At 31.3% G+C, this 116,786-nt stretch overlaps 5 protein-coding genes across 7 annotated transcripts; 3 read left to right on the plus strand and 2 right to left on the minus strand.

Annotated features, from left to right (window-relative positions):
- The first annotated feature begins 9,301 nt into the window (after positions 1–9,301).
- On the plus strand, positions 9,302–10,330 carry LOC129972144 (uncharacterized). Its single transcript, XM_056086163.1, has one exon. It carries the CDS (start codon positions 9,302–9,304, stop codon positions 10,328–10,330), a length of 1,029 nt encoding a protein of 342 aa, XP_055942138.1.
- An 8,880-nt stretch (positions 10,331–19,210) lies between these two features.
- On the minus strand, positions 19,211–23,262 carry LOC129978942 (deoxynucleotidyltransferase terminal-interacting protein 1-like). Its single transcript, XM_056090673.1, has one exon. The coding sequence runs from the start codon at positions 23,144–23,146 to the stop codon at positions 21,677–21,679; it is 1,470 nt and encodes a 489-aa protein (XP_055946648.1). The 5' UTR covers positions 23,147–23,262; the 3' UTR covers positions 19,211–21,676.
- A 364-nt stretch (positions 23,263–23,626) lies between these two features.
- Positions 23,627–39,622, plus strand: LOC129977119 (U3 small nucleolar ribonucleoprotein protein MPP10-like). Its single transcript, XM_056090535.1, has 11 exons — positions 23,627–23,746; positions 24,031–24,646; positions 26,859–26,962; positions 27,544–27,664; positions 30,386–30,527; positions 30,753–30,820; positions 31,795–31,932; positions 33,071–33,172; positions 37,019–37,126; positions 38,459–38,671; positions 39,462–39,622. Exons 1-11 carry the CDS (start codon positions 23,640–23,642, stop codon positions 39,576–39,578), a joined length of 1,836 nt encoding a protein of 611 aa, XP_055946510.1. The 5' UTR covers positions 23,627–23,639; the 3' UTR covers positions 39,579–39,622.
- A 10,026-nt stretch (positions 39,623–49,648) lies between these two features.
- Positions 49,649–54,544, plus strand: LOC129963352 (keratin-associated protein 5-1-like). The gene is made up of 2 exons (XM_056077716.1): positions 49,649–49,836; positions 53,651–54,544. Exons 1-2 carry the CDS (start codon positions 49,815–49,817, stop codon positions 54,271–54,273), a joined length of 645 nt encoding a protein of 214 aa, XP_055933691.1. The 5' UTR covers positions 49,649–49,814; the 3' UTR covers positions 54,274–54,544.
- Positions 54,545–74,245: 19,701 nt separating this feature from the next.
- On the minus strand, positions 74,246–114,488 carry LOC129976153 (plasma kallikrein-like). 3 transcript variants are annotated; one of them, XM_056089592.1, is made up of 7 exons: positions 114,372–114,488; positions 100,621–100,948; positions 81,964–82,158; positions 80,824–80,950; positions 80,602–80,735; positions 78,756–79,086; positions 74,246–76,160 (listed from the first exon to the last, which is right to left on the minus strand). In XM_056089592.1, the coding sequence occupies exons 2-7, from the start codon at positions 100,714–100,716 to the stop codon at positions 75,835–75,837; spliced, it is 1,209 nt and encodes a 402-aa protein (XP_055945567.1). In that variant the 5' UTR covers positions 100,717–100,948; positions 114,372–114,488; the 3' UTR covers positions 74,246–75,834. The 3 variants fall into 3 exon arrangements, with proteins under 3 accessions (XP_055945567.1, XP_055945573.1, XP_055945560.1); XM_056089598.1 differs by lacking the exon at positions 114,372–114,488 and adding an exon at positions 114,333–114,364; XM_056089585.1 differs by lacking the exon at positions 114,372–114,488 and adding an exon at positions 105,080–105,153.
- Positions 114,489–116,786: the final 2,298 nt, after the last annotated feature.

Genomic DNA, 116,786 nt, shown 5'->3' on the forward strand with positions numbered 1-116,786 from the left:
ACTTTCATACACCGACAAACAATTTTCATGCACAGGATCTAGCAATATGTTCTTCCTTCCTCTGCCCTTTTTTTTACTTTGCAAATGGATACGGATTTACATAATAGTAATTATGTAAATCACTATTATGTAAATCACTATTATGTAAATCCCTTTCCTATTTCCTTTTCCTATATGATAATAGAAGACATCAGACGACTTTTATTCCCAGTTCTCCCAGATATAAATTTGAAGAGCCAACTGGGCAATATTCATTTTATTAGCCAATATTACTGAATAAATTGTGAATATTAACATATATAGCAGTCGCCCAGATTACATAGGTTCTGATAATTGCAATGAATGTTTAAATTCCTAAAACTTCTACAAAATATAAGGGGCAGAGCAAGGTATGGTGGAATAACGATTGTCAAAAAGCATATAAGATGCAAAGAAAAGTCTGGGATACGTTCCGTAGGTACCTCACAAGTGAAAATTTAATTCGCTTCAAAAAGGCTAAAGCAAATTCTAGACAGCGTGGCAGAAATATGCGAGCTCCATAAACTCTTCGCTTTCCAGCAAGCAACTTTGGAATAGGGTTAAAAAAAATATTTGGAACATGCGCAAGTCATGGGATTCCAATCTTGCTTAAAAATAATGCTCCTGTAAGTTCGTTATGAAACATAGCTAATCCGATATCTTCGGCTTTCGCTGACACAAGTAGTAATAAGTATTATACAAATACATTTCCAAAACTATAAAATTTTAATGGAAAAAGAAAAACTAGAATTCCAAACTGCAATAGACGATTCGTATAACAGATAATTAACAATCTATGAACTTAAAACCTGCCTCAATAGTATACATTAGTCTTCACCTGGACCTGATAATATAATTTATGATATGCTTAAATCTTTCTGAAGCTTCTCTTAAAACTTGCTCTTCTTATATAATATAATTTGGCAAGAATAATATATAACCACTGCCTAACAAAACGCAATCCATTCTGAAACCTAGTAAAAATCCTTCGGACCCTTCTAACTATAGGCCAATTGCCCTGACCAACTGTTTATGCAAACTGTTAGAAAAAAATAGTTAATCGTAGATTAGTATAGTATTTGGAACATAGCAAAATGTTAAGCATTTTTCAAAATGGTTTCAGACGAGGGCGATCAACCATGCACAACCTGTTGACTCTGGAAACTGATGTGCGAAATGCTTTTCTCCGTAGAAAACATTTAGTGGCTATTTTCTTTGATATCGCAAAAGCCCGTGACACAGCTTGGCGCTTTGGCATCTTGAAGGATCTACAATTGTAATTTAAGAGGAAACTTGCAATATTTATCCAAAACTTCCTGAAGTTAAGGTTTTTTTAGAGTTAAGATGGATTCAGAATTTTTTGATGTGTTTGTACAAAAGGAAGGAGTTCCTCAGGAAAGTGTCCTGAGTGTGACTCATTTTGCTTTAAAAATTGACTCTGTTTTAGACCATTAGACCTTTATATGTGGAAGGCCATTTATACGTAGACGACCTTTACATTTCTTGTACTGAGGATAGTATGGCTTTTATAGAAAGGCAGCTTCAAACTGCAATCAATCAACTCACAAGTTGGATTGATAAGAATGGATTTTCATTCTCTTGTGAAAAGACAAATGCTGTACATTTCTGTAGGAAACGCACCTCCAACCTGAACCGGAGATTCCCCTAAAAGGTCATCTTGTTAAAGTACTTGACGAGGTTAAATTTTTAGATCTGATTTTCGATAAAAAGCTTACGTTTGCCTCTCATATAACTTACCTAAGAAAAAATATGAAAGATCTCTGAATATCTTAAAGGTTCTTTCTACCACTTCATGGGGTACCAACAGTTTATCTTTAATTCACATCTACAGAGCAGTAATTTTATCGAAACTTGACAATGTCTATGGTCCTGCAAGACACAATATTCTCCAAAAATTGGATACTGCCCATCATGCTGCTCTTCGATTGTGTTCTGGGGCATTTAGAACATCACTTGTACAAAGTTTGTATATAGAATATAATGAGTCTTCTCTACATATTAGACGGCAGATATTGTCTCTCCATTATTATTTTAATATTTTATAAAACCCTGATCATCCCTATTATAATTTTAATTAGAACCAATTTTTACAACACCTTCTAGCTTCTCGACCATCCTTAATACCCTCATTCTTTGAGAGAATCACTTGTTTAGTTTCAGAACTGCATCTAGAGAAAGAACAAATAGTTTCTGAACAATCATTTCTCTTACCACCCTGGAAATCTCACGGTATCAAATACTTGAATCCTTTTCAAAATTTTGATAAACAAAACACTGCATATATCATTTATCAGCAAATTTTTGCTGATAATCGTCAAAAATAACGTCAATTCAAACCTATTTTTACGGATGTTTCTAAAGGTTTGGATCATGCTTCTTTAGCTTGTATTATTTCAAATTCCACAATAGCTTCTAGAATTCATTCATTTTTTTCCATTTTTACAGCACAAGTAACTGCGATTTTAAAAGCTTTATCATTTATTTCAGATTGTTCTGCAGACAGTTATATTATATAGTCTGATTCACTGAGCGCTCTGGAATCCCTCTCATTTTCACATGCGCGCAACCATCCTTTCCTTTTCAATATTTTAAACTTGTATGATAAACTTACCTGGAAGGGATTTCAATTTATTTTATGCTGGGTCCCCGCACATGTGGGAATTTCGGGAAATGAAAAGACTGATAAAGCAACTAAATTGGCTACTACTTTCTTGCCAACAGTGATTCCTCTTTCTGATTATAAGAAATATATGTCACACTTTGCATTCCAAATGGCAAACTGAATGGGACGCGCAGATTCATAATAAGCTTCATACAGTTAAGCCTACAATAGATTTCTGAGCCACTTTACACAGCAGAAAATTGGACACAATTTTTAAATAGGTTGAGGATTGGGTACACTCAATTCCCCCACCGACATCTGTTGATGGGGAACCCAACACCATTTTACTAAATTTGTAATAGTCCTATGTCTGTTTTGCCCTTTCTTGTAGAATGTCCACAGTTTTCTTTATAGCGTCTTGCATATTTTCAGAAATCTCATCCTGATTTGGGAGAGTTGCTTTCCAAAACACCGTATGTTAACGTTTTTAGTTTTTTAAGACATATTGCTTTTTATAATCAAGTATAAACATTAACTGAGCTCTTCAGTACAGTCCCATTCCTTACATCATTGTTGCGCTTTTGCATGACTCAGTTTTATGCATTTGGACATTTGGATTTTGTAGAGATTCCATGCATTGGTTTTATTATAAATTGATAAATATTTTAATCTCGTGAATGTGGCGAAGCATAGCCAAAGATGGCCTTTGTGCCATAGAAAAATCAACTCAACTCTAATACTTTTTTCTTTCAGGACGGAGCGATTCTAAGCCCTCTGCTTTTCTTATTCCAGCGGGCAAACTGGGTTGCATTCAGGCAGTTGGTAGATATCACTCAGGATATGGCCAATGCATCAGACATCACGGAAGTAGTACAACATGTCACTGATGCTAATTATACCATACCACAATCATTCCTATATCTACGAAAATTTCGCACACCATAGTGTAATGAAGCGATTAGTCATAAAAACCAAAAGAAGCTGCGAGATATTTTTTGAAGGTACCCGACAAAAAATCTTCTTGCCTTTAAAAGATCCAAAGCGCTGGCTCTTAGTAGACAGAGAGAATCATGGATATCATTTGTTTCTTCTTTAACATCCTACTTCCAGTAAAACTAGTTTATACGGCTTAGTTCTGTGGTGATGGGATGACTGGTTGTAATTAAAAAAACTTCCAGTAAAACTTTGTGACGGAAGGCTGCAAATGGGATTTATAGTAAATCTTTCATTTCTGTTATGGATAAAGGAAATGAGATGCATTCCGCCCCCATTAGACTTAGCCAAGATTCGCATAAGTGTCCGCAATCGATTCTTACAGTCCTGAATTTCTGGCAGTTAAGAATTCCGTCGAACGGTTGCCTTTGCATTTTAATGACAGAAGTACCTTTAGTATGATACCTTTTAATATTGTTTTAATATTACCTTTTCACACGGCTTTAAATGTAAGATGTTAAAATTGAAAACGGCCTTGTCTCAAGCTCATGATACAAGTCCTGGGCCAGATGGAATCGCATATAACATGCTTGGCATTTGAATGAAATCTGTTTCCAATCCGTTGTTTCTGTTTAACAGAATCTGGACAGAGCAGAAGTACCCGACACAATGTCGCGAATCTATTGCGATTCCAATCTTAAAACCTGGCAAAGAATCATCAAATCGTCTGAACTACAGTCCAATTGCTCCATTGGGTTGCCCTTGAGTGAATGAACAATGCTCTCCTAATCTATGAATTGGAGAAACAAGGATGCATCTCTCTGTTGCAGAGTAGTTTCCATAGAGGTAGCTGTACTTTTGACAAACTCGTTTTACTAGAAACCCAAATCCGCAATGCATTTGTTAAGAGCAACCACCTTATTTCCAGAGATACTGAGAAAGCCTATGACGGTGCTTGGAGCTTTGGCATACTTTCAATACTTTTGAATTTTGGTTTTAAGGGAAATCTGTCCATATTTTTACAGACTTTTTTTATCACATCGGACTTTTAGAGTTCGTGTAGGCAACTTTTATTCAACTCATTTTATTCAAGTTGAGGGCATTCCACAAGGAAGTGTTCTCAGTGTCACACTTTTTATTGTTCATCTTAATCAAATTTTACTCATTTACCTTCACACATGTACATGTCTGTCTTTATGTTGATGATCTGCAGATCTCATGCCAAAGAAGCAATAAAATTTTTATTGAACAACAGTTGCAAACCGCCGTAGATAAATTGGTAGCTTGGTGTTTTAACAATGGGCACATTATTTTTCCAGAGAAGAGACTATGCGTCTATTTCTGACGATAAAGAAAGTCTTATCTCGATTCAAGTATTCATATTCGAAACATTCCAGTTGTGGATGAAGTACGATTTTGGGGAGTGATTCTCGATCAGAAGCTAACCTTCCTTCCGCACATCTTACACCTACAGAAGTGTAAGAAATCCTTAAACATTTTAAAGGTGCTCTCCAGACCTGGGAGCCGATCGAACCTCCTTACTCCCTACTTATCAAGCAGTAATACTTTCTCGAATCGATTATGGGTGTTTGGTTCCGCCTGCCCATCAGTTTTGCGGCGAGCAGATACTATTCATCACTCTGCTTTGCGCAATTGTTCTAGTGCATTCCATACTTCTCTAATTGAAAGCCTCTAGGTTATTTACCATCAGCTACCCCTTTATTTAAGGCGTAAGAAAGATTCTGCCCTATTTTATTTCCGAACAAAATCTGTTCTGACCCATCCCTTGAACCAAATATGACTGTCAGTTGGTCTTCGTCGACTTTATAATGCCAGTCCTTCGCACATTCTACCATTTTGTGAGAATCAAAATGCTTCTTCATGACTCGGCCTTAACGACATTCGTGTTAAAGCTGTGGAATTCTTTAGCTTACCACCTTGGGCTGCTCCACTTTTTATTTGAATCCTTTGACTGGATTCGATAAATCCTCAACAGCTTCTGTTGTATTCTAATAGCTCTTTTTATTTCATCGGTATTCTTTATCAATTTTTACGGATGACTTACTTACGGATTAAGGAATCAGATGGATGCTGATTGTGGTATCTTACTTCCATCTGATACACTGAGCTACCATCTTCATAATTGTTGCTCCCTATTTACTGCTGAATTGACAGCTATATTCTGTACTCTCCAGAAATTTTGAATATCCAATCGGCGTCAATTTGTCCTCTATACCGACAGCATGAGTGCTTTGGAAACACTTTCACGCTACGACATTCGATGCATGCGATCGCTATTAGAATTTTATTCACCTTGCGGATTTTATTAAATGATGGCTTTCAAATTATTTTCTGTTGGGTTCCGAGTCATATCGGTATCTTGGGGAATGAGACGGTGGATTTTGCTGCAAAATCCGAAACGACTTTTTTGAGAATAGTCTTCCATTTTATAATGCTAAAAGGTCCGTCTCTCAGCTCATTCTTTTTCTAACTTCAAAAGTCATGGGATCTGCAGATCCAAATCAATTACATTCTGTTAAAACGCACGTTGTTTCATCGGATATCCCATACGTCAGATAGATGTTAAATTAACTCGTCTCTATATAGCGCACATAAGCTTCACCCACAAACATCTCATATTTGGTCAAAATGCGCCTATGTGCAACAGCTGCCAAGTTCATTTCATTGTTCATCATACTTTAATTGAATGTCCTAATTCTTATCGTGCTCGTTTGTTTTACCTCGTCTCCTTCAACATTACAAGATCTGGTGGGTGAAAAATACCTCCTAAATATTTTTTTCTAAAAAGCTATAGGCTTTTTTACTTGCATGTATCGCCTTTTCTTCTATTTGTGTTTAATATTTCTTTTTAATCTTATTCATTACTTCATTGTATCGAATTTAACATCTTTGTTTCGTCATTTTTTATGTACTATTATCTTTACACCTCTGCTCTTATATTTTAATAAATGAATGTTTTTTTAAATCTTTTATAATTTTACCATTGAATTAGCGCAGTATAGCCATATATGACTCTTGCGCCAATAAACCACGCAACATCTAGATGGAGAAAGATTTTCGCTGCCAAGATTATTCACGGCGATTAAGTTTTTCGATAGCGATTCCACCAATTTTTCAAACATTCCAAGGATCATATTAATTTGCTGTTCAACCGTTTTAAAGACCAAAGTCTCCATGTTTTCGTTAATAAGTTCTTCAATATTTTTCATAAGAGTATTTACTTTGACAACTGTTGCATAGTTCAGTTTCACTGACTGATTATAGATGCGTCTTGCTTCAGCAGTTGTGAGATGATTTCTACATTTTAGTTCTAAAATTTTCTTTTCTTTGATATAAAAAGGACACCCTCTTGGTGTAGCGAATGTTCGCCTTGACATTTTTTTTTGCATTTTTGCGGAGATATATATCTGCTTGTCGTAGGTTATAAATATTATTATATTGCAAAATCTGTATTTATTTTTTCTCAATGTTAATCTCTTAGCAAATTCATTTACGGCATCATTATATAAAGTTTTGCTAGGTTTTTAAATGCATGTTTTTGTATCAATGATTAATTTAAAATTAGAAATAACATTTGATGAATTTAAAAAAATTTTCGTTTATTTATTCACAAACATTTTAGATGTTTTTAAAAAATTCACATTTAAATTCTCCCATTGGATTTAGTAGAATTTTATCTTCTGCTAGTATGGAACATAATTTTTTCCATCTTCGGATCCTTTTCTTCAGAGAAATCTTTTTAAATATTTAAGTTTTGGGGGGGGGGGGTTTGTATCATATAACAATACGAGAAATTTTGATCTTAAACTTTGCATTTAATTTAGTACATATAACTAAATTTAAAACCAAAGTCAAGAACAATTTTTTTACTTGCTAGTCTTTCTATCAATTTTTGATAATATTACAAATAATGTTGGAAAAAAAGATTTTTTTTTTTATCATGCATCCAGTAAGGTTTTTAACTTCGGACCATTTTTGCATTGTTGGATTTGCATTACAAGAGAAACAGGAGTCCTTTTTTCACTTTAATATCAATTCATTAGCAGATAAGGTCTGACATTATTTTGCACTATTTGCGGAGTTGTCTATTCTTGATATTCCTCATTAGCATATCATGATACAATAGGCAAAAAGAATATTATTCAAAAAGAATATCCAAAGAGTGATAAAAGATATTTCAGATTGGCATCATAAAGGAAGTGAGATATTCTTAACTTTCTGGTACAGTATTTAAACCAGTCTTTAAGTAGAAATAAACACTGAATTGGTAAAGTATCTGCAAAATAAATAAATAAAAAGGTTAATTAATATGCTTCTTACACATGAAAAAATTTCACAATTGAAAGAAATATTTCAAATTTGTCATTAGTGTTTTTGTTTCGTCGGGAGCCTAAAAATTTTGTCTTCTAGCCTAAAAATTTTCAGATGATTTTTTTCATACTCAAATTGCTTCATGATAATTATAAAAATTTACACTTTTTTATGAATAATATGCCTGATAGATATCCTGTAGTTAAATTTCCAAGTGCTAAGATACAATATTCTTCCACGCTAATCTTTTGTAACAATCTTTCCTCTTTTGGACAATTATACAATGCAGTGTTATTAGCATATACGTATATAATATTATACAAGCACAGCCGGTCTTCTCTATAAAGGGACCCGGGTGCAAGAAGCCATTTGGAGTCCTAATTTTTTGTGAAGTAAAAATAAAAAAAAACACGAACTATATTATTAACGCCTATTTACACTCATGTCCATAAATTAAAGATAATGCAAGTCTAGGAAAAGAAAGAGTCAGAAGCGAAACAAATGGGACTTATTTTTAAAGCCTATTTATTAAACAAAAGGGAAAGAGCAAAAAAGATGCTATATGTTTGCTATCATTAATACAAATTGCGATTTTTTGCTCCCTGGGGCAAATTACAAAAACAAAAAAAAGCCTATTTACAAAAATCAATTAATCAATGATGGTTAATACATAGTATGTCTCCCAGCCGATCCCCTCAGGGGCTCACCTACTATAGGTGAGTACGGGTGTCCCAATCCCGAGGTACCCAGGGATCTTTACTCCCTTTAGGTTTACTCTCCTCTGCGCCTTCTGCTGTCGCCTTTTTTTCTTTCCCTCGACGGCAAGCGAGGGAGCTCTCCATGAGAAGCTGTCGCCGCTCTGTTTGCTTCTTGCTTCTCATGGACAGCCAAAACCCCACGTGTTGGCCGTGCGTGGCGACCCATTAGAAAGACGGGTGGTGCACTGTGGTCCCCGGTGTATCAATCGGCTGGTACCTAGTCACCTGAGTGGCTAGTATGCTAGGGATCAAGCGAAGGGGTTACTCCTTGGGCTTGGCGTTAAGGGTGGTCACTGTCCCCGGGGGTAACTCCCAGCGTATAGGTACCGATTAGCACTAGGGTGGATGCCGAGGCTGGGAATAACCAGAGCCGGTAATTGCTTTCCCTTGTTGGGCTCCGTGGTGGGCGGTGCCGTCGGACCCGAATCACTTACTATATCGTATGGGCTCCTCCAAACGTGGTCCCTTCAGTGGGCATAGAAACATTCCAATATCTTCCAACATATCTTATCATTTCGATCCATTTTACATTGTAAAGCGAGTTTCTGCAAATAACGAAACTTTTCAAACTGTCTCTCCTTTCCTTGTGCAAAAGGCTATAACGGCAACAGTTGGCGATGTTAAATCCATTCGTAAAATGCGCTCTGGTGACTTGCTTGTTGAGGTGAATTCTCGTAAGCAAGCCCAGCAGATTCAAAAATTAAAAGCACTGGGAAATATACCAATAACTGTAAGTCCTCACCAGTCGTTGAATACCTCTAAAGGTGTCATTACCTGCGGGGAACTCTTAAATGTCCCCATAGATATAATAAAATCAGAAATGAAACCGCAAGGAGTTATAGATGTCCGCCGCATCACTATACGGCGTAATGGACAACTCCTTGAAACAAAACATCACATCTTAACGTTTCAGACACCCAAACTACCAGAATTTGTTTACGCAGGTTATATACGACGCCCAGTAAGGCCGTACATTCCGAACCCACTTAGATGCTTTCAGTGCCAGCGATTTGGCCATTCTAAAGTTAATTGCCACGGGTCTTTAACATGTGCCCGCTGTGCAGAAAAAGGGCATGATAGCCAGGAATGTTCCACACAGGAAAAGTGTATGAACTGTAAAGGCGATCACCCTTCATTTTCTCGATCATGTCCTAGCTGGCAGCTTGAAAAACAAGTAATAACAATAAAAATCAAAGATCTTTCATATCCCGAAGCCAGGCGTAGAGTTCAAGCACAAACTCCTACTCCTGGTAAAAGTTACGCTTCTGTTGTTCAGAACACCTTTTGCGCAAACTGTTCCTGTAATAATTGTGTAAAATTTCACACTGATTCAAAACCACCTGAAAATATTAGGAATTCTGATTCTGAACATTCTAGCAATAGTACACTTGACAGACCCAAGAAACCACAAAAGAAATCGAAGAAAAAATTGCAAAACTCGCTGACGTTAAAGTTAGCAAAACGCGGTATTTCGAAACAGGAACTGCCTTTAAAATTGAAAAAGTCGGCATCTAAAAATTCCGTCGCTTTAGGACTTGCGACGCAGGGTATAGTCCACAAGGACTTGTCGTCCATATTTGGTGGCATGCCCAAAAGTCCAGATCGCCTTTCTCTCCATCCATCAGATGAGGATGAGGATGAGGATGAGGATTTGCACATGAGTTGAGGTTTCCGCAACTCTACCACATGCGCCTATTAACTTGCCTGCAATCTCGAATTCTTAATGGGTACCTTCATTTCCTGGAATTGTCGCGGCCTTCGGTCCAAACTTTTTGACATTAAGACCATTATGAACACGTTTCATCCTGTTTGTTTTGGTCTTCAAGAGACCTTCTTGAAGTCCAATATTCCAATTAAATTACGCGGTTATAATTGTGCTCGGAACGACGCAGACACTGAATCTCATAGTTCGGGAGGGGTGTGTATCTTCACCTCTAATCTATATCCGAGCACACCTCTCACTTTACAAACTTCTCTACAGGCTGTGGCTGTTCAAGTTCAGACACGAATTTTGGTCACAGTCTGTTGTATTTATCTACCGCCTCACGATGTCATACGTCAGCAAGATCTTGACCAGTTAGTAGACCAGCTTCCTAAGCCTTTTATTTTATGTGGCGATTTTAATGGACATAGCACTTTGTGGGGTTCAGATAGTACAAACTCTCGAGGGCGGCAGATCGAACAGTTTATAACAAATAACTGTATCTGTCTGCTCAATAATGATGAGAAGACGTACTTTCATGAACCCACACGTAGATTTCATAGCCTTGATCTAGCCATGTGCTCTCCTGAACTCTTGCCATCGTTGACCTTTACAGTCAGCAAAGATCTACATAATAGTGATCATTTTCCTATTATTGTCTCCCATGCCCACAGAGGCGGTGCGACTCCCTGTCCTCCGCGGTTTCTATTCCAGCGGGCAGACTGGGATAATTTCAAGCAATTGGCAGATATCACCGAGAACATGGTCAGTACTTACGACATCACGGAAGCAGTACAAAATGTCATTAACTGCATAATAAGATCCGCGAATACTACTATTCCGAAGACTTCCCCACGTCTAAGGAAATTTCGTAGACCGTGGTGGAATGAAGCTTGTCGCGACAGTCATAAAAACCAAAAGAAACGTTGGAGTATTTTTCGAAGGTATCCGACAACAGAAAATCTGATTGCATTTAAGCATGCCAAAGCTCTTGCTCGTCGCATTCGTCGTCAAAGTCAGAGAGATTCTTGGATAAAATTCGTATCCTCCATTACATCCTACACTTCCAGTAAACATATGTGGAAAAAAGTAAAGGCCGCTAATGGAATATATAGTGAAACCTCCATTCCTGTTTTAAATACAGGAAATATGGTGCACTCAACTCAATTAGATGTTGCCAATATTCTTGGTCAAGCATTCTCACAAGTGTCTGCTATTGATTCTTACAATCCTACGTTTATGGCTATTAAGAATCGCGCGGAACGGTTGCGTCTGCGCTTTAATGACCGACGCCCTTTTCCATATAACTGCGAATTTAGGATGTTTGAACTGGAAACGGCTTTATCTAAAGCCAATGATACAAGTCCTGGCCCAGATGGGATCACATATAATATGCTCCGCCATTTGAATGCAACTTCCCTTACGAACCTGTTAATATTATTTAACAGAATATGGATTGAACAGAAGTACCCTTCACAATGGTGCGAGGCTATTGTGATCCCAATCTTAAAACCTGGTAAGGAACCATCAAATCCTTTGAACTACCGACCAATTGCTCTGACGAGTTGCCTTTGTAAGACCTTTGAGCGCATGGTCAATGCCCGTCTGATATTCGAATTGGAGAAAAACGGATGCATATCCTCGTTGCAGAGTGGTTTCCGTAGAGGTCGGTCTACTTTTGACAACCTAATTCTACTGGAAACCCAGATACGCAACGCATTTGTTAGGAGGAACCACCTTATCTCCATATTCCTTGATATTGAGAAGGCGTACGACCGTGCTTGGCGCTTTGGCATACTTTCTACAATTTTTAACTTGGGTTTTAGGGGAAACCTCCCCATATTTTTACAAAACATTTTATCTCATCGGACTTTCAGAGTTCGCGTTGGCAACACTCATTCATCTAATTTTATCCAAGCTGAGGGAGTTCCTCAGGGAAGTGTCCTCAGTGTCACTCTTTTTATTGTTCATCTTAATCAAATTTTAACTCTTTTACCTTCATCTGTTCATGGATCACTTTATGTTGATGACTTGCAGATCTCATGCCAAGGCAGCAATATGAATTTAATAGAACGGCAATTGCAAAATGCCTTTAATAAAGTGGTAGATTGGTGCGACAAGAACGGGCACACTATCTCTCCGGAGAAGAGCCAATGCGTCCATTTTTGCAGGAAAAGAAATGTACACCTTGATCCGAATATTCATATTCGCAATATTTCAATTCCAGTGGTGAATGAAATTCGGTTTTTGGGAGTGATTTTTGACCGAAAGCTCACTTTCCTTCCTCACATCTTAAGCCTACGACAGAAGTGTGAGAAATCGCTAAATATTCTAAAAGTTCTGTCTAAAACATCTTGGGGTGCCGATAGAACCTCCCTACTACGAATTTATCAAGCAGTTGTACTTTTTCGCATTGATTATGCCTGCATGGTGTATGGGTCTGCACGCTCTACGGCTTTGCGGCAATTGGATACCGTACACCACACTGCTCTAAGAATCTGTTCAGGAGCATTTCGCACTTCTCCAGTAGAGAGCCTGTATGTTATTTGCCATCAACCCTCTCTCTCTTTAAGGCGTTTAAAATTATCTATTTTATACTATTACCGCACAAGATCTGTCCCTAATCACCCTATTTGTCATATGAATCTTCCCATTGGTCTTCGCAGACTATATGATGCCCGCCCCTCACATGTTCTTCCATTCAATGAGAGAGCAAAATTGCTCATGCATGATTCGGACCTTTCAAATGTCACTATCACGACTGTTGATTCTTTTTGCTTTCCGCCTTGGGATGTCCCATGCTTTTCATTTCTGAATCCATTTGCAGGTTTTGATAAGTCCTCCACTTCTTCTGTTGTTTATCAGCAGCTTTTTCTTTATCATCGCTGTCAGTATTCTTCTTTCACACCAATCTTTACAGATGGTTCCCGATCAGATGGGTATGTCGGTTGCGGCATCATAATTCCATCTGATACTCTAAGCTATCGCCTACATAACTCTTGTTCCGTTTTCACGGCTGAGTTGGTGGCAATTTTCTGTGCTCTTCGGGAAATCTTGCCACTTTCTGAGCGTAATTTTATAATTTATACTGACAGTCTGAGTGCTTTGGAGACACTCTCCCATTATCAATATCAGACGCATCCAGTTGCCTTACAAATTTTGTGCACACTAAGACTCCTAGAAAACAAGGGTTTCAAAATACTTTTTTGTTGGATCCCAGGGCATGCAGGTATTTCAGGTAATGAAAGGGCAGATTTTGCAGCTAAATCTGCAACACTATTTTTAACACAATCTCTTCCATATTGTGATGCTAAGCGGTCCCTTGTACGACATATCTTTTCTAAATGGCAGATGGCATGGGATCTGCAGATCCACAATAAGTTGCATTTCATCAAGCCCACAGTTGGTTTATGGCCTACTTTACGACAACGTGAGGATGATGTCAAAATGACTCGCCTCCGTATAGGGCATACTCGATATACTCACCGCCATCTCCTTTTTGGTGAAAGAGCACCAACGTGTTCCAAATGTCATATTGAAATAAGCATTCAACATGTTTTGACTGTCTGTCCTAATTTTGAAGTTCATCGTCGTTACTTCTTCCACTCGTCAAATCTTAACATGCAAGACCTGGTGGGTGAAACATACCATCAAAATATTTTTAAATTTTTAAAATCTATCAATTTTTTTACTTGTATCTGACATTTATTGCTATATTCCTCTGTATACTACTGAGCTTTTAAAATATTTCATTTTTTTTCTCAACTATAAAAAATTAATTTTATTGTAAATTAGTAATCATTGTTACATTTAAATTTCATGCATTCATTGCGACTTTAAAAAAAAAAAATTCCATTTTTTAAACTTTAATCACATACTATATGGGATGAAATTGAACCATATGCTTGGCGCAGTATGGCCAAAATTGGCTTTTGCGCCATTAAACCCAACAACAACAACAACAAGTCTCCCAGCCGATGCAATACAGTCCGTACAACGCCTAGGCATGCTGAGTATCAAATTATCGAACTGATCTTGGGGAATATTACACCACTCATCAAGCAATGCTCTCCGAAATTTCGGTAGACATGTAGGAGGTGGTTGACGGGCTGCAACTCATCGGCCAAGCATGTCCCACACATGCTATACTGGATTCAAATACGGTGAGAATGCTAGCCAGTTCATACGGGTGATATCCTCCGACCGAAGGCATTCATTTACGATGTTTGCACAGTGAGGACGGGCGTTTCATCCATAACACGAATTCTGCGCTCATGGCGCCCCGAAACAAACGCACATGTTGTTCTAGAATGACGTCCTGATATATTTGGCCTGCCATGGTTCCAATTTGAACATGCAGGTCAGTTCTGGAACCCAGAATAATTCCTCCCCAAACGAGCAATCCTGCATCACCGCAACGGTGTCGTTCAATGTTCTCTTGGCGGCAACGGGTACCTGGCGCTCTTTATATGAAAGTCCTGTGAGAATCAGACTGCAAACTAAACCTGGACTCGTCGGAAAACATCACACAAGCCCACTGTTGCGGTGTCCCCAATGCATGCTCTCTATTACTGACTGCAACTCGCTGTCGCCTGCGGTTAGAAAGTGGAACACATCTGACAGGCCTACGAGCATATAGACCTTAGCGTCTGTACACGGTCTGCTTTGAAACTGTCGTATCAGTGGCTGAAAAGAACTGACGAGACAGGTCTGATGCTGTGCTCTGTCTGTTTCTTTTGATAGTAACTGCCAAATACCAGTAACTCGGGGGCGACCTGTGATGTAACGTCTACTCACATTACCATCATCTTGGAATCGTTGCCAAAGCCTGGAGATGACACTCTGGGCGATTCCAAGTTCCTCGGATACTTCCAGCTGGGTACGCCCCCATTCCAGACGGCCGATAATTCCACCACGTAAAAAATCATCCAAATGCGTCCTTTGTGTCATAACTAAGCGGTTATTGCACTGAAAGGCTTATAAAGCGCTTGCGAACAATTTTACTTCTTTGCTGTATTCCTTATACATCACTCTCTTACGCTCTCGTCATTGTGATCTAATATCGGTGTCATCTGGTGGCTTCCTGCAATTTGCATATAATTTTTGAAGATGTGTGTAGTTATTTTACTGGTGATATATGTGTTTTAAGAGTTCGATTTCCGCGTGACTCTGAATTATCCTTTATTTATGGACACGAGTATATTTAGTGTGTGACTTTTTTTGTTAATGCATCAAATACTTCAAAAAAATTACAATTTTTTTGCAATTCCTTTTTCTATTTTTAATACAACAAGTGCATTTAAGCATTCTGAACACATGCTTGACCGAAGATAATTCTTTATTAATTTTAAATTTGCTGAAAGAGCACTCAGCACTTGCGATAATAACTGACAACGTAAAGAAAAGTTTTAACTCAGTTAATACATTTAGAAATAACTCATTAGAATTATTATTTAGTATGTATTGCAATATGTCTTTTGTGTCATTTACATCTCTTTCCTATAAAATCAAATCCCGTAGCAAACGAATTTCCTAGATTAGGTAGATTAGGTTTTCATCTATATCTTTGTTCAAAACTTTACAAAGTTTTTGGAACATTTCTCTAATTTATGTTTTTCTAAAGTTTTTATATCGGTGATTAATTTGAAATCAGAAATAATATCTTATATACTTTTAAATCGGTCTTCTATTTATACAATAACAGTATCAATTACAGTGTTAAAAAAATAACACCTAAATTCCTCTACCGGCTTTTACATAACTTTGTCTTCTGCTAATTCGGAATATAATCTTTTCCTTTTTCCAATTCGTTTTGCAGGAAAATGTTCTGAAATGTTCAAATTACGTGCTAGTACTTTTGCTTCGTCTAAAAATGTGTTAAATTTTGGATTTCAGTTTTAATTTTATTGACTAAATTGAAATCCGAGTCAAGAACAATTGTTTTTACTTGAAATAGTTTATTGATAGTGTTAATTTTGGACAATATTGCAAACCATACTATTAAACATAAAATAAATGTATTGCATATTTCTTGTATTGTACCCAATAAACTTTTTGCTTCCGATACCGCTATATTATCGTTACTTACATCAATAAATTCTTCTAGGGCATTAAAGGGTGTTAAAACTGTGTATACACTGCTTTAACCAAATCTATTTTGGCTTCCCAACGAGTGTCGCATAATGGTTTAAGAGTTATGTTTAAATGCTTTTATAAATTTCCCATCTTTTTGTAGACGCAAAAAATAAGTAATATAAGCTTTGCAAAATCCCCACAACATTTTTACAATATATACTGCTGGAAACAGCATCACAAATTAATAAATTGAAGGAGTATGATAGGGAAGGCACATAAATTGCATGTAGGTTTAGAGAAAGTATTCTAGACTGTACACTTTTATATTTCCCTCTCATGTTGCTACCATTGTCGTATGCTTGCCCTCTACAATTCATAATATTTAAATGAAGCTCACTTAATCTTGCTAGTCCTTCTCCAGTCACATCAGTTATTTCAATGAACCCTATAAATGACTCATTTATAGCTAACCTTTTCTTTTCAAAATTTACATACCTAACAATGATTGAAGTTTGTTCCTTATGGGAAATATAAAGAGTACAATCCATTTGGATACTACAGTACATAGCTGCTTTTATATCGTGTTTAATTTTGTTGAGGAATTCATTTCCCAACGCAGAAATAATTTGTTCGTGTGACCTACGTGCTAAATGATGCATAATTCTATTTTTAGAATTTATTATTTTGTTTAAATGATCCATTCGCACAGGGTCCTATTTACTTAATAATTCCATTAAACATAAAAAATACCCATTATAATCCTATTATTTCGTGAGTTCCTCGAAGTGGAAGATTATTAGACGCTAAAAATAGAATCACACCTGCAATTATTTGAAATAGTAAAGCGAGTCGTGCCGTTTCCTTACTTACAATCACTCAAAAAAGTATTGGGACACTTGGCATGAATAACTATATAGCTATTTATAAAACTACTTATCACATTAAAATAAAACAAGACGAATCAAAAAATATTTTAACATTTGGTATACAGTTTGTAAGGAAAATTTTATTGTTATTTTAGAATTAAAATTTGATCTAGCTTTTCAAAGGCAAAAGGAAAAAAAAAAGTATTGGGACACTTTTGAAATGAAAAATTCAACAAATATATCAATAGAATTGAATTTACTACCACTTTTTTAGACTATAATTTTTAGAACATAAAAATTTCAAAAAGTAAGATTATTTATAGAAAAATGATGAGAAATTAAGATATAGAGAATGATGTGCGAAGACTTGTAATAAATCATTGGAAAAATGAAAAATCAGTTCACGGTTCAGGACACACCTCAAAATTTAGTAAGTTTACCGTTTTTAACATTATTCACAGGTTCAAGAAAACAAATAGTGTTGAAAACAAGAGAAGATCAGGGTGTCCATGGGCATTTAATGAATGTGAAAAGAGGTGGATTGTGAAACATGTTTACTTTAATCCAAAAACTAATGCAGTAAAATTGACTCTGCAATGTAAAAGTAAGATCCGAAAATCTGTAAATCCTAAAACTGTTGGAAATGTTTTAAGAAAACATAGGTATCATGACAAAGTACCTGAAAGAAAACCCTACATCAGCAAAGGAAATCGACAAGCTAGGCTGGCATTTGCTAAAATGTATGCAAAGCAGCGAAAAGAATTTTGGAAAAATGTAATTTTTGTTGATGGAAGCTAACATAACATTTTCGGATCGGATGTTTGAATGTAAAAAGTTTGGGGAAACCAAATATAACAATGCCTGTCAAAAATTTACGGTCTACTGTCGAATATGGAGGTGACAATCAAATAGTGTGAGGTTGTATGGCAAGCATTGGTTTGGGAATTTAAATTTATTGATGGTGTAATGAATAAATATGTCTATCTTGACATTTTTAAGCGAGATTTAAAGGAAAGTGCGAGCAAGTTGGAAATCTGAAGAATTTTAAATGGCACAACAATAATGCCCCAAAACATACAGCTAATATTTGCAAATTATGGGACTTCTACTACTGTCCTAGTTTTATTAAGACTCCCGTACAAAGTCCAGACCTTAATCCCATTGAACATGTGTGGGATTATTTGCAGCAAAAACTATATGAACATCAAATTTCTAACAAGCATAATTTAAGAAAAAATATTTGGTCGAAGACTGAGCCACACTCGATTCAAAACATTTAATAATTTTGCAAAAAATTGGTCCAATCCATGCTAAATAGAATATGAGAGGTCAAAGAAAGCAAGGATGGCCCAACAAGAAATTTTTTGTTTTCATTATTTTTCTTAATTTATTGGGAAGTGTCCCAATACTTTTGTGGGCAAGTGTTTTTGCTTTATTTCTTAAATTTTTAATTATAACTATAATTACATTAATTTGAGAGTTTTGTTTGAATTATTGATTTGTATATATCAAAATGATCAAACTTCAGCATTTTTAGCAAAAACTCCTTTGTGTTGTACAGGTCCGATTTTAACACAAAACATTCTAAACTTATCAGTTATAATACTTGGCTATAAAACAGGATTGTTCTTGATTGTTATGTATCTGGCAACAGCCATACATATGAGAGGCCAGATACATAACATTGATCTTATTTGTTGTCATTATTTTCTGATTCGGTCATATTTGTATAAACACACGCCCTCCCACAGATGGCCAGGCCTGTATACAAGAATAAAAAAGCAGGTCTTAAACAAACATTAATCGTTTTTGCAGAACTGAAATAATAAGATTCATCAAAAACATTTATAAAAAGTTTAATACTACTAAAATGAAAGCATTACATAATTTTCAACATTGGGATGAAATTGATGGCATTCATTCTAATAATCTAAAGTGCTTCACATGACAGCAAGGAAAAATATACATACAAAATAAATAATCCTATAACTAACAAACTTTTACAATGAAACAATATATACAATAAACATCAAATATCAATGATATATTAAAATGCAATAACAGGAGGGAATTCTCAATGTCATGGAGGAAATAATCATGCACTTAATATATAATATTTTGATAAAACTCACTAATAGGTGGTTAAAAGTGTTGGTGTTAAAAGCTAATAAATACGTTGGAACGTTAGTAAAATTCACCTCTCCTCTTTATCAATACTAAAGATAATGAAGAATATATATATATAAATTACATGCCCAGGTCCAATGTTGTCGAGTAAATAAATATTTAAAATGTAGAAATCTCAATAACAAATACTTTGATCAATTTTTTTATTGCAAGAAAATGAAAATAATTCAAATACCATCTTAAGAGTAAAACATCTGAAGAAATTTATTATAAATAAATAAAAGATTCATTTTATGTTAATCATTAATTAATAATTCATTTTGGTTCCAATTTGAATATTCAGTCTAGATCAAAAATTAATTTTTCATTCACAGATGAAGTGGCAAAATATTTTTGCAGCTAAAATAGGATCACAAAACATAAAAGTTTAAAGTGCTCAGCTCCACGTTTTTTTGAAAATTCACTTTTTGATTTTAATAAAACAACTTCTAACAACTTCTTCAAAATAATTTTCATGATCATTATATAAAAAACAGCAATTTTTAAAATTATCTCAATCTTAAATTTACAGGAATCTTTATTTAATAAAGAAATAATTTATTATATGTACATAAAACAATGCTTCAACAGAATCAATAATTCATAGATTTTTTTTTTTTAGTTAGATGTTAAAATATATGTGAAAAATGTAAAATAGGATAACTTTTTATGTTGTAAGTATAGTCTAAAGGATGCTAAAATAAATAAATCATAATTAAAATACATGTTATGTAATTAAGACATAATAATGGAAAATAACAAGAAAGAAAAAAGATTCATCTACGTCTAACTGGAACACATAATTTTAGCAAAAACTTAAATATCTGGAATAAATACAATTGAAATTTAGATAATCAGTCGGTCATTATTCTTAGTAAATAAATTGTTTCATAGAAACAATTTCCCCTCCTAATTATAAAACAAGATGTCAATTTAATACATCAAAATGATTTATTTTGCTTATTAAGTATTTTTAACTCACAGATCCTTGGGAGCATAAATCACAAGTAATTTTACAAAGATTCATATAATGAACAAGATTGTATAAATATATTATAAAACAGAAATATAAATCGAATATTTCATAAACTACATAACAATTCCACAAAATAATGAATAAAATTCATTAAAAATCCATGCATTCAATAAACTGTGGTTAAAATAATTAGCTGATGATAAATAATTTAACATAATAATAATGAAAATATCAATGGGAAAACAAATTGCTTATTATCTTCCACTTTAAGTTCACTTAAGAAAAATTCAAATCTTTCACTTTTGTCACAATATACTTCAAGAACTGAAAATTTGCTACTTATTTATTTCTACACCCCAGGGCTTTAATGCCAAGCAACTGAAATATGTTGCCAAAATGATTACACTATCTACAAGGGAGCTTGGCAATCTTAGCATAATCTGAAAATTATCAAATAAACAAGCACTGAAAATTTAAGTAAGCTTAATATAATACAGCACATTATAATACAAGAAACTTTATTTCAGCTTAATGTAATAATGGGACTTAATTAACATTACCTAAGAAATTAATTGGTAGTTAATAATTAAACAAAATATAGATCAGGGTGGTTCATATTCCTCGTTAACTATCAAGGTCTATAAGACAAAGATTCATGAGAAAAAGGAAAATGTGATATCTGCTATTAATAAGAAACTTCAAAGCACCTTAGGTAGCATTCTTATATGGCAGAACTTTCATATGTAATTGGCCCACTTTTGTGTGATATGAGGAAAATTTTCTGTAATTAACCTTAATGTAGCAAGTAATTCATTGCTAAAATTCTTATCAATCTACCAGTTATTGAATAATGTTACATAAGAGCACACATAGAGAATAGAATCAATGATCTTTTTTCTCTGATTGATGCATCTCATATTTTAATTCATTTGGCTACTGGTAGACATATAAGTCTTTACTCTATAAATTAACTAGTAAGATAGCAGAATACAAACATATTTTAAACTTTAATTGGTTTCATCCATTAATTTAAAACATTGTTTAAAAAAAATATTTTTTCTTTGAAGCAATAGATTTTGTATTTTGATGGTAACATATATTTAACTGGCTGAACAAAGAGAGAAAAAGATGGTTTTTGCTAAATTAGATGATATAGAAATTAATAAATCAAAAGACCCAACAGTAAATTTTTGTAACATTTCCTTCTTATCTGCTTTTTATTGAAAATCATGGTGTAGGACCTATATCAAATGGGGCTGACAATGGAGGATCAAAAGTCGTGCTTAGATCAGATGCTGCAGGGGAAATTTCAGGCTGGGCTGGACTTACATCTTCAAATCCAGTTCCTAAACTGAATGGAGAGGGATCAGTAGATCGTAAATCTGAACCGAGCAGATCAAGATCATCTGTTGGTGATACAGTTCTTGATTCCTGCTTAAAATCTTCAAGCTTAATATCATGATTAGCATCGGAATTCGATGCTGGTGGTCTACCCCGCTTCTTAGTAGGAATATCAGTTCTCATATCCTGCATAACCTGTTTCATCTTGGATATCATATGCTCGGGTACTGTAAAACCAATGATTTCATTCATCATGAGAGAAGGATTATTTCGGTATTCTTCTGAGTCAGCAAGTTCTTTAATATCTTCAACCAGCAACATGTAAGCTTTTCCTCCAGTTGCTGGCATAAGATTGTGATCATAGAGCCATTGCTTATCTTCTTGATCCCCAGAATATTTAAATACTTCTGGATGTTTTATATACAGTCTTCCTCTTGTAGCCCCGAGACCTAAAGCTTTGTTTGCTTTGGCACCCATAACAAATTGGGTCTCAGTAGTCAAGCGATTGGGATCCCATTTGGGACCTTCCCGTTTAACTTGCTCAATTTTGAATTTTAAAGGTGTAGATCGACCAGATGCAACATTGGGTGGTCGACCTTTACGTTTTTTAGGTTTAACAGGAATGAAACTGGCCTCAGAATCAGTATCCGATTCCTTCCTTTTTTTCAATAAAGTTTTTAAATAGTTGTTGTTGTTAGCAGGTTTTTGTTCACTTGAAGAGCTACTTTCAATTTCAGCAAAATCAGCAGGGCTAGTACCCCTATTTGAAGTGCTTTGATACATCTTTTTTGCTTCTTCAAGAATCTGTCGGCAGACAGAATGGAGATGTTGGTCAGACACTGAGTTTTCACCATTATTTATCTTTATATTTTCTATACCAGGTTTGAAAAACTTTTCAATATATTTTTGGATAATATCATCAATCTCTTTATTAATGAATGACTGCATATTCTGTCTCAAAAGTTCAAGGGATTTCGCAGTTCCAGAAATGAATCCCAACCGAGCCCTTTGCATAGCAACAGCTTGGGATCTATAAGCTGTCCGGTAACTAGTAGTACTTGTGGGGAAATTATTCAAATTGTAGGATCGCATATTGAAAGTATTCTCCCATTTCACAAGACCCATCGTTTGTAAGGAATCGGAAATATCTGAAGTGACTTTTTCGCTTTTGAAATATATGTTAACTCCTCTATTATTAGTATTAAAGAAACGTAAATGCTGATTTTCATTTTTTGCAGGATAAGATGATGTCACTTCGAATTTTGGAGTGTGCCAACTAAATACATTTGACTTATCACTGCTATTTTCCCGATCTGAAGGAGAATATACTCTTATTTCTGGAAGATGTGAAGACATCTTGAAATTTATAATTCTGAAATGTAACAGAAGTTAAATATATTGGAATCGAATACACAATTCTCAAATTTGTTTTGATTCGTTCATTGTTATGTTTATGCCTCTTCACTTTCCTTCATTTTCTGCTTTTATACTTTTTCTTAATTTAAAAATAATTGATTACGTTTATTACGACAGAGGCATAAAAATTAAAATTGTAGCCAAATTATTCTACAAACATGGAGTGGATATTTGAATCTATACAATATATATATATTTGCTTTATATTCTAAATATTCCAAAATTAATTTGGCAAGATTTAGATAAGTAAAAACTCAACCGATAACATAGCAAAAATTATAAAAAACAATTGATAATAAAATACGGTCCAGAAAGTTTTTATATTATTGAGTAAAATATCATAATTTGCTAATTTTTCAAAATTCCAACCTTTGAATAAATTTTGTTGTATTGTGAAAAGCGAGCATCCCATCCTATTTCGAATTGATCTGAAATGCAAATCTTCATTCAAAACAACATGGCGACTACCATGGTAAGCAGCGTGTTTTCTAATATACCAAATTTCAGTGATTTGATTGATGATCCTGAAATATTTCTTAAGTAAGTACCTTTTAATCTTCTTTTATCTTATAGAAATATTTGTAAACTATTTTTATGTTTGCGTTCAGAGTTATTGGTATCATATGATCCGGGAGTCGAATTAAGTTTTCGTGCAAACATTTTAATTTCTTATTACTGTATAGTAAATAAATACTGTTTTAATTCACATTCAATGTATCGAGATTGAGAAAAATCTCATACTTCTCTAGAAATTTAAGTTTTACTTTATTCTTTTCATAAAATTAAAATGAATTCTAATGATTTTTTTCTGCTCTTTTCTCTAGACAGAATTCAGGTAATCATGAAAGTTTCAAAAGGATTTCAAAAAAAATTTATGATTGCATCGTGTCATGCGATATAACAGCTCCAAAATACAAATCATTAAAGAGTTTATTGATTGATGGATTTGATGATGAACAGGTGTGGCAACAACTAGAAATACAAAACAAAAATGTTGTTCAACATTTGGATAAATGGTTACCTAAAATTGCTTCTGATGATGTATTTAATGATATGCATAACACCCCTTCAGAAGAAGAGATGGAGCAAGATGCGGAGTTTTCTGAGAATGATTTTACTGAGGAAGCAGAAAAAAATGGAAACACTTCAGCTAGTAAAGAAATTATTGAAGATGAATCTGATTTCGATGAAATTAAAGATGAAGTAAAAGAAAAGAATAAAAATAGAAATTCGAAATTTAAATCAAAAGTTGATGATCAGTTTTTCAAATTGTCAAAACTTGAAGAATTTCTTCGGCTGGAAGATTTAAAAGAAGAGAAAACTAGAGATGATGATGAGAATCAGGAATCGGATGATGATGAAGAAGAAGAAGACATTGATTTATTTCATGATATTTCTGATGATGATTTAGACGATTCAGAAGATGAATCTAATAAAAAAGTAAGTTGTTCTTTGTAAAGCTTAATCTTAATAATTCAACCTCATTTTATGTTTGAAAAAGATGTTATTATTTTTTTTGCCAAACAGAAATATCAGATACATGGCAGACATTCGCACCAGGGTATAAAATTTTGCTGTTCAGTCTAATATTAAATTTTTTATATTATCGGAATCGGCAAATTTTTGTACTTGCTTAAGGTTTCAATCGAGATCCTAGAATAGAATACATAAACTTTTATAAAGTTCCTTGAAATTCAACATAGACACTTTCTCTTATTCAAATAGTATCTTTATTTTAACTTGAAGCATTCTCTTATAAAAGTTATTTCTTCATGAACTAATGTTATTATACAGTATTCTGAATTCACCATATGTTATTGGCCAATAATCCCTGAATTTGCAGTTGTAAACTAGGAGAACCAACTTTCATTAATTTAATCACTGCTTTCTCGCTATTAATCCTATGAGAACACTTCCAACAGTGGGAAGTTTCTTTCTTGATCAGACAACAACCTGCCATAATCTTTTTCCTTTTTTAATTGCACATGACTGTAGTTAGTAGAATTCAACGAGAAAATTGAAAATCCTTTGTCATATAAGACATGAGTAATAACAATCTAATATTCCATTTTTCTCTGTTCTGTCCACTAGGAAAGAATATTTCAGTATGCTAGAAAATATGGAGTTAATAAAATTTTTCAGTTTAAATAAGTTTTATGTATTTATTGTAAATCAAATTATTAGAAATATGATTTTTTATGAGTAAATTTGACAAACAGTTCTGAGATATGGCTGTTTGGCTAAAAGTTGCTCCAGATGGGCATGTATCTTCTAGTACTGGTTAAAATATTTGGGGAAAAAAAAAAGGAAGGATTTTATATAATTGAATTCCAGTAATTGAATTATTTATAGAATTGAATTAACTAAAATTCAATATGTGAAAATTTTTTTTTTCTGGGAATTAAATTTTATTTTACATTGATTTTAGTTAAAAGAGTAGAGGAGTTTTACAAATAAAGTTAACATATTGTGTAATAATTAAAGAGAATAAAATAAAGTGACATCATGCTGAAGATATTAGAAACATTCGAAAAATGTTGGAGAAATTTCTTAAAAGAATCTGGAAATGTCAGAAAAATTCAAATAGCAGAAATGCTGACCACTCCGAGTAATAATAAATACAATTCTAATGGTTATAAATTATTTAAATCCTGTTATAAGTTTAAAAAATTTACATTTTAATAATAGCAAAGAATTTCTTCTTAAACTGTATATATATTTTGAAAATTAAATATTTATGAAAATTTTCCGAATTTTAATAATCAAAAAGAAATAGTAGAAAACAACTTTTAAATTATAGATATTAGCTGCAGACAGATGCTGCATAATTTTGATGATCTTTTATTAAATGAAGACTGGGGAAATAAAATTTATTTTTATAATAACAAGCATTTTTTCAAAGAATGATTCTAAACTCTTTGGATGTAATTAACTATTTTCTTTTGATAAATAGTTTTGATATATTTTTTAGTGTAAATGTTTTCTTGTAGATCTCTTAAAGAAACATTGCTCTTATGAACAATAATTATTTTCAATTGTTCAACATGTCTAAATGTATTTTGTTTTCAATGTCATTGTGATAATTCTCTTTCCGATTCTTGAATACATTTGATAATTTATGAATATGGAATAAATTTCTAGAAATATAGTTGGTGACTATTTTTCTTGTTGTGTTCTCAGGAAGGTTACCTAAAAATAATGACCCCTCATAACATGGGAGTAATTATAATTTCTTTTTATCCTCATTTAAGTGATATTTATAATTTTTCTGTTTAAAAATATGATTATAAATCAAGTATTTATTATATAAACATTTATTTTTGCATAGAATATGAGATGAACCGTTTAATAACTATTTGTAAATCATTAATTTATTTTGAAACAAATTTTTAAAAAGAAGATCATTAAAACATTACTCTAATTCATGTTTTCAGAGAATAAACTTTTATTTTTATACAAAGATGAGTAACATATTAATTAAAACTATTTGTTAAGTTAATTTAAATAATTTAGAAAATTAAAAGGAAACAACAGACACTTCCAGGATTGAACCAAGACCTGAACTGTTTCCCGAGTCTACAATTTTTACTCTGTTTAATGCAATTAATGATGTTAAAGATTCCTTATACATACTTGCTTGATTGTCTTTCAGTCCAGTAAAGATTATATGTATGAAGATTTTTTTGACAGTCCGGAATCAGGAGATGAAAATGTGAAACAGCCTGATGAAGTATCCGATTTCGAAAATGAGGAGTTGTAAGTAAATCCTTTATATTTAACACATTAAGATTTTTTATTTTTTTTAATTATAAAGAGGTTGTTTCTTTCTAAGATTCTTGAATTCCAATTTCCATGTATAAACTTTCTCTAATTCTGTTGTGCAAATGCAATAACTTATGTATGTATGTTATATGTAACCATCATCTTATGCATCTTAAATGTGTTATCCATAATATTTTTTTTAAAAAAACCATTTCTAATTGAATTTTTAATTAAAAGTAGCATGCATTTGTGAATCTAATAAAGTCAATTTATGTATATATAATACACATTGAATTTGTCGTCCAAATTAATTTTGGAAGCCTTTGCACTTCTAGCAGTTAAAGTGGGGGGGGGGCATTTAAATGTTGCTTAACATAAGCAATTAAATTCCTTATATATTTGCAGTGCCAAATGTATTGACTTCATTGGACTAGTGAAGTGATTTCTGCCATGATATAAAACAAAATATGAGCATACTTATTGAATTTATTTATGTAAATTTTATTGATAGTAATAATTATGTCTTAAGATGTTCCTAAAAAAAATCTTTTTTTTCTCTCTCTCTCTCTCTGTAGAGATTCTGATGATGCAAATGTTCTCTCGCAAGAGGAAGACAGTGAAAGTTTGGACGATGATGAAGAAGAAAAAGCTTCAAATAATAAATCAAAAACCCCATTTGAAATGGAACAAGAAAGGGTAATTATAAATATTAGATTAATTGAATAAGAACATTAATGCTGCAAATTTCTTCTTAAAAATTCACATTATTTAATATTGAAGATCCAATTTTATTTTTGGATTGCAAAACCAAAAAAAAAAAAAAAAAAAAAAAAACCTTCAGTGGTATAAACCTTATTCTCTTTTAAATCCATAAGATTTATATATTATCATTTCACAAATATGGAAACTTTCTAGGGTTTTCTGAATATGCCAGGAAGCGTTGATTTTGCCAAAATGAAAGATAGGGGAAGAAATGTTTACTTTTAACTGTTAGGTCAATCTAGGAATTGTTATAACTATGGGTAGCTTTCATTATTTATTACCAGTAAAAAAAATCACAAAAATACTTTTGGACAATTTTCATTTATACTAAATTTGCTGAACCTAAAATTATGACTTGTGAATAGTAGATTTCTGTATTTAAAATTAGCTAATCATTTTTTTATTAAAAAAACTTTTTTAATATTAAAATACCCTTCTTTTAAAACAGGAGCAAATATAATCAAAAAAGATTTTTCTGTCCTTTAGCATAAAAGTTATTCACAATTTTTCTGATAATACCTCAATCAAATTCAATAAACATTTTTTTCCAATAATATCCTAATTTATATTTTTTTATTATTTCATTTGTTAATTTATTTGAAGCAAAATTACAATTAAGAAGTTCAAATATGTTCAAGTATTATGTGGTTAATTCATATGGCAATTTAATCAAATGTTCTGTAGGATGAATGGCCTAAATAGATAACTCCCCATTCTCTGCTCTTTTTTTTTTTTTTTTTTTTTTTGTCACAATATTTAATAATATAATCTGACATATTTTTAGTACAATTCTTTAAAGCTTTATTTTCACATAAATTACCCAATTGAGCAAAAATACAAAAGCTCTGGATAAAATAGTATAACCAAGAAGACAATAGGAGAAAATTATATGAAAATGCATCTAATTGAACTGAAATCAAGGTCATTTGTGATAATTTCGGAAATGCGCTCATCTCTACTACACATAAGCCCTTTGTAGAATATAATTGCCCAGACATGTTAATATCGAAAATCTAATGTGAAATTGTAGTTGTATCAGAATTATTATTAATGTATTTTTCATTTAAAATTTTCATTTATGTATAAATATCTACTATCAGAGTTATTAGAAATTCAAGATTGATTTTTGTTATCTTTGATGTCAGTATGCTAATGGTGAAATTACATTTAAAAATTTAGCATAATATGATTCTATTTAACAACTACATGTATCTAAAAAAAAATCTCAAGAATGCCTTTGCCATAATATCAGCTAAATTGTCTTTTAATTTTTTTTTTTTTTTTTTTTTGTAGTTACTGTTTTCATTTATCTAAACATTTTTTTTGTGGAAAGAAAAATGAAAATCTTTTATTTACAATTTATTCTATTGCTCCAATGCAAGAGTATTACATACCAATTTTTTTTTTAACTTATTGTTACAAATTTATTAAGAAAGATGAAAAATAAATAGTTTTGTTAATAGTTTAATCTTGAAATTAAAGTAGTTTGAATATCTGAATTCATTTCTCTTATATAATTTTTTTTTCTGGCATTATGTATAAATAGAATTAATTTCTTGTAAAACAAGAATTCTTTATTCCTAGGAATGAAATAAATTAAACTTTGTAGCAGAAGTTTTAAAAAATAATTTCACCAATTTTAATTTTATGAATTAAACTGTCCCAGAAAATTGTATATTGAAGTGTCTTTTTCTTAGATGTTGTTGTTTGTATTGCTAAATGCTTTAAGATGTTTATTATAATGCATATTTCATGCCCATGAATTTTCATGTTTTTGCTTCTTTAAGAAATTCTTTCATAAATAAAAGTAATAAATTTTCTGCCCTATTTTTTTATAATTATTTATTCAGTTTCAAATTATGGGAGATCTTAGATTTTCATTATCTAATAAATTACATTTTTAATGGTTTCTCGGAAATTATATATCAAAGGCATAAGTAAATAGATAAGAACCTTTAATTTTAAAGTTCTTTTATTTTCAGCACTTGTTACCTCTAGGACCAGCTGATTCACTGGAAATATTGGTTGTAGTTAATTTAAGATAAATTATTTAGATGTAATTTCATGCCTGTTACATCCCCAAATTCATAGACATTAAATCCAAGTTATTTTAATTGTCATATTTAAGTTATATTTATTGTATATATGAACCAATTAATATATTTTAATGGAGACCAGTCCCATGACATAATACTGCTATTAAAAATGAAAATGTCTAGTTCATTTATCTTCTTAATTTTGTGTTATTGTAACTTCACTTTTTTTTATTTGCGTTGTAAACTACAAAAATATTAAACAGGAACTTTCTGTTTTAGTTTTCAACCATGCTACAAAATTGTATGATCAAAAACATTGTTATGAAATAAAAATCTTGCTTTAAAAAAAAATTTAAATGCTGGAAGGAATTTGCTCTGGGGTGCATATTCCTACCTTCTAATGTATATTTGTGCCAAATTTGATTGCTCTAGGTTAAACGGTCTAGTTTATTAACTAGCCTCACACACATTCATTTTTGTTATATTCGAGAGACAATACCAGTTCTGCTGTATTTTTTGAATATTTACATACTTATTTTTTCATTTTCTCCCACATAAGTTTTTATATGTACTTTTGATTTCAAAAGCATAATAGCAACTTTCTCTGCATATTTTTTAGATAAAGGAACAAATATCAGAGTATGAAGAGAGCATGGTTACTCCAAAGCCTTGGCAATTGACTGGTGAAGTTGATGTTAGTAAACGACCTGTAGATGGACTTCTGGATTTGCCCACAGATTTTGAACTAAATGCAAAACCAAGTAATATATCTTATTCTTAAAGCAAATCATTGTTACATGTTTTAAACATTTGAATAAATATAATGACTAAGAATCTAAATAATACAATCTTGCATGATTTCTATATTTATCAACAAGTGATTATATATATATTATAGTTTTTAAATTGTATAAAATTTGTTAAGCTTGATTTGCTTGATACTTAAAAATGCAAAACTCTTTTTAATGCTTATTTTTTCCTTCTAGTCATTATACAAGATAAGGAATTCTGTGAAAAACTAGAAAATATGATTAAAATGACAATAAAAAATAAGGTAATGTTATTTACTACTGTTTTAAATTCAGCTTCTTAATATCTTAATTATAAAAATAAACAATTATTTTAACAAATTTCAATTCTAAAAATCGGTATTTTAACATGAGTAAGCAAAACTATTTGTTATATTATTAAATATCTAAAATGAAAAGAATTTATGACTATTTAAATAGCTACTTTATTTATTTAGTTATATTTATATATATTATTACTTTATATTTATTTAGTTACATTTCCTAGCTGCTTTATAATTGAAGAGTGAACACAGCCAATACGTTTGTAGAGTTAATTTCATTAATTAAAAAAAAATATTGTCTGAAATTCTAATTGCTATTAACTAGTCAGTTTCAATTCTCTTATATAGCTTTTTCTGAAAAAGTTTAATGATATAACCTTTTGTAAATTATTTAAATAATCAATAACTATTTTTTATATCTCAGCAATGCCAAACTATTACAAATAACAGTTTTGCTGATTTTTTTATTTAATCATATTTGCATTATCTAGATCATATTTTTAGGTGGGTAAAGTATCAAAACTGTAGGCCAAAAGATATTTAAAAAAAATAATAAACTGCACATCAAAAATAAACACAGCATATGATTCATTGTACTCTAAAATTTCTCTCTGTAATTAAGTTTTAAAATTGCTACTTACAATTATTTACCTCTGGGTTACAAAGGTATTATAAAATATATAATAATATTTTTTTGATAAGTGCTTTTATTAGTAATGAAAGAAATATAAATGCATTGTGTTTTAACATATAGCTTTCAATAATAAAATCTTCAAATAATGCTCGAGATAATGCACTTAAATGGTGATTGGTGGCCACTTGATGAATTACTTCTTGATTGAAGGGAATAAATGAAATGTGACGGATGAATGAATAATAGATGAAGATGAATAAAAAGTGATCATTAATCTATTCTTTTTATTTATTATGCTTTTAAAAAGGTATTTTATCTTTAGGCTTATTCTGATGGCGTGAGACAAGAGAAACCTGTGAAGGAAATAATCAGCATGAAAAAAGAAATTGTTATTGACCAGAACAAAAGCAAAAAAGGATTGGCTGAAGAGTACGAGGAGTTGTATCTCAAAAAACAAAGTGTAAGTTTTATTTTGAAATGTTATTGAACTTATCTATATTTATTTGGTCATTTGCAATATATGAATTTTATTTGTAAACCTTAATTTAGTTTTTCATTTCAATTTTGCAGTTTTAAGTCGGATTTTATTTCACTGTACTAAAATAAAAAATTAACTGAACATGAATATATTTTTTTAATGAAATAGATTTTATTTGAATAATTAAAGTTGTAAAGGCTCTTTGCAAGATTTTAAAGCAAAACTCTAGCTTATATTATTTGATTATTTTTTTAATAATTCTGACTATTTCTTATTGGTGTTTGAAGCCTATTTTAACAGTAATGGCACCTTATAAGTATGAAATATTTTTCAATGATTTCTTTAATGCTAATTCTGGATGGTGATTCTGTAGGAGAATATATAAAGGTTGTGTTTTTCAGTAGCTGTCATTATGCATCTCCTGTCTTTATCTTATGATTGTTTTAAAGATTGGCATAGAAAGTGAATAATCTACTTCAGAAAGGAAGACTTTCTGATTTTTCAAATTCAATAATAATGTATATTTTCTATTCAGATCATCAACTCTTTGCCTACTATATAAGTATGTAAAGAAGTTGAAGAGAAACTTTAAACTTTTTAGCAGCATGAAATATACCTTAGCCATACCATATTTGAGTGAAGTTAGCATTGTGCGGTAAATATATAATTATCTTGCCAAATTTCTGTTTAGTTTTTTTCTGAATATCTTAAGTCTGCTCCCATTTCTTAGCATGTAGAGTTAGACAATAAAACAGAATATACATTTATATTTAGTCGATAATAAAAGTCTATTAAATAATTTTGAATGATGTTTGAAAATATTCATTTTAACTAATATGTTTTTGCTAATTAAAATTCTTTCAAAATATCTTTTCCAATAATTTGATATTATGTTATTTATAATATAACAGTAAAGAAGGGTATGATGACTGGGTAACCAGTGCTGGAGGGCAGGTATTGTGCATACATAAGTTAAATATATTTATATATAAAAAGTTAAATCTCTTTTACTGTGTTTTGATTTCTTGCTAACATGCCTAATTGAATTGCTACTTCCAATGGAACTTGGAATTGTATTTTAATAGTACTATTGAATAAGAAATGGCAATCTTTTATTTAGAAACAAGAAGAAGAAGAAAATCCAAAACATAAAGAAATACAGAAGTTTATGGATTCATTATTTCCTGAATTATATGCTTTATTCAGCCATATACCAAAACCAGTAAGTTTTTATCAGACATCAAAGTGTTTTGAAATTATTTTGTTATTGATTTGAAGATTGTTGTAGTTCATTCAGGATATTATGCTTGTGCATGTTGAAATGACAATAACGGTGTTGTTTCTGATTAAATTATTTTGATTTAGAAAATATTCTGAGCTATTTAATTGGAAAATGAAGCAATGAATGTTTATTTGGTTCAATTTTTTAATCTTCCATTATTATTTTGATGTTGAGCATGATTTTGGATAGCTTTAAATGTCAAATCATAATGATATTACAAATTAAAAATTTGTCTCTAAAGAGTATTATAATATTAAATATGACTAGAACAAATCTTTATTAAAAGAAATGAAATGCTGAAAAACATATTCACATTATTTTATTTATTAACAAGGAGAGAACAAATTTTAACTAAATTGATTTAATTAATTAAGCAATTATTATATTGGAAGGAATCTGATTTTGATTTATTATAAAATAAAAACAATGCTTGAATGTACATTTTAAATTCTAAATCTTCATAACACACTAGTGTGATGATATTTGATCTTAAACAAGTTTTTATCCAGTAGATTCCCATATATTGCACATTTTCAGTAGTAATTAGTTTTGAACTCGTGATCAGCTGACTTTTAAGTGTACCTCACCGCAGCCTGCTGGAAGTTATTAAAATTTATTATTAAATTTTTTCTTATTTCATTCTAAAAAGAATTGTGAAATCATGGAATTTTTAATTAATATTGAATATACAGTTTATGAACAAAATTATTGACTGTATACTCAGGTCGTAAAATCATTTCACTTTGATCTGTTCAGATTTCCAAATCAGTTTGCTTTTGTTTATTTATTTTGAGAATTATCTGGATTGGTAATCAGTGCAATCCCGATTAGCTGAAATTATATAATGTCTTGCTATGAATCAAATGCCCCCTCCCTCCCTCCCTCCCTATAATAGCCATAAGTATTCTTTAAAATAATTTTTATGGATATAATAATAGTATAAACAAGTATTGATTGAAGAGCTTGCAAAAATTGGAGATAAAAATCTAGATAGTTGGGAATATTGAATTTTTCTATAATTGGGAAATTATTTTTCATAAAAGGTTATGTAAATATGTGTAATCATACAACGGTGGGGCTGTTTCAGGCATTTGAAATATTAGAATTCCAAATTCTATTGTACAGCAAGATTACTTTTGCTGTGAAAATGAAAAATTTTAGGATTATAAATTTATGCCAATTAACAATATAATTAAATTTTTTAACTTGTTTCATGCTTGACTTCTAGTTGAATGTTTTATTTTTTGATCTAAGTAATGCATACTGCATTTATAAACATTTTAACGTGAGATTTTTGGTATCCATTGGTATGACAGGTTCTGTGATTCAGGTATTAAATATAAAAAAATATGAATTATATATTGATGCAACAAAACAAGTATTTACTTCAATTTGTTTTCTTTTGAGAACTTTGAATTTGGAGTATTTTTGTTCAGTATATTTATTTTACTGAATACCCATCAAACTGATGGGTTCCTCACAGCTTTCCTTCATTTTTTTTTTTAATTCTAAAAAGTAATATTTTTATGGGCTTGATATTAATAAAAATTCAGAATTTTTATTTATAGTGTAACACAAGTAAGCTATCTCTATGTACATACCTATATTCATTTATAAGTAGTATTACTTGATGCAGATGTTTATTACAGATTATATCTGTTTAAACATAATATGCATGTCCATTCTTACAGTTAATTACTTTTTTGTCTTACTTTGCAGTGCTTCATATGATGTTGTAATGGTTGTGTAACTGTAATGAGCAAATTCTGTTTATTAGTAGTTTTTTTAGTTAAAAAGAAAGAAAACTTATATACTAAAAATTCAATTTATTTTGTCTGTCACAATGATGGAATTCAGTTAAAGTAGATTCAATGTCTGTAAATTTAGTAATAAAACCTTATGTATCATCTCAGTTTCTCAGCGTGTTTTAAGATATTGTGCATTAATAACACCAGCCTGCAAAAAAAAAAAAAAAAAAAAAAAAATTGTTTGTAAAATTTTAATTGATTTATATCAGCAATAATGATGTCATTCCAAAATGCAAAGTAAATTTTATGTAACACATAAGGATTTTTTACAAATGATGATGAAAAAATTAACAAAATGCAGTATAATGCATACAGTTGCAACTATTAACTAAACACAATAATGCTGTTCATTTACAATATTATGATAACTTTTACGTTTTTCTTGAAGTCAAGAAGCTTCTTTTTCGGGTTTTTCGTTTATGGTCCACATCACTGTCTCTTTTTAAAGACCAACAGTAATCGGCCATCATGTTAACATCCCACCGTCCTTGATATCTGCGTTCCATCTCCTTTATATCCTGGTGGAATCTTTCACCTTGCTCGTCACTCATTTTTCCTAAATAGTCTGGGAAGTATTCCAAATGTGAGTGAAGTAAGTAAATTTTAATGCTCATATTGCACCCCAAAAGATGATAAGCACGTAATAACTCAGTTACAAGTTCTTTGTAATTTTCTTTTCTCTCATTTCCCAAAAAACCTTCTACGACATCTTTAAATGCAACCCAAGCCTGCTTCTCTCTATTTGTCATACATTGTTCAAAATTGGAATCTTTAACTAATTTCTTTATTTGCATTCCATCAAATACACCTTCTTTAATTTTAGCGCTAGACAATTTTGGGAACTTCGATACAAGATACTCAAAACATTTTCCACCTTTATCCAAAGCTTTCACAAACTGCTTTATGAGTCCCAATTTTATGTGAAGTGGGGGCAATAAAATATTTTGTGGATCTATTAAATATTCATTTAAAATATTCTTCTTAAAAGGAATCCATTCTTGTCTCTTCGGCCATATCTTTTTTATCCAATGACTTTCTTTGTCCCTGCTATTCCATTCACAAATAAAGCACGGAAATTTAGTAAATCCACTTTGTTGCCTGAGAAGCAGACCAATAACCTTTAAGTCACCACTTATTGCCCACTTGTGTTCAGTATATTTTATTTTAGTGAGAAGCATCTCCATACTTTCATATGTTTCTTTCATGAAAACGGTATGTGCAACTGGAACTGATGCAAGTTTAGATTCGTTATGCAATAAAACTGCTTTTAGACTCCACTTTGAGGAATCTATAAATAGTCGCCAATCATTAGGATTATAAGGAATTTTATCTTCTAATTCATGTAACAAACCAGGTATGTCAGCACAATAAACCAAGAAGTTATCAGATTTGAAAAATGATAAAAATTGCTTTAACCAACTAAACAACGTATGTGTCATTAATAAATTTTTCTCTTTTAACCGAGAGCCTAATAATTCTGCATTTTCTTTAGTTAAACCTAAATCGCGAATTAAGTCATTTAATTCGGCTTTATTAAATTTTTCAGGTACTTCATTTTTCAAGGTGAAATCCAACTGCCATCTATGTTTTGAATTTTAAAATAAAAGGTTTTTTAAAAATATAATTATAAGTATTTATTCAATATAAATGTATTATTTAATTTCAATGAAGTAAGATGTTTTCAGAATTTATTTCAACAAATAAACATACATACTTTATTAATTTATCCTATTCAAATCGCAAAAAAATCTGTGTATTTTTACTTATTTGAAAAATTTACTTTTCAAAAAAACTGTACGTGATACGTAAAAACTGATATTATTTTTGAAATAAGCATGCGAAAATACATTAAAAACAACTATCACTTTAAAAACAAGAAGTTGTTGCAGGCTGGTGTAATTATAAATAAAGATTGACTAACGCCTGAAGTTTTCTTTATTACCTTCAAATTTATTTATGTATTACATTTTTTTTAAAGGCTGTTCCAGATATAAAAATTGTAAGCAATCTACCAGCTGTAACAGTTGAAGAAGTTGCTCCTACAAGTTACAGTGATGTCACATTATTGGCACCAGAAGAAATAAAGGTATTTAATTAGATTTAAATTTTTAGCAACTGGAAAAATATGTTATTAGCTTTCATTTTAAATAATATAAAAATTTACTATGAGATGCTGAGAAAAATCAGAATATAAATTATATGTATCTCCTTCATTCAGTTTAAAATTGCATGTTAAATTTGTATTTGGATTGTGAAAGAAATGTATGAATGAAAAGGGAAAAAAAATTGGTCAATATTACAGTACATGTCAGGCATCTAATATCGTCTATCCATTTATTTTCAATTGAATGACATTGTTACATTTAATCTATATTAGATTTAGATTAGTATTAGCAGATTGGTCGTATTTTAAAAATAAAAATTTTTTATCTATCACAAGAACCCATTAGCCTTGAAAAGCTTGATATTCACGGTACCTGCGAAGTTGCAATTTTAAAATAAGGAATTTGCGTAATACTATTTTTCTGAATTGGTTATTCATCACCATCTCATACTTTCATTGCAGTAAGAGAAAAATAGAATAGATATTACTGCAAATTTTGAAGGAGATGAAATGTGTGAGCAAATCAAAGATGACAATTTTTATTTTATATCTAAAGGAAATTTGGTGCAATGTCTTAAATGCACACCAAAAAAATTTGTTGAAAAAGTATTTAAAATAGGTTTTTAATAATTTTTTGTAATTTAAATTTAGTAAGCTCATTTTTTTCCCTTTCAATATTAAACTTTTAATTTTTTCACTGCTTATCAAAAATATAACAAATGTCATCTTAAAAATAAGCATTCTTAACCGATATTATTTTTATTTTCTATTTATTTTGCTATCAAGATGTTTATTGTAATATTCATGTTTCCTCATAATATGAAATAGCACACATATTTAAATTCAATTCATGAAAATTTTGAAATATAGCTGAGTACTTTTATTAATGTTGTTGTGTATCCTCTTGGTTTGATCACCAATTCAAACCAAGTTCAAAAGATTGATTCACATGATAAGATTGTAAACTGACTCCCTCCTCATTCACCAGCTGCCTCATAGACGGTGCCAATACAGTCAACGATATGAGGGGGGGAGGTATCGGCTGAGCAGTGGCAAAGGGTGTACATTTTTTGACCTTTGATGAAAAAAAGACATTTTATATGACCACACATTAGCCTAGATAAGAGCGTTATTACTAATATATTAATGTTATTGGTAATTTCTCGTTGGTAATTGCAAAAAACATTTTTTTTTTTTGTAATATTCATTGCAATTGTTCAGTATACTGATCACTGAAATAATTTTATATTAAAATTAAAGAACAAAATATTGTAGCATACCATAAGTGGGTTAATTTTTCTCTTTGACTTCCAGAAACGAACTGGCCTCACAAAAGGTCAAACAGAAAGAACAGAAACTGATAAAAACCGAGAGAGGAGAAAGAAAAAATTGCATCAGAAAATGAAACAAAAGAAAATGGAAAAGGAGAATGCAGATGGCAAACCTCTTTCATCAAAAGCAACAAAGAAAGAAAAATTACAGGTGTTGAAGAAATTAAAGCAACATAAAAACACAAAGATAGCAAGTGTAAGCTTCATTTTATATATAACTCTTCCTTTTTAAACTATTAATTCCTTATCTTCATGTGAGAATTTAATGTATTTATTGCTGATTGTAAGATATCTTAGTTAGTAGTAGAATTATCTACTGAGCATTGAGGCAGAAATTGTGGTCTCTCACTTCCTTGCATTACATATTTTTGTGTAATGCAACTCATAATATATAAGAATATAAAATTAAAAAATATTGTATATAAAGGATGCTTAAAAAATTGTGTCTACTTTAAATAACTATTAGATAAATTAATAAGAAAACATCAAAGTTTTATAATTGAAACTAATGCAATTATGTAATATTCTAAATCTGAAGTAATTAAAATATTTGCTAACATTTCTCAGAGATACAATTTATTTATATTTACAATTGCAAACATTTCTTAGCATATAAATTACTATTTGAATATTTTCTATTTTCATGGCTGATTTCAGATTTCCATTTGTAGATATATATTAAATAAAATCTTTGGGAAGGAAGGGTCGAAGTTTTTTTGCATTAATCATGTCTTTTCCAAAATTTCATTCAGATTGCCTGCCATTTAAAACATTATTAATTATTTTGAAGTATGGAAATTCTCAGATATTAATGAATTAATAAATTTTAGTCATGAAACTTTGAAATAATTTATCTAAATAGGTAAATGTATATACATTTTGTGATAACCTGTGCAAGGTATAACATGCCTAATTAATTGTTTATAAGCATACTATGAAAGCCTTTAAAATAGACACAGAAATATTGAAAGCATTATTTATTTTAGGTGACTGAGAAAATCAAGTCTTCAAAAGACTTCTTTGAACGTTTGCAGGAAACTGTCTCCACTAAAGTTAATAAAAGTGAAGTTAAGCAAGCTAAAAAGAAGAAGAAGAAAGTATAAAATATGTGATATGTATTCTTTAATTTTGTAAATATGTTAATAAAAATATTTTGTAAATTTTGCATAAAAAATTCTTAATTTTCAATTGTATGATAGCAGAATTCTATATTATTCATTAAATGAAAGGGAAAGTACTTATATTAGGAAGTTAGCTTTAAAGAATATTTTCCCTCAATAATCCAGTGAGCTATATAAAAGGTTGGAAAGGTTTTGCAGTCTAAAAACAAAAATTTGAAATAAATTTCAAGCTGGCTGATAACTTTAACTCATTACTATGAAGGATCATTTTTTTATGAGGATTAAATGCTAACAACTGTTGTTCAGTTATCGTTATATTGACTTAACTTTAAATTAGGCTTTAACCACTGAAAATTCTTCCATATTAATATTAATGACGAATTTATTAGCTTATGCTAGAGATCAAAATTTTGGGAAAAATATATTTTGAGGTTTTATGGCTCATAACTACTCATATTTTGCACATTACCATAAAATTGTTTGTCTGTGAAAAATAAAATGCAAAAAAGGGGTATTCAATTACCTTTAATCAGTCAAAAAAGTATAGCTGAATAACTTGAAAAATGAAGTGCAAGTTTCTGAAGCTGAATAGCTCTCCTTCATTTTGAATGCAAGCACTGACCATGAATATTTATATCCATGCCAGTCGTGTCCATTATTTCTTATTTAAAAAAAAACCTATTGTATGTTTTATGACTCATTAAATTATATGCTATTAATTATGTATCGTTCTGCATAGTTTTCTGAAACTATAATGATTTATCGTAAGTAATCCTTGAAAAGCGAGTTTCATTTAATCAGCAATTTTTTTATATTCAAAAAGATTTCTTTTAAATATAATTCTGATCATTTATAATGAATGTCAACTTGGGAATACATTGCTCATATTTCTGAAAGTGGAGCACCATTTGTAAAAACCTAGTTTGTAATTCAAAAATTTATAGATAGATTGTTCTAATACTACTTTAGAATGGATGCTATAAGAAAATTCTGTTTCTTTTAAAACACTAATTGAGTCCTTTAGTAATCTAGCATAGAAAACTTTATGAATAAATTATATAATATGAAAAATATTTTAAAGGAGATTCTAACCACTGGTTAGAAATATTATAACTGGATAACATTTTAGACTTGGTTTATCATTATAATCCATCTATCATTTTTTAAAATTGCTTCAGTATAACAGTCATAATGTAGATACAAAATGTATATAAACTCTTCTTTGAATACTGTATCATATTTGATATTGTATTTATGATTATTTATTTTTTCATGCTACTAATGAATGAATTTCTTTACTAGAATAGAAGGATCTTTTTTTTTTTTTAATTTTAAAAATGAAAATCTAAAATAGATTTTTTTTAATTGCAAAATGTTTTTCCCCCTTCATTTTTCTGTTATATATAAAAGCTCCATATTTTTTTTTATATATATATATTTAATAAATTGTACACTGAAGAGGGGGAGTGTATATATTCTCGGTGTATCAAATACTTTTTATGTTTAGAGCTGATTCTCTATACAAAGCACCATCAGTGTAAATGTGCCTGTATGATAAACTTCAGCTCTATACATTAGTGTATTGTTAAGGCAATCTTCCTGGAGGTTAGTGACCTGAGAATAGAACTTTCTATTATGAAATATTTCAAACTAGAAAATGGAAAAGAATTATATAAACTAAAATTTAACAAGGTTTTTATCAAATCCTGAATGTTAAATTGCTATGGAATAGAAATTACAATCTATATCCAAATCAAATTGAATATTGCCGGGGAAATTTTTTGCAATGTATGAGCCATCTATCAAATGCTTCAATTGGAATCATAAAGAAAAGCATATTTTAATGATGATTAATACAATAGTCATGCACAGCTGGCTGGTCTTCCTAGAGACAACTCAAGTTAAAGAAACATGACATAAACATAAGGAAACATAAATATAAACAACGGGAAGTAAATAGATGTTTACATATAATTATATATAAATAAGCATTTTATTCGTTTTTCCAACCCTCCATTTGAATTGACAGACACATTTGTCGCTAAAAGAACCAAATGGAATGATTTCTCGAAACTTTCCTGCAGTCTTCAAAATAAAGGTGCTGTCATCTCAGCCTCCCACAAGAGATTTGGGGATTTCTAATAAGGATGTGAAAGGCAGGAGTGCACAAATTTTTATTTTCAGAATAACGCACAAAAGAGGGGTCCCCCCCCCCATCCTTTCTAACAAAAGGGAAAGAGCTAGTTGTAGTGAGTATGCCTTTTTGTTGACTGATTAAAATGAGAATTTAACAAACTTCAATTTTAATAACAAGATTGCCTTACAAATTTCATTGATTTAAAGCTCTCCCCTCCCCCGTTTACATATGCGCGAATTAACTGATCGACAGACTATCAAACTCTCTAGTTTGATAGTTGTACATTTTGGCTGATATGTTTAAAATTGATACAGATGTTACACTTTAGATGCTACTAACCCTTAATGCGAATCCAATCGTATCCATCTGGTTCTTACGTTTTTCAGCTAACATGTTCATTTGTACTTGGAGACAGACAGACAAACGTATTATAAATGGATTTCGTTCAAAATTTGATAGAAATCTACAAATTCGGTGGAAATAAAATATACTAAATTTCATCCTTCTAGCTCAACGCATTTTGATTTATTTTGGAGGCAGATTTACCTAATTCCAAACTGTGGGAGATCAGAAACGTAGATATTCAACAAAAGATAAAGTTTGATTTTTTTAAAAAAATTGCAATATGTTAAAGGATCTGTTCCCCACCAAGGATTTGTTATCGGTATCTTTTTATCGTTAGGCAGAATATTTCGACCCTGTAAGAGCTTCACTGAGGTCGTTGGAGGGCTGAGATGAAATGCCCAGCAAGATAACGGTAAACAAATGCAGATTAAAGGGCAAGTCAGGGAAATAGAGTTAAAAGCAGAATACAGACCACATCCCTATCGGGAAGCAACGAAAGAACCAAGAGCTAACGATAATGACATAAATGAAATATTGAATTAGTTTGTTTAGTTTAGTTATATTAACTTCCCGTTTTGAAGCAACACTAGTTCTATTTTGCGAAGGATCTCGTAATTTTGAACCGCGGTCAGATGACGATACCTCAGCTGGTACCCCCCTCTCCAAACCCACACCACACCACACCAGCGAAAGGACATTTGGCCCCGGCGGATTTAACGTGCACCAAACCCACATACACGGCGGTTCTTCGGTGGAATCGGGTCTCGAACCTGAAACCCTCCGGTTCCGAAGCCGAGAACTTACCAGTAGGCTACCGCGGCCTGATGACAGAAATCAGTAAAATTTTCAGCATAATCAGGAATATCCTGGCAACTCTGAAAGCTCTGAGAAGTAGAAATAGTGGTTACAAAAAATTGAAGAACATGTGTTTCCACATAAGGAAGATTGGTAAAGTTCCTCCCACTGACCCTTAACATTAAACCCACCCAATGATTGCAAGCTCAGATCAGGCGAAAAGGGCCAATGAACGTATTAGGTAGATTAGATTGATACAATAAAGAATAATGTAATTGTATTTTTTTCTTCTCTCGTTTTAATTTTCTGGGCTGAATTTTGATCTGTGTTCCCTTTTGATTAGTAATACCAAGTATTCATGCCAGCATTTTGTTCTGCTACTAATCATTGATTTCAGTAGAACGGAAGGCGAAAGATAGCAGAACCTAGGCTCTACCAAAGAGCTCCTAAGTCAGCAGGATTTGATTCTTGTTCGCTTATCTTACATAAATACTAGATGCATCAATTTTCAGGAAACATTAAAATAATCGAAATTTAAAAATCCGTGGTTTTGAATTTATATTAATTTAATTTCGTTATATCAACGTCTTAATCAAAGCAAAATTCATTATGAACGAATTATATAATGATAAGCTGTCTGATGGCGGCGAAGTCTCTGCTCTCCTCACTAAACTTTTACACTATACCAGCGAACAAACACTTTCTTCGCTGCCTATGGATTTTGTGTGTGCCGGGAATATGAATCTTGTATAAATAGGATTTATACATAATCATATGAATGTGCGTGTGCGTGCGTGCGTGTGTAATCATATGAATTTTAAACCTAAAATCCTCTGATCCACATGCAAAACTCGACTGCTATTGCTCTATATTATTTTGATTATTTTGGAAAATGGGAATATAGTCATTTCACAAACATTTTTATTCAGTTTTCACAGTATTTTAGTTATTTTTTTTATTATTATTATTATTATAGCATTTCAATGAAAACCTTTAAATTATTTGGAAAAGTTGTCAGATTCGAAAATGCGCGGAGTATAAACGGAATATATTCCGTTTCAATTATTTCGTCATTTATATTTCCGTTCTTTTCAAAAAAAATATTACAAATATTTCTTTGCTTACGACATTATAATTTCAAAGAATTATTTTTAATATCTTTTTCTAATGTAAGAATACAAAAAAAGGATTACTAATATAAGCGATATCAAATATAAGCCTCTCATATTTATTTGAATTTTATATTTCATGATTCATATTTCCTATCTACATTCTCAGCTCCGGTATCGTATAAATTGGGTGGGGAAAAAACTTACCACTACCCCCATTTTTTTTTTTTCTACTATTTCAATATTTTTTAAACAACCAGTGGAAGTGGTTTTCCTAAAATTTTCTCGCATGCTCTAATAAACTTATGCCATAGAACGCCTTACATGGCATTGGAGCACAATAGTTGCGAAATAATAACTTTTGACATGAATTTAGCATTTTTATTGAATCTTTCGTGTCATCCTTGGCAATTAATCCCTAGCACGCCATTAATAGCATCCAAAAACCGAATTTTTGTTTTAGACATTTTTTTTCTCAATCATTGAGACAAAAATTTGGCACAAAGCTGCACTTGTAGTCACAAAATCCCATACAAAATTTGATGTATTTGAGTCATTGCATTTTTTAAGTATCGCGTTTACTTCTTTCTGAAAGTTCAGACAGACAGATTATCAACCCGAAGTTCGATTCCAGCTCAAAATTTGTCGAGTGTCTACACTACAGATGTGAAATCTGCATACCGAATTTTATCTATCTAGCTCTCATCGTTTCGTAATCACCATGTTAACTTACACTACATCTTTGCTTCCTAATATAGAACTAGAATCGGAGTAAGCGCTTTTTTTTTTGGGGGGGGGGGTTAAATTAATGATTATAAATCTATCAAGATAATTTTAAGCGTAAATTTTAAAAATTATAATTATTATTAATTTCAGAGAAATTTTTGTAATTTCAATGATTATGTATTACACAGAGAAGAGTATTTGGTCTGGTGATCGATATCTGCATTATTTTTTGGAAAATTCGCCTTTAGCTAGAAAAACAACCATTGAAAAATGCCTATAAGTACTTTTCTGACTGAATTTTATGTATCGAATGCGATTTTAGATAGTATGGGGATCAATTTTCACAAATAAGTGGTGAAATTTAAATCTGAATTTAACATTTTTTCTCAAATATGCTTTGAACTAGTTTTCCGAAGATCGTTGTGTTAATGAACTCTACGATTTAATGTTTTTCGAAAATCAGTCGCCATTTATTTTATTTTATAAAATGGATTATTATAAAACTTTCTGAAGTCGCAGGGTAACACTTTTGCAATAGGATTTCTTTTCTGTCCTCAAATTTGAACAATTAAAAAAGATTTTCAACGACTCTTTTTTTTTTCTTCCGAATTAGGCAAGTATACCGAAAAATAATGCAATTGATTTAAATTTTTACCAGATATTCCTTTCTTTGTAATACATAATTAAATAGCATTACAAAAATTTCAATCAAATCGAAAATAATTTTAAATCTTTTTTCTAAATTTAAACATTTTTTAAAATTATTTCTATTATTTCTAAGTTAGCTTAACACATTAACTGCCATTTTTTTAAAAAAAAAATTGACTGTATAAGTTATATATATATATGCACACATCGTTGTATAACAGTATAATTATATTCAAATCATGTTTTGTTTTGAAAATATTTGATATTTTTGAACAAGTCTCAAATGGGTATCATTATAAAATAATCAATAAAATCATTTCTATAAAAAACAAAAGACTGCAAGTAAGAGATGGTTAATTATAACCTTTCAGTTGCATATTTATGTATAGTATTTCATTATAATATAAAAAAGCAAACCAAAGACATAATGCTGCAAATAGGACAAATCTGTTCCGTTCAACTTACAGACGGATCTCAAACTTGTTTGCTTGTTGTAAAGAAACCAAGCACAGAATACAAACTTTCTGCTGCACACAATACTGACTGATAGATATTGTTACGAAATTTTCCGGGGTTCGTTTGGATAGTGGGGGTTACATGGTATGAAGAACGCTCAATCACCAGGCAGCAGTAGAAAATAAAAACAACGATGTTTATTTACACGAAGACACACAGGACAGCACAAAGACGACAACTATATACAGCACAGAAGACGATTATCTTCAGCCGAGACGTGCAGCATACAACAGACTCTACTACAGACAGTAGCACACAGCTTAGTTCAGCACTAGCTTCATTCCGTCGCTGCTCCGCTTATCTCTGGAGGGCCAGTTCTTCACCGTCGGCTCCGACTACTCTTCGACTCCACTGGTTCATCACCCAATTCACCGTCACTCCCCGGCAGCTGCAGCTCCTTTTATAGGTCTCAGGAGGCGGGGCTAGAAGCCTCTCAACCAATCAGGAACGTTCGAGGCGTATCTCCGTTCCTACTGGAGGGATCGGAAAAATTCTCGATGTTTCGGGTATAACCTATTTTGGCGCCAAATTCGTCGCCAAATGGTCGCCAAACTCTGCGACCTCCTATGGAACCAGCTATGCTGGAAAGCCGCATCACAGATTCGTAACAATATAAAATGAAACTAAATTGTCAAGCGCACCAAATACATTTTTGACAGATCACTGCGCATATGAGTTATGTTTATATGTATGCGAAAATGCAGACCGATAGACGATCAAGCATTTGAAGGATTCAGTTTAAAATTTGATATCTGTATTTTAGGTGATAAAACTATGTACGAAATTTTATCTATCTAGTTTTTTTTGCATTTTGTACTTATCGAATTCACTTGTACTCGATCTGTGAATGGAATACGTTCAACGTTTGACGGAAATCTACAAATTTGGTCGTAACTGTATATACCAAATTTCAATCGTCTACCTCAAAACGTTTTTGAGCTATCGATTTCACAAACAGACGTAATGATACGAAAGGTTTTTTTTTTTTTTTTTTTTTTTGGACTGGCAGAAATCTGAAATGTGGAGATTCGTCAAAATCTCGAGTTCGAATTTGTTGACCATTGACTGAATTCGTAAAAAGTAAAATTGCTTTTTATCGGATAAAAGAAATCTAAAAGATGGAGATTCGTCAAAATTTGGAGCTCGAATTTTCTGTTGACTACAACAATTTCTCATTCTATACTTAGTACATGAAAAAGCAATAAAAGAAATAAACTGTACTCATCTATGATGGGCTAGATCAACGTGCCATTTTTTCTAAAGAAATGTCTAATGAGATATACACGTGCCATCAAATAATTTTGTCCTGTGATTATTGGGAAGATAAAACTAAGTACTAACAACTCAAAACTCTTTATTTACTACGAAAAAATATATTTTGCACAGTATAGTAGTAAATGTTTTAGTTAAACGTTTAATTCAAATTAAAGTAACATTAATGTGGCTTCTGTTGTTACAGATTAGATGACAAATAACTTATATTAGGTTTGTAAGGTGTTCAGAATGCACGCTGAATTGGAGTCATCTGCCAAACTCGCAGGCATAGATGAAAATAGGCTTAAAATAGAATGAGCCAGTTTCTTCAAACAGTTAAATATTTGAATAGAATTCTGTGTTTCCAAAATTCCGTTATTGGCATTTTTGCTTATGTTGCTTGTTAACCTTTCTGTTTCAATCAATTCCTACTTTTTCATTGTTTCAATAAATTTTTGAATCCACATTAAACTACACTGGAAATCAATCGGTTGCATTTAAAATTCTTCGATTTCCAACCAATCGAATTGGGACAAATTCAGTTTATCAAGTGAAGTCAAGCCATTTTGCAAACAGTAAAATGCAAACCGTTTTGATCGGCGGCGTGACCAAAATATTGTGTCTCGTGTCATCGATGGCACGCGTGCCACTGGTTCCCCATCCCTGGGCTAGATCGTCTACATAGGTATCAATTATGAGTTTTTAATAGTAGCTGATTCATACTGCGATTCAAAATTCAGGCACGAACTGTTGAGAGAGGTAGGAAACATAAAACAAGACATAATCATACGTTACAATATCAGGACAAATCATAAAACAGGTGGAATGGGCGATTACCTTGGATCCCGGCAAAATCGCAGGGGACTAGAGGTCTTATGATTGTTAGCAGTATTTTCAAGGTAGTCTAATTTTATACTTTCATTTGAACTACAAATTAAAACCAATTGCTATTTAAAATATCGGAGCATTATTTTTAGAATTTTTTTTTTCATGGTTTCAAATTTGCTTGAGCAATCAATGTGGCTCAGTATCTTGCAGTTAACTGTCTGGTTCACGTTCATAGGCATGGGAAATTTTGCATTACAATATTTAGATTGATATTACCATTAAGTTTGAAATTACTTTAAAACTTAAATGTTTAATTTTTTATAATTGGGATCCTGAAACGAATTCGTTTAAAGGAGACACGAAATTGCATGTTTTTAACTTTCTCGTATAGGCAGTATAAAGAAAGTATAGTAATCGTCAAAAACTTCAAACTCGGAATTTTGTCGAATCTCCAAGTTTTAGTACTTCTGAGCTCGAAAAACATATTTTTGAAAAATGTCCGCCAGTCTGTCCGTCTGTAACAAACTCAAAAATGCTTTCAGCTAGACGGAAGATTTCCGAATTTGCACCGTTTTTTGCCCAAATATTTCCAAATTTGCACCGTTTGTTGTTAGAAAAGGGAACGTTTTATAGCAAGTACGTGTACGTCTATACTTGGACAGTACATGCTCACATACTGTCCAAATATATGCCGGCAAGTGAAGAATTTACATCCTTTACAAGTCTGCCATTTGTGAGTCTTCGTGACTTTCTGCTGTATAAGGCAGTACCCAAAAAATATTAATGATAATGCCTAAATGCTTCCTAATGTATTGCGTGTGAAAATAGTACATTCCGTTGCAAGCAGTATGTCTGTACGTCCTGTCCAAATATATGTCGGCAAAGAATTTACATCCATTATTAGTGTGCCATTTCTGGATCTTTCTACACATTCTACTATATGAGATAGTATGCAAAAAATATGAATGATGATGCCTAAATGATTCTGAATGCACTGTGTGGGAAAATGGTACATTCTACAGCAAGTACATTGCTTAAGCATTCCAAGTGTAAAATATTGTCAGGTAAACAGTTTACATCCTTGTCTTTTCTAGATCTTCATTTAATTCCTATCTCATCCGCATTCATGTCACAATTCTTTATGTCATTTTGAATTGAATACGTTTGAAGGACAAAAAAAAAATCGTGCATTGCTTTTTACTTTAAATAATCAAATAAATGGAACTTTACAATGTGGCAAAAGTTTAAAAAAAAAATGCCTGGCACTCATCTGAGTAGTTCAAAAGAGTGTGATCATTGGTTACGGTTAATGTAACATTTTGCGAATTTCCAACATTTCCATTTTTGGCCACTTTTTTACATACATTATCATTATCATTCATATCTTATCATGTTTTTATTTTATTTTATTTATTTATTTATTTGGAGCTGAAATACTTTTTCTTGCATTGAAATCCTTGAAAATTTCAATTGCATTCAGAGAATTTACTCTCTAAACCCATGCTGATTGACTCTTTGTTCGATTCCCCCCTCCCTTCTTATGAATATGATAACACTATTACTCCCCCCCCCCTCCTTCACAAAATGTTGCATTATTCATTATCTCTGGGATGAACGATAATGATGACAATAGTTTTGCACACCGTCCATTGCTTTTCTCTCATTGGTTTCTCAGTCGCAGAGTTCTGCGCGAAAAACGTACCCCAGTGGTTTAACTAGCTAACCGTGTGCAAAATTGTGCACTAAGCAGCCAGGTAAAGTGTGCAAAAGTTGTAAGCGTTAGTGTGGAATGCTGTGAAAAAGGGGGATAAAAAGAGGGGAGGTAACCTAACCGTCATCAGATATCGTCCGTTTTATTGTATGAATATTCATCCTGTCAGTGGTAAGTGTTTTGTTTTTATTTTTCGTTGCTGTGACATTTATTTTTGTCCTTCTCTTTTGATCCTTGTTTATCTGAAGAGATAGGTTCAAAACTGCGGAGCAATTTAATCTCTTTCTTTTTATTTGTTTATTTATTTCATACAGTGAACTTTGACTGGCTAAAATAAAAATTCGATTTAACTGTGAATTCGAATTAAATAGTAATGGGTTTAAAAAATCAAAAGATAATTTTTAAATTAAATATGACAGAAAAGGTTTGTTTTTAATATTTAACAATTTTAACAAATAATCCATGATTAATAAATAAAAAGTAAGTAATTTCAATAAAGGATTAGTAGAATTTTTTTAATGTTTTAATGATTTGTAAAATATTTCGATAAATCTATTTCAATCAAATATTTGACATTAATCTTACATTTAAATGTAAAATTATTGTTCCAAACTTTTCCTTTCCTCTTAATTATTTACATTTTGTTATTAATGTGCTCACTTACTGTCAGACATAGATTTCCTGTGAATGAACGCCACTCGAAATTTGATAGATATTTGTTTATAAGTTCATGTACCAAATATCATCCGTTCTAGCTGAAAATTTTTTTAAAGTTATCGTGTTCAAAACAGACAGGCATAATTCCAAAATATGTTCAAACTCTGGAAGATTCGAAATGTGAATATTCACCAAAATCTCGAAGAGGAGACTTTTGACATTTGCAATACTTTCGGTATAATTACGATAATTTAGATGTGGCCATATTAAATTGGCGGTATCTGTTATCACCAATTAAACAACTTTTGAATCTTAATAATTCAGAAAATAAAACAACTTTTACAGTTTTTCATTTTGACTCTTTGAATGACTTTGAAAATAATTTCGAATAACAGACGATATTTTAACTTTACGTTTAAAGGAAATTCTGGGGAACCAGAGAGAAAAATTGATTTTATTTCATTCTAATTAGTCATATTCCACAGCTTTAAAATACTTTGATTGTATTAGAATGTTATTTTTTTTCGAAATAATAACCGATTAAAGTGATTTTGATAAATATAGTAATTGCGATTTTTCAATATTCATCACATCATTATCTTCAATTGCTCGTTGAATCTATCACCAGCAGACAGATTAAAATAGTTTTTAATGTATGACTATATGTCCAAATAGAAAAGGGAATGTTATTTCTTTTTCGGTTCTTTTTTTCCTTACATAGTTGAGCAATTTTGAGATTTGCAGATTTGTAGTTAATATTTTTCTATTGTAATTAAGTACTGAAATATAATAATTTAATAAAAAAGATTTTTAAATGCATTTTTATTACTGTACTAAAAAGCAGATATTTTTATTTAAAAAATTTTCTACTTTTTGTTCTTATATTTATATTTTATCATTAGAAATATTGTGCAATCTTGAATCAGATATTCTTCAAATTCGCAATCAGGTAGGTTACTTAATAATACTGATTCTTTTCAAAGAAATCAGTGCATTTGACGTCACTACAAAGTGGTGAACGTCATTTGTCATGCCATTTATTTGCATGCTGCTTTATACTGTGCTGTGACGTTGCGTCATCATCATCATCCATTTATGATTTTTTTCTCCAATAAAATTTTAAAACTGATTCGGTCTCTATGAACACAACAATTAAAAATTGAAACGATTATGAATTTTGGTTCTTGGTGTTTATTCTGAAATTGTAAACAAGAATCCGAAAACAAAGCTATCTCTAAGTAGACTTTGTATTCTTGAGATCAAAATTGTAGAATTCTGGAAATTTTTAATAAATCCACCATCAGAAATTCTATTAATCCGGAACCTTAATTCATTTATGTGCTTGCAAATGCAGTAGCTCAAAAATGCAGCAAAGTAGAAGGACCAATTTTATTTTATTAAGCAACTTTAATTTTGATCAAGTTGAAATTGCAGAATTTAACTATTGGCCATTTCAAAGCAACTGATTTCGACAAAAGATCTGGTACAACACTTGCCGATACGGAAGGCGGGCTCTTTAACACCGAGAATTTTGAAGAATAAAATCCATAATTTTGAAGAATTGGTACATAAGTTGAAAATAGCTGATCGAATACCAACCGCAAGGCCCCTGGATACCTGTAATACCAACTAAACTTGTTGGCCCTGCCAGTAGCGTTTTAATTCTATTTTAAATGAAACAGATTCGAATTTGATATAAATTCAGTTATAGCAGATAAAGGCATTAAAATAAAATGCAACAGTATGCCCTTTCAAGGATATTTATTATATGCCAGCGGGAACTTAAGTGCTATCAATTATAATAGCCAATCATAGCGGTCTCCCCAAAACGTTCTCGCATACTCTTTAATAAAGTTGTTGTATCAGAGAACGTCTTGGCGTACAATTGTTACGAAATATTAACATTTGCATTGATTATTAACATTTTTACTGACCCTGTCATGCAATTCTTGGCGAGTTATTTGGTGTTTAATTCCTGGCATGCGGTTAATATTATCTGAAAATAGAATTTCGGTTTTAGACGAATTTTCCCCAATTGATTGGAAGCAAAATTTGGTACAGAACTGCAATTGTAGTCACAAAATCTCATGTCTAATTTGATATATTTAAGTCCATGCGATTGAGTCATCGTGTTTACAAGTTTATAAAAGCACATACCGACAGGTCAATCCTTTGTTGGATTTGGCTCAGCATTTGGTAAGTGTTTGGACTATAGATGTTAGTTCTATGTACCAAATTTTATCCATCTAGCTCTCTTCGTTTTGTAATTATGTTAAATTATATTCTAACTGCCGGACAGGTAGACTTTCTTTGAAGGATTTTACTCAAAATTTGATAGAATTCTGCAAATTTGGTGCAAAGACCGTATACTAAATTTCACCCATTCTAGCTTAAAACGTTTTTGAGTTATTTTTGTCACTGACAGACAGACATATATTTTCCAAAAATGTGTTTTTCGAACTCATGGAGATCTAAAACGTGGAGATTAGTCAAAATTTCAAGTTCGAATTTTTGACGATTACTATACTTTTTCTATACTATGTATACGAAAAAGTAAAAATGAATACGGAAAAATAACGTCAGAATTAGAGCTTTCTAACATTTATCACCTTTATCTTTCTATTAAAATATTGAAGGATACAATTTTCTTTTGAGCGGTATCTGAAACCGATCGAGATAATAACCACAGGCAGCAGAATTTTAAAGAAAAAAATCATACTCATGTTGTGCATCTTTATTCCGTTTGAAGATAACAAGGTGATAACTTTTTTGCGCTATTTTATTTAACTTCTTTCAAAGTAATAAATTTCATGTTTAAAGCATTGAATTTTTATTCAATTTTTTGCTCTCTTTTGATGTGTTAGATTTGCATTGGTAATGTTGTATAATTGTGTGGTCCCAATGACAAAAGAATATTTTGACATCAGACTTCCAATTTTTTTTTTCTCAAAGAGGCTGAGTTTGAGTTTCTTTTTCGTTATCTCCTTCCAGAGATATTCACTTAAGTTGTATAATCTTTTTTTAATGGTGTCAATGCAACTTGTGGCAAAATTGCGCTCCCTCATTCATGACAAACAGCATAAATAGTTAATAAAAGACTGGATTGTTGAAATGTTAAAGGAACTTTTATTCATTTGTTTATTTTAGAAAATTAATTGAAAATTCCTTCAGCAGATCACATTTTCAAATAAAAAAAAGGAAGTTATAAATAATATAATATACGTTAATTTTTTTATTTGATAAGTTTTTTTAAAAATCCATGAATGTTCAAAACAAAATAATTCCAATATATTTAGATTTTTATTATACTTTTTTCTATCGTTCTTAGGGAAGAAAATGGCATCGAAGAGTGAAAAAAAAGTAACAAATCTCGGCAAAGGAGATTCTCAGTCGACTGTATGTCCTTGTTGCAGAAGTACGTCGGGTAATTCACAGTGCGCCTGTGGAGAGAAATGCTTGCGTTGCGGTACTGGCGCCGACAAGTCATCTTCCAAATGTGTCTGTGGAAGCGAATGTCAGTACTGTGACGCAGAAGCCTGTAAAACCAAATGCGCCTGCGGGGATAAATGCCAGTGCTGCGACTGCAAATCATCGTCCAAATGTGTCTGTGGAAGCGAATGCGAATTGTGTGACGCTGAAGCCTGCAAAACCAAATGCTCCTGCGGGGATAAATGCCAGTGCTGCGACTGCAAAACATCTGCCAAATGTGTCTGTGGAAGCGAATGCGAATTGTGTGACGCTGAAGCCTGCAAAACCAAATGCGCCTGCGGGGATAAATGCCAGTGCTGCGACTGCAAAACATCTGCCAAATGTGTCTGTGGAAGCGAATGCGAATTGTGTGACGCTGAAGCCTGCAAAAACAAATGCGCCTGCGGGGATAAATGCCAGTGTTGCAAATGCCAATCATCTGCCAAATGTTGCGACAGTGAAACCTGTAAATCCTCTTCCTAAATAAAAATTTATCCTGTCTCAAAATGATATGCAAATGACATTCATAATAAATCTCTATAGTATGCATCATAAAAGGTTGTATATATTACTTCCGTAGAAGTAATAAACATTGATTTCATTTGTGTTATATAATAGCTGAAATGTGTTGGCAGTTAAGATGGTCTTAGATCCTCGTTTTGTATGTTTGAAATTTTTGTGTTTTATCATTTGAATACACGAACTTTTATATTATTTGCACCTGCAGAAAAATCAATAAATTGTTTTTTTATTATCTTTGTTTAATCATTGAGTGAATAAACTTCGTTTATTAATATCATTTTATGGAAAAGTTGCTTATAATTTATTACTTATTTAATCGGAATATTTTTGAAGAGATAAAGATATTGAGCTATAAATTCAATGAATTAGTTTTTATATTTATTTCTCTTTTGATTTGTTTCTTCATTTAAAAATCATTTAGTCAGGTATTTCTTACTAAACTTTAAGAAATAATACTTCTACTTCTTGAAATCTTTTAGGAAAAAATTACTTGGCCCCTTTTTTATTTATTGAATACATCAGCAAAACTTTATTTTAAAATAAAAACAAACAAAAAATAATAGATCTCTCATAAGTCTTAAAAATAACAGCATATTAAAATTTTTCTCTTTCCACTTTACTTCTCATATTTCATATCTAGTATAAAGGGCATGAAAAAATAACTGTGCATGTCGTCTAATATTTTATTGTCCAGTCTTAGGCACTTCTTGCAGTATGATTATAGATATCAAAATTAGATTTGTACGCACATGTGACATGAATTCCATCACAAGAATAAGAATCTGTAGCGGTACATCACAAAACGTTATTTTTTTTTTCTCTCTGTTAAAGAATAACCACAGAGAAGGAGAGCACAGAAGTTTCACTTCAGCTTTTGGTTAACGATCGCAGCGCCATCTCAACCCCGCAAGTCTAAGAGAACTACAAAAGACACCACAGAGAAGGGGAGAACAGAGGTTTTACTTCAGCTTTTGGTTAACGATCGCAGCGCCATCTCAACCCCGAAAGTTTAACAGAACTACAAAAGACTATTTCAATTTTAATTTTAGTTTAGTTATGCTAAATTCTCGGTTTTCATGCAACACGATGGATATCTTGGGACGGACTTAGACTATTGGCAAGGCGAATGTCCATCAAGATCAGCACATCCTTTCTCAAACACTAAACCCACGTCTACATACCAATTCATGGCGAGTAATCAGTAAAATCGAGTTTCCCACCTGGGACCCGATCCACCAATCTAAATTTAAAAATAAATATATTTTTGAATATTCATTTTGAACATTTGAACAAACATTCATTATTTCAGACCACATTTACAAATAGCATCCATTAATTCGTTGGTGTATCATAGTTCTTAAAATGAGTTTATTATAAAGATTTGAGGAAACTTCTGGAGAGTTAACTCTAAACCTAATGCTCCGCCGAGCATAGTGAAACTTAAGAATCTTACCGAACTCTTGATGTTAAAAACTGATAGAAAGTCAAAGACAATTATCAAATGAAAAAGATAAACGTAGTGTGAAGTTCCTCTTATCGAAAAATTAAAGTAGATAAATGCATTGAAAAGTGAATTTTTGATGCAAATATAGAATATGTTTTTTATTGGACGTTCTTAATTTTTAATATTTTTTTTTATAAAATCGTTTGAATTTTACTTTCTTCTTTTCATTCTTTGGAGAACAATATCTAGTTTTATATTTTCTAAACTTACATTTAATTCTTTTTTACATATTTAAGTGCTAATACCCCAAATTCAAAATTTTAATAAAATATTTTTCTGAAAAATTTAAAATCTAATTCATATTTTTTATTCAAATTTGGTGTGATTTTTTTCTCAATATATTCTGCAGTTCTTAAACTACAAAATAAGGAATATATATATATATATATATATATATATATATATATAGAGAGAGAGAGAGAGAGAGAGAGAACAGTTGTTTTAATGCTTCGAAAAGTTTGAAAATTACATGTTACTTACAAGTCAAACTCCATATTTAAAAACTGAATAGAAATATCGCTTATTTCTTTGTTTAGGAACTAGGAAATATATTTCTTAAATTATCTACAAAATGTTGAAAAAATCATTTGATAAACTTCTAAACTAGAAAATTTTTGCTCTTTAAAGGGAAAAAAAAAGGTATTTTTTCCTCTAGTTTTCAAAAAAAAATTTCAGAGTTTAATGGATATAGTTTTGTTTCACAGGTGTTTTTTTAAATCCATTTTAAGCAAATATTAAGGAAAAATATATGTTATAACATTTTTCAAAAAAAATCGAATTTGATTTTTTTTTTTTGAAAATGTCCGACTTTAACGATTTTTCCGGACAAATTTCAAAATTAAAATAGAAGGAAAAGAGGAAATATCGCCCAGTAGACAATTCTGCGCACAGATTTTTCTGTAGTAACAAATGAGAAAGATGGCTTTACTCAAACGTGGACAGGATATGTTTCCATTTTGTCTCACAGAATATTCTTGGATATTGAAAGGAGCTAGCAATGCCCTTAGAGTTTTGGTTTTTAAACTAAGTCTCCTTTTGTAAGAAATATTAAAATTTCCAATGTACAATTATTGTCGAACTTGATGTTTTTCAGTGAAACAGACTATTTTTCAAGTCTAAGTCAATTTAGCCATTTTTAATAGAAACGAGACCTACTGAAGGAATAAGTTTGCATAAGCTAATTCCATGCAATATAGCAAATAGTGCTAGATATTAACCTGTACGTAAAAATATCTTACATAATGAGTGTTTTTTTTTATAGATATAAGTTACACATGACTCAATAGGAATAGATTTTGAAGCTAGGCCCTGTTCGAAACAGCTATTGAAACGGTTTTACGCGGAGACCAATTTTTTCATTTTTCCAAGAACAAAAACATTGAATACTCTGTATCTGAACAGGTGTTTTTTTTATGGAATGGAATCCATTTGGTATGAGAAAATAATAACATAATTTTTCTAAACATAACTAAATCAAAATGGATTTTAATAAAACAACGAAATCAACCAGCAAGAATTGGTTGGTGTTTGTATTTTCTCGTATAGAAATATAGAAAAATGTATTGTAATCCTCAAAAACTTCGAACTCAAGATTTTGAGGAATCTTCACGTTTTAAAAACAGTTGAAAAAACAATTTGAAAAACACATTTTTGGTAAACATCTGTCTGTCTGTCTGTTTGTTTGTGACAAAAATAGCTCAAAAGCGCTTTGAGCTAGACGGATAAAATTGAGTATATGATTTTCACACCAAATTTCAAGATTTCTATCAAATTTTGAGCAAACTGTATTGAGGATGTCTGTCTGTCTGGTTCTTAGAATATAAGTTGACATGATAACTTTATAACGAAGGATGCTGGATAAAATTTGGTATGTATATTTCACATCCACAATATACATATTCCACTTATCAAATTGTGAACTAAAAAGGGATTGTACTTTTATCGATTTGTACTTTCAAAAGCATGGAAACGCGATAACAATATAAATATCAAATATGATATGTGATTTTATGACTATAGGTATAGTTTTTTCTAAAATTTCGATTTCAATCGGTTGAGGAAAATGCGTCTAAAACATAAATTCGATTTTCGGATACTATTAAACGCGTTCCAGAGACTAATTGCCAAGAAACTCGCCAAGGATGGCACGGCAGATTAAATAAAAATGCTAGATTCACGCCAAAGATTAAAATTTCGTAACTATTCTATTCCAGTGGCTTGCAAGACCTCACTCAAAATTTACTGGTGTGGGATTTTATGTAGATTTATAATTCTTTACAGGGGGTTTGGGGGAGTGGACAAATACCTTTATTAGAGTGCGTACTAGAAAGTTTTGTGGAGACCACAACCGCATTTTGTCAATAACGTAGAAAAAATTCGGACTAATAGGCATAACCCATCGAAAACTAATTTAAAAATTTACAAACAGCATTTGAAAAGTATAAATTCACGGAAAATTGGATGTACAATGTAGATGAAACTAGGATAGCAACCATGTTAAGGTCTTGGAAACTATTACGGTGAGAAAAAAGATAAATCAGACTGTAATGATTTGTTTGTAAATAAATCATTAAGAAAATCTAAGGTGAATCCACGCAAAAAAATTTTAATAAAAATTATTTTTTTTTTAAGTAAATTGGTTAGACAAGAATAACTCTACTCACTTCAGACTTACTGAATATTGAAAGTCAATCCATGTAAAATAATAATTAAATGTATTATTGAAAAATTCCTTTGGGTGCTAGGCATTCTCCAACTTTTCCCTTTCGTGCTTAAAAATTGCCACAATATTCTTCTCCAATTGTTGAATTCAAAAACAACTGTTGTATTTTTCTTGAATTGAAATTGTTAAATAATTGCAATTCAATGTTATTTTTAACACTATACCGTCCGTCCAGCCACACCACGTCGGTGTCCCGTGAAAACTATCTGCAGGCGAAATAATCTGAACCACTTTTATTGGCGTCAAACAAAGGAAACTCAATTAGATATGCAGACGGCATAGTAATAATACCATCTGCTTAAAAGTAGGTGAAATCTTCTGTTGAAACTGAATATTTATTGTTAGGTAAACAAAGCTTGACTTACTTTAAAATAAAGGCGTAGGGTCAGCTCAGATTTTCATCTCAAAATTTTAAACGGTTTATTTCATTATCTTTCATATTTATTTTAGATGCGTCTCAACACGGAAATGTATGCCACTTGTTATTACTCAAAGTGGCATAAACATAGGCACACATTTTTGATTCCAAAATTTTGTTACTTCCGATTTGTACTTGTGCAGGTATACCTGGGAAAAAGACAAATCCACATACTTCAACGGGATGCGTGGGCATGCCGATAGTTTCCTTCTTGCAACAACTCGGCCGTTGATTGGAGACCATTGAATTTACATGGCTATAGTCCTGGAGCATTGAACAATTATTTACAAACAGAAAGTTTTTTTTAAATAGAGTTGGAATCATAAACGAGTTTGAGAACAAGTAGTAGAGAGATTTCTTGTTTACAGGACTGGGGTGTAATGTAGCAGGCCTCCAGGTGGCGCGCCCTGGTTAACACTAAATCTGCTACGGCTTTGCCCCCTTCCTTGTGTCTCTGAAGTTCAGAAATATAAGAAGGCTAGAGATCTAATGGCGTCATAGCCAATCTTCTGGGCATTTGTAATAAATAAATGATTACAGGGCCTAAGTAAGGAACAACTTATCATCATGGTAATGTGTTTCACCATATTTAAAATGTATATATATATATATATATATATATATATATATATAACATTATATGTTGTGAAGCATGATGCAGTTTGAAGACAGTGAAGAGACTTTTTATCTTTTTAAATTTTTTTTAATCCATTGGGAAAGCATAATTATTTACAAGCAGAGACGCGGACAAGACGTCCGCCACAGCGCAGTACAAAAGTCGAAGTACGGAAGAAGGGAGGAAATAAATTATCCCTCGCCTTATGTAGCCTTAGATTCTGATAGGGAAAATATTTCTTCATTATGCTAATATATTAATAAGATTCTGATAGGGATTTCTGACGCATGTCAATCACATGTAAGGGAAACACAGGGATCTTTTAAGAAAGAATGTGCTTACTGGACATTTTTCACCCCTTCACGCAGAGCGTGCGAATGTGTCGGCGTTTAGCTGATTCAGTAGTTTTATAAAGCTTCTCTTGAATTAATTAGGTAGAGAAAGTGGAATTGGATCACGAAATAAGAGAATATTTTTAGAAGGAAGTTACTATGAGCTAAATTAAAATAAAATCTTGGAAATTAATTAAATGGAAATTAAAAGTTTAAAATATCATTATATATATATATATATATATATATATATATATATATATATATATATATATATATATATATATATATACCCGATTTTTCAGTAGTGAGCAAATATAAAAGTAAGTCAATACTTTAGAAATTTAAGAAGAAACGAAACATAATTGAAAAATGAGGTTTGCAATAAAAAAAACAGAAAATCTTTAAACTGACAAACATACAAAAAAAAAATCCATAAAATTTTCGTAACGTGGAAAAGAAAATATTAAAACTTAGTAGTAAATGAGATTGCCATTAGGATGAAGAGATATTGCATTTAAAAAGATGCATAGTGGTTGTTTATTAATTGAAGAGAAATCCTTAAGTTATTGCGTAAATTTTTACTTTTACAAAGATAATGTATGGCAAACGAGAATTAAGTGAAACCTACAACATATCCATAGTAATAATTGTGTCTAGGTTTTAGAGGATATCTAAAAGTAGCATATTACATTCAAAAATAAATTAAACATTTATAATTATTTTCCCAAATAAGATTGCACCAATAAGAGGAGCCATGGCAATTTAGGAAAAAGAGAGACAAGAAAACAAATGATAATAATAAAATTTTTATTATTTAATTTATATGTCATATTTAATTTCATATGACATATAAATTTTAAAGCTGTAAAACTGAAATCCATTTAAGAAGCAAATATTAAATGATGACTCTGAACTTAAGAAGCACAAATGTGTCCTTTCATAATTTTAAGGATTATCCTGCATTGGGAGGACCATCATACCACCAAGTTTCTAGATCAAGTTGATCTTCAATATTTGATCAAATTCATCAGATGTACCATATAAAATGCAAAATCAGATTCATCTTTGCTGTGATTGTTTTTCCATTTATGAATCTCCCAAATTTGTCCTGTGGAAGTTTTTGGAAGAAGTTGGTTTTTCCCAATCTTCTGTAGAATTGTGGAATCTAAGAAATCTTTCCTAAACTGTCGCAGATCAAGAGCATCAAAAGGTATTTTCTAGTCTGCTCAACAAAGACTTACTCGAGGTTCTCATTTACATCATCACTGCTCAATAAAGTTTTAACTTCGTGATTTCTTTGAATAGAAACACTTGACTTTATTTTCAATGCTTTTTTTTTCTTTCAAAAATTATAATAACTTGCAGAAACATTGACACAATTCATTTACTTATTGACATAGTAGAAACTGTAAGTTGCAACGAAGTGTCACTTTAATTTTGTTACTTATGGCGTACTAATTTGGTCCTAACCAATTTGGTCTCGAGATCTGAAATACCTGTAAATCGAATACTCAAAGTACACGATTTGAAAAAATTGTACAATAATTTGTGAAAACGATTAAATTCTAGATCGGTAAAGTTGTCCCATTTCTATTTAGATTTTTGGTATAGTATTGCCAAGTTATAATATTAAACCGAAATTTAACATAAAATTCACATCTAACAGTGACTCTGAATAAGCAAAATGAGCATATTTTATCTCTGTTTGAATCAATGGTTTGAATAACTTGACTTCCAAAAAACATTTATTCTACAAGTTGAAAACAAAAATGTCAGTTACAAACTGTGAACAACTGATAAGAGTTAAAATGCCCGAAAAGGCTGAAGTCAAATGTCTGCTCTGTGAGATGAAATCATTGACGCCTTTATTACTTGATTCTGGAACTAGACAGGACGTAAAATATCCTTTTTTTCCAAAGTTATTCAGCATATAGATATATTCCTTGAAAATTAAAATTCTAATTTTAAAATTTTTAATGCTTTGGGCATTCTAATCTTTTTATTTACTTTTTCACTAGTATAACCTAAAAATATGTTTTTCAATACTTATATTGACATTTAGCGATTTAAATAAAATTGGAAATTAAAATGGATACACATATTTATTTTAATATAAAATAGAATTCCTTTTTAGAAATTTTAAATAAATTTCTTAACAATCAAGGAGTTTTGAAAATTTCAAAATCATAAAAATCTAAAAATACATGATTTTTAGTAAAAAAAAAAAAAAAAATCACAAAAAATACTTACATTTATGAGCCCATGATTTATCACTTCCTTTAATAATACGTTTCAATATTTTATTCAAGTATACGTATATAATTTTGCGATCACATGTTGAAACTGAAATTTCATTTTTCGCTAATTTCAAAATTCTTCTATCCACCTAAATGATTATTCAATTCTAACTTGAGAACTGACAGAAGAAAGAAAGAAAATTTTACATTACACTATCATCGACAGGATTGAACAACGTTTCTTTCTTCACAATTTTGCACTCGAACCCTTATCTCAGAGTCGAACCTGAAGGAGTGTTTAGTTTAGTTTAGTTTAATTATATTAACGTCCCGTTTTAAAACAACACTAGGGCTATTTTGGGACTGACCTCGTAATTTTGAACCATGGTCAGATGACGAGGACGACACCTGATAACCAGATTTAAATTAAATATTAGGACGACTTCTTCAAATTTTCATGCCACATCAGAAAGAAGAGGTGGACTCTGAAGTGCGTAGGATATTTGATATATTCACAACAAATCCTGTCGATACTGCTACGTTCAGTGGTGGCGGGGTGGTCGGCTGTACGCAAAAAGAAGACAAGAAGATCTTTGATATAAGTGATATTTGCTACAGCAGTTTCTTATGCGCCGATGTAGAGACTAGGAAGCAAAGTGAGGCATAGACATAAGGAACTCTTTAGACAAAACCTTAGTGCATTCATATTACTTTTTAAAACAAATTAAAGGGGATGACAAAATATTACCATTCCACGGATTCCGTTTGCCACTGATGAAAATTGGTGAAAATAATTGTAATTTACTCTTATAACTCCACTCTTTCAGAGCATTCAAGTAGAATGTCTTTCAATCTTTCTGAAAGACCGTTAGTCTTTATGGGATGGATGTTTTGTTAAGATATAACTAGAGAAATGAATTTAAAAAAAGAATTTGAATTCAAGTTAACTTGAATAGTTATGGTTTGATTTTTACATATTTCCTCATTTGAACCTATTCAGTATGATTATAGTAAAGAAGTTTAATTAGATTCACATTCCTTTTTAATTTGGTATCTTAATTTCAAAATATTCAGTCTACAGAAATTTAAGGGCGCTTGACTCTCGACAGCACATTAAACGTGTACTCGTTGTGTTACCTTCAGTGAAATCTACAGAAGACGAAACTTAAGCAGTAGACCACGTAAAGAGCATAATGTAGATTTACTTGAAAAGAGTAAAAGATATTCGAATCTCTCCTCGATACGAAAGAGTTTTTAACTGAAAATCTTTTTGCTTGGCCACGTTGTCATTCCTCGTTTAATGAAAATCTGGGTTTTAAAATTGAAATCGCAATCAATATTCCATTCATAGAGCATATTCTGTGTTTACTTTGAAGAAATTTATTTGCAGAAGTTCGAACTAGGATGACAATTGGCGAATCAGTCCTATTATTGACATATCACATTCAACGTATAAAAACTTTCCTCAAATGAAGTGAAAGTTGAGATAAAAGAAATCTTTCAAAAACCGCAATGCATAGCCACTAGAACTTTCTTATGAGAGCTGGAAGGACCATTTTAGAAATGTAGTTTGGCAACTGATATTCTATAAAAGGTCTTCTCGTGCTCGGAATTCATTAGAAGAAAGGCATGGCTTCTTTTTCCAGAGGCACCTTTATTTCTGGCCGTGGGAAAAAATCATTGCCCGGACATGATTTAAGAAGTGTGATCGCATCAAAAAAAGCTGCCAGTTTAAGATGTGAATACATAGGTGTGATAGGGGCTGAAATGACGGGCCGTAATACTCTGGTTCGGAGATTTTTACACATGTCTGAAGGACCATTTGACGCACCAGAGGACAGGAAATACAGTCGCCGTTCAGTTTTGGTCGAACTTTCTCAGAGGCCGTATATTCACGAAGTCGACGTCGTCAAACTCAATGTCCATATTTTGAACGCCAGAAGCCGGTCGTACGAAGATTTTTATCAAATTATTCCCACTCTGCAGTCAATTGTCATGATTTTTGACGTGAGATCCGAAAGAACTTTGAACATTGCTAAGTCATGCTTGAATCGAATACGTCAACAACTGCAAAACGTTACGCCCCCTAGATTTATCCTGGTTGGTAACAAGATCGATCTTCCAGTGACTGATACTGTATTGAATAACATTCGGGAGGAAGCCAATAACTGTGGTGCTGAGAATTATTATGAATGCTCGGCTCTGATGAACATTAACATGGATCCCGTCTTGGATGCCATCTTGATTTTGACTTTCTACCCGAACAGACCTCTACCTCCATGATTTGATTTCTTGCTTCTGATTTTTAAAGATTTCTTTTCTGTAAATTTCAAGTTTATAATAATTTATGTTTATATATTAATATATATATTGGCAATTAAATTGTTTAGCAATCCAATTTGTATTATTACTTTTATTGTCCGTGATTTTACGAAAAAAAAAGTATTGAAATCATTTGATATTTCGCTGAATTTCCATATTTTAAACCCACTATCAGAATCATCTAGATAGGATATAATGTACTTTAAAACTGGCTGTAACAGATCGTAGACCTCTCAATCATATCTGATATTTAACACGTGCAAACAGGATTATGCCAGGTTAAACAAATCTGCCACCATTCGCTATCGGCGATTTAGTAAATACAGTTGGCAGCTGGGTCATGGCATTTTTTCGCCCTTTTATGATATTTGATTTCAAAAAATAACAAAAACGCTCTAATGTTTTTCTTATAAGACTGGCACCCGGGCCATCAATGCCCCCTAGCCCTTCCCCCGGTCGCTTTCCTATTGGTGGATGGACATTAAAAACAGAGTTACATTAAATTAACTTTGATCTCAAAGTTCATAGTGTTAAAATATGATGGAAAAATTTGAATTCATTACAATATCTTTGACTAAATAAACTTAATTTAACTCACCTGTATCAGTTGGATAATTTACCCTAGAATGGATGCAACTCAAATTGCCTTTTGAATTACTTTCTAAAAAATTTGTAAAATTAGAGAAGAGAAACAAGATTATGTATAAAGTCACTCACATTAGCAACTATCCAGAAAGATTATCTTTTTGTATTTGAAATACCACGGTCCGTCTATTTGTAAAACGGTAGAAACTTCAAGTTTTGGAACTTTATCCTTTTTATGAGAATTCAAAATGAAGAGCAGGATTTTACAATTTTTTTATCATATCTAAAATGTAGAACTGTGATGCTAATCAAAGACCGAATCTCTTAGCTTGTATAATTTTACTGCAAAAGGGCATTTTGGTTTCCCCATCATTTTTCCAAGCATTAAACCCTAACGGCGAATCGAAGATAATAAACTTTTCAATACTTTTTAATCGCATTAATATTCAATACATGAAAAATTGGTTTTCCCCCTTCTTACTATGCATCGGCTTATAATTTTAACCCTTCAACGTATTAACTATCTATCAATATGCTTGTATATAGTTTTTGAATTAGATAACTCAAGGATGTAACAACCCAGAAAGATGAATCTTAATATGTGATTTTTACACATGAGTAGATATATCAAAGTTTGAACTAAACCATCAAACGGTAGACTGCTATGCATCCACTGAGTGTAAATATGATCTCAAAAACTGATTTTCAGGTAGATATACTATATTATGGAGAACTGAACAACAAGATTGCAGATTTGAGTTGGTTTTAGACCAAATCAGGCAGTGGATAAAAGTACAAATGCTTATTCTATCTTTCTCACAAAACAATGAAATTTGACAGGGTACGTTTTATAGACACTGACGAGTGTGGTTGTCGATCTTTCACTAAAAGTAACAAAGAATGTGGTTATAAGTAAATACGAATAACTTTATCATATAATGCAGTTATTTGAAACTTTGTGCATATACTTTTACAATTTTTTAAGCTCAGAAATTTTTTTCATTTCTTTGTTAGTACCTTCAATCCATTTTACCCTCTTGTGCTATAACGGTTTATCTGACACGTGCATTGAAATATTGAAATGTTAGTATTTAAATCTGAAATGAAGAAAACGTATTAAATCATTTAAAAAGTAAAAATTACTCTGTAAGCCTTAATATCACAAGTATCTTTTATGTTATTATAGGGATTGAAATAACTATAAATATGCCAAATAGGATATATCAACCAACTAAAAAATTAACTCTTTAAAAGACCATTTTTTTTCTAATCATGATATATAAAATATTTTTTAGGTTTAGGTTCAGGTTTAGATATATTAACGTCCCGTTTGCAGCAACACTAGGGCTATTTTGGGACGGACCTCGTAATTTTGAACCGCGGTCAGATGACGAGGACGACACCTGAGCTGGCAGCCCCCTCTCCACACCACACCAGAGAGATATTTTTTAGGATTGAGATTGGCTTAAGAAAAGAGATTCATTTAGCTTATTAGATAAATTTAATTTGATTAGTTAATTAATAATTAAGAAACAAATCAAGGCACACCATTTTGTATGAGATAAGGAATTGAAGCATCTAAGTTCCTGTCTTATTGAAAAAATTGGCCAAAACTCATGCCAACCTACATAACTTCAAATAAAGAGTGAATATTTAAGTGAGAATCGTCCTTCCAAAAGTTCTAGAAAGTGTTAAATCGAAAATGTAGGAGTGAAAGCATTGTCATATTTTTTTATCATTTTTCAGTCTGTTGATGGTATGTTTGTTTGTTTCTCAAATAAGTTAAACATATATTTCACTACTTTTCTGATACTTTGTGGGTTACTACATAGACGCTATAGTTACATTAGACACCTTTGTTAAGTTTTTTGTTCCGCAAAATTTTGCTTTCAAACCTATCTTCGGTGGAAAAAGAAAAAATTTCTCCAGCATCATTAAGGTTGTCTCATTTTCAATGTCACTGACAATTATAAAGATTTTCTGTGGTTTCGCCGATCTGATGTCCATATTGTCTGAATTTATCTGAACTATGTTCTGAATAACTAACATCGTCTGAATCCCAGATATCGCTTGAACAGTGTGATACATTATCGTCACAAAATTAAGCGAAAAATTTTCCTTCATTGAAAAAATTTATGATGTACCATCAAAAAATTTTTTCCTGTTATAATCAATAAAGTGCGCAAAATGAAAAACGCAAATGAAGAGAATTTAAAGGAACTTGAACTCTCTTAACTAACGTTCTTCCGCGGTCTGAGAATTTCACAATTTATATTCCAATTCAATATATTTCAATTCACAAATTGTATTACAATTCAAATATTCCTTAGCCATTATTAAATTTTATTGCGCTTTACAAACACAATTCAATTTTACACTATGTCAATTAAAATTTGGCTATCAGAAGACCTCGCATAACATTTCTGGTCAGCAGCCTATTGTTGGCAAAATTTATCTGATTAATCTCCTTTTAATAATGTAATACATTTTATCAATTCACTACTGTTTTCATCTTCACCTTCATGCCATTATCACCTCACTCGGTCTAAACCCAAATCACTGTTTTGCACTCGTTTTCGCAGGGTCTTCAATTCAGGTTCCACAGTCTCTCTCATTCTGAGTAGAAGTACACTTGCACTGGCACTCAATAAAACTATCTAAATTCAGTCAGTATTGAGCACAAAGCTCGGTATAAATGAGGAAGTTGAGAATACCCCTACAAATTGTTTTCTAATACACGATATATACAAAGAGAAAGCATTGTAATTCCAACACAAACTTTTGACGAATTTGCATGCTTCAAAAATTTACCCGAGTCCGAAAAACACATTACATATAAAAGTTTTAAATATTTTTGACTATCATTAATACTGATTAACAAGAAGAAAGCGAATAATAATTTAAAATTAATGTAATATATTATCTCTTTCCCCCCTCCCCCTTTCCTAGATGAAATAAGCATTTGTGGTATTTAGAGAATTCATTAAACACATTTTTCTCACACGTAAAATCTGTGGTCATTTGCTTTTACATTTTATTTTTAATCTTTCATTCTCTCTCTCATTATACACATTTGATTTTTGCTTTCCCGGGTGCGAAATTTGTGGATTTTTATGAAATTTTGAACGAAATCTGGTTAGAGAAGGTCTGTCTATCCGGCTGTTTAAATGCCAGCGGGCACGATAGCTGCAAAACGGAAAGAGCTAAATAGGTAAAAATTTGGTAGTTCTGAAAGTAAGTAAGTTTCTCTAAGCAGTTAACCGTCTGCCGGTCTGTTATTTGCATGTGTGTAAACAAAATAACTCACAAATGTTTTTTATGTTAAGGTTTTTGAATTATGCCTATCTACGGGCTCGATAATTCAAAAGCGCTAAATGGGTGTAATTTATTAAGTGATTTTTACCCACATTTGTAGATTTCTGTCAAATTTTGAACGGAAATCCATTCGGAGGATGTTTGTTTGACTTGTTCTTTCCAGTCAAATGAGCAACGGTAAGTAGAAAATATAAAAAGTTTGACAAATAAGATTTGATATGTAGGTGTAATTACAATTGTATGTGTCGTCTAAAGTATGGATTCTTAACAAATTTTGAACCAAATCTGTCACAAAATTGACAGTCTGTCGGTCGGTATTTTCGAAACATGCAATAACAGATAAATAAAATCATTTAATTAAAAGAAATTTGATATGTGATCTTATGTCTCCGAATATAACTCCATGACGAATTTTTGTTTGTCAATTGGGAAAAAGTCATCCAAATATAAATCCGATTTCAGGTATTTGTATATTAACAGCACGCCACAGATTTATCACCGAAAAATTCGTTCGCTAGACGCATTAAAAATACTAAATGCAAGCCAAATATCTAATTTCTTAACTATTATTCGCAAATTCCATGCAAGGCATTTGAGACCTTTCCCAAGGTTCACAATTTGTGGGGTGAAAATAGATAACGTCTTTATTAGAAATACGGGATAAATGTTTGGGGGAGGGGGGCATTAGAGGTTATTTTGTTACAAACCTGGTTTCTTTCAAATGTCATGCTAGGTAGGGACGACTTTTTGAATGAATTCCATTTGCATAATCATTCACACTTTTACTGTCATGATTCATACCCCTCTAATTAGATGATACCTTCTTTATTACAGCTTAGATAGACTTTAGAAGGGATTTTCTAGTATCTGATTAAAAAAGAGGTACGAGGCAAATAGTTTCAGCAGCAATCAGAGTACTAAATAAAGAGGGTGGCCGAAACTTGTTAGCAAAGATGTGTGCAAATAAAAATTATATTGTTAAACTACAAAAATAACTTTTAATAATTTATTTTAAAAACCATTAGTATTACTTAGTTAATTACAATAAATAATTATTTGGAATAATTATCTTTTTATATAATTTCGAGGCAATCAGCATTATTTGAAGAAACGACTAGCTGTAATGGGAAATGCAAAAGTGTAGCTCAAATCGAAAAAGAAGCGTATTTTACACTGAAAAAAATCTAACTTCTTTTAGTGCATTTCACTTGTTTCATTGGTTGTATTGATGATGTTGTGTTGATGCTGTATTCTCAACATTTAATTACAATAGCAATCCTTCTTTGCATTACAAGCGACTAACGTTAGCCGCCGCCTATCTTTTTTATTTGATTGATTTCAAAAATTTGGCACATTTTAATTCAAAAATTATTATGATAAAATAAAATAAAAGCAATTAGAAAACCTTGAAAATTTATCACCAAAAAATAATAACTGGATAAATGAAATGTTCCTGTCTTCTTAAATGGCGAATTAAATTTGAATCAGGGAAACCATGCATTCGCTTATCCTGTCATCCTATTTTTTGTAATAAAAAGGCCCTAATCTTTCTTTATTAATTATTTAGAAATAACTGGTTCAAACTGTCAACCTTAGAGTTGATTGATCTCTCAGTTCGAAGGACAAAAAAAAGGCAGCGATTCTTCACTTTCTTCCTATCATTTCTGCCTAATATTATTTGCACTACTTGCAGAATAGAAGACAAATGAATCAGATATGATTCCACTGACTTTTACTTGATTGGTAAATATGACAAACATTAAAATCATGTATTCACTGTATTATCCTATCTACCATCTAAGGCATAATACAGAAACTCTAATTTCCTCCTAAGTGACGGAAACAATTACTGGAAGTAACAACTAAGGATTGCAATACCGGTATATCAGGATACCGAATACCGGTATTTTGAGCCATTTGTACAATTTTGTAATACCGGTATTCACAAGTTTAAATACCGGTTTTTCGGTATTTACTAGAAATTTTTAAAATTTTCTCCACTATATGTTCAGGTATCGCGAACATAGTAAAATAGTATACGTTTCTGTTTTTATGTCTCCCTAACGGGCGAAATTAATTAGCTAATGAATGGCTTAATTAGTTGCTTAAATCTAAATTAGCGAAACATGGATTATCCCTGAAAGAAGATATAGTATCCATAACGACTAATGGAGCAATAGTTATGAAAAAAGTTGGAAAGTTGATTGGTGCAAATCAGCAATTGTGCTATGGACATGGAATTCAATTAGGAGTAATAGATGTATTATACCAAAAAAATAAAGAACAGAAGAATCCAAATACTGTGGATATAGAAACTTCGGATTCCGACTTTGAAAAGAGTGAGAGTGAGAGCGATATTGACAATGAAGATAATGACAATGTAATTGAAGAAGATATTGCTAATGAGGATGAAATATTAACCCATCAAGAATTGCTTCCTATAATTTATAAAGTTCGAAAAATTGTTAAGATATTTAAACGTTTCCCTACAAAAAAATGCCATATTACAAAAATATATACTAACTGAAAATAAAACAATATATGCTAATAATAGATTCTAAGACACGTTGGAACAGTTTACTCCTAATGATGGAACGATTTTTGAAATTTAGAAATCCAATCCAAAAAGCAATAATCGACTTAAACCTGTAAATTAATTTTTCAGATAGTGAATTCTACTTAATATCCAGAACTTTATCAGCTCTACTTCCAATAAAACTGACTATAGAGACATTATGTCGGAGAGATTTTAATTTATTAACAGCAACAATAAATTTCATGTTGCAGTCATGAAAGAACAGCACACATCACTATCTGAAGAATTATATATTACAATGAAAAATCGCTCAGAAGAAAGGCATACTAAAATAGAAAATGTCTTAGGGTTTTTACATAATTATAATGATTTTAAAAATGAAAATGAAAAAAAGAAAATAATTCAAATATGATTAAGTTTATAGTAAATTTTCTTAACATTTTTTACCCACAAACCTATCCAAATTCACAAAAATTTGGTTCAGTTATCGAAGATTATGATGACACTAATGTCGATAGTGAAAAGGAATTGTATCTTGAACAAAAATTAGAATTAGCGATAAATAAAAAATATTCAACGAACCAAAATACAATTCAGAAATCAGTTATATCCAAAACCATCCGACGGGAAATTGATGTATTTGAAGATGAGGGATTTAGAGGTAAATACTTGGAAAAAGTATATCGCGCATTGCTAACAGTATCACCAACTAGCGTAGATGCCGAAGGAGCGTTTTCAACAGCTGGTCATTTTTTTACACAAAATTACTTTTCAGGCTTAATGAAAGTACAATTGATGCATTATGTTCTTTAGGATCACATTTCAAAAATTTGTAATAGTACCATAGACTGAATAGTGATATTTGCACTTTTTTTTTTGTGATTTAAATAAGTTGTTTCTTTACTTTTTTGTGATTCTTTATATACTGTTATAATTTATAAGCTACATATTATTTTTGATATTTACACTCTTATAAAACTGGGAAATAAAACCAAAAAAAACCCTGTGTTTTCTTTCTTTTTTTAAAATTTCTAACACAGGTATTAAGATCTAAAAAATACTGAATACCGGTATTGAAAATTTGGTCCGGTATTGCAAACCCTAGTAACAACTAACAAATTTTCCCCCATAGTGTTCATCTGTTCGTTGACTGATCAAAGACAGTCGCAGAGACGTTATATCTGATTCTCTCTTCGCTTTGTCGTTAAATTTGCTTCAAAGTACAAGCTGAATAGATGACAAGCAAATTAGATATTTGCCATTATAAAGGGTTATTACACGGTTGCCGAATTCGGGCAAAAAATTGCCGACTCCGATTGTTCACTGAACAATAACTTGAAGATGAAATTTAAATTATCACATTCTTTGGCATCCAGCACTTCAAAACTTTTATCCCTGAAGGTAAAGACTGTCGCCAAGGAGGAAATATCAGTGCTTCTATTTTTAAATATTTTTATTCAAAATCCCGACACAAGCGAAGCCTAAACGCGACCAAAGAATTAAATAAAACATACAGCTACAAATAAGTTTGAAATATTGACTCAATCTCTTCGTGAGAGTAAATTATTTGAATGTTTGAAATCGCTAATTTTAGAAATTATATTAACCCTTTGCACTGGGATGTCTCTTCTCAAGGACCACTCAAGAACAGTGCATTATTTTTGATGTTTTATTTATTTTTAAATTTTGTTTGTTAAAAATAGCTATGTAGATTAATTTTTCAGAAAAATTCAACTTAAAATAATTATATATATTTATTTTTTGGAGCAATAAATAAGTCCTTATGTTAGATGAGTAATTATGCAGTGGATTGTTTTCCGAGTGTAAAGAGTTAATTCGAGATTCTTAACATTTTGAAAGAACACTCAGCTTTGAAATCGAAAACCTGGACTGCAAGTGAAAAAAATACAGTGATTAAATCTGTGAAATGGTAAATGTTGCACCAATGTTCACAATGTGAAATGGAAAATATGCACCAAAACCTGAAATTTTACGCACAAAATAAAATTTACATGCTTAGTTTTATTTCTATGGTCTGATTTAAAACGGATCTCTAACTTATATAATGTAGGATTACGGTAGCTTCGATTAATTCAGATATATTAACGAACCATCTAAAAGCAACACAAACTTCGTATGGGACCTGATCTCTTCATTTAGAATAACGGTGAAAATAGAATGATATTTGCCTTTCCAAACTTCTTCCAGCAACATCAGTAGGACGATTGACCAGGGTCAGTTTCATTATTAGATATCCCTGATGATATCTTTGAAGCACTACAACAATGGGGCATTTGTTCATCTAAGAAAATGTCATTTGTTTGGTTAATTTTCACCCCTCATAATAGTGAACTGCATCATGCATTTGACTAAAATTATAAATGTATTATTAAAAAAGTTAAGAATCTTTTATGCCTAACTGGAAGTTAATAAATATTACTGAATATTATTTTTTCTTTAAGTTGGAGATTTATTGAGGATATATAAACGATAAAGGGTCGTTCCCAATATTTTATGAATCAAAATATGTAAGCATTATACTTATACATATACCAATTTTATGTTCCAAGAAAGAATATTACCATCATGGCTCATTCCATGTTTCCTTATTTCTAAAAGATCCTTAACTTTATCCAATTAAACACAACAATACCTGCTTCAAATAAAACGACGAACTGTCATGAAATTTCAGTCTTAAGCATTGTCGAAAATTTTTTGCCTTGGCACAGTAGGGAAGAAATGGCACTTTAAAGTGCAGCTTCCATTTTTTCCCGTCAATTGAATATTGTCCAGCCTTCTTTCAACACATTACGCTGAACGAAGCAGTATCGACAGGATTTGTTGTGGCCAACTGCTGTCTTTATCATAACATCGGCGAATATACCGAACTGCCATCCTCATACAGACAGTTGGTCAATCTCCGACCTTCCTCCTCGTCTTCCCCTATACCTATCATCCTGTTAAACGAGGAACAGGCCACTAATTTAAGTAAATGTCCTCAAAATTCCTCCAAATTCTCGTTCCACAACTAAGAAAGGTAAACAATTTAAAACTTTCAAACAGTAAGTAAAAAACAGTCAGTTTTTAACATCATATAATATTGTTTCACCTTTTGGAAAAATTATACTAGCATAATAAAATATCAAGTAACCGGCGTAATCCCAGTTTGTTATGTAGTGACACATTTAGTTTCTTATTTATATAAAATGTACAATCAAATAAAGTAACTTCATTGAATAAATATAACGAGCATGTTGCGACTTCAGAGTAATTCGTGGATTTTGCGAATAAAGTGGTGCTTAGTTTCATTGAAAAAAGAAGATAAACAGAATTAGGCTTCTAAATGCATTTAATTCAGCAACAAAAGTCTTGTCTGCAAGACATAAAATCGGTTACAAAAACAACAACAGATAGATTTTATATACAAAAAGAATAATTAATTTCTTCTTAAATTATGACTTTTATTTTGCACAACTACTTTTCTTATCACATTTTTCTTGGTCGGCATTAGCTACAATAAATAATATATCCAAAGAAATAAATGTATACAAGTAAAATGTATTGCTAAGAGCACATGAGAATGTCCAAGAATCGATAAGAACACATTAAGAATGTCCAATCAAAATACGTCATTTCCGGAAAAATAATATTCTGTGTATGATAACTTACTTTGTTTAAAATCATTATGTATATATTTTAACAAATTTTATGAAATACGATGTGGGATATTCTGCTTGGACATCCTCAATTTCAAATCTCAAACTCATTTCATTCATACATACTTTTCAACTGGTTTTAAAAATTTTAATGCAACTTTTCTCCGTTTGAGTGTACAATTAGTCCGTCAATATCTTAACATTGTTTTTTTTAAAGATGAATTCCTTCAGATATCTTACTCCCAACTCATTTAATTCATTTACAACGTATTAACCTCTGCATATAGATTCCAAAATCAAAGTTTATTGTAAGCATCACTCGGGTATTAACGATTTCACAATAATAAAAAGAAAAATGATTATCGTTCTATTTTCACAAGTCCAGAACTTTGATCTAAAGTACTTCAAATAAATACCCATCGAAAAATACAAAACAGCTGTAACATGTATAGAAACAATAAATATAAAAAGACTTATGCACTGCATTCAAATAATTAACATTTACATTAAAAAATGTCCTTCGTAAAAATTCAACATTAAAAGATGAACCGAAAACTTTCCGGTTGTTTTTTACTTATTTAAAATTTGAAAATTCAATATTTTATATAGGAATACATAAATATGATATATTGTAATGATATATCTGCAAGAAAAAAATTTCGCAGATTGGTTCATGTTATAAAAACCAATTCTGCAACAATTATGACCCAGAAAAGTACGTTCAGATATTCCTATATACATTATTAACAAATTCGCTTTAAAATTAAATATAGAGAGAAAACATTGTTTTATCCAATCCATTGCGACATGAATATCTCTAATTCTTTCCGATATCTCAACTACTTACAAATATCCATAATTAACGATAAAGGTTATGTAATGATTTAGATATTAAATTATCTTGTAGCTGGTCAAAAGAACAGTTTAGAAAAAAATCCCTTTGACAACAATATATAAGCGCATAGGAATCTCTAAAATATTATCTCTTTCTTTTCAGCCTTTCACACTACAGCTAATTTTTCCAAAAAAAAAAAATTACTGAGAAATCGTTCATTATCTTATAATACTCTGGATAAATTTGCATTTCTCTAATCAATGAGGATAAATGACATTCTATGAAATATGACACCATTTGAAAAGTAGTTGTGTATTTCCTCCTTTTATCATACGATGTTGATACATTATAGTTGATGTATCGTAGAGTCTTTGCGTATTTGGTCCATAGAAAAATCAGAATGTAAACAGTTTTTATAAGGTCCACAACTCAAGACTATATCTAGGAGTGCTTAAACACTACTCTTCGAATCCACTTGACGTATTTGGGGACACTGCTGTAAATTCCATATTTCCCTTTCTCACCACATCCATCCCCGAAACTGGTGACGCCAAAAAGTGTCCATCGTCCCTTCTTTTGCACAAGAAGGGGGCCTCCGCTGTCTCCAGCGCAGGAATCAACGCGCCCCTGCTTGTAACCTGCACATATCACAGTTTGTGTTATAGGATAGGTATCATAGCTCTTTTGGCATTCTTCGGGATCCACAATGGGAACTTCTGCTTGGTGAAGGTCATCAGTACCATAGATGGCTGTACTCTTATGTTTACCTGGGAAATAAATGGCAACTTATTAAACAGGTAAAGAAATATAAAATCGGATAAAAACAAAATTGATATCACTGAAAACGCAATCTATTGAATTGTAATTAGAGATTGCAATACCGGGATACCGAATACCGGTATTTTGAGCCATTTGTACAATTTCGTAATACAGGTATTCACAAGTTTAAATACCTGTTTTTCGGTATTTACTAGAAATTTTTAAAATTGTCTCCACTATATGTTCAAGTATCGCGAACATAGAAAAATAGTATACGTTTTTATTTTTATGTCTCCCTAACGGGAGAAATTAATTATCCAATTAATGGCTTAAATCTAAATTAGCGAAACATGGATTATCCCTGAAAGAAAATATTGTACAACTGATGGGGCAACAATTATGAAAAAAGTTGGAAAGGTGATTGGTTGCAAAGGTGATTGAAATCAGCAGTTGTGCTATGCGCATGGAATTCAATTAGGTGTAATAGATGTATTATACCAAAAAAATAAAGAACAGAAGAATCCAAATATTGTGGATATAGAAATTTCGGATTCCAACTTTGAAGAGAGTAAGAGTCAGCTCTACTTCCAATAAAACTGACTATTGAGGCATTATGTCGGAGAGATTCTAATTTATTAACAGCTATTGCAGCAATAAATTTCATGTTGTAGTCACTGAAACAACAGCACACATCACTATCTGAAAAATTATATATTACATTGAAAAATCGCACAGAAGATAGGCATACCGAAATAGAAAACTTCTTATGGTATTTATATAATTATAATGATTTTAAAAATGAAAAAGAAGAAAAAAATACAACCAATTCAAATCTGATTAAGTTTAGAGTAAATTTTCTTAAAATTTTTCACCCACAAACCTATCCACATTCAGAAGAATTCGGTTCAATTATCGAAGATTATGATGTCACTTATGATGTCGATAGTGAAAAGGAATTGTCTCTTGAACAAAAATTAGAATTAGCAATAAATAAAAAAATTTCAACGAACCAAAACACAATACAGAAATCAGCTATATCCAAAACCATCCGACGAGAAATCGATTCATTTGAAGATGAAGGATTTAGAGGTAAATACTTGGGAAAAGTATATCGCGCATTGCTAACAGTACCACCAACTAGCGTAGATGCCGAAAGAGCGTTTCCGACAGCTGGTCATTTTTACACAAAATTACTTTTCAGGCTTAATGACAGTACAATGGATGATTATGTTTTTTAAGATCACATTTTAAAAATTTGTAATAGTATCACAGACTGAATAGTGATATTTACACTTTTTATGTGATTTAAATAAATAAGATATTTCTTTACTTTTTTGTGATTATATACTGTTATAATTTATAAGTTACAAATAATTTTTTGTGATATTTACATTGTCTAACAAAATTGGCAAATAAAACAAAGAAACATCTGCGTTTTTTTTTTTTTTTTTTTCTTCTAAAATTTCTAATACCGGTATTAATACCGGTATCCCGATATTAAGATTTAAAAAATACCGAATACCGGTATTGAAATTTTGGTCCGGTATTGCAATCCCTAATTGTAATATATAAAAATTATTTTTGTGTGACGATATTTTCTAAATTTTAGAAAAAAGCACTAACATTTTGATTATTTTTTCACTTAATTCAAATTTTAATTATTTTTTCAAATACACATTGTTAAATGATTTATTTTAATTATCGTCACTTTCAGATGGCGCTACTAATTTATCATTTGTTTTCTTATTTTTAATTAAGTAATCTCGCAACACAAAGAATCGTGGAAATATCGTTTGATGTTTTCGAACTTTTTTTCAGTTTAATTATCGCACTTATGCAGTACTCAACTTTCGATTATTCCTTTAACCTGTCAATCGAGGAATTTATTACTTTTTTTAAATATACAGAGTCCTCCTTTTTAAAAACAAGCGATGACGCATATACAGGTCGAACTCAATATAACTGGTGGCATAGTAAATTTTGCAAAAATCACAATGAAGTGAATATTTCATTTTTGTTTGATAAAAATTACATATCGACCACACAAAAATGAAGATTTGGATTGACGTATTCCAATTCCATCGAACGCAGTTAACTGGTTAACAACCTTTTGTATACTTTGTAACGACACTTACGACTTCAACCACCCTCTAGCGAATTTTAAGATTTTCTCAAACAATCTGTAAATCTATTGTAAATATTAGAATATAATTTTAAAATCAAGCTGAATTATAATCATCACATTTTAACACACGTACAATTGTTTCAAGAACATTCCAATAATACCGAACTTTTGGCCCAATTACTTGATACAACTTGTTACTTTCAACTACTGTATCATCAACAACACACAAGAAAGTGGATATTTACCCTTTTCTCTGATATTACAGTGGCATAAGATGGATCTGGAAACTCGTATCTTGATACTTAAATCTTTTATCTTTAAAGTTTTTTTTTACTACTAAAAACTAAAAACGCTAGAAAGTTTAATGAATTTAAATTTCATATTGAGGATTTATGACTCATGAGTTATTCTTTTTCCAATTATAAGTTTACCGCAATATTACATATATGCATAAACAGATAGAGAAGTTAACACTTACCCCAACCTAAAATAATGCCCTTTGAATCCACATCCAGAGAATCCTGTTGCTGAGGCAAGCAGGCGGCTTGAGTATGGTTGTCGAAAATGAAAGGTTTCTTCAGTTTCAGCAGCGCGACGTCATTGTGGACAGTTGCCTCATCATAATCAGGATGGACATATTGCTCCACCACCAGGCTCTCTTGCTCTGTGCCTTCAATGGACATTAGATTATGTTCGCCGGAACGTACGATCAGCTTCCTCCGTAGGCAATGGGCCGCAGTTAAAGCCCATTTCGGAGCGATCAAGGTGGCGCCACAGAAGGGCTCGCGATACCGGTTCAGCAGGGCCAGCTAGAGGGATAAAAATTTATAAGTTAGTAATTAGGTAAGAATTAATCTGTTTATCATCAGATTTTATATAGTTCGAAATCTTGAATCTTTTCCTCCACTTTTTTCCCCCCCTTTTCTCTCTCTTCTGAAAGCTGTTTCGTATTTGAGCTTCGGTAATATGTCACAAAGCTCTATATTTAAAAACCATAGTGTATGTTTTGTCCTCGATTTCTCACACTATTTCACAGTATAATAGTTTTATGTTTACCTTTATTGTATTGAATAAAATCGGGTATGCATTTTGGAATGCTTCTATTGGTTAGATTGTCAAAAATTTGTTACGTAAAAGCTTTCCGAATGCACAGTTCTGATAAAGAGTATGCCAAATTTCATATATTGTTAAGTTTTAGAGTTCTTGCCCTCACATATACACTGACAGTTAACCAATTAACGAATTATAGCCCAAAACTAGTATGTGCATATATATCTACAATATTGATGTAATATAACGTATATAAGGTAAATGGTATATATAAATCTGATGTTGATGTAACGACATTAATTTCATACATGCCGTTCTTTGTTTGAACTCTCAGATTCAAGGAGGACTAAAATGTGAAAATTCAACAAATTCTTCGGCATTCGTCGACATTTTTGAAGAATATAATACTTTCTTCTCATTTTCGGAAATAACTATATTTATATATATATATATATATATGCAGGGTGCCCATTCTTATCGCGGCCTAAATTCTAAACCGTTAGAGATTTACATAGTTCAATTTGAAAAAATACTTTAGACAGCAGGAAAAATTATATTTTATGTTGTTTCAATTAATAAATATATTCCTCATAAACCTACGAATTCTAACTTTTTATACAATCTTCCTGTCCTGCCAATCATATTAAATTAAATATATTTAGCACTTTAACATTTTTTAAAAGTTATTCTTCAGCGACTAAGACTGAGTTATGAAGCATTGAAAGTCTTTACTATAGACGAATTTTGTAGCTAAATCAGCGGCTTCGAGAGAAGGAAGCATTTGCAAATTTTATTATATATATATATATATATATATATATATATATATATATATATATATATATATATATATATATATATATATATATATATAGTGCGGGGGGGAGACAATATTGGTGTTTACTTGTTTGTTTAAGCCTTAATATAAATCGACACTCTTGAACAGATACAAACGAAATTTAGCACATGTTTTAGTTCTAAAAGAATTAATTAAGCTATTAAAAAGTTTCTAAATCCTACTATAGGAGGTTTTAAATTTTTAGGTTTTTCCATCATAACTTCTTAACAAGTCACCGCATGAACATAACATTTACAATTAGCTTTATAATGATCTTTATTTCATTAATTTACAATTTTGTTTTTTATTTTTAATTAATTTTTCAAAGTTAACTTAAGCTTACTTTTTTTTTGTACTTCTATAAGCTTTATTAGTTATGTACAAGTAGGCGAAACTGCAAGCGCAGTCCTAGTAAATGAATAAATCAGCGATTTACCTGCCAGGGCCAGCTCCCTTTTTGCGCTTCTCGTCCTCCAATGATGCGCAGGTGTTTCCATATCTCCGGACTTCGCTCTGCAATGGGAGATATGCCGCAGTGGAATCGGTTCAAAAGATGAATTTTCGAAGTCTCTGTTGAGAGCAAAGAGAGAGAACGTGAGAACTATAAAATAAAAATCAGAAATTTTCCCCCTCTTATTAATAAGGATTTTTTATTTACCAGTGTTGACACCAGACTTTTGTCTTCGCCTCTGAACTCGGTTCAGGATCCATAATTCATCTTCTAGGTTCCCATTCCGTTCCTGCATAGCATCCAACTCGACGCTGGTGTTCTTTCTATTCGTCGTCTACATGAAGGGAAAAGAAATTCGTTTTTACTGATTTGAGAAAGAATGAAAAAATAAATCCGCCAAAGAAATATGGCGGAATCTATCATGGTTTTTGCAAGAAATTAAATTAAGTGTGCTCTTCTGTTTTTATTGGTACAATATATAGATAATTTTATTCATTTACCAATTGTTGAATGTAATAAACAGTTATTAACAATTACAGTGCATTTTTCCAGCTCAAAAAAATAAGTAAATAAGCTATTATTCTATTTTGCAGATCAACAGTACTATAGGGAATAAACAACCATAACTGAATTTGTGCAATGAACAGAACATTTCTATTCCCACCGGTTCCCATCTATAAGCCGACAGAACAAAAAAGATGCATGTTGAAACGATATATTAATACACATTTATACTTTTTATGGATCAAATGTTTCAAGTCTTAATATGATTTCATTTCTCACTTATAACTGGCATCAATTCTATCAAATGATTCAGCTGCACATTTTAAGATTATGAAATTTATAAGGTTTTATTTTTCTATAAATCTTTTATAGCAAACTTACATCTTCATAAAATTAACTTTTCTGAATGACTGATCGTTGTTCCATAAGAGCAATAGTTATTTCCCCAAACCACAACTGGTTAAATGATAACATACCTTCAAAAAACATTTTGCAATGATTAATGATGAATAGGAAAGAACGACTAATAATTAAATAACTGATTGTTAATTGTTAAGTAATCGGTGATATATCATTGGGTGGAATAAAAGAAAGGAAGCAACTTTTTTAATATGAAGATCATATATCGAATTTTAACCTCTAATTCAAAGCCTTTTTCTTTTTTGGCTATCGTGTCCTTAAATAGATAATTAAACAGATATAATTTCATAATTCCAAAAGACCTACCAAAACCTCAGTCCTTAGTCAAAACCTCATGGCCAAAGTTTTTTAGGATTACAATACATTCTCATTGCGGAATTCATCTATGAGAAAATAAAAAGGTGAAAATCTTAGTTTCCGTACCTTCCGAAAGAAGAGACATCGAGCAATTTTGCAAACCCTCTGTTCCTTTAACACGTCACGGTCGCAGACAATGGGGTGGATGCAGCGCCTTGTCCTCTTTTGAGTGCACCGGCGGGAACACCGAGACCAGCGGGTCCAGGGGGAGAATATTTCCTCCTCCTCCACAGTTGAGTTGTTTTTGGCCTTGAAGCGTACCTGAAAAGATAAAAATGCTAAAAGTTTCCACAAAATAATGTTTCCCAATAATATGAATTACATCTAAGAGGGATCAACTAATGGATTGGCTACCATTTTCAAGCTACTCAATATTTGCGAGCAGAACCTCATATTTTGTAATCCAATAGAACGAAACAGCTTTTTCGTCTTCTGAAATCTTTCAGTCAAAACTTCCGACTCATAACAACAGTAAGAAGCTTTACTTTGATCATAAGTCCATTAACGGTCAATTAATTCTTCACATTATGCATGGTCACAGTGTCCATTAAGTCGTATTGCATATTTTATTTTATTTGCATACTGAGTTGCATATTAACTTCTAGAAACTCAATGTAGGACTGCGTAATCTTTCATTCGTCATGGATTTATAAAATAATTATATCATGGATTTATATCATGGATTTATAAAAGAATAAATTGGTTATATCGTGCTTTCCTTCTTGATTTAAACATTACAATAATCTATATACACTGAACTTTCAGTTAACCAAGTTTTCTATTTAACGAAATAATTTCTATAGAGCATACACTTCAAACAACATATGCATTTTATTTACTCTCCATAAAAGGAAAAGTAATAGTTATGTAACAAAATTTCGCGAATATTTTTTGTATCTGCTATCTTTTGTGATTTTTAGAAATTTAACAGAATCGTCTGTCTGTAGAAGTATTAAAAGTTTCTGTATAATCAACAAAGCCAATCAGATCGCTTGCTGTAAGTGGCAGCATCTGAAAAACTTGAAAGATGTGTCTGAAAAGGACAAAAACTGTCAAACTTTCTCGGTGTTGATGAACACATTTGGATTGCTGAATATGCTCGAAGTATGACATTTAACAAAATGGCAAGAAATGTTACGAAAACACTTCATTATCCTTTTCATAATCTTTGCAGAATTGGGGAGAAATAATTTCATATGAAGAAGCGTTAGCAGAAATTGTTACAATAGGAAAGGTACTGTAGTTTCGAGGAAATGTTGCAGTTAATGCGTTTCATTTAAAAAAAAAAAAAGAAATGAAAGGGTGAACATTTTTATAAAACGCGATTTTTCAAGCAAAAGTCGGCAAATTCAAATTTTCGATTTTGTGATATATTCCTCATCTACATTTAATTCTCTCTAGTCTGGTATAACTCGCCAACATCTTTAACTTTCAGTCGCTGAGTAACAGAGATATATATAAACATTCAAATTGCCAAGTAAAAGTCACTACATCTACTAAATGACTTTTAGCTGATTCAGTACAGATTTGTATAAGGCATTAAAAGGGCTTTGGAGTAACTCTATTGCTTGGAATGGTATAATAATTGCTTTCGAATATGCTTTTCCAAAATCATAACAGTAATAAAATTTCTTTAGATATGGAACGTTTACGAGTATAGGTAGATTAAATCAAAAATAATATATCAAGAAATGAGATTTTTGTTAAAAAGGATTGGGTACTCATTATAAAGCAATCGTGAAAGTACTTCAAAGTTGTATATCCTTAATTCGGGCTTCACCTTCCTAGTTTTACCTTCCCTTTTGGCCCAGCAATTTATAATAGTGCCATTACATGTAGGTAGGAGTAGATCAAGTTTCACCATCAAATTACATCGCTGTACTTGTACTTTGTACTTTCAATACCATTCTTGAGAAAGACTCAAGTTAACTTTAACCCTTATAGTGGCAAGATTGCTTTTTTGAAGAAAAGTAAAAAAAAAAAAAAATTGTATATAGGTAGCTTCTTTACGCTATAAAAAACGTCAAAAAATAAATTAAAAATCTAGAAATGTCACGTGTTTAATAAAGCTAAGTTAAAAATTATTTTATAGTGGTAGTATATTTTGATAAAGTTGTATGTATGGTATACTATACAAAATGAACATAAAGGTTAAAAGCATACAAAGAAAGGAGAATTCGTTTATTACATCATATATTCAATGTACAGCCAGACCCAAAGTTTCTGGATGAATCTCACAGCCCCGATGCTAGTACTCTTCAAAAGAATGGACAAAAAGCACATAAACAGTCAAAGAAAATGGAACGACGGTCCAATCCCCTCGAAAGCAGGAGTTGAAAACGATCACTCCAATCCTTTTCATTGAAGAGCACGTGCTATCGACAATACCGCAAACAACCCCCTTCACCAAAGAGGAAACAAAACCACAAGACAGGTGAATAGGGGTTTGGTTAGTTAGCACGTGCAAATGGGGAACAGGTGTGCTTCGCATGCCATCGGCGAAAAGGAGGGTTGTCTTCCAGTAAACAATGAGGGGCGAGAGGTGGTTATCCACTAGATGTTATGGGGATGGCACGCTCCAGAACATTGCTTTTACGATAATCCTTCTGCAGGGTGGACGGAATTTTCATCGCGATAAAAACTATTTGCATATCGTAGTCTTTGGTAGGAACAGGTGCTATGTTTATGCGCTAATGTGCACTAGACCACGTGCCAAAGGAATTATGCGGAATTTATCAATGTTTAAACACTGCCATTTGGATTCGTAATGGCTGAACAAATACTTTTACGCCTGTCAATATTTTGATGGGTCCGTTAAGTCCTGGCTGCGAGAAAAAGCAATTTTCTTGGTATTGCCATGTTCAGTTTTAGTGAGCTCAATTTATCAACAAAACTAGTTCAACGAGTAGCGCTATTTTCTCTGGTCTAAATTTATATTTGAAAAATAATGAATTAGCCCTTTGGGTGTCGATTTATTTGAAAAGACTTTTTGCGTTTAGAATAATTTTAATTTTCAAATATACCGAATAAAATATAAAGGCAGAGATTTTTTAGTTTGAATGTCGAATCAAACTCATTATCCATAATTTAAACAAAACAAGTGCATGGTGAGTGTTAATTGTCAAATGTACCCAGATCAAGAGTATATGAATAGATCACAGGATAGTCTATAAGCAATTTTGTTGAACATTTTAAAAGTATGTAGGCCAATCGTAAAAGTCAAAAATCACCACTTTCGTCGAGGCAGTTGAATGAACTAGCAAAAAGTTTTAAAAATGACGCAAATCTTTTAAGATAAAACGGGAGGCTTCTAATTTAAGAATTCCTTCTAGAGAGTTTTAAAAGCGTTTTAAAATAGTTGTATTAAAAAAATGTATTAGAATATCGTATTTAAAATAGATCTGATTGGAGAACTTCCCTCCAATTATTTAAAGAAGGGATAAAATTTAGAAATTTTGTATTGACAAAATGAAAATAATAAAATAATAGTCAAATATAAAGCAATACAATTATCAAATAATTAAGAAGTATATCATTTATTTCTTTTCAAATTTTCGTTTTGAAGTGAGTATTAACAATTGCTTGCGATATGTTTATTCTGTCTTGCTAATGCAAGCTTACTTCTTAAGATTAAATCTGACATTGATTTTAATGAATCATATTAATAAATTTGACTAAGAATCCAAATTATTAATTAAATTAGAAGATTATGTTACTCTAGACGTTCAGTTATCCATCTATGGCATTCATATCGTGAACAACATTCCAAATACGAATGTCGTAGATGAAGTAACGAAAGTTGTAAAAGATAATCTCATGCATATTAACATATTATTTGCAGTGCACTTTAGATGTTAACATATTAGTATTAGAAGCTTTGCTCTCTTGAAAAGGAATCTTCTCAATCCATAATGATTACGAACTCTCAAAAAATAATCAGTAAAATCAGATTGAAATGAATAGTGATCGACAAACAGACGGAAATACAATGCCTAATACAAAATTAAAACTGTGAAAGAAAATATTATCAATTACTTACAGTTTGGTTTCCGTCATATAAACATGAAATAATAAAAATTGCAGAGCTCATTTATTTGATCTATGCTATTTATTCCTGCTAAGGTTCATTCACACGTTGATAAATTGGTCAATATAAACATTTAAAAAAATCTCTCTGGATGGATGCTAAAACAGAAGTTGGGATTTCGCATCCTATTATGGGTACAGAGAAAAAGGCTAGGGAAATTTTTCTGTCCAGAATTGCAGACAGCGATGATCGATTATATATATTGATGGGGGGGGGAGACAAATAATTCCAGCACTTCAGGTGCGCATACAGTTCTGGATCTCTACATTAAAAGGCTGGTAACTGCATATTATGTGCTGTAACTTCTCTGGAAAACAAATAGAAAGACGTCCCATATAAAACATTGCTTTCTCCTTTCTTTCTTGAAAAATTTATAAGCCCTAAAAAGACAGCCCCCAGTAAATTAATCTCTCAATTCCTCGGTAAGTGAAACCTCATTTCCCATCCCTATAATTGTCACTCCCCGCTGTGGTCCATTTCCACTGGTAGGCCCGATAACTCGGAGCTTGGCAGAGCTCGATTCATCATTTTCTCGAGCGGGAATACAGGTAGGTCGAGGGCGGAAAGCGGAACTATTCATACCTCCTCCCCGAATGGGTTGGGGCAGTGCAAAGGGCCTGCTGACTGCGTGATGCCAATACAAATTCCGTCCTTGCCCGCGGCCATCGTTGGGCTGAAGAAAGTGCGATGACATCTTCTCAAGGACATCATCGGTCTTCAGTTTACTAGTTGCAAGTGCTGTCTAATCTTCATATGCTAAAAATTATTTTATTTTCTCGTATTTGGAGGATACAAAGAACGTGGTAACAGTCGAAAGATTCGTCTTGCAGATTTTTATCAATTTAGTCGGTTTTCTTTTTAGCTCACCATGTCTGAAAATATCAGTTTTGGAATTATGATTATGACCGTGGAAAGGACAAGCCTTAGGAGGTATGGGGGCCCATTTGTTAGAATATTAGTTAGCCGTTTCAGATTCCAATGAAACTCCCCTCTGTCATTTCATAAATTTGGAGTAAACTGAAAAAATATGGACCTGGCAAAAAAAAAAAAAAAAAAGATGGGGAGGGTTGTTTATTCTATTATAGATTCAATTACATCGTTGGTTCTGTTATCACTCTATCTGTGGGTCACTTTTTTTTGTCATAAAAACATGAAATTTCATGTGATTTCCTGGAGATCAAAGAAAAAATTAATCATTTTTAAATCTGATCAACTTATCCATTGTGAAACTTAATATCTATGACTAAAGCAACGGTACAATCCGTAAAAAAGATATCTAAACACTTCTTATTATTCCGAAACTAATTAACGCACAATATAATTGTAAATGCCTGTCGCTGCTCTCTGTAAATGTAGGAAACATTTTTCTTATGCAAGGGGTTGCCTTCATATTTAGATTCATAGAAACTCACTTTTCTTTTTTAAAATAGGACATCTAATCTGGAATATTTATCCAAATTTTCCAGATTTAAAGATTTCGAAAACAGATATCGTACTATAAATTTGAGAAAACATTGACGGGTTATGAACAATTAAAATTTTAGCGAATTTAATGTTAAATTATACTCATTTTTTAACGACATTTATTGCCATTTCAGCATATCTTTCGCAATAATTCTTATTTTATATTAAAGAAATTAAAAAAAAAGAGAAAAATGATGCATTTTTAAAAATATAAATGTATATTATACAGTTATTAAATTCATAAATTAAAAATATTTCACTAGAAATACACAAAATTTAAATAGGATGATCTAAAACATTATTGTATCAAGTTTTATCTTTTTTTTTTTTTTTTTTGTCTTCTTTCAAATAGCTTCTAAGACAGCGATTCTCAACCTGTGGGGCGCGCCCCCCTAGGAGGGCGCGAGCACACTAGAAGGGGGGCGCAGGAATATCCAAGAGAAAATATTATTTTAAAAAATTGATTAACTGACTGAAAGGAAAGCTCACATACACATAGAAAACAAAATACATTTCGACGTATTTAATAACTTATTAAAGTAAAACAACTTACTAAATCATAACTTACTTAATCAAAACATACTAAATTAAAAGCAAATTTAATAATTATTTGTGACTTCCTTGGGCCTGTCTTGCAGAGCAAAGTTTTTCGAAGGAAGGCTTAATATTAGAAATAGCCACTCTCAGTTCTGTTTCTATATTTTGTCTTCAAAGAAGCCACAGCAGAAAATCCAGTTTCACAAAGGTAGGATGTTGAATGGTAATAGAATGTGAAATGTCCTTATTTTTGGTGCAGAAAAATCATCCTTACTCCTGCCCAAAATTCAAATAGTGATTTATTACTAAATTGTCTTTTAGTTTCGCCACTTTTCGTGAATTCTATGAATTTTTCTTCCTCATCAATTGAGAGTCTTTTGGAAGTCTTATGAAATGGGTCCCTAATCCACTCGTAACTTGCTATCAGTTTGTCGTCAGCATGAAAATACTTCTTAAGTTTGTCAGCATGGTTAAATGACTTTCAATGGTTACAAAACAACTTTTACATGTTCTTCTTCAGCCTTATCAGTTTTAGTACAATCATCCACATTTGCAAACATTGTTAGATTTTTTGCTTTAAATTTCTGCTCCACAATTCCAATTTTCCACAAAAAGCATTAACTTTATCACTCGTATCCAACATATGTGTATTTGCACCTTGGACTTGAAGATAATTAATTTCTCCAATATGTCAACCAAGTACCTCAATTTCATCACAAATAAACAATCGCGAAAATTCTCGACCTCCTTTCTGTTTTCTGCTTCTAGGAGAAGGGCAATTTCTTCTTTTAACGAATTCATAAACACGTTGAAAAAATTTCCCACGTCATGACCATCTTGCCTCGCAATAAAATAATAACGCTGAATGTACTGAACACATGTCTTTACAAAGTGCTGGAAAGATTCTTGATCTCAGGGGTCTCATTTTTATATAATTTACTACGGTTACAACCGTAGTTAACACAATATTCAAACCAGGACTCATTTCTTTCGAAGCCAAAGCTTCTCTGTGGATCATGCAATGTGTGCATTAAGGCGATTTTTTGTTTTACAAGCGTTTGTATACCTTGGAATCTTCCGGACATTGAACGAGCACCATCGGTGCATATTCCGACGCAATTTTTCCATTCTATGTTTGCCTCGTTCATAAAATCATTTAAAATAGCAACTAATGCGAACGCTGATGTTTTGAGTTCTATTGGTTTGCAGAAAAGTTTTTCTACTACTTACATATTATCACAAATTCGAACATAGGAATTAAATGAGCATTCTTTATTACTATCTATTGCTTCGTCAAGTTGTATTGAAAACAATTTGTCACGCAACTTCGAGAAAACCTGACACTGTACATCTTCAGCTATATCACCAATTCGACGAGCAACAGTATTATTTGAAAGAGGTATGGACTGTAATTGTTTTGAAAAAATATCTCCAAACATAGTTTCTACGATCTCAATTGCTGCTGGCAGAATAAGCTCTTCACCAATATTTTATATGAACTTTGTAAAATGCAATTAAAGCTTTTTTATTCACAGACAAAGTTTCTTTAAAAAATGATTTTTGCTTTTTATATGATTTTAATTTTAATTCGAAAAATTTTCTGGGTTTGTTGACGCACTCACTATGAAGCTTTTCCAAATGTCGTTTAAGTTTATTAGGTTTCATGTTATCTGTGGCTAACATTTTTGAGCAAATAATACACAGGGTCCTTCCTTCTTCATTTACTTCAGTACTGGTAAACCCAAAATTTAAGTATTCTTGAGAATATTACCTTGATTTTATCTTCGGAACCACGCTCTTCTGTGTACTTGTTGATGCTTGACTATTGTCTGATGCTTGCTTACTTCCACTTAAAAATTTATCCATGAGTCTGCATAAATCTGCTGCCGTGAATATTTAATATGGTGAATTGCAATTAACACGAAAACATATATAATATACACATTCACGATAGATTTTATAGCGATAAAAGGATCGACTCGAATGAGACTGGCTGGAATCGAAACTTGCGTTATCGAACATTTTCCTTCTTCCTATGAGAAAGCATTTGCTCCGTGCATGCTCGAGACGGCATCGGTCTTGTGGATTCCCTTCCACAAATATTGCTTATTTTTTCACTTTTGTTTTGTCATGCTTCTGTTTTATTTTTTTTATTATTCGAAAAAATGTATTCCCAATTTCTAAATTTAGCTCACCCCGTCTAGGTTAACTTTCCTTTACTTTCATATTCTTTTACGCTATCTCCCTGTTTGGATTTCATTTCAAATATAATATTTCAATTTTCTCCGCTTTCATTCGCTTCATCTGTTCACCGCCCGCTTGTCCAAAATGGAAGATATGGTTTCTCGCCAACGTTGGCTCACTTTTACTCTTGTTTTGGTAGTTAGTTAAAAATTTAAAAACAGAATCCAAAATACTCAATATACATTATTGTTGTATATATTTTATTGTAAGCGGGGGGCGCGATGAAAATTATGATTGAAAACTGGACCACGAATACTGAAAGGTTGAGAAACGCTGTTCTAAGATATGTAATAAAAACCAAAAGTTTTCTGAATAGCAGTGTTTTTTCTATAATTAGCAAATAACCCTCTGCTTTACAACAAATTAGTTCAATGAAAATACATAAGTCTTAAAGAACTGCTATATAATGAAGCTTACTAATTAGCGAAAATCTCTACAGAATCATGACTTCGCATTTAATTTGACACTTATGTAATATTTATATTTCACATAACTGAATATAAATTTCTATATAAAGAAATTCTTCTTTCAATGATAACTGGCGACATTTGAAAGATATGGAAGATGTTAAAGGATATGTAAAGAAGGGTATCTAATTTTTTCAATGTTGATGAAGATACTGCTGCTGAATGATGTTTAGGAATATGCACTGAAGACATTATAATGAGTGATGAAAACGACGATGAATAGAATGTTTAAAAAGCTTTCACAAGAAAAAATGCTAATAGAATTTAATCCAATATGTAAGATATTACAGATAAAGGGGGGGGGATTAACAGTTTACTAAAGATATGGGAACTGTTAGGGCTTATTTTTCTGAAGAAAGTAAGAATTTTCTTTCTCCACATTAATAAAGGCACTGTGAAAGCTGAATTTCCTACAGAGGATGACATGTTGCAAATTATTGCGAAATGTTTTGAAGACATTGAAATGGTAGATGAAAAGGATAACGAAAGGGTTATAAAAAATACTTTTACAAAAAGATACACTAACAATTCAAAAGGAATAACAATATGAAAGGGAAATTAATGAACATTGACCGTACATGCCCGTATCAGGGCTAATAAGGAAAGTCATGATCATTAACCCTCTGACTACCTAACCGGACCGGACAGATTCGACGAAGGCGTGCCTACAGCAGGTAAAAGATGTCTAATCAAAATTAATTAGTTCTATATCGTATTTAATTTTATAATATTTTTATGTATGTTATCCTTTTTTTTTAAATAATTAATTCCCTTACAGAGATCAATAGTTATCCATTCAGGCAATTAAGTACTTAGGTTTAAAGCATAAATACTAGGTTAAATTCTTAAAATATTATAAGGTTTCGGAGATTAAGGACCTACGAGTCCAGGTGCTCCGTCGAAATACTCATCACGTCGTCAATATGAAAGGGATTATAGTGTTGAGAAAATTTCACAGGTAATGCGTTCCAATCTTTAAAAAAGTGTGAAACATTTTATTATAAAGTGTTCTTTTTATAATAAATTTATTCAAAAACAAATTACAAGCGTTTTTACTATTTCGGATAAGTAGTAAATTTAATAATTGAGATAGCTACGTTTCAGTCTTGGTCGTTCGTTCTCGTTTAATTTAAAAACTTCTATTTAAGAAATTTTCTTTTTAATGAAGTTTTAAACTGAGTGACAGACATCGTTAAATAGAGGACTTGGCCGTATTCGGAATGAGCAAATTATGATTGACGATCGCCTTGACAGCAGTGATACGGTCATTCAGACTAATAAATAATTCCAGCCATTTAACTAATGGAGAAATCCCACGGGAATGAAGTCCGTATCGGTTACTTTCCTATTCAGAAGGAAATTTATTTCAAATGAAAGGTTTTTCTCACCCGGATTCCAAAACGGTCGTCCTTGGACACTCCCTCCAAACGTCCGTCATCCTGTTGTTTGTAAACGCAAGAAGGGGTCAAATACGCTCGAGACCCCGGATTCGCGCGCCAAAAACAATTTGTTTTGCATTCATCAGGCGCAACATCCTGGAGCCGGACCGGCACACCCCCGCGTCACCGAAAAAACAACAGCAAACACTCGGAGGAGATTATGGGCATACCGAAGGAACATAAGTATGTTAATTTGTTAGTTCCTCTACTAATATATTTCATCACAGAGGCCGCAGTTCTTTTGATTTACGGACCGCCGCCTGAAAACCTGGCATTGTTCTGCAAGTATCTGGTAGAGATCCCATTTTATAATTAACACACACTAAATATCTTACAAATTTTCCTTTATCCATCTTTTATATCCTGAGCTGTATTTGAAAGTACCGCTTTAATCAAATGCTTGTATCTTCACAATATGACCTATTTTCCCTGATGCACTTAGGTAGTCCTTGGTCGGATTATTTGACAGAATATATTAGTCTACGGTCACTGCAGCATTGGAGGACCAGGAAATTTTGACTTAATATTTGCGATATTTTCTAAGTGTATTAATATTTTCCTTTAATTTATAAGACTATGCTGAAATGGTTCAAATTAAAATCAATTATCCTTAACGTTAATCTAACAATGCTAACTGATTATCTTTTACAAATTTATATTGCGTATAAAATTTATAAAAGATATCGATTCTTATGTAGCGGTGTATTTAAAATATATACTTTATAATATTTTTTAAAGTATTATTCTATAATTAACTATACTATTTATTCTATAATTAAATAGTATTTGGATTTGTTCAAAAATTAATTTTATTTCTTTTAAAATTTAATGAAGAACTTCTTTTTTATGGGAAATATTGAAATCCACTCTCCCGAAACGGACACATAATTAAAGACTTTGTCAGTTTATTTATCAGAATTTGCTTCATTAAACTACTTACATAAATTAAAATTCATAAAAATATATTCGGTAGATTAAATAAGAGAAGGAAAAAGATAATCCTTGAGACTTGCATTGCCTAAGAACCCCTACAGCTCTAAATCCGGCCCTGGATTTATGGATTTTGAGGTTCCAAGCAGTGCGCATTACGAGCCACTATTTCAATTACTAGTCAATTTAATTTCACTTGTCGACATATCTTCAACTTAATCAACATATTAATAATTCATTTTTTATTCTAATAATTTTATAGAAATATAATCGTTTTCATTTATTTATTTTCTTAATTCCTCCACAAAAATAATAAAATTATTGAAAAATTAAACACAATTATCAATTACTACTTTTCTTAGTTATGAATAAAGCATTGAATTATTAGGATAGATTATAAAGGAATAATATGCTTCAAATAAATATGACATAATAAATAAGATTTAAGATAAGCCTTCACGGCTTTAAAGGCATTTTAAGAAAATTTGCTATTGTTCCGAATAACATATTTTCCATTTTTTAGTTGCTTACGTCCCGTTTTGAAGCTAGATGTAGGTACATTTTCGGACGGTGCTCATCATTTTCAATCGCGGTCAGATGTCGAGGATACATGAGATGGAGAGAAGGAGGGGGGGGGGGAGCAGACTTTCGTATCACTAACAGGAAAATATTTGACCTATGCAAACAACCACTCTACAGAAGAGATTTATAGTGGAAGCAGATTTGCAACTTGAAAAACAGATCTCTAAGAATTTTTTTAAGTTGATTTAATTTTAAGAACATAAAAAAAAAAAAATTATTGTATTGTGAAATGAATAGAATAGTTATCGATAAAAAAGGCGGATTGCTAATTGTCGCTTTTTATTATTTGCTTAAATAGAAATAATCTTGAAAAATAAAGGATTCAGAATCATATCTATTTTGTTTTAATGCTATCTTTCGATAATAATGGGAAAGCATCCGTTGCCTTTGATTCAGCAATGCCTTGGATCTTTTTCATGAGCTTGAGGATACTGGATCGTACAATGCTAACTGCAATAGCTTATTGTTAATCTTTTTTTATATCATTTTGGAAAATTTTGACAGAAATTTTTATGTAGCGCAGAACAGATTTAAATTTGAAACCATTGTTAATTAATTTTCATCGCACTTAACCAAGAAAAAAAATTTTTTTAAGTGCATTGAAGAAAAAAAAATTAAGATGCCCGGAAAAATTGAATTTATTTTGTGGTGGACAGCAAAGAGCGGCAGTTCTTTGCGACACTCGAATTAATTTGCAGCCGAAAAAAAGCGGCACCTGTGATATGTATAATGGCACCTGCATTTGGTCAACCGCGGATCGCCCCCTCCCCCTGCAGTTAAGGGACCATTACTCACTCACACTGCCTGCAGGTATTCCAAACATCTCATCAGGGCAGAATGGAAGGGCTTTAAAACGATTCACAGAAGGAGCAACATGGGATGGAAACACTATAGATTCAAATATACCAGGAGCTCCCAAACTTTTAAATATTTCGACCCACTTTTTTGAAAATTGAATTTTTAGAGGTCCACACATTGATATTTTTCAGAAGTGAAAAGCACAAGTCTTCCGGAAATGGTTTTGTAGACATAAAGAAACTGTTAAAAAAGGAAAATATTTGTTAAATATCCTCACTGCAGTTTGCGATAGAGCTGGGGATTATACCTGTAATGGTGAGTTCTTCTAGATAAAATTAAAAAAATCTAAGTTATGATTGCTAATTTTTTTATAATCAATTTTACCATTTCTTCTTTCTTTAAGGCGACAAAAAGTATTGATTTTCGACTAACCCTAAAATTAATTTATCAGTAAAACCGAAATATCCAAAACCATTTTGTAAGTAATCGAGAAAACATGTCTTTCATGTAAGTTCAAGAAGATACATTAATTAAGAGCTTAGATAAGGAAAAACATTGAAATGATCTTTGAGGTTGGTTCCGTATAGATAACTCACATGAAAATAAATGAAATCCTTATTTCTACTCGACATAATTTATCATTTACATTTAAAATATTGCTTGCTCACTTAAAATGAAGATATAATAATAAAAAAACATTTTAAATTGGCAAACCAAGTTTATCTTTACAATATTTAGTTTTTCATTTTTTTCTCATTATGTTAAAAACTTGCAAAGTGCTGCTTACGCTGACGTTTCCCAAAAATGCTTACGTCGATGGTTCTCAAAAAACATTCGAATTTCTCAGAAAAGCCTAACATATGATATAACAGCAGGAGTGGTTTTCCCACAACCTACTCGCATATTCTCTAATAAATGCACCAGTGCATTCTTAACCGTACGCCACTGGCAAACTGTATAAAGATCAGAAATTTGGCGTATTTTGGATGTCATCTCTGACTGATGAAAACCAAAATTTGACGCAGGACTACAAATGTAGTCACAAAATCATATACCAAATTTCATATACTTAAATCACTGTTTTTTTTTTTAATTATATCGTTTATATTCTATCGAAGTACAGGCCAACAAACAGTTAACCCCTTAGCGAATTTGGTTCATTTTAAATAAACGATGGAACAATTTATGTCGTATAATGTTATGAATGCTTAAGTATACGGTTTAAGATTTGTTGATTGCGTTTTCTGGTGCAAGAATCTGGTATTTCTAGACACGTCGAGCTAATATACAGTTTAGAATAAGTTTTCAGCACCACAGTAAGTGAAATATATAGTTTCTGGCATTGAAATTTAGTGACGACCTATTAAAAGACAACTCTTATGACACTATGAACAAGTATTTTAAGATAGCGTTACTCATTTGAAACTTATTTAGCTTATATTCATTTTAACTTTTAATACGCTTCAATTAAGTTGAAATTTTTATTAAAACGGATCAGTTTTCCACTAACTGATACAATTCTTCTCAGTGTGGTGAGCATGTATGCGTGTAAATATCTGCCCATTCTGGTCACTTTTAATCAAAGAAATTTATTATATTCAGTACTACAGTCGGAAAAAGATGTAAGAAATAGAAACCACAAAACGCCTGGAAAAAAAATGCTCAAATTTTGTGAATGAATTCCACCACACAAGACAGAAAGAAGTATGGGAACTATCCTTCAAGGCTCCTCCTTTTCCTACCTATTCACCCATTTTCACCCCCTTCTGTGAGAAATACTTTTACAGCACTTTCACACACTGCGGTCGTTTTATTTCCCTACCTTTTGCTTACAGCTGCGCTTACTCGGAGACAGCCGCTGGCGACAATAACAGTCCAAGATACTGTCATAAAATCTGGCCACAGAGTTAATGATTTGACATCAAAGTAGACGATTTCATATGCAGGAAGAAAAAAGAAGAGGCAGTCTATATGCGAATTTCCGAATTCGAAATTAGGGTTTTAGACCTCGATTGTGTCACTTAGCTATTTATTAGACCCAACAACTATGATGAAATATTACTAATATTATTTTTAAATATTTTCATTATCCACAAGGATTAATTAATGAAAAACAATAAGCTATTATTAAATTTAATATAAAATTGTTTAAACTCCTAAAGAAGGCATTTTGTTATTTACATAAAATTCAAAAATAGCGGAAATTTGTGCATGTTTTGCATGTTATTTATCCATCTTCTCTGTTTTTTTGTTTTTTTTAATAATCAATAATTTTTAGACAAATTCAACCACATAAAAAGGGAGATGACAGCAGAAGCTGTGTTTCCCTCAATGCACTGTAAGAAATTTTTAACACAAAATAGTATGGACCACAAGACTTTGGCAGAGGCAGGAGAAGAGAGGAAAGTGGACATAAACCTTCTTACTACAAAACTATATTAAAAAAAAAAATAATAAAACGAGTTTGAACGATTGAAACGAGATGCAATAAACGAAATAACATAAGTGCTCTATAAATTATGGAACATATGTGGAAACAAAACGAAAAAAAAACGACAAATTATGCAAGAATAAAAAAAGGGGAAAATTTCTAAAATCGGTATTTTTTTTATTTTTTTAAAGTTTGCAAAATTATAAATGGAAAATATTCAAAACTATGAAAAGCGACAAATTATTTTAAAAAATTAAGAAAAAAGAAAAAAAGAAAAGCAACAAATTATTGTAAAGCCCCAAAAAATTTCTAAAGCCAACAGCTTCCGAACAAAATTTGAATTTTCTTAGATCCTTTAAAAAGGATCAAAATTACAACAGTCTCTGAGGAAGTTGCATTTCGCCGAAGAAATTTCAGCTTCTGTTTATCTTAGCAATTCAAGGAAGTTAGTAATTGGTTCACTAAGTTAACGTCCTCTGCTAATCTGTTGACAGTGAATCTATAATCCAGTGGGGAAAAATGCTGCAGCGGGTAGTGACAGAACAATTGACCAGTGTGAAAGGACCACGTGCCACGATTTAGTCTATTCCAACCCCCTTCTATTCACTAATAATCTTGGAATTCTGTTTCAAATGCTAATGAAATGAATCGATTTCCTGTGATAAGCTTAAGACGGATTACCTGTCAAAAATAAACTCGCAAATATAGGGTGATTACAAATAATGGACCCGATTTTAAAAAATCATTTTCGAAACTACTGCACGTACTACAATAAGCGATACATGAATTTAAAGAGAAATATACCAAGTTTTTTTTTTTAGTTACAACTGTTTGATGTATGACTCTTGTTACACGGTAGACGTCCAATCTGTAATCCAGTTCGTTCCAAACATTTTGTAGCATCACTCTGTCAATGGTTCTGAATGCTGCACAAATGTGTTCTGAAAGTTCTGGCAGTGTTTTCGACATTAGTGGTACAAAAACAATGTCTTGTCTCAATGATTTCTTTTTGTGGGGTTATGTCAAAGACAAAATCTAACAGACAAAAAAAGAAAAATGCTACAAAATGTTTGGAACGAACTGGATTACAGATTGGACGTATGCCGTGTGACAAGAGGGTCACACATCGAATATTTGTAACTGAAAAAAACTTGATATATTTCTTTTTCGTGTATATCATTTATTGTAATATGAGCAGTAGTTTCGAAAATATTTTTAAAAATCGGTTCCATCATTTGTACTCATCCTGTATAATTGAAAAAAGAAGAATATAAATGCTGTATTTGCATGAACTGAATGACCTTAAAAGAACTTTGTATTACTATTTGTGTAAATTCTCTTCATCCTTTCTTTGGATTTAAAGTAGCTCTGTTTTCCATGCTCTCATACGTTCAGTACAAAATTAAATATTTTTTCAAATTATATATAAACAAATTAAAATAAATATTGTTTGCAATAATCGGCAAATTTCAAATCTTCAGTACTCTAAATAAATTCTGTGAAATCGTGTAGTTTAAGATAAACAAACCTTTCTGTTTAACAAAATGTGAAAAAGTAAGAAAAATCAACATTTTAGAACGAGTTCGTGAACAAGTTTTGTTATTCCGTGTTAGCAAAAAGAATTACAAATGACTTGATATTATCTTAAATCGCCGTAGGCTTTCTAAAAACAAGGAACTTAATACAAAACATATTTTATGAAATCACAACAGTCAACATAGCTATATTTTTAGCATTACTCGGAAACTTTCCTTTGAAAGAGGAAATTACTTTCAGGAATGAAATACTAACAATTTTATGACTCCACTTCTTTTAAAAAGAAAGGTAATAAAGGTGCTTTATTTTATGTTCATTCTTTTCCACCTTTTTAGAAGAAAATATATTGCAACTATAAGAGCAACCTTAACAAAAACCCAAACTTTTTTTTGCTGACATTTCGAGTATTTTCTAGCATTAACAAAATTCTGTTCAGGCTTGCAGAGGTTTTAGACATTTCTGAAAAAACCAAGCAGTCAACATTCATTATTTAAGAACAAGACTTCCTCAGTTGTAGATTTTACCAAAATTTCCTTTGGGTTTTCCGAAATTTGTGAGTAAAAATAGTAAAGAAATTCACGCTGTTTAAAAAAGAAAAATTCAATTGCTAAATTGTGCATATTAGTTCTAAATTTTTCCCCGTTCAATTTAAGATAATATTCCTTTATTAATATCCAACTCGTAAGCTTTCAAAAGATTTTTTCCAAAAAAAAAAAAAAAAATGTAACATATCAGAAAAAAGTTTTAGAAAATTATTATCTAGATTCTTTAACATAATACACAATGACATAACTACAACTTTTCTTTACACATTTATCAGTATAATTTATCCAATATAATTTTTCCATATTAGGCTTAAAGGGGTTATTATATAATCTCCAAAAGAAAAGACCAAAGAGTCTTAAATTCACATCTGGAAAATATGTTTCTCTGGAAGAAGGTGAATCTACTGAGGACCCATTCATGATCTTTAAAATATTATCTTTTTTTTACATGAAGAATTGATAATTTTTTTATTATCTAACTTAAAAAGTTCGCCCTTTTACCCGAATATTTTATTTAAGAAATTTAAATTGCTCCCTTTACAATTATTCTTATTAATATTGTTTTAAAATTAATGCTAAAAGATAAATTACCAAAAACATTTCTCAATGTGACAGCCATATGGCATGCGCAGTTACTTTATCATGCGACAATAATATATGAATTAAATGCATTATAGCCTGATTTTTTTTTCACTTTGTTTCGCATTGCCTTGACTTTTTCTAGAGCATTTCCATAATAGATTCAAAAACTAAATTGCCGCCACGTGAGCAATCATAAAATTGAACATAAGTTGATATAACCTCATTTTAAAATCTTCTTTTGAGCGACATAGATTTAAATATTCAGTGCAATTCGGTTTTACATATACAAATAAGGATTAAATGTAGCTCACGATTTATAACAAAAATATACAAAAAATTATTTGATTTGAAGAAATAATGCCTATACCCAGGGGCGAAATATTAAAAAGGCAAAGTAAGCAGTCGATGACTGTCGCTGAGCATACTTTTTTTTTTTTTTTTTGCAGTATTTTGAAAGTTATTTTATCATTTCATTTGATTATAATCGAACTCATTCAAATTAAAATAAAGTATTGTTTAAATTAATTTTGGAACGTTGTTCTAGTATTATAGCTAGTTAATTACAATTTGCAGTTTTATGGCATATTATTTTATAATTCTAAGAAAGATGTGGTGGTTTTTTAATTTAAAAATATACTGATCATATTATTATTTAGATTGTTTAAGAAAGGTATAGTCATTTTTTTATTGCTATTTCATTTAAAATTACTTTTAAATTTCAGTTGTGAATTTATATAGGGTATACTGAAATCATTTTTTTTTTTAAAGTGCTCTGCAATTAAGAGTTTCGTTAGTTCTCTTTGTCAAAATTTATTACTTAAAGCTACTTATATAATACAGTTTAAACCAAAATTGATATAAAAACATTTAATTTTGAAACTTTAGATGGGAAAAGTGTATTGCCGGGAATTGCCTATTTTATATGGTCTACCTTTTATCTTCATCAATAAAAAGTTTCAACAAACCAGTTTCCTAATGACCTACAGATATATCTATACTGAAATTGACCTAAATAAACACATTCTCTTAAAACACAAGAAACTAAATTTATAATAATGAAAGAATATGAAATAGTACTTACTCGGTTCTTGCTCTTTTTTGCTTCGACTGCAGAACAAATTAACAAACAAATGATGCAGGCGATCCAAACTGCCGTCCAGTTTTTCAGCCACTTCATAACAAACTGTTCTGTTTCGTAGTTATCCCTTCACACCAAAAATAAAATTGTGAGTGACGTTTAATCCTTCAAGTTTCCGTTTCGAATCGGGCTGTAGGGAAATTCGTAGTCACAGGCGCCAAGCAGTCTGCGGAATGACCATGTCTATCAAGAAACCCCTATTTGAGTGATGGGACACACGTGGGTTTTCTTGGCGAATGTCCGATCTCGCCAACTGCACACACATCCACACCTGTAAAAGGGAGAATATTCTTAGGGTAGTATCAGTGGCAGGAGATAAATGGGGGGAGGGGAAGAACATAAGCCAGGAATGCTTGAATGGAAGGTACCATTTAGTGGAATGTAGTACAATATTCTTGGAAATAGGGAGGAATAGAAACTGGATACCTTTTTAAGGTGCGCGGAGGGAATGATGCAGGTGACCAGGGTGCATCGAGCTTTTAAATCGTTTTCGCTAAACATTGATTATTGTTCACAAATAATGATTGTTTTCTTATTACCCCCGGAAGCGGGAATTTTTAGACTATACTACTGTTTGTGATTTTTAATAGTCAGATTCTTAAAGGGTGGTCCGCAGACCCAAAAGCATTAGCGGCATCCTTTTAAGTGGTTTGTGAAAGTATAGCTTTTAGCATGGAATTTTCATAGCCGTTAACACTTTAACTTCAGCCCGTATTTTGTTCGTTAAAATATTATGCAATCCCAACAGTGAGCATTTCTTTCGTTCCTTAAGTTTATAGGAAAGCAAGAAAATTAGAAAAAGGGAAAATTTTTAAGTGCGGAAAATGAATCATTAATGAAAACAAAAATTAATTAAACACATATGTTCAGTAGTTTTAAATAAATATTTCATTCTTTTCTTACATTAGAATTTAACTTATTCGAATGTTTTATGCAAATCCTTTCAATCATTCAAGGATTTGGAATAATGTATTCAATTAAAAAAAAAATGTGTCCCATTTTCTCCTTTAAATCTTCAAAAATGTTAGGTGAAAGTGTAATATTTATTTTGAAGTTTTATTAGGAAATCCCTATACTTAAAATGCTGCATATTGTTTCTTTGATAAAATAACTTATTCTTTATTATAATTCGATTTATTTGTTGAATTTACTGTTAAAATTATTTTAAAAATTCCAATTTTTACTATTACTTTATTGAAATTGCTTACCATTTATTAATTGTGCATTACTTTATTAATTGTGCATTACTTTATTAATTATGCATTACATTGTAAAGTTTTAAAATTGAATCTTTCTTGCCATTTTTAATTTAATAATTTGTTGTTTTCTCTTGCTGTATTCGTTATAGATGCTATTTTTTAATTCGAATTTTTAGACTAATAGAATGTGTATCTTGTGTCAAATATCTTCGAATTAATTGTTTATCAGTCTACATCAATTTAGAAAAGGAATGAATATAAACAAATTTAATCTTCCGAATAAGCCAATCAAAATGTGTGTTTTTTTCCCCCTCAGAAAACAATTAAGTAAAAAAAAATGAAGAAAACAGCGAAAACAAAAAGATTAAATTATGAATTTCACATGCATATCTATTTTTACTATAATTATTATCGTTTTGTTAAAAATACTTACTGCATAATTAATAATTATATAATATTTATTAAAACTCTTACATTTCAAGAATATTACCTTTTTTAGCTTGAAAGGAAGGAAGACTAAAAGTAAGCCATATATGAAAAAAAAATTAATTAAATCTACGATCTCAAATTTCAAGTTATCAGGTGAGAACATTATTATTTTTAAGTCATTATTTGTTTTAATTAATTTAAGTCATTAGCCAGTTTAAACCGGTTTGAAACAATCACGAGACTTCTCTCTCTCTCATTATATTATTTATTTATATATAAATTTTTTTTAACTTTCATTTTCAACTTTTCTAGCTGGCAAGCAAACTTGGAGTTCGACCGATTTTGAGAGGAAATAACAGCTATGATGTCATAGCTCTACGTCAACCTTTTAAAAACGCGTCTGCTGTCAAAGAAGCATGCGTAATAATAAAGCAATACTGGTAAAAGCAGGTCAACTTTTTAAAAACGCATCTGCTTTCAAAGAAGCATACATAATAATACAATACTGGTAAAAGCAGGTAAAAAATAAATGCGATTAAAAGATGATGATGAAAATTGCCATTTATGCTTTATTCATTGCCTACGCGATTTCGAGCTTCAATATTCATCGCCTATGCGATTTCGAGCTTCAAAATCCCCTAACCAAAACAACATCATGTTCTAACATGATATAAAAAAAGAATACCAGGCAATACTGTTGTTTACATCAAACTGTAAAAATGAGAAATGTTTTATAATTTTATAAATTTCAAAAGTGCCAGGTAGTTCCTGTAAGTTAAAAGAGCTTATTAAAAGTGCACTAAGGTGCAATTCCTACTCACTGATGGGGATTCTTCCTAATTTTCTAGCATCATAGATTTTCGCATTTAAGCATTTAGATCCATATTAATTGCATTGTTTCTTTGTGCTGATATTTTAACCAGAAACAATGGTACCCCACCCCCGAAAGTTTCTCGGATTCTCTGCTATGAAGGTCTTAGCCCCTCTCACATTCCGAGTAAAATCGCGGACCTTGGATAAAGCAGCGAATGCCTTATATGCGTTGGCGAACAATAGTTGCGAAGTATAAATGTTTGGTGTGAATTTAACATTTCTACTGAATGTGTCGTGGGAATATTTAATTTAGAGGCCCATTTTCCAATCGATTGTTGCCAAATTTGGCGTAGAAGTGCAGTTGTAGTTGCTAAGTCACATGCTGAATTTCAACGATATAAATCATGGTGTTTATGAATTATTGAGTTTATATGCATGCGAAAATACAGAATAATAAACGGCCCGTCCTTTGACAGATTTGCTTCAAAATTTGAAGAGGCACAAGAAACATTCTACGGGTTATGCAAACTAAAAAATTAGAAGCAGGATTATCAGACTAAACGGTAAAATAAAAATTAAAATCAATTATTATATTGTCATATAAAAATTGATAAGAGTCTACGTTTCAGATGCTAAACCTGTACCAAATTTTATTAATCTAGCTCTTTACGATTTGAAGTTATTGAATTTACGTATGTCAAATATTTATGGTTTTATTTCATTGGTGAAAGTTTAGTAAGAAAATTTATGCTTATTATCTGTCTCCGTTCTTCTCTTTTTTGTATGAGGAATAAGAATGACCATGACTGCACATTCCTTCACAATATCAAGGTACAGCAAAGGAAACTGTGCAATTAGAAGACAGATGGCACTGACACTTAAATTTTTAGGGAAACTAATACCGTAAGACTCGATTACAGTAACAAGGTTCGTGTATACAACGAATACTCTATACAACATGGCTCTAATGTCTGCCACAATTCATGCTTAAAACTGCTTCGTTAAACAAATTAAAAACATCAAATTATGCAAAAGAATTTAACTGAAATCAGTCACAGCCAATATTTCTAATCCACCAGCTGATCGTTAAAGGCGGCTGATCTAAAATAAGATACAGATCTACAGCTCTGATAGATAAAATCGCAAACCAAATTTCATCCATCGTTTGGAGTCACATACTCACTGACAAAAAGATTTCATCCAAATGTTTGTGCAGTGCTACACTACAACTTTAAAGAATACATGACATATTTCATTTCTCTATCTCGTTCCATTTTAAAATAATCTTATTGACTTTCACAATATGGTATTAACAAACATATAAAGATTAATCATTCCAAAAATGGTATTTTTCGCAATAAGGGAAGTTTGAAACGTGACACTTCGTCAGTCATCATCGTAGAAGTCGAACTAGTTAATTATAATCAGAGAATACTAGAAAATATAAGCTCAACTCAAAGTATATACTCAAAAATATAACGAATTAAATATTTGAATTATTCAGGAAATTAAAAAATCCATAGCAAATATAGCAAGATAAGTTCCCTAGATGTTTTAATCCCTTAATTAATGACATTTTGTATGATGAACTCATAATTTTACTCATTTTTCAAAGATGAAACGTGTTCATACAAATGAGAGAATTTTCAAGCAAAAGCCAAAGTCAAAATATTAATTCAAAAGAATTTCATTGAGAGAACTTAATTTTTTAAGGTCTCTCATCCTTAAAAAATATAATAAATTAAACATTTAAATAATTCAGAAAATTAAAAATTCCTTTTCATACTTATTCTTTCACAACATTTCACTGATAAAAATTCTTGAGTTTTTAAAACTTTTTTGGTGGCCTCTACGAGCGGGAATAAATTTAAATTAACGATTTTTCAGAAATTATAGAGTTAAGAATTAAAAAATAAATTACATTCAAACTTTTGAAAATTAAAAATTTTAAACCGACTTACCACATTCAATCAATATTTCAAGTTTCAGTATTGCAGGTTCTCTAAATGGAGAAAGAACTAAATCCCAATTATCGTTTAGATTCTCAAATGAAACTATGTGATATGAAATTTTCTCTGTCTCTTCTGTATCATACGTAAGACGGATTTATCCAATCAGCATCAGATGTGCTGAGAAACTCTGCCTATAACTTCCTGAGGGCGTGCACTCACGATGGTCATCATTTTAATCGTTTGTTATTGGTAGGAAAGGGTAATGAATGATAAGATTACTACCTACGTCAATGCAGAATAACTTCCTGGAACAGAAGTTTATAATTAAATTGCTTTTTGATTATCTATGGTTTGGAATCAAAACACGGATGTCCTGTCAGTGAAGCTTCAAAATGATAGCAGAATTAATTGTTATTTGTGCTACAAATAAAGCCAAAAGTTATATCTCTCACACGTCTTTCTCTGTCCCGCCACATGAACCCAAGGAATTTCACCACCTCCCCTCTCTTGGTGACGCTGGTAGAAAGATCCGATCCCATTAAAGATATATTGTATATCAATAACTCGTATTTCAAATTTAGCGTGGGAAAATGTCATTTTCTGAATGTGAGGCAAAAATCTGAAAGAGAATGCTGGAACAGTACCTTTCTTACTATCAGATCATTGCTCGAAATTGATTCCGAAATGGTCCTTTATCCTTGATCCGAAATGGTTCTTTGAATACTAATGATCTAATATTGGGAGCTAAATATTTCAATCCCACTTGCTAATCCCATAATATCTGTTACCACCCCCTCATTTAATGTTAAAACTTTATCAAATCATATCGAAACCTTTTTTCTTTCTCACTTTAATGCAAGGGTATTACACTTTGCCCTCAACAAGTTTTCCAATGAACAAGTTTTTCATCTAACCAACACAGCAATATATAACAAAGTTTTAATAATAATTCCAAAGATAATTTTTAAACTATTTAGGTTTCAAACTTCACGGAATAATTCGCATAGTTATGAAAATGTTATTAGGTTCAAGCATTCGAATGCACGTTAGTTCTCAAGGAGCGCCAATGATGTGAGGGAGTGAGGTGTTTAGAGATGTTTAGTTTACTTATATTAACGTTCCGTTTCTTTAAAGCCACACTAAGGCTAATTTGGGACGGACCTCGCCATTTTGAACCGCGGTCAGATGAAAAGGACGATACTCTACTTTTCATCTGAGCTGAAACCCCTCTTCAAACTTTCACACCACACCAGAGCAAGGACGTTTGGCCGCGATGGGTTTAAGGTGCACCAGACCTGCTTACATGTCGGTTCTTCGGTGGAATCGGAGCCAAAACCTGATACCCTCCGGTTCCATAGCCTGGACCTTACCACCAGGCCAGCGCGGCCCTAGAGACGATGAAATAATGGGAGAGAGTTAAGTCTTACCTGGCCTAGAATCTCCCATTTAGCTGAAATGAAAGCTTTGTTTGTTGTGCTTAAGACGTTTAAAATCATTAACTATTACAAAATTTATCAAAAGTTTATTTACTGACCATTGTAATACATTTGAAATCGAAAAGTAACATTTTTAAAATATGATTTTTTTCCAGTTTTCTCATTTTTCTTGGGTGTGTGTGTGTGTGTAGGAAGGGGGGGGGGGGATTCCAACAAAATCGAATTTTTCAAAAAATAATTCATATTTAAAATTTGAAATTTTTATCAATTATTTACATGTATACAAGCGGAATTATAAAACATTTCGCCTAGTTAAAAATACTTTAGTTCTACTAAATTAGCACTTTAATTACTTCGGTTTGGTTTGGTTTGGTTTTTTGGCGCAAAAGCCGTCTTTGGCCATGCTGCGCCAAACACAAGATTTATTCCAACATTCTTTTTATTACAAAAAAACAATGCATAAAAACGATGTCAAAATTTAAAACTCAAATTTGCTTTTCGATACCAATATCTTGCAAGAATAAAAAATTTTTTTGGTTGGGTTTCTCACCCAACAAGTCTTTTAAAGTTACATTGTTGCTACCAAAATGGATCCGTCTAACTTGGTTAAAATTAATTACTTCGGATATAATTAAACCATCATTACTTTTATAATTCATTATTGAAATCTTTTAAATACCTATAATTTCCCAATTCAAATATTTTCACTGAGATTAATAACTTTTTATTTATAAACGTAATACCGGCGTTAAGATTTCTGCAGCCTTCTACCATTATCCAAAAACAGATCTGGATGTGAACTTGTGGGCATGTTTTGAATAGCTAACTCAACTATTTAAACGTACAAATTTATTTTTCTCACCTTTTATTAGAAAGTAGGCGAGAAAGTTTCCGGAAGACCACTCAAACTTGATGTTAACGTATGCTTTATTTGTTTCATTGCATTTTCCATTCGTTTCTTCATTTGGTACTGCGAAAACGTATCCGAACGAAACCGATAAGACGAAGAATAAAATTATCAGTCCATTAAGTTTCACAAGAGGAAACATTCAAGTTTGAAACATTAAAAGCTTTTATTATTATATTTTGTTTATCCTCATTGATTTATAGCTCACCGCTAATGCACCATCAATTGTCATTTTTAGAAATTAACTGGTTCTTGTTAGAAATTAAAAATAACCAGTTATCGACACAGTGAAAAAATTAAATGAGTGAGTTAAATTGTCAAAAATAAATGGAATGAATTGAATGAAACAAACATATTAACCGGCTGTATATTGAAACGTCATCAAGTAATTGCTTATTCTTTGCAAAAAAATCATGGAAATTGGAACAACGTTATACTTGCCAATAACAGATGAGTATGTGTATGCGTTCGTGTGCCCATGAGCTGATACTCTACAAGGTAGGGCTATTTCAGCTATAGTTACCAAATGCGGTTTTAGTTTAGCTTAGTTATATTAAAGGCCCTTTTAAAGCAACTCTAGGGCTATTTTGGGACGGACCTCGTACTTTTGAATCGCGGTCAGATGACGAGGTCGACACCTGAGCTGAACCCTCCTCTGCAAGCTTCCACACCACACCAGCGGGAGGGCACTTGGTCCCGATGGATTTAACATGCATCAGAACTACTTGCACGACGGTTCTTCGGTGGAATCGGGCTTCGAACTTGAAAATCTCCGGTTCCGAAGTACCAAATTAACCCTCCAAACTTCCGCATAACATCAACGAAGGACAGCTGTTATAAGAGAGTGATTCATGAGTAAGGGCATTTAATTATAAAAATTGTCAGTTTTCACTTGCAAAACTTGATAATTATCCTTAATTCCGTGACTGGTGTCAGGAAACTCCATTGTGAAACATCCGTGGTGTCTCAAGCTGACAACTTACACACAAAAAAAGAAGAAAATGTATATTTCCTGAAAATCAAAAAATATCAAACAAGGTAAGAATAAATAGACTGTTATTTATCTTCATAATTTATAAATTGTTAGGAAAATAATAAGCTGGATGCATAGACAGCAAAAAGTCCAATACATTTGATAATGCAGTACGATGATTTACTCTACAAGAAGCAACAGTAATGAAAATCCAATCAAAATGTACAGCAACTGTCGAAACTGATAATGCAAATATTCAGCAAACTTCAGATTTAATAATAGAATAGCATTACCAATAGTGCTCTACGCATTTCAGCTTCCAGCTAATATTATGAAAGAATTCCAGAGAGATTAAATCCTCAAAGGAGCGTCTCCACTATTATAGTCTCCCGATAGAGCATGAAGTAACAAAATACTCCAGAATTTGGTTCCTAATAGAGATAGGGCCGAAATTCTTGTATTTTCCAGAACCTTCACTATTATCACCAAAACAATCAAATCCGTCAACAAATCATCAAATGGAAGCCACATTTGTCTCCAAGATAGATCATTGAATCATCCGCTCAGCATCCCTTAAGAATTTCAGCAAATCTTTCTTTCCAACTATAGAGTTAATATGACACGGAAGTACTATTACAGATTCGTAACATCAGTTTATTTAACATTCACACTGGTTTATCAGCATTTACTTTAACCAAGTTTTTTTTTCTTAATTATTATTCTAATTAGTAAAATAGATTAAATTTATTCAATTTTCTCATTGGTATGCAAATATTGAAAATATATCAATACTTGCTCAAAATTTTAATAAATACTGCGAATCAAATTCGGTTTTTCATTTTTTTTTTTCTTTTTGATGCATACGTTACTATTGTATATATTATTATTTATACTGTATATATATATATTATTTATACTATAAAGAAATTTCAGATTTTCATTTGGAGTAAATATTTAAAAGGTTTTTTTTTATGAATTTATTTTAGTCAGCTATTGGGAATTTTAATATGATTGATACTTGATGACAAAAATAGAATCTCTTCTTCAATATAAAATCTGCAAACGATTTCGTTTCAACTTCTGAATATTTGGTTGCAGAACTGTTTAAATATATCATTCAATGTAAAGCTGTGCTCTATCGATATAAAGACGAATGCTTATATGTTCTATTTCAAATCTAAAAGTTTTGTTCGATCTTAATAATTTTGCACACGTAGCCCATTCAAGACAAGAGAAAAGCAATATTCTGAAGTTAATAAAAATTTATTAGAAACTAAGCAATTATTTTATACTTGCGGCAGCGATATCTTCCTAAAATACTATCTCACAAAAATGATTTTTTCTCTAACTCAACAAAACAACCTTTATAATGATATCATTTTCATTCCTGTGCAGATTTTTTTTTCTCTAATTTGAAAAATTTTTAAATTTAAATTGATACGCAAGGTGTAATGTTTTTATTGTTATAATGAATTCAAACTCATTTCATTTTTCCGTCAAGCCATCTAGTCACGTGCTCTTGCGAATGGCAAAATTAAATCAGAAAATTACTTTTTTTAGACATAAGCTCCTAAGTAGGATTTCCATTTCTACTTTTATTTCATAGTATTATATACACTTTTTAATTTGCGTCGGTGGTAATTTGTAGTAAACAGATTCCATTAAATTTATATTTTTCAGTCTTATCAAAGTGACATTTTAAATAAATGCTTTCCATATTAATAGTTTGACAGCGAAAAAGATTGTCGCCAACTAACTATATTTTACATTTAATTCTTTTATGGACGGAAATGCAATTAAAAAAAAACTTTAAAATATAGATGCCAAAAACTATAGATTTTCAAATAGCAAATAACAAGCATCTAATATTAAAATATATAATTGTTTAATTACATCATATCGTTAATGCAATACGGGATCTATTTAAAAAACTAAATTGAAGGGAATTACGAGAATATTTAGAAGGTATTATTCAACTTATTTTCAAACTTTTAAATATTACACTAGATATATTCTTTGGAAACCCCTCTTCAATTATTTTTCTGAATGTCTTGAAACAGGCAATATATTTTAAAAGATGTGTATTTTTAATATTTCTATAACTGAAACTGATTTCTGGCGATTTAAGAGATATTTGAACGGCATCTGCAACAGAGTTCTTAGCTTATAAACTTAGTGTCAGAGTCTACATTAGGACTTGAGTGATGTAGACTATTACTTTGCAAGAATTGTATTAATTTTGTTATTGTTCATTAATCGGATATGAATCAGAAATTTTAATCAATCATATTTTAAACTAATAATAAAAATTTTTGACACAATCTAAGTGCTGATAGATGGCAGTTTGGATGATTGATAAAAAGCAGTAGTAGTGCTTTGAAGATTTCGATTCATTCAATTAATACCGAGAGAACAGAAAAAAATCTGTGGTATTCGATATATATTTAAATGAAAATCTTCAAAGCAATGTTGCAGTCACTTTGAAAACGTGACAATCATTTATATTATTTCATTTAACCATTTATATAATTTCTACAATGACGAAACTTCGACATTTTTTAACTACCTTCAACAGCTGATGTAAATTTCTTCACAGTATGTCTTTTATTAATCCCTTAACTGTTTTATTTTCTTTACTATCTAATAAGATGACACCTTCTATTTTGGAAATATTTTCTTACTTTGATTCAAATGGAAATCTATTGAATACTTGATTATCTATGTATTCGAAGTAATTTTAATATAGAATTATAATCGTTATGAGTGGTTTATTTTTTGCTTACAATTATCAAAATTCGATAAATCGATGCACGTATGGCACTCGGGCAAAACAATTAAGTGGTTAAATAATATTTTTATTTTTTTAAATTTGATTTTAAAACACTTTCCATATAATTCATTTAGCTTTATTAAATAAGAAATGGAGATTATTTTGTATTAAACTGAAAATTATACCTCAGTCTAAAAGATTGCATTGATATCATAACATCAAAATTATAATTTTTATAATTTCTGCATACTATTTCTATAAATTTTAATCAATTGTTAGAATCAAAATTCTCTTATTCATTATTTTCAACTCTCTTCTAAAACGCCATATTAGTCGCTTACTTCAAAAGAACAATAATGAAGGTCTTGAGCATTTTTACCCGGAAGTTTAATTATCAAGGGATGCAATGTCATGCTTGCCCTGATATTGATTGATAATCAGATGTCGTGCAATTATATCTTGTAGACAAAAATAAAGTTTACAGTTTGATAACCTTTCTAACGCTTGAGCGCATATAGAACTAGTTTGCGACTGATGAACCTTTACCGTTATCCCTGCCATTTTTATTGAACTCTTTTCTCTATTAATAGAAAATATAAACGTTAAATAGAATTCATTGAATAGTATTTAATCGCGTCATAGCGTCAATTATTTCCGGTCTGTTCTAGACTCGTAATCCCTTTAAATTATACGAGTTAATTTTTTAGTAGGCAATTTAAATTATTCGAGAGCTTCAAATACAGTATATATTTACAATAAGTAAAATTGAAATTACTAGTATGGTCGTAAATAATTTTAAGCACATTTTTATTAAAGAAAATGACCTTTTTATTATTAGATTTTATAAAAGTGAGCAATGAACTTACAATTTGATGAAGGCTTCTTTATATTTGATTTGCAAGTAGTAGTTTTCAACAAAAGCATGAATTTGGCAGAGGCTCTATTCATTGGACGTAACTAATGACGTTTTCCCGAAAAATCTCAATATTATTAATCATATTTAAAATTAAGTCAAAACAACGAAGTAAAAAAGGCTATACCAAACAGAATTCGAATCAAAAAATAAAACCTTCAAAATTGTCTTGGTAATGTTAAAAGATAATTATCAATTTTTGAGTAGCAAAAATAGTGAAAATGCCGTATGAAAACCTCTCCCATTAATTACTTCCTTAGAAAATAAGTTAAATGTAATTTTTGTTTATTTCAAGGACATGTAATAGAAAAAATATTTAAGTAAAATGCAATTTAAATTTCAGAACATTATTCGCAAGATTTATTCTTATTTTCAAAATAATTTGCAGAGAAACGTGGTTGCATTTTTTTAACTCAAAAGTCAACGATCCTGCAAACTTCGTATTTCATCTTTTGTCAGCCAATCAAAATGGAAGTGAACACTATTTTCTACCAAACGTAGATTCAGTCAGATAAAACTTAGTGTACAAATTTAGAGTTTAAAATGGAATTCATACCAAATTTTCAACCAAATCCGTTAAGGTGTCGATTGTCTCTCGGTTTAAATGAAGATATAGACGAAACAAAAAAACGTCGCAATTTTGATAAATACAATTCGGTTTTTGATCTTGCTACTAAAATTGTAGTTTTATATAAAATTGATTTTTTGTCGAAAAAAAAAATGGGTCAAAAATGCATATTCAGTTTTCCCTACTATTATATGAGACGCAAAACTCCGATGTTTTAAGCTCTGAAATTAAAAATCTGAACACTTGTGGTGTTCAGGTATTTTCTCGTGTACACTTTTTACAAGAGGGCGAAATAGTTTGTCACTTTTTTTGGTAGTGAAAAAATGTCGGAGAAACCATTTTTGCCAATTTAAAAATAAATTTATTATTTTAATTGCATCTAAAATGTACATAATTGAAGATTTAATTGAAATTATTTGACCGTTGTTGGTGAAGACAGTGAAAATATTGAAAAAAAAAATGAATAAATAATTCCAGCACCTTTTTAGATGCAGCAAAAACCACCGTTTTGTCGTTCGGATCTTCAGAGTTGAATTGTGAAAGCACAGAAGAATAATTTTTAAAATTGATTTAATTTGAATCAAACTTCAATGGCATATAATCAAAACAATTTCAGAACAAAATTAAAATCTGAGTATTTCCTTAAAAATTTCTGTAAGAAAAAAAGATTTTAATCAAGAATTACTGCAATAAAAGTAGTCTTTTTAATATCTATTAAACCAAACGCATCTAATATATTTAGCAGTATTTCTAATGGAGATGTTTTACGGAATTAAATAATTTTTTATTTAATCTATTCCACATTCTTTACTTTAATTGCGATATAACACATACTTTTATTCCAGTGAGAAATATAATGAACAAATATCAACTTTCTGACTGTAAATTATCTTTTTAGAAATTGATATACTCTATAATGCAAATGTTTTGTAAATTTTGAAATTGCTTCGTGGTTTCCACTTTAATTAAAATACAAATCAAACTTTTAAACAGTTTATATCAGTGCATTCTTTTTGAAGCCAAATTCATTGGTAAAAAAAATGCTAAATATTTCTTTTTCGAATTGATGCAGGCCAATTGCAATAAAAGTGTATATAATAAAATTAAACTCCCTCGTATATTTTTAAAGTTGTGCTAATAATAAATGATAAGTATTATAATAAATAATTGTTAAAAATATTTAATTTTAATAATTGTTATTATTCCTTTTTTTTTGGGGGGGGAGGGATTCGCCGAAATTTAAAATGCCACGTTCTTTATGTATTTTTTAATTCTTTGTGTATGAAGAAACAAAATAATATATGATTAATTCTGTCACAAAAGTGGCTATAATTCAAGTATTTTCTTTGCTTTACGCTAATATTAAGATAGGTTAATAAATTTCTACATTTAAAATTCTTTTATGTAAATTAAATTTTCACAAAAATTTGATATAAAAATATTTGACACTAAAGATTGCTATATTATTAATAGAGTTTAAATTAAAACAAGTAAAATACTTGATATAACAAAAGTATAATAAAACTTTTCTTTTAAGGTTCTTTTATGATCTGAAGAAAAGAACCTTTAAATTGTCAAATTATTTCAAACAATTAATCTCTCGAATCGGAAAACTTTTCCCACATCTATACTGTGAAAAATACAGAATTCTTTGTATTTTTCATATTAGGATTGAAGTAATTAACTAAAACTTACTTTCGAAATACATAAATAATCTTTAAGACAGTCACTTACCTTTAAGTCAAGACTCGGCTGACAAGGTTTAATGTCACGGCAGTGAAACCTGATCAAATTCCGCCAAACAGGCGGTTAAAGGTAAGGAATAAATAAAACTGAAAAATCGGAATTACAAGAGAGTTTAAAAACATTTGTAAAATTTGGGACCAAACAAATGCATTACGAATAATTAAATTAAAGACAATGACTGTGCTTGTTATAACTAAACCAGTCATGCTAGTAAAACCAAAACATCTTAAAAGCCTAACTAGTTGCAGATAGGGGAAGAGTGAAAAAGGGTTGTCATTGAAAGAAACGGAAGTAATGAATCCATTGATGAATAAAACGCTTTTTGTCAGCTCTAGAAAAATAAAGTAATTGAACTCACCGTCGTAGAGAATTTGTATTATAAATATGCAGCAAAAGATATCTTTAGTGGGCTTCAGATGACTTTTTTTTTACATTTTGAAAATAAATTGCATGTTTACTTTTCAACAGGATGCATTCTATGGAATTCGAATTTTTAGAGGAAATTCAGTCTGACGTCGTTATATGTGATTTTCGTTTTTCTTTTAAATTTCTATACAGTTTTTAAGTAGTTTCGTTAATTCTAAATCTATTTATCTTTTTTTTTTAATTCTAAAAGTATGGGATACCCTATGGGATTTAACATTTTTTTTTGTGTGTGTTCTTAAAAAAAGTTATTAATGTATTCTGACTGCAATTCTTCATTTCTGTTTTGTGTTTCGATGTCCATCTGTATTTGTCATCTTGATCTTGAAATAAAAAGTTGCTTTTAGTGAACAAATGAGTTTTGTTGTCGAACCCGATTAAAAGAATATCATAAGCCATTTGAGAAGCATCGGGAATAACATGGTACTTCAGACGATATTCATATGCTTTATGGCACTAGCTATTTTTGCTTTTTTTTCCCCCTGTTATCAATGTAATAAAATATTAGTAGATGATAGTTTGCCGAACACTATCTGCACAATAATAAACTGTGACTGTAACTAGTGATAAAAAGTAAGTATAAAGTTCCCCCTCTGGACTTTTTGCGTCCACTTCCACAATATGATATAATGCTGGGTTTACACTTGGCCAGTTATAAGACGGCAAGTAGGCAGCGCATGCGTAGGAAGGCTGAAAAATGCTGTTCAGTCGATGGCAAGTAATTGTCCTGACAGGACAACTACTAGCCGCTGTATATATATATTTTAACTGCGCGTAGAATTTAGCTGGTTTTTGGCGCGAAAAAATTGATAATTTATCATGGATTAATTCGCGAGTTCGCAAATTGTACAGACTAACTCTATGGCAAAGGATACCGACGTGCTCTGATTGGCCGATTTCTTTCGCACCGACTTTCATATGCTGTAGCTGTTGCAACCCTGTTGTATTGTTTGTTTTCTACGTAATTTTTTTGTCTGCCATTTTTCAAATTGGAGGAATTAAATCTTCCAGAGAAATACAATTATAAAATAATTGAGATTGATGAGAATAGAGCTATTTTTCGTATTTCAGATCTTGTAAATAAAGAATTAGCACAGGTAGCAATTTTTCTGTGAAGTATTATTAAAATAAGACTTGAAAATTAAGCTTTTATTTCACGGGAAATGATAGGCCAATTTTTTTATTAAATTTTCACATTAAAATCATTACTATAAAATATTTATATGCAAATATACTATATTTATTAAGATATTTAGACGACATTAAACGGAATAGAAATCATTATAATTCTTATTGAATATTCATGCAAAATAAAATAAGAAGATATTTATTAATTAATTTCGTATTCAAATCATTACCATAAGATGTCTATCTGCAAATGTGCTTTATTTGTTAAGATATTTAGATTCATACAGTAATTAAGAATCTAATTATTAATCTTGATATTTGTTATTAACTTAATATTAAGATTTATAAATATATAAATAGTTTATACATTTCTTTTGAATACTTATTTCTTGCATTTCTGTAACACATATTTTAGGAATGGATTCAAGAATATCAACAAAGATCGGAAACAGTTTGGCACAGTTTTGCAAGGTTTGAGCCAAATAAGCGATAACTACACTATTATGAGTGCAAAACATTGTCAAAAAGATGCCAAGGCTTAAACCAATCAGAGCACGTCGGTATCCTTTGCCATAGAGTTAGTCTGTACAATTTGCGAACTCGCGATTAATTCCAACATTTTTTGCTGTTTGTTCTTTCTGGTGCAAGTTTTTTTTTTTTTTCATTTTATTTTATATTTTTTTCTGTAGTTTTCCAGATTTAGGTGTGTTGACCTTTTTTTTTTTTTTTTTCTTTTTTTTTTACCATGATTCTTTGTGTAAATATCCTTCATTTTAATACAATACGCAGTGGGAAAAAAATTTTGGCACGCCAAAGCGACAATTTGTAGCCAAACATGCAATGCCTGAATCT

This window comes from Argiope bruennichi, chromosome 1, assembly GCF_947563725.1.
Source record: "Argiope bruennichi chromosome 1, qqArgBrue1.1, whole genome shotgun sequence".
Lineage (NCBI taxonomy): Eukaryota > Metazoa > Arthropoda > Arachnida > Araneae > Araneidae > Argiope > Argiope bruennichi.

What these genes read in the sequence shown, in the direction of transcription:
- LOC129972144 (XM_056086163.1), top strand. Translation starts at nt 9,302, where the DNA reads ATGCGCTCTGGTGACTTGCTTGTTGAGGTGAATTCTCGTAAGCAAGCC.
- LOC129976153 (XM_056089592.1), bottom strand. Translation starts at nt 100,716, where the DNA reads ATGAAGTGGCTGAAAAACTGGACGGCAGTTTGGATCGCCTGCATCATT. An exon ending in AAGGGAGCTGGCCCTGGCAG is followed by an intron (nt 79,087 to 80,601) that starts GTAAATCGCTGA and finishes TTATCCCTCTAG; the next exon opens with CTGGCCCTGCTGAACCGGTA. An exon ending in GGGCATTATTTTAGGTTGGG is followed by an intron (nt 76,161 to 78,755) that starts GTAAGTGTTAAC and finishes TTTATTTCCCAG; the next exon opens with GTAAACATAAGAGTACAGCC.
- LOC129978942 (XM_056090673.1), bottom strand. Translation starts at nt 23,146, where the DNA reads ATGTCTTCACATCTTCCAGAAATAAGAGTATATTCTCCTTCAGATCGG.
- LOC129963352 (XM_056077716.1), top strand. Translation starts at nt 49,815, where the DNA reads ATGAATATTCATCCTGTCAGTG. An exon ending in GAATATTCATCCTGTCAGTG is followed by an intron (nt 49,837 to 53,650) that starts GTAAGTGTTTTG and finishes TATCGTTCTTAG; the next exon opens with GGAAGAAAATGGCATCGAAG.
- LOC129977119 (XM_056090535.1), top strand. Translation starts at nt 23,640, where the DNA reads ATGCAAATCTTCATTCAAAACAACATGGCGACTACCATGGTAAGCAGC. An exon ending in TTGAAATGGAACAAGAAAGG is followed by an intron (nt 27,665 to 30,385) that starts GTAATTATAAAT and finishes CATATTTTTTAG; the next exon opens with ATAAAGGAACAAATATCAGA. An exon ending in TGTATCTCAAAAAACAAAGT is followed by an intron (nt 31,933 to 33,070) that starts GTAAGTTTTATT and finishes TCTTTTATTTAG; the next exon opens with AAACAAGAAGAAGAAGAAAA.